Here is a 143,283-nt window from a genome sequence, read left to right on the forward strand (position 1 = left end):
GTTTGTTTTGTTTGTTTGTTTTTTCTCCACATACAAAGGAGGGCTTTGCAATTAAGACAATGAACTGTATTTCAAAGGAACTTGAGTTTAGTTTCCTGGTTTCTTATAAGACTTTTTGGGCCTCTTGGTAGCTACACATTATTTGTTCTCTATTACAAAGGTAGAATATGGTGCAAATTATATCCAGGCCTTGTATCTCTCAGTATTTTCCTCTTCCATTTGTGAAAAAGGGTTAATAATAGCCCTTATTCACCCACCTATTGCAAGTCTCTTTCATTTAGATTGTGATTTCTTCAAGGTAAGGATTTTCCCAAGTGTAATTCATTATTACTTTTAATTAGCATGTGTTAGCCTTTTATGGATTTTTCTAGTTTGGAGGTCACCTAAGCCCTGGCCACAGACAGTTCAGATATTTCTTAATACTTGTCTACTTGGGTGGGCCTAGACAAAATTACCGGCTTCGGTCTTGAGCATGGTAGTCTGCTAGGCCCAGCTCCTCCCACCTGCCTGTGATGGAGTACATCTTTAGCTAACTCACCTTGCTTTACCTGAGTGCATTTCATGCAGAACTTCCGCACTGCTGTCCCAGCAAGTATTCTTTCTGAGTACGCTTGGCTCAGTGCAAGGCCTTGTGGCTATAGCACTGCTGACAGCCATGCAGATGACAGCGAGGCAGAACCTAGCTGGCTCCATAGTTTTATGTGTTTGGACAAGACAACGAAGTCACCTGGGCTCATGCATTAGACGTCAGCTCGATCCAAAAGCTTTTGTATTTTCTGTGTTTTATCCTAATTTTTTGATAGTTACAAATTTTTCCACAACCCTCGGCTCTTCCATCAGGGGCACTGCTCCTGGGCCTCTGTATTATCTCATTCAGGATTAACTTTGGCTGTCTTGCCTTTGGGATATCAGAGGTCATACTTCAAATAGGAGACATAAAAAAGATGCAGAATGAATTTTTACACGGGCAGATAGTGATAGGAGAAGGGGGAGTGGTTTTAAACTAAAAGTGGGGAAATTTAGACTAGATGTTAGGAGGAAATTCTTCACTTAGAGGGCGGTGAGGCCCTGGTACAGACCTGCCCAGAGAAGCTGTGGATGCCCCATCCCTGGAAGAGTTCAAGGCCAGGCTGGATGGGACTGTGGGCAGCCTGGTCTGGTGGGAGGGGTCCCTGCCCATGGCAGGGAGTTGGAACTGGGGATCTTTAAGGTCCCTTCCAACCCAAACCATTCTGTGATTCTGTTTGTAGGAAATATAACCACAAAAAAGCTAGCCAATAGTCATGTATTTATGTCTGAACAATAAAGGATGGGGGGAGAGGGGGGGAGGGGGACGAGACGACACACAACACACATGTCCTTCTTCTTCATGTATTTATAGCTCCCTTTCCATGTCAAATTGTAGTTGTAGGTTTGTGTGGCTGGAGACTGCACATAAATGTTTAGCTGAACAGCCCAATTTTCCATCATTAAAAAATAAGCAGCAGTATCCCAAGAAACCTACCACAGTTAAAAAAACAACCTGAAAGTCAAAACATATGCAGGTGGGGTCAGAAACACAGGAGCCTGTTGACAAAGTGTCAGTGTTTTGCAGATTTATGTCTGTGCTCCTTGCACTCTTTCGAGCTCTGTCTTTACCTATTCCTGCAGTCAGACCCTTGGGTAATACCTTGTTAACAAGGTTGTTTTTCTCCTAACCTTCACTTTCACCGAAGCTGACAGTAGCCTATTGGAGAAAGGTTTTATTGCTGCTTCTTTTCTCTACTGTTCTTTCCTCATCTACGTCATTCAACTTTTAATAACATAATAGAGAGTATTGCTCTGTGGTCCTTGCTGTCTCAGAGCTCAATTTTAATTGACCTCATTCTTTCACCACCATGGCAGACTCCTACACATGGTGCTGTCCAGGTGGATTTCTTTCTGCGTGCCTAAGTTAAGGGACACTACCTGAGAAACATTTTATGTGAAGGCTGCCTTTCAGGCAGACAAGAACTGCTGTTACAATGGGTTGTCCTTTATTGCAGATATTACATTTTTCTGGTCTCAATTTTTCTGGCGTGAGCACAATGTTCTTCATTCAGTCCTGGTATATGTTGTCTGATGTGGTAACTTTGAGTCTTTTCAACAATGACACATAAACTTAGGGAAACTTTGGGGAAATGCTGCATGATTCACATAAATGAAACAGGCCTAGTACTTATGTCAACAGTCTCTTCAGGGATAATATGAGGAACACAGGCTTCCAGAAGGTCTCTAGAATATTGAAGACTACCATGAGGATGTAGAAATGGAGAATACCTCGAGCTACAAATGATTACACAAACAAGTACACTTCTATTATAACTCAGTTTCTAATTGTTTTGCTATGTCTGCATTCCCTGTACGAAGTAGAATATAGAGATAGACAAGACAGGATGAAAAAAGGATAAGAAAAAACAGGATGAAAAAAAATAAAGATGCATGACTGCACATGCAAATCTGTAAAACTCTGGATTGTAATGGGTGAAAAGTCTCAGATTAGTTTGTAACCATTGCCATCATATTTAGAAACTGTACTGCCATTAAGCAGTCACTTCAGCATAGAGTGGGATACAATCAAACCTTCTGCAAATTTAAGCTGGGGTTTTCAGCTGCAGTTTTCAGAACCAGAAAATGCTAGTGGTGCTATCAGTAATTCATGTGACTTGTTTTATTTTTCATATGGTGAGTTTATTGTGAATTCAGAATACAGACAGTGTTTTAATGATACATATGAAGGCTGTCACATATGCACTCTGGTTTTGGCTGTGCACTTGAGAGAAGCATTAATATAAACAAAGAGGTAAATAATTATGTACATCTCCTTTCCCAGAAAATCTTTGAAGCAATTCCACCAAAATGTGGCAGATCATTCTGTGCATTTATCTATCCAGTAAATATACACATAAAAATTTATTTATCCAAATTTTTATAATTATTCTTTACCACCATGTTTTATTTTGGTACCTTAAAAATGTGAATTAATTTTTTGGTCTTGAATTTATTGATTTATTTTTGACCTTTTATGGCTAAATATGACCCACCACAGTAACCAAAAAATGAGAAGAGAGGAAGGGGTAAAGACTTAGTCTCTCTACACTAGTATTTTGTTTTCATTTTGCATTTTTAAATGACTGTGGAGTATATGCATTACCTTAGCTGAAATAAAGAAAAATAGTTTAGTAAGAAAGCAAAAATAGGTCAGAAATGTCCAAAATCTAAACAGGTAAGTATAATTCTCATAGTACTAGTTTATACTCTGTTTGCAAATAATCTATAATCTAATCATAACTGGAATTGTTTTGAGAAGCATATTTAACAAGTTCCTATGTTGTCATTGAGTCTTTTCAATAGTTTACTTTCATGGTTCAGGCATCTCCTCAGACTTTATTAAAACTATGAACTTCCCTGTATCTGTAGTAGTTGTTGCCTTTGGGGCAGATTTGGATAAAATAGTATTTTTATTACTGCACAGTATAGCACATTCATGTGTATGAAAATTTAGAAGTGGTAAATCCTGTTCAGTCAACAGTTTATATAAATATCAACTTTGAGTTTTGTTCAATTTTTGACGACTGGAAAATCAGGAAAACATTTTTTCTCTTTTTCTCTCTCTCTTTTTTTTTCTGTATAGATTATTTTATTTTCACTGAGGGTGTTGAGAGAAGACAGTCTTCATTTGGTTGTATCTCCAGAAATATTAGATTGACTATCTTTTTCTTCCTCCAACAAGATTAGTTCAGTCCTTGCTGAAGATGTAACGATAGTTCGAGAAACTGGAACATTAGATGAGGTCCCATCAATTTCAACTTTTTCACCCTCTGTTGCTTCTTTAGGTGATAAGGTTTCTTGTGCATCAAAAAATACTTCAGGTTTATCTGATGGGCTATCTTCATCTGAGATTCTTCTCTCTTTATGACCTATCTCTTCTTTGTCAACAGTCTTAGCTTTTTTGGAAGGAGACGAGAAACCAAGCTTGGGAAATCTAAACCATCCAGTTTTTTCTGTTTGCTTAGAAGAATCACTAACTGATGTGTCACTTGGTTTCATATCTTCTGGTTTCATTTCTTCTATTTTTTTTACTTCTGTTTTTGAATCTGAGCTTGTTTCATCACCAGAAGATGAAAAGCCAATACTTGGAAGCCAAAATTTGAATCTTCCAGGAGATCTTTTACTATCAGGTTTTTCTTTTTCGTTAGTTATGTATTTTTCCTCATCTTCTAGTGCTTCAGCTACATCCTCATCTTTAGAGAGAGGAGCTGCAGTTATTTCCTCTGGTGACTTATCAGGATGACTCTCCTCAGGTTTACCGGAGGGCTTTACTTCAACGGTAAATGTTTTTAACTTTGGCAAACCTATCACTCTACTAGATTCTTCAGTCTCACTGTGAGGTTTATCACATGGTTTAATCTCAGCACTGCCAGGCCTCTGTACATCTGCTCCAAAGCTTTCACCAGAACATTTCATTGATGCATCTTCCACTGAAGATGGCTGCTGGACTAGCACTTCTAAGTCACTATGTGATTCAGGCAACTTCACCTTGAGCAATGAGAATCCCAAAGTAGCAGTTTTAACTTCAGATGAAAGAATCTCTGATTCTTTCACTATCTCAGTAGTGTAAATTTCACACCTTTCAATAGCAACATGTTCAGGTTCTACTATCTCACTCACTTCTTGGCCTTCTACGTATGACCAATGAATGTCTTGCCCCACATTTGGAAGGGAGGAATCTATGGTAGCAGTCATCTGTGCTGTTTTAACGTCAGGTTCGGTCAGAGTTAGAATTTTGCTTTTTGCTTTTTGAATATTGCCCTCTAGAATCTCTGGTGTTTCTTCGGGGACAGCAGAACTTGCTTGCAGATGCACCACTTCAATGTCAGAAATAGTTCTTTTTTGATCCAGTACTACTTTTGACACTGAAACATCAGCTTCAGTTGGGAGAGCTTTGAAAGTGAATCTCGGTATTTTTAGCTTGGGAATTTTTATATTTACTTCCGGGCCATCTTGTGATTTGTCCATTGTTTCCTCTGTTATTCTAGCAGATGAGTCCATATGATCTCGAGTTGGACTTGTCAGGCCAATGGATCCTTCTAATTTTTGAAACTGCATTTCTGCTGTGCCTATTTCAGTTTCAGACACTGAAATAGCTTCTGACTTTGGCAAATTGATATCATCTTCTAAACCCTTTACTTCTGAGTGCAACACTCCGAACTTTGGAATCTTAAACTTGTATGCTTTAATTTTACTTGTTTCTGCTCTGTCTTCTACTTGCTCTTCCACATTTGCAGACATGTCCTTTTCAACACTTTTTTTCACTTGAAATTTCATTTCAGGATCTACTCTGGCAATTTTAACATCCATTTTCACACCTGGAACTTCTACCTTTATATCTTCCAGCTTAGCTACAACATCTGTTGTAGACCATTCACACGTGGGCCATTTTAACTCACTGTCTTTTCCTGTAATTTTCATCTCACCTGTCTTTATCTTTCCTGTATTAATCACTGCCCCATGATTTTGAATGTCTCTCTCTCCCTTTGAAAGGCTAACATCTGCTCTGTCCTGTGTTCCGTCCAGAGTAATTTCAGCTGATGATGTTTTAAATTCTGCACTTGAAGCCTCTAGTTCAGTGGTACTTTCAACCTTTGGGATCTCTGTATCCTGTGATTTGACTTTATGCTCTTGAAGAGACAGAGTACATATAGAGAGCTTACTTGGTGAACTGCTGTCTCTGTCAATTTTTGAAGCACTTACTTCTGGTTTAGATAATTCTGTTGAAGACACTATGAATTCTGAAGCGTGCATTTTTTGTCCTTCAGCACCACGCTTAACTATGTCTGCATATGTTTCAGTTTTTGGAATATTCACTCTACTATCTGTTCTTTCTGCAGATAATGAAGTATCTCCTTCCATCTTTGGCAAGCTAACACCAGAACCCTTCACAGATTCTCCTGATTTTTGAATCCCTTCTTTTCCAATAGTAATTTCAGCAACTGCATGTGGTAATGAGAAGGTATCTTCAGGAATAGTTGTTTCAGTATGTACTTTGGCAGAGGGAATGCCTGCCTGAGTTTTTTCCAGACTTCTTTCAACATCAGCATCACCTTTTTTTTCCTTTAAGGATGTCCGGCCAAATGCAGGTATTCTGAATTTTGGCATTTTAAACCATCCCTGTTGTTCTTCAGTCTGAGCTTCTTCAGCTTTAATTTCATGTTCTTTTAATTTGACTTCTTTCTCCTCAGGGCTCTCAGTATCTTCCTCTGTCATTGGTTCAGACACTGTCTTGGGGCTTACGTCTACCTTTGGAGCTTCAGTGCCAGCTGTCAGAACTTGAGGTGTTTTTGCTTTACAAGCATAAATCCCTAATCCAAGATCTGGTGTATCAGATGTAAATTCTGATGCTGGCACTCCCACAGCAATGTCAGCAATTTCTGTTGTCATTTTTAGCTGGGGTAGCTCAGCTTCTATTTTTGGAGAGCTGATCTCTGACTCTGGGCTTTTCCCTTTTGTTAGGGAGATTCCAAACTTTGGCTTCTGGTATTTGGGCATTTTAATCTTCCCATCAGGACCTTCCACTTTCATCTTTCTTTCATCCATAACTAATGATCCTTCAGTTGCTGTTTCAGGGCTCCTCAGTTCAATTGCAGTTTCTCCTTTGGAGTACTTAATACCTGTTTTTTGAATGAAATCCTCATCAGAACTTGGTTTTAGGACAACCTGTTGAAAACTCCCCTCTGAGGCAGGCACAGCAGCATCAATCTTTGCTGAGATGGCTCCCTTGTCAGTCTGGGAGGCTCCAATTTCTGTTTTGGAAAACTCTAACGTAGGGATCTTAGCTGCAGCTGGTTTTATGCTGATTTGTGCCCCTTCTTCTGTCCTTTTGGAATGACTTCTTTCTATATCAGGTATCTGTATTGAATCATCTCCATCTTTTTGTGTTTTAGGAATAGTAGCACCAGCTTCAACTTTTGATGAGTGTGTCTGCGATTTGGGAACCTTGATCTTGGAAAGTGAAATTTTAGGCATGACAAACTGAGGCTTTTTAATTGGACTTTTCTGTTCATCTTTTCCTGCAGATATTTCCAGATCAAGGGCTGGCTTAGGACCTTGGTCATCAGTTGCGGTTCCTCCTACTTCTGTGTCTATTCTGCCTGATTTTACAGCAAGTTTATTATCTTCCAAAATTGCTCCAGAATCCGGCTTAACAGTTGTTTCCTTCTTTGGGGACCAATTGAAGGATGGAAGTTTGAATTTTGGCATTTTGAAATGTCCTTCTTTCTCTTCTCCATCTCCATCTGCATGCTTTATTTCCTCTTTAATTTTTAGTGCTGTATCTGAATCCTGAATATCACTGTCTGTCTTTGGGATAGAAATGTCACCTGATGGGAGGTGAACATCAACTTCTGGTGCCTTATTGTCAGTTTTGGTTGTTTTGAATTTAGGGCTGGATGTTTCTGTTCCTGCACCACATTCCACCTCTAAATTTGGTGCTTCCATGGCAACATCAGATATTTCTATTGTTGCTTTTAGTTGGGGAACTATGGCTTCTGATTTGGATTGGCTGACCTCCTTTTCTGACCCTTTCCCTTTAGAATGTGTCATGCCAAACTTTGGCATTTGGAATTTAGACAATTTTGTTTTCCCTTCAGAACCTTCGGCTTTTATTTCTACACCCCCCACATCAATTTCACTTTCAGCACTTGTCTCAGAACTCTTCACCTCAAAGGAGCCTTTAGCCATCATCTTAGTATCTGAGGTAGAGAGGCTGGCATCATCAACAGCTGATTTCAATGTTAAGCCATCTTTTTCACATACAGGAAGTATGACCTCACCTGTAGGCATGCTAGTATCCACTTCTATTTTGGGAGCTTTGACGTCTGATTTGGAAAATTCCAAAGTTGGAACTCTAACTTTTGGCATTTTTACACCCATTTCTGCCCTTTCTCCACTACTCTCTTTCTCAGATTCCTGTACTGAAACATCTCCATCTTTTTCTTGTTTGGGATCACAAACATCAGTTTCTAGTATGGGCAGAGACACCTGGACTTTTTGACCCTTTGCTTTAGACAGTGAGATCTTTGGCATGATAAATTGGGACTTCTTGTTTTTTCCCTTTTCACCATCTTTTTCTGTTGCTGTATCCAATTCCATATGAAGGTGTTGATTCTCAGGGATAATTAGTGTTAACTTAGATTCTGTGTCTCCGGATGAAATAGACACATTGGATTCTTCCAGATGTCCCTCAGCTTCAGAAGGAGCAATAGCTTCTTTCTTTGGGGACCAACTAAATGAAGGTAGTTTGAATTTTGACATTTTAAATTTGCTTTCTTTCTCCTCAGTGTCCTTCTCTCCTGAAATTAATTCCTGTTCTGTCTTGCACTTTGGGCCATGGATTTCCATTTCTAATTCTGGCATGGTATCTTCTGTTGATGGGAGACTGATATTCAACTTTGCTGCATCCGTAACACATTCGGGTGAAGGCTTTTGTAACTTGACACCTAATTCTGCATCAGGAATCTGAGATGGATATTCAATATCAATATCAAACATATCAGATGTTATCTTTTCCTTGCCAATTTCAGATTCCACTTTGGAAACAATGTCACTTTCTGATGGCTTTCCCTTAGACCAAGAAATTCCAAATTTTGGTTTTCGGAATTTAGGTATTTTAACTGTATATTCTGTGTGTCCAAGACATATTTCAGCTGTTGCTGTTTTCATTTCTGGCTTCATAATTCCTTCCTCCCAAGAACCATCTTCATGCAAAATTTCAAAATCTGTTACTGAAACATTCATATCAGCAAGAGATGATATTTTTGATTCAGATTCTTCAATATTCATTTGATATTTAGTAAGAGTTACATCCCCCTTTGATAAGGGTGAATCCTGCTCAAATTTAGAAGAACTAATATCAACCTTTGAGAAACCCAAGCTAGGAATTCTAAACTTACTACTTTTAGGAGCATTATCTCCCTTAATATCAGGAAATACATTAGAATCAAGACTGCCAGAAATCACTGCAGGAGATGCCTCTGTTACAGAATAACAACTAGATTCTGATTCAGAAACTTCCATAACAGACTTACTCTGTAGATGCTGCTTAGAACTTTTAGGAAGTGAAACCTTAGGAATTCTAAATAAAGAAGTCTTAGATTTAGTAACAGCCTCCTCCTTCACAGAGGATGTACCAAGACCAACATCAATACCAGCCGCTTGGATCTCGGCCCCGGGCAGGGTCACCTCAACGTCGGCGGTTCCTGAGGGCGCCGTCACTTGGGGCTCCTTGAGGCTCACGTCCACATCGGCGGCCACGGTGCCCTTGGCCTCTCTGCTGCTGGACCAGCCAAAGGAAGGCATGCCGAACTTGGGCATTTTGAACTTGCCGTCCTTGGCCTTCGTGGCCTCCTTCTCCGGGGCTTTTGCTTCCCCTTCGAGGGCGAGCGCCGCCTCGGGCGCCTGCAGCTCGACGCTGGCCTTTGGAAGGGTGACGTCGACGGAGGGCAGGCTGATGTCCACCTTGGGAGCTTTGGGCATTTTGAGGGAGGGCTTTTCCAGCTTCCAGCCAGCCCCTTCGGTCTTGGCACCAGCAACGTCAGCTTTGAGGCCCAGTGCAGGGCCTTCCCCTGCCACCGTCACGGTGCCGGAGGGCAGGTCGACCTCAGCGGTGGGCAGGCTGACCTCGCCTTCGGGCCCTTCCGCCTTGGGCGCCGACACTCCGAATTTGGGCTTGTCGAACTTGGGCATCTTAAACTTCCCTTTGAGGCCCGTGGCTTCCAGCTCGGCTCCGTCGAGCGAGCCTTCGGCGGAGGGCACTTTCACGTCTACCTCGGGTGCCTGGAGGTCAAGGGAGCCTTCCACGGAGGGCAGCTTGATGTCGGGCGCCGAGATGCTGATGTCGACGGCGCCGGCCTTGACCTCTGCCTCTGGCAGGCTGGCCTCGACTTTGGGCAGGCTGACGTCCGCCTCGACTTTGGGAGCCTTGACGGTCGGCTTGGAGAAGGCCACGCTGGGCACCTTGACTTTTGGCATGTGTATTTTCATGCCGCTGCCCTCCACTTTGCCGGCAGCCACGTCCAGGCTGCCTTCGGCGTCGGGGCCGTGCAGGGTGAGCTCGCCCTCCGGGATTTCGGCCTGGGCTTTGGGCACGGAGATCTCGCCCTTTGGCAGGCTGACCTGCACGTGGGGCGCTTTGACTTTGGGCAGCTTGACGCTGGGCATCTTGACGTCGGGCATTTTGAAGCGTCCTTTCTCGCCGTCTCCGCCGGCGGCTGTCTCGATGGTCACGTCGACGCCGGGAGCTTGGATCTCGGCCCCGGGCAGGGTCACCTCAACGTCGGCGGTTCCCGAGGGCGCCGTCACTTGGGGCTCCTTGAGGCTCACGTCCACATCGGCGGCCACGGTGCCCTTGGCCTCTCTGCTGCTGGACCAGCCAAAGGAAGGCATGCCGAACTTGGGCATTTTGAACTTGCCGTCCTTGGCCTTCGTGGCCTCCTTCTCCGGGGCTTTTGCTTCCCCTTCGAGGGCGAGCGCCGCCTCGGGCGCCTGCAGCTCGACGCTGGCCTTTGGAAGGGTGACGTCGACGGAGGGCAGGCTGATGTCCACCTTGGGAGCTTTGATGTCAGCTTTGGGCATTTTGAGGGAGGGCTTTTCCAGCTTCCAGCCAGCCCCTTCGGTCTTGGCACCGGCAACGTCAGCTTTGAGGCCCAGTGCAGGGCCTTCCCCTGCCACCGTCACGGTGCCGGAGGGCAGGTCGACCTCAGCGGTGGGCAGGCTGACCTCGCCTTCGGGCCCTTCCGCCTTGGGCGCCGACACTCCGAATTTGGGCTTGTCGAACTTGGGCATCTTAAACTTCCCTTTGAGGCCCGTGGCTTCCAGCTCGGCTCCGTCGAGCGAGCCTTCGGCGGAGGGCACTTTCACGTCTACCTCGGGTGCCTGGAGGTCAAGGGAGCCTTCCACGGAGGGCAGCTTGATGTCGGGCGCCGAGATGCTGATGTCGACGGCGCCGGCCTTGACCTCTGCCTCTGGCAGGCTGGCCTCGACTTTGGGCAGGCTGACGTCCGCCTCGACTTTGGGAGCCTTGACGGTCGGCTTGGAGAAGGCCACGCTGGGCACCTTGACTTTTGGCATGTGTATTTTCATGCCGCTGCCCTCCACTTTGCCGGCAGCCACGTCCAGGCTGCCTTCGGCGTCGGGGCCGTGCAGGGTGAGCTCGCCCTCCGGGATTTCGGCCTGGGCTTTGGGCACGGAGATCTCGCCCTTTGGCAGGCTGACCTGCACGTGGGGCGCTTTGACTTTGGGCAGCTTGACGCTGGGCATCTTGACGTCGGGCATTTTGAAGCGTCCTTTCTCGCCGTCTCCGCCGGCGGCTGTCTCGATGGTCACGTCGACGCCGGGAGCTTGGATCTCGGCCCCGGGCAGGGTCACCTCAACGTCGGCGGTTCCCGAGGGCGCCGTCACTTGGGGCTCCTTGAGGCTCACGTCCACATCGGCGGCCACGGTGCCCTTGGCCTCTCTGCTGCTGGACCAGCCAAAGGAAGGCATGCCGAACTTGGGCATTTTGAACTTGCCGTCCTTGGCCTTCGTGGCCTCCTTCTCCGGGGCTTTTGCTTCCCCTTCGAGGGCGAGCGCCGACTCGGGCGCCTGCAGCTCGACGCTGGCCTTTGGAAGGGTGACGTCGACGGAGGGCAGGCTGATGTCCACCTTGGGAGCTTTGATGTCAGCTTTGGGCATTTTGAGGGAGGGCTTTTCCAGCTTCCAGCCAGCCCCTTCGGTCTTGGCACCGGCAACGTCAGCTTTGAGGCCCAGTGCAGGGCCTTCCCCTGCCACCGTCACGGTGCCGGAGGGCAGGTCGACCTCAGCGGTGGGCAGGCTGACCTCGCCTTCGGGCCCTTCCGCCTTGGGCGCCGACACTCCGAATTTGGGCTTGTCGAACTTGGGCATCTTAAACTTCCCTTTGAGGCCCGTGGCTTCCAGCTCGGCTCCGTCGAGCGAGCCTTCGGCGGAGGGCACTTTCACGTCTACCTCGGGTGCCTGGAGGTCAAGGGAGCCTTCCACGGAGGGCAGCTTGATGTCGGGCGCCGAGATGCTGATGTCGACGGCGCCGGCCTTGACCTCTGCCTCTGGCAGGCTGGCCTCGACTTTGGGCAGGCTGACGTCCGCCTCGACTTTGGGAGCCTTGACGGTCGGCTTGGAGAAGGCCACGCTGGGCACCTTGACTTTTGGCATGTGTATTTTCATGCCGCTGCCCTCCACTTTGCCGGCAGCCACGTCCAGGCTGCCTTCGGCGTCGGGGCCGTGCAGGGTGAGCTCGCCCTCCGGGATTTCGGCCTGGGCTTTGGGCACGGAGATCTCGCCCTTTGGCAGGCTGACCTGCACGTGGGGCGCTTTGACTTTGGGCAGCTTGACGCTGGGCATCTTGACGTCGGGCATTTTGAAGCGTCCTTTCTCGCCGTCTCCGCCGGCGGCTGTCTCGATGGTCACGTCGACGCCGGGAGCTTGGATCTCGGCCCCGGGCAGGGTCACCTCAACGTCGGCGGTTCCCGAGGGCGCCGTCACTTGGGGCTCCTTGAGGCTCACGTCCACATCGGCGGCCACGGTGCCCTTGGCCTCTCTGCTGCTGGACCAGCCAAAGGAAGGCATGCCGAACTTGGGCATTTTGAACTTGCCGTCCTTGGCCTTCGTGGCCTCCTTCTCCGGGGCTTTTGCTTCCCCTTCGAGGGCGAGCGCCGCCTCGGGCGCCTGCAGCTCGACGCTGGCCTTTGGAAGGGTGACGTCGACGGAGGGCAGGCTGATGTCCACCTTGGGAGCTTTGATGTCAGCTTTGGGCATTTTGAGGGAGGGCTTTTCCAGCTTCCAGCCAGCCCCTTCGGTCTTGGCACCGGCAACGTCAGCTTTGAGGCCCAGTGCAGGGCCTTCCCCTGCCACCGTCACGGTGCCGGAGGGCAGGTCGACCTCAGCGGTGGGCAGGCTGACCTCGCCTTCGGGCCCTTCCGCCTTGGGCGCCGACACTCCGAATTTGGGCTTGTCGAACTTGGGCATCTTAAACTTCCCTTTGAGGCCCGTGGCTTCCAGCTCGGCTCCGTCGAGCGAGCCTTCGGCGGAGGGCACTTTCACGTCTACCTCGGGTGCCTGGAGGTCAAGGGAGCCTTCCACGGAGGGCAGCTTGATGTCGGGCGCCGAGATGCTGATGTCGACGGCGCCGGCCTTGACCTCTGCCTCTGGCAGGCTGGCCTCGACTTTGGGCAGGCTGACGTCCGCCTCGACTTTGGGAGCCTTGACGGTCGGCTTGGAGAAGGCCACGCTGGGCACCTTGACTTTTGGCATGTGTATTTTCATGCCGCTGCCCTCCACTTTGCCGGCAGCCACGTCCAGGCTGCCTTCGGCGTCGGGGCCGTGCAGGGTGAGCTCGCCCTCCGGGATTTCGGCCTGGGCTTTGGGCACGGAGATCTCGCCCTTTGGCAGGCTGACCTGCACGTGGGGCGCTTTGACTTTGGGCAGCTTGACGCTGGGCATCTTGACGTCGGGCATTTTGAAGCGTCCTTTCTCGCCGTCTCCGCCGGCGGCTGTCTCGATGGTCACGTCGACGCCGGGAGCTTGGATCTCGGCCCCGGGCAGGGTCACCTCAACGTCGGCGGTTCCCGAGGGCGCCGTCACTTGGGGCTCCTTGAGGCTCACGTCCACATCGGCGGCCACGGTGCCCTTGGCCTCTCTGCTGCTGGACCAGCCAAAGGAAGGCATGCCGAACTTGGGCATTTTGAACTTGCCGTCCTTGGCCTTCGTGGCCTCCTTCTCCGGGGCTTTTGCTTCCCCTTCGAGGGCGAGCGCCGCCTCGGGCGCCTGCAGCTCGACGCTGGCCTTTGGAAGGGTGACGTCGACGGAGGGCAGGCTGATGTCCACCTTGGGAGCTTTGATGTCAGCTTTGGGCATTTTGAGGGAGGGCTTTTCCAGCTTCCAGCCAGCCCCTTCGGTCTTGGCACCGGCAACGTCAGCTTTGAGGCCCAGTGCAGGGCCTTCCCCTGCCACCGTCACGGTGCCGGAGGGCAGGTCGACCTCAGCGGTGGGCAGGCTGACCTCGCCTTCGGGCCCTTCCGCCTTGGGCGCCGACACTCCGAATTTGGGCTTGTCGAACTTGGGCATCTTAAACTTCCCTTTGAGGCCCGTGGCTTCCAGCTCGGCTCCGTCGAGCGAGCCTTCGGCGGAGGGCACTTTCACGTCTACCTCGGGTGCCTGGAGGTCAAGGGAGCCTTCCACGGAGGGCAGCTTGATGTCGGGCGCCGAGATGCTGATGTCGACGGCGCCGGCCTTGACCTCTGCCTCTGGCAGGCTGGCCTCGACTTTGGGCAGGCTGACGTCCGCCTCGACTTTGGGAGCCTTGACGGTCGGCTTGGAGAAGGCCACGCTGGGCACCTTGACTTTTGGCATGTGTATTTTCATGCCGCTGCCCTCCACTTTGCCGGCAGCCACGTCCAGGCTGCCTTCGGCGTCGGGGCCGTGCAGGGTGAGCTCGCCCTCCGGGATTTCGGCCTGGGCTTTGGGCACGGAGATCTCGCCCTTTGGCAGGCTGACCTGCACGTGGGGCGCTTTGACTTTGGGCAGCTTGACGCTGGGCATCTTGACGTCGGGCATTTTGAAGCGTCCTTTCTCGCCGTCTCCGCCGGCGGCTGTCTCGATGGTCACGTCGACGCCGGGAGCTTGGATCTCGGCCCCGGGCAGGGTCACCTCAACGTCGGCGGTTCCCGAGGGCGCCGTCACTTGGGGCTCCTTGAGGCTCACGTCCACATCGGCGGCCACGGTGCCCTTGGCCTCTCTGCTGCTGGACCAGCCAAAGGAAGGCATGCCGAACTTGGGCATTTTGAACTTGCCGTCCTTGGCCTTCGTGGCCTCCTTCTCCGGGGCTTTTGCTTCCCCTTCGAGGGCGAGCGCCGCCTCGGGCGCCTGCAGCTCGACGCTGGCCTTTGGAAGGGTGACGTCGACGGAGGGCAGGCTGATGTCCACCTTGGGAGCTTTGATGTCAGCTTTGGGCATTTTGAGGGAGGGCTTTTCCAGCTTCCAGCCAGCCCCTTCGGTCTTGGCACCGGCAACGTCAGCTTTGAGGCCCAGTGCAGGGCCTTCCCCTGCCACCGTCACGGTGCCGGAGGGCAGGTCGACCTCAGCGGTGGGCAGGCTGACCTCGCCTTCGGGCCCTTCCGCCTTGGGCGCCGACACTCCGAATTTGGGCTTGTCGAACTTGGGCATCTTAAACTTCCCTTTGAGGCCCGTGGCTTCCAGCTCGGCTCCGTCGAGCGAGCCTTCGGCGGAGGGCACTTTCACGTCTACCTCGGGTGCCTGGAGGTCAAGGGAGCCTTCCACGGAGGGCAGCTTGATGTTGGGCGCCGAGATGCTGATGTCGACGGCGCCGGCCTTGACCTCTGCCTCTGGCAGGCTGGCCTCGACTTTGGGCAGGCTGACGTCCGCCTCGACTTTGGGAGCCTTGACGGTCGGCTTGGAGAAGGCCACGCTGGGCACCTTGACTTTTGGCATGTGTATTTTCATGCCGCTGCCCTCCACTTTGCCGGCAGCCACGTCCAGGCTGCCTTCGGCGTCGGGGCCGTGCAGGGTGAGCTCGCCCTCCGGGATTTCGGCCTGGGCTTTGGGCACGGAGATCTCGCCCTTTGGCAGGCTGACCTGCACGTGGGGCGCTTTGACTTTGGGCAGCTTGACGCTGGGCATCTTGACGTCGGGCATTTTGAAGCGTCCTTTCTCGCCGTCTCCGCCGGCGGCTGTCTCGATGGTCACGTCGACGCCGGGAGCTTGGATCTCGGCCCCGGGCAGGGTCACCTCAACGTCGGCGGTTCCCGAGGGCGCCGTCACTTGGGGCTCCTTGAGGCTCACGTCCACATCGGCGGCCACGGTGCCCTTGGCCTCTCTGCTGCTGGACCAGCCAAAGGAAGGCATGCCGAACTTGGGCATTTTGAACTTGCCGTCCTTGGCCTTCGTGGCCTCCTTCTCCGGGGCTTTTGCTTCCCCTTCGAGGGCGAGCGCCGCCTCGGGCGCCTGCAGCTCGACGCTGGCCTTTGGAAGGGTGACGTCGACGGAAGGCAGGCTGATGTCCACCTTGGGAGCTTTGATGTCAGCTTTGGGCATTTTGAGGGAGGGCTTTTCCAGCTTCCAGCCAGCCCCTTCGGTCTTGGCACCGGCAACGTCAGCTTTGAGGCCCAGTGCAGGGCCTTCCCCTGCCACCGTCACGGTGCCGGAGGGCAGGTCGACCTCAGCGGTGGGCAGGCTGACCTCGCCTTCGGGCCCTTCCGCCTTGGGCGCCGACACTCCGAATTTGGGCTTGTCGAACTTGGGCATCTTAAACTTCCCTTTGAGGCCCGTGGCTTCCAGCTTGGCTCCGTCGAGCGAGCCTTCGGCGGAGGGCACTTTCACGTCTACCTCGGGTGCCTGGAGGTCAAGGGAGCCTTCCACGGAGGGCAGCTTGATGTCGGGCGCCGAGATGCTGATGTCGACGGCGCCGGCCTTGACCTCTGCCTCTGGCAGGCTGGCCTCGACTTTGGGCAGGCTGACGTCCGCCTCGACTTTGGGAGCCTTGACGGTCGGCTTGGAGAAGGCCACGCTGGGCACCTTGACTTTTGGCATGTGTATTTTCATGCCGCTGCCCTCCACTTTGCCGGCAGCCACGTCCAGGCTGCCTTCGGCGTCGGGGCCGTGCAGGGTGAGCTCGCCCTCCGGGATTTCGGCCTGGGCTTTGGGCACGGAGATCTCGCCCTTTGGCAGGCTGACCTGCACGTGGGGCGCTTTGACTTTGGGCAGCTTGACGCTGGGCATCTTGACGTCGGGCATTTTGAAGCGTCCTTTCTCGCCGTCTCCGCCGGCGGCTGTCTCGATGGTCACGTCGACGCCGGAAGCTTGGATCTCGGCCCCGGGCAGGGTCACCTCAACGTCGGCGGTTCCCGAGGGCGCCGTCACTTGGGGCTCCTTGAGGCTCACGTCCACATCGGCGGCCACGGTGCCCTTGGCCTCTCTGCTGCTGGACCAGCCAAAGGAAGGCATGCCGAACTTGGGCATTTTGAACTTGCCGTCCTTGGCCTTCGTGGCCTCCTTCTCCGGGGCTTTTGCTTCCCCTTCGAGGGCGAGCGCCGCCTCGGGCGCCTGCAGCTCGACGCTGGCCTTTGGAAGGGTGACGTCGACGGAGGGCAGGCTGATGTCCACCTTGGGAGCTTTGATGTCAGCTTTGGGCATTTTGAGGGAGGGCTTTTCCAGCTTCCAGCCAGCCCCTTCGGTCTTGGCACCGGCAACGTCAGCTTTGAGGCCCAGTGCAGGGCCTTCCCCTGCCACCGTCACGGTGCCGGAGGGCAGGTCGACCTCAGCGGTGGGCAGGCTGACCTCGCCTTCGGGCCCTTCCGCCTTGGGCGCCGACACTCCGAATTTGGGCTTGTCGAACTTGGGCATCTTAAACTTCCCTTTGAGGCCCGTGGCTTCCAGCTCGGCTCCGTCGAGCGAGCCTTCGGCGGAGGGCACTTTCACGTCTACCTCGGGTGCCTGGAGGTCAAGGGAGCCTTCCACAGAGGGCAGCTTGATGTCGGGCGCCGAGATGCTGATGTCGACGGCGCCGGCCTTGACCTCTGCCTCTGGCAGGCTGGCCTCGACTTTGGGCAGGCTGACGTCCGCCTCGACTTTGGGAGCCTTGACGGTCGGCTTGGAGAAGGCCACGCTGGGCACCTTGACTTTTGGCATGTGTATTTTCATGCCGCTGCCCTCCACTTTGCCGGCAGCCACGTCCAGGCTGCCTTCGGCGTCGGGGCCGTGCAGGGTGAGCTCGCCCTCCGGGATTTCGGCCTGGGCTTTGGGCACGGAGATCTCGCCCTTTGGCAGGCTGACCTGCACGTGGGGCGCTTTGACTTTGGGCAGCTTGACGCTGGGCATCTTGACGTCGGGCATTTTGAAGCGTCCTTTCTCGCCGTCTCCGCCGGCGGCTGTCTCGATGGTCACGTCGACGCCGGGAGCTTGGATCTCGGCCCCGGGCAGGGTCACCTCAACGTCGGCGGTTCCCGAGGGCGCCGTCACTTGGGGCTCCTTGAGGCTCACGTCCACATCGGCGGCCACGGTGCCCTTGGCCTCTCTGCTGCTGGACCAGCCAAAGGAAGGCATGCCGAACTTGGGCATTTTGAACTTGCCGTCCTTGGCCTTCGTGGCCTCCTTCTCCGGGGCTTTTGCTTCCCCTTCGAGGGCGAGCGCCGCCTCGGGCGCCTGCAGCTCGACGCTGGCCTTTGGAAGGGTGACGTCGACGGAGGGCAGGCTGATGTCCACCTTGGGAGCTTTGATGTCAGCTTTGGGCATTTTGAGGGAGGGCTTTTCCAGCTTCCAGCCAGCCCCTTCGGTCTTGGCACCGGCAACGTCAGCTTTGAGGCCCAGTGCAGGGCCTTCCCCTGCCACCGTCACGGTGCCGGAGGGCAGGTCGACCTCAGCGGTGGGCAGGCTGACCTCGCCTTCGGGCCCTTCCGCCTTGGGCGCCGACACTCCGAATTTGGGCTTGTCGAACTTGGGCATCTTAAACTTCCCTTTGAGGCCCGTGGCTTCCAGCTCGGCTCCGTCGAGCGAGCCTTCGGCGGAGGGCACTTTCACGTCTACCTCGGGTGCCTGGAGGTCAAGGGAGCCTTCCACGGAGGGCAGCTTGATGTCGGGCGCCGAGATGCTGATGTCGACGGCGCCGGCCTTGACCTCTGCCTCTGGCAGGCTGGCCTCGACTTTGGGCAGGCTGACGTCCGCCTCGACTTTGGGAGCCTTGACGGTCGGCTTGGAGAAGGCCACGCTGGGCACCTTGACTTTTGGCATGTGTATTTTCATGCCGCTGCCCTCCACTTTGCCGGCAGCCACGTCCAGGCTGCCTTCGGCGTCGGGGCCGTGCAGGGTGAGCTCGCCCTCCGGGATTTCGGCCTGGGCTTTGGGCACGGAGATCTCGCCCTTTGGCAGGCTGACCTGCACGTGGGGCGCTTTGACTTTGGGCAGCTTGACGCTGGGCATCTTGACGTCGGGCATTTTGAAGCGTCCTTTCTCGCCGTCTCCGCCGGCGGCTGTCTCGATGGTCACGTCGACGCCGGGAGCTTGGATCTCGGCCCCGGGCAGGGTCACCTCAACGTCGGCGGTTCCCGAGGGCGCCGTCACTTGGGGCTCCTTGAGGCTCACGTCCACATCGGCGGCCACGGTGCCCTTGGCCTCTCTGCTGCTGGACCAGCCAAAGGAAGGCATGCCGAACTTGGGCATTTTGAACTTGCCATCCTTGGCCTTCGTGGCCTCCTTCTCCGGGGCTTTTGCTTCCCCTTCGAGGGCGAGCGCCGCCTCGGGCGCCTGCAGCTCGACGCTGGCCTTTGGAAGGGTGACGTCGACGGAGGGCAGGCTGATGTCCACCTTGGGAGCTTTGATGTCAGCTTTGGGCATTTTGAGGGAGGGCTTTTCCAGCTTCCAGCCAGCCCCTTCGGTCTTGGCACCGGCAACGTCAGCTTTGAGGCCCAGTGCAGGGCCTTCCCCTGCCACCGTCACGGTGCCGGAGGGCAGGTCGACCTCAGCGGTGGGCAGGCTGACCTCGCCTTCGGGCCCTTCCGCCTTGGGCGCCGACACTCCGAATTTGGGCTTGTCGAACTTGGGCATCTTAAACTTCCCTTTGAGGCCCGTGGCTTCCAGCTCGGCTCCGTCGAGCGAGCCTTCGGCGGAGGGCACTTTCACGTCTACCTCGGGTGCCTGGAGGTCAAGGGAGCCTTCCACGGAGGGCAGCTTGATGTCGGGCGCCGAGATGCTGATGTCGACGGCGCCGGCCTTGACCTCTGCCTCTGGCAGGCTGGCCTCGACTTTGGGCAGGCTGACGTCCGCCTCGACTTTGGGAGCCTTGACGGTCGGCTTGGAGAAGGCCACGCTGGGCACCTTGACTTTTGGCATGTGTATTTTCATGCCGCTGCCCTCCACTTTGCCGGCAGCCACGTCCAGGCTGCCTTCGGCGTCGGGGCCGTGCAGGGTGAGCTCGCCCTCCGGGATTTCGGCCTGGGCTTTGGGCACGGAGATCTCGCCCTTTGGCAGGCTGACCTGCACGTGGGGCGCTTTGACTTTGGGCAGCTTGACGCTGGGCATCTTGACGTCGGGCATTTTGAAGCGTCCTTTCTCGCCGTCTCCGCCGGCGGCTGTCTCGATGGTCACGTCGACGCCGGGAGCTTGGATCTCGGCCCCGGGCAGGGTCACCTCAACGTCGGCGGTTCCCGAGGGCGCCGTCACTTGGGGCTCCTTGAGGCTCACGTCCACATCGGCGGCCACGGTGCCCTTGGCCTCTCTGCTGCTGGACCAGCCAAAGGAAGGCATGCCGAACTTGGGCATTTTGAACTTGCCGTCCTTGGCCTTCGTGGCCTCCTTCTCTGGGGCTTTTGCTTCCCCTTCGAGGGCGAGCGCCGCCTCGGGCGCCTGCAGCTCGACGCTGGCCTTTGGAAGGGTGACGTCGACGGAGGGCAGGCTGATGTCCACCTTGGGAGCTTTGATGTCAGCTTTGGGCATTTTGAGGGAGGGCTTTTCCAGCTTCCAGCCAGCCCCTTCGGTCTTGGCACCGGCAACGTCAGCTTTGAGGCCCAGTGCAGGGCCTTCCCCTGCCACCGTCACGGTGCCGGAGGGCAGGTCGACCTCAGCGGTGGGCAGGCTGACCTCGCCTTCGGGCCCTTCCGCCTTGGGCGCCGACACTCCGAATTTGGGCTTGTCGAACTTGGGCATCTTAAACTTCCCTTTGAGGCCCGTGGCTTCCAGCTCGGCTCCGTCGAGCGAGCCTTCGGCGGAGGGCACTTTCACGTCTACCTCGGGTGCCTGGAGGTCAAGGGAGCCTTCCACGGAGGGCAGCTTGATGTCGGGCGCCGAGATGCTGATGTCGACGGCGCCGGCCTTGACCTCTGCCTCTGGCAGGCTGGCCTCGACTTTGGGCAGGCTGACGTCCGCCTCGACTTTGGGAGCCTTGACGGTCGGCTTGGAGAAGGCCACGCTGGGCACCTTGACTTTTGGCATGTGTATTTTCATGCCGCTGCCCTCCACTTTGCCGGCAGCCACGTCCAGGCTGCCTTCGGCGTCGGGGCCGTGCAGGGTGAGCTCGCCCTCCGGGATTTCGGCCTGGGCTTTGGGCACGGAGATCTCGCCCTTTGGCAGGCTGACCTGCACGTGGGGCGCTTTGACTTTGGGCAGCTTGACGCTGGGCATCTTGACGTCGGGCATTTTGAAGCGTCCTTTCTCGCCGTCTCCGCCGGCGGCTGTCTCGATGGTCACGTCGACGCCGGGAGCTTGGATCTCGGCCCCGGGCAGGGTCACCTCAACGTCGGCGGTTCCCGAGGGCGCCGTCACTTGGGGCTCCTTGAGGCTCACGTCCACATCGGCGGCCACGGTGCCCTTGGCCTCTCTGCTGCTGGACCAGCCAAAGGAAGGCATGCCGAACTTGGGCATTTTGAACTTGCCGTCCTTGGCCTTCGTGGCCTCCTTCTCTGGGGCTTTTGCTTCCCCTTCGAGGGCGAGCGCCGCCTCAGGCGCCTGCAGCTCGACGCTGGCCTTTGGAAGGGTGACGTCGACGGAGGGCAGGCTGATGTCCACCTTGGGAGCTTTGATGTCAGCTTTGGGCATTTTGAGGGAGGGCTTTTCCAGCTTCCAGCCAGCCCCTTCGGTCTTGGCACCGGCAACGTCAGCTTTGAGGCCCAGTGCAGGGCCTTCCCCTGCCACCGTCACGGTGCCGGAGGGCAGGTCGACCTCAGCGGTGGGCAGGCTGACCTCGCCTTCGGGCCCTTCCGCCTTGGGCGCCGACACTCCGAATTTGGGCTTGTCGAACTTGGGCATCTTAAACTTCCCTTTGAGGCCCGTGGCTTCCAGCTCGGCTCCGTCGAGCGAGCCTTCGGCGGAGGGCACTTTCACGTCTACCTCGGGTGCCTGGAGGTCAAGGGAGCCTTCCACGGAGGGCAGCTTGATGTCGGGCGCCGAGATGCTGATGTCGACGGCGCCGGCCTTGACCTCTGCCTCTGGCAGGCTGGCCTCGACTTTGGGAGCCTTGACGGTCGGCTTGGAGAAGGCCACGCTGGGCACCTTGACTTTTGGCATGTGTATTTTCATGCCGCTGCCCTCCACTTTGCCGGCAGCCACGTCCAGGCTGCCTTCGGCGTCGGGGCCGTGCAGGGTGAGCTCGCCCTCCGGGATTTCGGCCTGGGCTTTGGGCACGGAGATCTCGCCCTTTGGCAGGCTGACCTGCACGTGGGGCGCTTTGACTTTGGGCAGCTTGACGCTGGGCATCTTGACGTCGGGCATTTTGAAGCGTCCTTTCTCGCCGTCTCCGCCGGCGGCTGTCTCGATGGTCACGTCGACGCCGGGAGCTTGGATCTCGGCCCCGGGCAGGGTCACCTCAACGTCGGCGGTTCCCGAGGGCGCCGTCACTTGGGGCTCCTTGAGGCTCACGTCCACATCGGCGGCCACGGTGCCCTTGGCCTCTCTGCTGCTGGACCAGCCAAAGGAAGGCATGCCGAACTTGGGCATTTTGAACTTGCCGTCCTTGGCCTTCGTGGCCTCCTTCTCCGGGGCTTTTGCTTCCCCTTCGAGGGCGAGCGCCGCCTCGGGCGCCTGCAGCTCGACGCTGGCCTTTGGAAGGGTGACGTCGACGGAGGGCAGGCTGATGTCCACCTTGGGAGCTTTGATGTCAGCTTTGGGCATTTTGAGGGAGGGCTTTTCCAGCTTCCAGCCAGCCCCTTCGGTCTTGGCACCGGCAACGTCAGCTTTGAGGCCCAGTGCAGGGCCTTCCCCTGCCACCGTCACGGTGCCGGAGGGCAGGTCGACCTCAGCGGTGGGCAGGCTGACCTCGCCTTCGGGCCCTTCCGCCTTGGGCGCCGACACTCCGAATTTGGGCTTGTCGAACTTGGGCATCTTAAACTTCCCTTTGAGGCCCGTGGCTTCCAGCTCGGCTCCGTCGAGCGAGCCTTCGGCGGAGGGCACTTTCACGTCTACCTCGGGTGCCTGGAGGTCAAGGGAGCCTTCCACGGAGGGCAGCTTGATGTCGGGCGCCGAGATGCTGATGTCGACGGCGCCGGCCTTGACCTCTGCCTCTGGCAGGCTGGCCTCGACTTTGGGCAGGCTGACGTCCGCCTCGACTTTGGGAGCCTTGATACTGGGCATCTTGACGTCGGGCATTTTGAAGCGTCCTTTCTCGCCGTCTCCGCCGGCGGCTGTCTCGATGGTCACGTCGACGCCGGGAGCTTGGATCTCGGCCCCGGGCAGGGTCACCTCAACTTCGGCGGTTCCCGAGGGAGCCGTCACTTGGGGCTCCTTGAGGCTCACGTCCACATCGGCGGCCACGGTGCCCTTGGCCTCTCTGCTGCTGGACCAGCCAAAGGAAGGCATGCCGAACTTGGGCATTTTGAACTTGCCGTCCTTGGCCTTTGTGGCCTCCTTCTCTGGGGCTTTTGCTTCCCCTTCGAGGGCAAGCGCCGCCTCAGATGCCTGCAGCTCGACGCTGGCCTTTGGAAGGGTGACGTCGACGGATGGCAGGCTGATGTCCACCTTGGGAGCTTTGATGTCAGCTTTGAGGGAGGCTTTTTTCTCCAGAACTTCCTGTGCTGTCATTGTAACAGTGGTTTTTCCTTTTTTTGCTTCTGAACGTTCATTTTCTGATTTGTTTACATCAGTTTTGTATTTTGTTATTTCTATGTTTTCTTTTGGAATCTCTGTGTCTTGTTTAAATAATCCTTTTTTTGTTAATTTTATCTTTTTTTCTTTCATTTTTATTTCTCTTTCGTCTTTTGGTTTTCCTATTTGAGACATAGATTCTTCTGTTTTCTTGGATTGTGTACTGGGTTCACCCATTTTTACTTCAATATCTGGTTTTGTAGGCAGTATTTGTCCAGTTATTTTTTCCAAATGCATGTCTGGCGATGACTTTTTTATATGTTGCTTTTTTAATGTTGATAATTCATCTCCTACTGTCTGTTCGATATTTTTTTCACTTATTTTTTCTTTGGATATTCCTATTTCCATTTCAGCACTTGGAACATTCATATCTTCTCCTGATATGCTCATTTCCATTTTTGCACCTTCTTTTAGGGATGGCACCTTTGCTTCTTTGTCCCTTAACTGACTGTAAGGTTCCCCTGTCTCATCCTTTGCAGTTGCCCAGGTAAATGTAGGCAGTTTAAACTTTGGTAGTCTGAATTTGCTTTCTTTTCCTTCCGTATCCTTTTCACCTGTCTTCATGCCAATATCCATCTTCAAGTCTTTATCACTTGTGGGCATATCATCCTCTGTCTGTGCCTTTTTAACAATATCATCTGATTCAACTGTGCTGTCTTCTCTTGATATTTTAATGTCAGCTTTAGGTATTTTGGCAATCTTGAATGATGGTATTTGCATTTTCAAAGTAGATTCTTCTGATTCTGCATCAGGTATGTGAGTTTTCACTTCTAACTTCCTGCCTACCTCTGTAATTTCATCAGCTGTTGTTTCTGGTACAGAACGCGGAACATCGCTTTCTGGTTTGGTTAAAGTGTTCTCAGTATCTGGCTCTTTTCTTTTGGGCACTGAAATCTCAGATTTTGTTTTCTGAATTTTTAGTATTTGTGTGTCATCTTCCATTTGCTTTTCTTCTGTTTCCAGTATGTCAGGTGTGTGTAATTCTGCTTTAGCAGTGCCTATTTCTAGACCTCTTACCTGTATGGATCCTTTTGCTGCATGATCCATTATGTCTATGTTAATTCCACTTTCTCCTTCTGTTTTACCAGCTGTTCCTTTCTGTTTCTTTTTCCGTGATTTTGATGAGGCTTGTGGTAGTTGTTTAGTTGGGCTTTCTTTCAGATCTGCTGCTTCTGAACTGGGCTTCAGTACCTGTGTTGTTACAGCTGGTCCTTCAGGTACAGTAATCTTCAATGCTGATTTCTTTTCCTTTTCTGTTTTAATGCTTATTTCAACTTCAGGGCATTTTTTTTCATGAGTGGGAATACCGTTTTTCATATCTTTTAAGTCTTTTGTTAAAGTTTCATGTAACTCCTCTGTTTTCATTTCATAAGCAGGAGATGTGGTATATTCAACAGTCAGTATTTCAGGACTTTCCATGCTGATATCTTCTTTATGTATCTTTTGTCTTTCAGATAGCAGTGTAGCTTTTATTTCTTTTTTTTGCTTGTCTTGAGATTCTGCTTTGGATCTGTGCATTTTGAATCCAATACTAGGGAACTTCAGTTTCTTTTGGCTTCCTTTTTTTTCTTTAATATGAACGTCTTGTTGAAATTGAGACTCTGTGTCTGTGCTTGTAGGGGAAATATCCTGTATAGCAGGCTCATATGCATCAGATGTACTATGAGATCTTCTGTGTCCCAATATCTTTTTATTTTTAATTGACTGGAATTTTGGCCATGACAGTCTATCTTTTTTAGGTCTCTTGCTTCTTCCTACCCTTTGGTTTACAATTAATGTTTCCCTGTCTTCTTCTGAAATAGTTTTTCCTGAAATACGCAGCGTTTCTTCAGGAATGCTTTCACTGAGTTCTTTTTCCTGAAAGAACAAATATAGTTGGTAGATTAAGAGTAAACTAAATATAGATGCAAGACAAAATAAAATATAGACAATAAAATATATACTATAAAATATGTAGAGAAATGAGCTTTGTATTCACATTATCTACTTCTTAAATTAAAAAATCCTGAAAATGGAGGATGTAATTCAGGCAGAAATTACATAAAATAAATAGATTATATGACAGTAATATGTGGACTTGTGAAAGTCTACCATCTTTGCAAGACATCTCTGTATTGCTGTATAAATATATGTATATATGAAGAGAAAATACGCAAAAATAATTTTGAATGTGGTGAAGACCTGTGAGCAGATCCTGTCTATGGAGATATCAGGGATTAAACATATTTTTATGATAATATTTCATTGCTGAGCTTTTGAGAAAAATATTTACTGGTATCTTACACTTTGAAAAATATTGAATATAAATATTAGAGTTTACCTGAGCTCATTCAATCAGTGAATTTAATAACAGAAACAACTCTGACTCACTAGAGAAGAATGTTTTTCTACCCTAAATCAAGATTGTGCTTTTATCCAAAATCTATAGTCTTGCCCAGAATGTTTATAAGGATGCAAATATTGTATGGGATTTTTTTATTCTAATGAATATTCATATTAGTAAGAAGATGTTTTAAGAAGAAAAGTCACTGTATTTTCTAATCTATATTTCCACATAGCATGTTGCTACAGTGTTATACAAGCTTTGTAAACTAATCAAGTAACTACTACCTGACTTAATCTTTCCTTTTTGTACTGGGCTGTAGAGTGAATATGTTCCAGCTCTTCTTTCCCAGCAATTTTTCTTTTGAGGCTGAATTGGACTCTGTATGGCTCAGAATATTGAAGAATCTTAAGTGCATCTTCATATTTGATGTTATCAAAAAATATTGTAGCACTTAGAAGCTGATCACCTGCAAGAAGAATCAGACATCATTTCAATTAGTTTGTATTTTCTTGTGATTTTTCAGAATCTGCTGAATTAATGTTCATACAAGAGAAAAATAATTAACACCTATCATTGATTTACAATATAAAATTATGTTCACAAACTAGAATTACAGAATAGTTAAGGTTGGAAGGGACTGCTGGAGATCATCTAGTCCAACCATTCTGCTTAGGGCAGGGTTAATGACAGCAGCTTGCTTCAGTCTGTGCGCAGTCAGGTTTTGAATATTTCCAAGGGTGGTGACTCCATAACTTCTCTGAACAACCTGTTTCAGGGTCTGACCACCCTGACAGTAACATTTTTTTCTTATATTTTTCACTATTTAGACTTTGGACTTCTGTTGTTGATTAAATCACTATTTACTGGAGTTTTGCGGCAGAGTATTTTGTAGAAGAATTAAAGGCAGGTTCTTTGTGAATGTAATAATGAGTTGTTTTTTCTTTCCATTTTATTTGTGTATATACTACTTTCTATATATCCTTTTCACCATTCCAGTGAAAACTTGATTTTTTTAATGGTATACAAAACAATTCATGTATTGTTAATATTTAAGAAACTTATCTTGGAAATTATTAATATGGAAAGGTTATATTAGTTGGCTTGTCATCTTCTATTTCTATTATCTAAACAGATGACAGATCAGGCAGGTATCTATATACAAAGAGATATATGCCTGATTATTATAAAACTAAAAAAAAAAATCAGAAAATCAGACTGTACCTTCTCTCAGACTAAATACTTTTGAAGCAGGAGACTCCTTAAGTACTTTTTTAATAAATATTCCTTCATCTCCTCCACCTGTCACGCTAAAACCACTAGCACCAGCTTCCACTTCTGTTCTCAAGGTCACTTCCATTGTCTCCTAGATGTAGAAAAAGATTTGAATTTACGATTACTCATTTGTATTAAAGTATTTAAGATTGTACAATAAGAAAAGTGAGAATTCTGAGGTGTATTTTCAGTAGCTTAAGAAAGATTATCTAAAGCAGAGAATGTACTTGTTCAGTGTGGGTCGAGTCTGTTCTAAATTAAATTAAGCACGTGTTAGGTCCTTGCTGCATCAGGGCCACAGGGAAAATAGATTATAATTTGAAAATGTGAAACATACGGATTTTTTTAGGGCTGAAAGTCTGCATTTTCTGTGAAGATGTTAGGCACCTGAATTAGAGTCAACAGGCCAGAGAAGTCAGAATAAGAGTCAGTACTGTACTATACTGAAACCAGAGAAGACTAAAGAATGTTGAAAAGAATAACACAAGGACCCCAAATATGGCAAGTAAGTGTTCATACCTGCTCGTGCCCCAATGAACAATTTGTGAAGTTCCTGGCCAAACCAAGTCTGAAGTGATTCTTTTCTCATTTGTCCTTTCTGTCTACCCATCCACATCTGCGTAACAGACTTTACTGTTTTGCAAACCATACATCTAAAACTATTGAGTGTTTTTAGACTGACCTGTGGATGACTCTGTTTTGATTTGTCTGTAGAATATTTTTTGTTTTCTTCTTGAAGCTGAAAAATAAGTTTCAATTGTTTAGTGTTAATTAGTTCTGTTCTAAAGTTCAACAAAATGCTTGATTTAGACCAAGAACTGAGGCTGACTTTACTGGCAACATAGTCAAAACTGGGATATACAAGTAAAATGTACAGTGTTAATGATTTAACTACATAATTCCCAGTAGTAAATTAGATGCAGGGCCTCCCTGACTTGTACCAAAATTTGAAGGAAATGAATGCCAGAGAGCAGTTGCATCAAGACATGGAGAGCTTTTCTCAAGTAGCATATTTCTCACGCTTTCATCTTTGTGAACAGCACACGTTTTTCATTTATTTGATTTCAGCATGAATTTCAAAACATTGACTACTTAACACGAGTGTGCTAATTAATTTTTTACTTTTGAATAATGAATAGATACAGGTACTTTTGAAATATGTTTTAGATTCAAGTAAATTAAAATATTTTAACTCGGAAAAGTGTTATCATTTCTTGACACCTTGTGCCCCAGGTCCCTTAAAAATGAAGTCAAAAGCATTTTTTTGCCAAGAAACAAGAACACGACCAACAACAAATCAAATAAAACAACAACAACAAAATCAATGAACATGACCCTTAATGAACATGGCAGGGAGGGAGACAACACATCATTGTATATGGCATATGAGTCTTGGCTTGTTGTAGGGGCTGAAGTCCTTTCAATTAATCTGATAAAGCCATGTCCCCATGAAACTTAAGTGTCTTGCCTTTAAATATTCTTCTTCTATGGAATATTCATAAACTGGAGAGGAACCCTGTGGCCTTGGACGGATGTCTTCTACTGCCACTTCATTAACCTGAGGAAAAGAAATGAGTGGTGGAGAAGGCACAACCATGGTTAAACAGTGACCCATTTTTTTAGGAGAGATTTTCAACTTAGGCACAGCCTCTTTCTGTGTACACATCTTTTATTAGCAATGGTGAATGCAGAATAATGAATAACTCTTTCCTTTGGTCAACAACAAACATAATGCTCATTTAAGGATGTTATTCAAGAACACAAGGAGCAGACTCCAGAGTGACAGAAGTACTGGTACAGTGACTGTGGTTTTCTTTACAAACTGTATGCATCTATGGGCTGAACAGAGTGAAAATACTAACAGATCAGTTAGTGACAATTGAAAAAGGCTATAACACTGCCATCCCCTGCTTTATTTGCATGGTTAAACTTTGCATCTTGCAACTTCAAACTTTACTGCAATCTATAAACAAGCAAACCATGGGAGAGTCCCCAAACGAGCCCTGCTGAGAATCGTCAGACTGTGGGAAACCTAAACCAGCAAATGCTTTAAAGAAATGTAATTGTAGCGAACAGTCATGTCCTATTTTGCTAGGTCTTGGTATTAAACTCATGCTGGTGAATCATGGTAAACAGCAGATCACACTATGTTGAAGCATCATTCCAGCTTTTGAGCTGGCAGACTAATCCCAAGCAGAAATACTACAAGCCACAATATTTCTGATGCAGAAAAGAATCACCAGCAAGACCCCGCTATAAAAAATAATAATAATAAAAAAATTAAGATCCCAATTTCACAAGGTAATTTAAAACAACAACAAACCAGCAACTCACAGAATCTTCATCTTCTGCATCAGCGTCAGCATCTCCCGGAGGCTCTGCCGGTCTCAGCTGTCGTCCAGAACCTGAAAGCAGCACACAGGTTGTGGGTGTCTGTGTGAGCCTTGCAAAGCACAGAGCAGCGAGCTTCCAAGCCAAAGCAACCCTGAGCAGCACTCCTGCAAAAAGCGCTTAGCCAGCGGTAGGAAGGCCTGCTTTCGTTCAAATTCCTTATCTCAGATCTCATTAGCATGATCTTTCCAAAAATACCAGACGTATTCATATCCAGAAACATAAAGGCTTTTGTAAAATAAAATAAAAAAATAAAAGAGGAAAAAGTAGAACTAGAAGATGGCCTGACTTTTTTTTTTTATTGATTACCAAGGAGGCTTAAGGTAGGCCTGGCAGGGTTTTGGCAGTGGTGGGGCTGCAGGGTGGTCTCTGTGAGAGAAGAGTGCGACCGTCCTATGACAGATGCAGCTGGTTCCAGTCAGTGCCAGCTGGTTCCAGCCGGTTCCAGCTGGTTCCAGATGGCTTGGTAAGGCACAGGACACATCCACTGCCTGCAATGCTGACCCAGCCAGGGGAGTTTCTGGCACCTCTGTGGAAATGAGTTTAAGAAACAGCAGTAAACACAGAAAGAGGGAACAATGTTAGAGGAGGAGGAAGAAGGAAAACACAGCAGAGCAGGAAGAGAGAGGAGAGAGAGCGGAGCAGGAGAAATGCTGAAGCAAAGTTTTAGCTTGAGTAGGAGCTGAAGTAAAAAGCTGTCTGAGCAGGCATGGAGAGTAGGTTTGACTCTGAAGGGTGGAGGAACCCACAATGGAGCAGCTGAGTGTGAAACAAGGAGCTGAAAAACAAAAACAGCCCCAATCTGCTGACCCCTGCCACCCACACAGCCCTTGGCCTCCCTGAGCTGAGGGGACTGGAGACCAGAATTCGTCTGGAGGGGAGCTGAGGTGTTTCTCCCAAGTGCGTGTTTGTTTGTTGATGGTGTGTTTTTGTTTTGTTTTGTTTTGTTTGTTGTGTTTTTTCTTCTTCTTTCTTTTTTTTTTTTTTATATCAGAATTGGCGATTAAAAGTTTAAAAGTTTGCTAATTGGCAATAAATTAAAGTGATTGAAATTCCCCACCTAGAAACTCTTCGTTGACTGTGATAGAGGTCTTACGGGAGTAAGCATCATGATGTTTTGATAGTCATAAAGACTCTGCTTTTATGGTTTTTAAAAGAATCCAGGGCAGAGAGGAGAAGGAATGAAGGAGAAGGGCTGTTTGAAAATATGATTCTTTTGAAATGTCTGAAGTTGAGCAACAAAGAATGAAAACAGCATGAATATATTATCTTTTTTAGTGATCTGGGTTTAGCCAGTAGATGACAGTGTGGCCGAGTTACACATTCCCTGATGCACAGGATATTCTAATACATGCATAAGTCTTGTCCTGATGATTATACCTCTTTCCTGTCTCCATGACACATTGTTTTCAAGGCATCAGGCTGTCTCTCTCTCTCTCAGGACCGATTCTGCATAGTTTTGGCTCTCCTAAACATATCCCCTGGCTTAAAAATATGCTTGAACACTAGAGAAGACAGCCACAAGCAAAATTGTGTGATTTGTTCATTGTCTACTTTAAATGAAGAATTCTTGGCTGGAAAATGACATTTTTGACTGTGGATATTGCATGCTGTGTGTGCAGACAAGCTGGCATGTCTTCTGTATGCATGCAATCACTCTACAAGTTGCCAAGCTCTTGTTAAAATGGCTGTGATTTTGATAGCCTTTTTACATAGTTTACTGATCTCCTACATTTCTTTTTTTTCCTTGACTTTTTTTTTTCTGCATATGAAATTATTTACTATAGGCAGAGTCATAAAAGATCTGTACCATGCGATCAGTGATGGACCACTTCAATAAGATGAATGGTGATAATGTGCTTCCAGTGGGAATGTCCCATGTCAGTCTGGGGGCCAAATTTCCAAACTTGACTGAACAGAGGACACCTTAGCCATGTGTACATCATCTTAATCATCTCTCCTATGGTATTTTAGCTCCAGAGAACTAGGATCAACTTAGAACATAATGGGACTGCCAGACCTTGCCTCCTTTAGCATTCACAGGCCTAGTCATGACCCCTACGAAGGACAATTCCAGAGGCCTAATCATGACCCCTACGAAGGACAATTCCAGAAAATGGTCTTAATGCAGGTCCTAATTCAGATTAAAGACCTAAATATATTGTTTTGATTTTTTTTTTCTCCCAAAAGCTCTAGCATATGTAATTTTCAGAAACTCGATAAAATTGGAAAATGAGCATTTATATGTGTATTTATATAAACCTGGTTTTAGGCATTTCTGCTTGAAATTTCTGGAATTCATTCATGAAACTCTTCACCACATTTATTTTAATGAGTATCATATGGGGAGAAGAGCTGCAGGACTGAGGTTTGATTGTTTAATTTGCTTAGTGCTTCTAAATATTCAGGTGCCAACAGCAAATTTTATGGCTATTACTAAAATTCCAAGAAATCGTAAGGACTTAGGCTTGTGGCATTGCCGTATTTTTCACTTGGGAAAATCCCACCCACGAGCTTTGAAGTCCAGTAGAATGACTTAAAAGAATAGTACTTGGATTGCTAGAGCGTTTGCACTTTAGTGCAGCACTTTAGGCTAGTTACAGCATTGATCCCTGGTGGCTGCCAATGATTTGCTACTGGAAAACTAAAAGGAAAGAATTATCTGGGAGGATTCTTGGACTGGTTCACTGCTGTTTCTCTTGTTTTACTCTGGTGTAACCTTAGTGACATTTTAGTTGTCTAGAACTGGAGCAATGCAAGTATGAGGTTCTCCATGCTAGGGGCTTATAGAATCATTTAGGTTGGAACAGACCTCTAAGATCATCCAGTCCAAACATTAACCTAGCTCTGCCAAGTCCACCATTAAACTATGTCACTAAGCACTACATCTATACGTTTTTGAAGTCCTCCAGGGATGTTGACTCAACTACTTCCCTCGGCAGCCTGTTCCAATACTTCACAACCCTTTCAGTAAAGAAATTTCTCCTAGTAGCCAACATAAACCTCCCCTGGAGCAACTTGAGGCCATTTCCCCTCGTCTTATCACTTGGTGCTTGGAAGAAGAGCCCGATCCCCACCTCGCTATTGCCTCCTTTAAGGTCATAGTAGAGCGCATAGGTCTCCTTTGTAGATCTCCTTTGTAGGTCTCCCCTAAGATGCCTTTTTTCCAGGCTAAACAACCACAGCTCTCTCAGCTGGTCCTCATAAGACTTGTTTGCTAGACCCTTCACCAGCTTCATAGCCCTTCTCTGGACATATATCAGCACCTCGATGTCCTTGTAGTGAGGGGGCCCCAAACTGAACACAGTACTCGAGGTATGGCCTCACCAGAGCCGAGTACAGAGGGACAATCACTTCCCTAGTGCTGCCGGCCATGCTGTTTCTGATACAAGCCAGGATGCTGTTGGCCTTATTGGCCACCTGAGCACACTGCTGGCTCATGTTCAGACAGCTGTCAACCAATACCCGCAGGTCCATTTCCGCCAGACACATTTCCAACCACTCCTCCCCCAGCCTGTAGCATTTCATGGGGTGGTTGTGCCCCAAGTGCAGGACCCACCACCTAGCCTAATGGTCAGCACTAGCTTGAATGGCCCTGTATAGTTTGCACAGTTGATTTATCTTGCCATCCAGTAGGGCATATCCTACGGGTTCTAACAGAGATAAAACTCTCAAAACCAGTTACTTTAAACAAAGGATACAAAGAATGATTAGGCGACCAGTACCTTCAAAATCTTCCTGTTGCTAAGACTGCGCTATCCCTAAAACCCAAGAGAATTACATCACTTCCTGCAATGAGACCTGAACACTTACTTCCCATCAGGATGCCGTGTTAAAACAACAAATTACACTGCCAAGTCTTGTTCGGTGTGGATGTAGAAAGGTATACCTGGCCTGGATGATATCTCAGAAGATCACCAGAAATGTCATATGCTGTTTAGGAGCGAATTTGTCAGTCTAAAAAGCCTCTTTTACCCACCTCATGATGTGTAGAAAGGGAGAGAGTCCTCCTGTGAAAGCCCTTAGTAAACTGCTACCTCTCCTAAATGGTAATAGCAGGATGCTTTCCTACAAAAAGGAGCAACAATCTACAGGGTTAATAGAGATGCAGCTGAGATTACACGGAGAGACATCAGCTACACGAATGACCTCCCTTCCCAAAGCTTCACAATTAGGGCCTTCGCAACCATCCTGATTTCCCCAGACTCCGTGTGCTTGTTTATTAGGTCTCCCCTCTACCATAGTCAACCTATGTCATAAAAGACTTCTTGTACCCCTCATTCCCACTGTAGAGTGGGTCTAAGATTTGCTTTAGATTTGTTTCCTTAAAAGCAATATCTATAAAAGAGGGGAATTACAGTACATTGATGAATTCCATTTTCAGCAAAGCCTTCTTTTTGTTTGTAAAAGACTGTGCCAATAAACTATAATTTATATGCATGTCATTCTCATGCCCCAAATAGTAACGATGCCAACATTTTATAGGTTTTAACTTTTTTTTTATATAAATCCTGGACAACCAGTGCTTTGTTCCAAATGTTTTCATAAACAAGATGGAATTTACATCAGTGACTACTTCTAATAGCCAGTGAACTGACTTCAGAACAAGGGAATTTTTTGAAAGTCGGCAGTAGGAGTTATATAGAATGGAACATTTTCATATCATATGACTGGAAATTGTGTTTGCTTTTAAAAATACATTTTAACATTATTATTATTTTATCTTTAATGTAGCAACCCAGCTGGGCTGTTTTGGGTAAAACTGCAAAAATATAAAACCAATACTTTCTTCGGTGTGCACATTCTGTGGGTAACAGTTTCAAAAAAAAAATTTAGACATTATAATCAATTTAAATATGACAGTATAATCTAATTCAAGTCAACTGGGTATTAATGTATTGTATAAACTGAACAGAAACATAGCTTTAACTGTGCCACTAGTGTATAAATTTACCATAATCTGAGTGCTTTAAAATCAAATTAGGAATAAAACAGCAAATGACAATACCGGATATGTTGTTAAAAAAAACACAACACTATAGTATTTTGCTGATCATTCCAGCTTCCTTGCTTACAGATTATATTCCTTTCTCTGCAGTTCTTAGATTTGGGCTTTCTGCCTCTTAAGATTTCATAGTACAGATATGTTTGCATATGAATGTAGTAAATTTAAGAAGTCTGCTCGTACTTTTTAAATATGAAGTTTTTCTTTGCATCAAATCCTTAAGCATTAGATTTCCTACCAAAAGTGGCTTTGTTTTGTTTTATTTATTTATTTCTGTGGAAGAGAACTATAATGCTGTTGTCTTGTTTTCCCTGGGATTTTAATATAGATTGGTTAAAACCAAGAGGAGTAGCAATCGTAGCAATGCACATATTTTTGATAAAGATTGAATGCTGCTTATTCTCAGGTAGTATCGTCACCAGAAGAGGTTTCCTCTTGCCATGTACCAACTGGCATGAATTATCCAACTTCACTACTGGATTTCTCTTAAACAGACAGAAACCTGAGCTGTGGTAAACATAAATCTTTAGGAGAAAACTTTTATGCTTTGCTCACTCATTTATTATCGTTTGTTAACATATGAGAGCCACAAAATTGTGCCTTTTCTTTACTAGGATTTTGATAATTACCATTTCTTAGCTGCAATAAGAAACAAAGAGTTCTGTTTGTCTGCTATTGATCTGGTCATGTGGAAATTTATAGCTTTGAGTCCATAGTGAGTTAGAGGACTCATGCTTAGACACGCACAAGGCTGAGACATCTTTAGATCAGGTCTTTTCTGACAACGCAAAGCACACCCTGGGCACAGAACTTTATTTGCATTATCAACAAGGAGAAGGAGGAGTGAATAATTATGTGACAAACAACAACAATAATAATTTGCTATCATTATCATTGTTGGCACTCTGTTTGACCCAGCAAATAATTTATACATGTAGGTCAGCAGTTTCATGGGGCTCCCTCATGTGCTTAATATCACATCTTGTTATAAATAATGTTATGCATCACTGCCATCATTCAGACCTTCAGCTGGCATCAAGACCCCTCTGCCAGGGCAGTACCCCCAGCCACTGGGTGCCCACACCTGCAGACCTGTCTGTCCCTGTGCCCTCAGCCCCCCCTGTCCCAGGCTTGTTGCCTCTCATGCATACGCTGCTGGTCACTGCTAATGCACTGCTCCAGAATTGCTCCTGTTTTTTAAGTTGAATCCCTTTCTACAAATGGGTAGTGTGCCCTTCCTTATTTATTTATTTATTTATTTATTTTATTTCCTATTGCTTGTTCTCACACTCTTGTAGGTATCACAATTTCTTGGATTCCTTCTCTTCCCTCAGAGCTCTCACAGCCTCCTGAGCAGTGCTGAAGCCCCATAACCCCTTCTGATTCACTTCTCATATTTGAAATAGGGAATATTTAGAATATTTAGAATATTCAGAATTGTAGGTCCCAGCTCAGGAAAGCACTTGATAACAGGAACACTATGCACATGCTTGGCATTTAACTTGGCCTCTCAAGAGCAATTTTTCTGATAGGTAAGTTTACCTGACTTTAGTTTACTAAGAGAAAATTTTCACTTTGAGGTAATAGGCAAAAAGGCAGCAATTCAAACATTTTACTTTTTCTTTGGCCTCCTCAGTGCTTTTCATATCTGGTTCTATTTTATTTCCATCCCCATCCACAGCCTCAATTATTCTGATGGTTTATTAAATTAATGCATACGTCTTGCACTGAGTTCTCTGGGTTTCCGAGGATATCCCAGGAGACTGAAGACTGATGAACAAATGTAGATCAACCACCTGATTAAGATGTCATTTCAACGAGGCAGTGTCATCAAGCATATAAGCTATTGCATTCCTGGTTTAGTTTCCTTAAAGCTCTCATGGCTGAAAAATAGCCTAAATCAGGTCTTTTGTTTGTTTGTTTGTTTGTTTGTTTGTTTTTAAAGCCCTCACAGACAAAATTATAATGATCACAAAAAAAGACCATCTTTTCCATCTCAGCTGCCATTTTCTGCATATGAACATGATTTTTTGGCACTTTAAAAAAATATTTTCATCATTTTCCAAAATTTGCTGTGTTAAAGATCTCTGAGCTCAAAAGCTGATGTTTGTGTTCTCTCACCACAGGCAGGGGCTGCTCAGTGTGAGGGGCTTGGCTAGGTCAGTTCAGAGCAACCAACCCCACCATCCAAATCCTCCTGGGCAATTTGGAGGAAGAGTCACGTTCTTCCAAGCAAGCAATGCTGTCTGTGAGGGAAATGACCCTGCAAGCATCACTTGGTGAAGATCAGAATCTGAAAGCTTCTTTATGCATGCACCGTGCTCCTGAAGGAAGCTGCCACAAGGCATTACCAGTAAGCAGCCCCGACAATGCTGGGGAAAAGCATCAGCTGAAAACTGAGAGGTCCATTTTCTACAGAAATTTCCTAGTGCATTTCAGGGGACTGGTCTCATTCCATTGTCCTGCGAGATCCCCCGGGGCCGAGAGTTACAGCAACTGCTGGGCAGGGCCCCGGGGCACGGCAGGACCGCAGCGGGAATGCGGCGGCTGTCACTCTATCCGGGCAGGATCCGTGGCAGTGGGGAGATGCGGGCGCAGTGTCACGGAGGAGGCTGCCTCTCCCAGCCCTGGGTCGCAGGAATGTAATCTTACTTCGCTTGGACCCCTGCCAGCGAGACAGCGGGGGCACCCGCTCGCTCCACCTAGACAAACTAGCTTGTCAGCTCCAAAATGAACTATTGCCACAGTGGAAAAAGCAGCCGTTCTGCCTCAGAAAAAGTGTTAAAGTGAGGAATATCGCCCCCCTGCTTTTGTGTTTCCCCTCTGCCCTGGGCTGGGAGTGGGACCCTCCCCACCAAGCCCTGAAATTCTTCTCTCCCGAACTGCTTCTGTGGGGTGAAGACAAAGGGCCTAGCCCGTGGCATGGCGATACAGAGGCTGCATGCGGCTAGAGGGGTTTAACAGGCCTTGCTGTCTGCAGGATGCTATCAGAACCAGTTAGGCCTGTGTCTGAGCTCTACTCCCGCCTTTGTTTTGTATCTGGTTTGGTAATGCCCCCTGGCTGCACTCTGTCACTTGGCTGCATACTTGTGCCGTGATGAATGTAACGCGGCCTTCCAGGCCAAAGCCGGGCCCTGTAGCACAGCGGAGCTGGAGGAGCGGCTACTCCCAAATAACCAATGTGTGAATAGTTTCCTTCCATTCAAGGCATGAACAAGATGTTTTGATTCAATGCCTTGGTATGTTAAGCTGCCCTTGTCGGCAGTTAGAGTACTTCATTAAAAGCCTTCAAATCATTTCATCTCAAAGCCTTCTGAAACCAGAAAATATACGTAAGTTACAATCATCCATCTCCTCTCCTGGCCAGAGAGCTGTTTGTGAACTTAGCTCCTGCTTTTATCAAAGGGAACAGGCCTCTGCTCTGCGACGTACGTCCAAGTAGAGAAGCATTTAGGGAGTTAAGGTTTCTTACACCCCAGACTGGGCTCTGTAGGATTTTACACAGCATTTTCTACAGGTTGACTAATATCAGGGAAGATGTGGAAGAGCACTGGCATCTAAGAACAGATATAAACACTACCATAAAAAGAGAAACTAGCAGCCCCCAGATGAAAAGGGGAGCGAATGGCTTTCCCGTGTGTGTGTTTATTGATAAGCTCTGTCCACAGATTTAAAACTATTGAAAGCATGCCTGCTCACACTTTGCAACAAGAGCAAAGCCTTTCATGATACCGATCAGAAAGGGGCTCTTTATTTTTACAGTCGTGCATCTTTCCTCTGATGGTAAAGGTAAACTTAATAGAATCCATACGGCATTTCAGACCATCAGAATAAAAGCACCCTGGTGGGGCTCCACACAGACTTTCTCAGCTTAAGTCATATTTAAGCAATAAAATCACAGGGGATTTTTACTTCCAAGCCTTTTTTCTTTTTTTTTTTTTTGTTTTTGAATTGCCAAATTGAAGTTTTCCAGATCCTGAGTTAATGAGTTTCATCCAACTATCACCATTTTTCAAGTACTTGGCTGAAAATTACTGCAACACATTTACAGTAGTTCTTGTGATCTATATAGGAAATGTAATCTAGCCAGATCCACACAAATCTTCTGGTGCTAGAATAAAATATTTAGTAAAATATTTTAATAGTCCAGTATTTCACCTAGTACTGAAAAAGAGCAATGTTTTATAGGAGTAACACAGTATTTGAAAATAAGCTCTCTACTAAAGTTTATTGTGACAACATCACTAGAATGATGTCCAAAAAAGATGGCAAAAACAGGCAGCACTGGCTTACATCTGAATTTGTCCCTCCTGATTCATCCTTTGTTGTGCTGGCTAAAATACGGCTACAAATGGCAGGGTTAAAAAGACAGATGGAAAATGCTCATGGCACCACCCAGACAACCAGAGGGTCAGTGCTGTTTCTCCCTGACCAAACGTTCTGTCTCAGAAGTAAAAGTTTTGCATTATCTCTGTAGTTTTAGTCTAATGATTGCCTGGAGGGTAGGTGTAATGTCCTGGTCTGTGTCTGTGTGTGTGCTTGTTGTAGGCAGGAATTTTCCTCTCTCTCAGGTTTTACGTGACAGAAGGGGTTTTCAGTGTGTTTTACTTCCTGCAGGAATTCTCATGGTGTTCTGGTGTGTAATTATTGTGATGCTAATATGACATTAGAGGCCTGTCTGATAATTATCAGTTAGGACTTTTCTCCAGGACTACAGTGCCTTTATTCTCACAGTGTCAATAAGGGAGGGGCATCACTTTTTAGCAGTCATTATTATATATGTCCCAGCTCCTGGGCTGAACAAAAATTGCTTATGACCCTTGTGAAAGGGGCAAGTGTGGTTTAGAGATTCATAGCCAAATAAAGCAATAAAGACTGGTTTAATCCACTGTGATCCTCAACAGTTTTATCTCCTGGGACTCTCAACAATTTTATCTCTTGGATATACTGCTTTGACTTGCAACTGAGTCATTACCAGTGCTGTAAATACTCATACGGCTACCCAGCTAAAATCTGCCAGGGTGTCACTGTCTGGATTTCAGGAAGGGTTTCAGGGACATGTTGCAAGTGAAATGCTCTCACTGGCTTACCCACTTCAGAAACCCTTGTAGGAACTACTCTGCAGGTATTTGGTTATCCAATATACTGATTAGGTATGTTGCAGCTTTTTTCCCTCTGAAATAAACTCCTCCGCCTATATAACAAACTTACTCTGTGAAAGTGAATGCAAAGCTGCCTTCTTCTCGCAGGCGGCTCTCTTCTTACTGTCCTCCCTGCTAGATAGATAGCTGTGAATTCAGCTCTTATCATGGGCTGCCTAGAAGCGGAGGCAGGTGGGTGCCTATTGCAGATAAGGCCCATAAAGCTCACACAAATTAACTTTCCCACATTCCTTCTCCTCGCTGATTCATCCCCCCAAGAATCCAGGCTTCTCCTGGAGCAGATTGCCTGCTCCATTGCCAAAGCACAGCCCTGGCCAGGCTTAGAAATGATCAAACAAATATTTATCAAAAATCATCATTCTGTCTTGATTGACAGCCCTGGAGACTGAATTTCTCTGGCTTCAGAGTAAGTATTTCTTGAGAAGTAGTGGCTGTAACCCCAAGCTGTCTCTTAAGGCAGCCCAGTGCTGACCTGGAGAGGTTTCAATGGGTAGCAATGTAAGCTGACTGTCCTCTTTGCTGCTGCATTAAAGAAGGATGTTAATTTTTGGTACTTTTGGTAGAGTGCACGTTCCCTTAAGAATAAGTCTGAGAAAATCTACTAACACTATGTGAAAAGCCCAAAGCAACTGATACGGACTTTATATAAATGCCACTTACCACTCCAAATCAGAAACAGATTTTTTCATCCCAAGCTGCTCTTCAAAACAGTTTAAAAAAAATCCTCACCATAATCAATGTGCAGAAAATATATATATATATACATTTATATTTATACATAGTTCAGGCTAAAGATTCTTATGGTCTAGGAAGACTTATTTCTCTTTACTCCACTGATAAAATTCAGTGCAAAATTAAGTGCCCAGATGTAGCAATATTAATGGAGTGATGTTACTGTGCATGTCTCTCTGGTATGCTGGATATAGCCCCTCTCAAAACAGGAATGAAGAAAAAACCTCGTAGCTTTTCCACAACCTTTTATGGGGGCTTTAATATAAATAACTGCCCTTGGAAACAGGTTTTCAGTTTGAGAGAAAGTTCCCTGGGCAACTTGTTTGGTTGTAAATCACCACAGAAAAAAATATCTTTTAAGCTTTAAAATTCCTTAATGTATATGTAATACCAGAGATATGGGAAAAAGGTGACAGAAAATTCTTATGGGAAAATATTTTACATCAAAGATAAAGTTAGCAGTTCCTTCATTTTGTTAAGATAAAAATCTTTTCTGTCAATAAACAGTGATGGTAGCAAAATAGTATTTGGCACAGCTCAATTTCTCTTGTTTTTATGTAGTGCAAGAGAGTCCCTTCAAAAATTAAGGAGAATTTGTGGATGCAAACTGTGGGTTTACAAAAGCACAAAAGCTCATTTACAGATAAATTAATCCATTGATTCAATTTAATGAATTAATTAGTATAGTTCTGTTCACATCAATGTAGTTCAAGTCTGAAAAAAAATCAACTATAGAGTGGGTTTTCAGCCCAAAGAGGTCAGATTTCAAAAGAATTAAACAGGTGACCTACCAAATTCTTTGTAAAAATGTTATCCCCTTGTTTTGGTTCCTTGGTATTCACCTCTTTTTTGAAAGACTTTTCCTAGCAGAGGTATACCAGAATCACATCTTGCCCCGGTATATTCTAAGCTTCAGTTTGATAACTGTCCTCATTTACAAATTAAATTTGTGAACTTAATCTGTACTCTTTGAAATTAGAAATAATCAAATATATGAGGGTGAAAAACATCAGAATTGTAAGTGGGTCAAGTTATAGAAGGTGAAGCTGAAAATGACAAGCTTTCTTTGCATTATATTGTTGAAAAAAAAAAAAAGTGAATCTTTGTGCATGATTTTTAAATGATTCAGTGCTCACTTTTCCCCTCAGCACCACCGAGCCAGCCAGTGAGATGCCCAAAAATAACAAATTAGTATGCTTGCCTAATAGATTAGAGGAAAACACAATTTAGTTAAGGAAGTAGATTTCGGTTTCATGTTTCACAGAAGTTAGTTAAAATGACAGGGAGAAAACATTTTTTAAAAACTCACTGCTACAGTTCTGGATTTCTTTTTGATTAAGACTCAAATAGTGAGCGAGTAACTGTACTTTGGTTCATCCATGTAGTAACTGGTGAATTAACTGAGAAGGGTGGAGCTGTTTGAAAGCACTAAGAAAACTATTTCTTGAGTTTGATTATCACCCCTACGGCTGATTCATAACAGTTGCAAACATTCAGAGACCTTCTGTAATAAGAAAATAATGATATCTTATGGAAATGAGTAATTATTTCTTTATCATAATGGTCTACTTACACATAGGTTAAATATATTTTAATTGAGTTAAAACAGGATGTGTTCTTTTTGAAGGCACATGTTAATTGTTATTATTTTTTTTTGATGAATAGCTTTTCTAGATTCAGACTAACATTATAAAGGAGATTAAATTACATTTTGAATGCAATTGAACCAGCAGCCTTGCACCAATACAAAGCTGGTATAAGGAAAAGGAAGACCCCAGAGCTTTGGTTACAGTCTTTGAGATCTACTGCAAGTAGGTGGAGCTGATTCTTCTCTCAGTTGGATTCTTTGGAGTCTCTTACATCTGTGCAACAAGAGGACAATCCAGTGGCTTGTCCTCACTTTGCAGAATGCCAATGACCACTCTGATTTGCAAAGTTGTGGAGAGTTTGGGTACAGGATGTTAGAATGGGAGGCATCTGAAGATGGCCCTCAGTCCCTCACTAGGTTTTTCTGCACAACCTTTCAAATCATATTTTAAATTCAGGTGTTTTACTACTTATGCTCTCTTGCAGTCTGCCGCATCCAATAGCCCCCGTGAGGACTCTCTGCTTTCTGTGAGCTGCAGTTGATCACGTATGACAGAGAGGATGCTGTTCTCTCCCAGAAAGTTGCATTTGTCATCCTCTCGCCATCACCATATACAGCTTACAGTCAGTGATGCCAGAAAAGGAGAATGATTCCTGCCTTGAAACCACAAAGTGGAATAATTTTCACTTTACTGTAAACAAAAAAAATTTCGTCACTATCTTACTCCAGCATTTTTAATGACTGCAGTAACAAAGTCCTCTGTAAACAGGGATGTCAATAACATTTTAGCAATGAATGAAATATTTTCTTTATATTGTGCTGTTGGAGTTGGATATGACAGCACTCTGCAACTGCTACTCTGAGTGCAGAATTTATGTTGTGTTTTGTTTTTTTTTTTTTTTTCATTACAAGTACTCTGAACACCACTTAATCACCCTTTAAACACTCTTTTGATGTAAGTCTGTCCCTTTTTGACTAAGGGAGAAAAGGAAATAGCAAAGTGTTTGGGCTGATCTTTGAAGAACACAAGCAGCCAAAGCACTCCTGTTTTGAAAGAAACGAAGTGTTTGGCATCTTTCAATGCACAGCATGATGCAACTGTGCAAGGATGGGAGAAGGGCAAAGACAATCCATGTATTGCCCAGAGTCAGTCCTACTTCAGGAGCTGCTAACTGAATATAAATAAATAAATTCCTTTTACACTTCTACACCAGGTAAATCTACTATGGTAAGGTCATCTCAAAAGGTTTTGAAAAGACACCAGGGCATGCATCTCAAGTGCTCAGAACCCAGGACAAGCAATGCTAAGCCAAGCACAGTGAACAGGGCCAGGGCTAAAATCTCGTGTCTCCTGGGAGGTGTTCTGCTGCTGATGGGTTCAGTTAGGGAAAAGAGCTCTTTCCTTTTTGGAACAGAGCTTGGGCAACACTTTGTGCTAGATCTTGTTCTCGATCCCTGGACTTTGAAGGCCCATTCTCAGAGGGCCTGTGTATGTGCACATGCAAAGTACACATTGCTGCAGGCTTACCCTCTGCAGCCGGAGTCACTGGCCCAGTTAAAAACTTCTGGACTGGTATTAGCATTGTGTGTAGGTACAAGAGGACTCTGGGGGGTTTGTTACTCTTATCGCTTGGACACATGCGGATATTATTCATGAGTTAGTTACTCTGCAGACGTCTGCAGCAGGGAGGGTCACAATCGCTTCTACAGCCACATGCCTGAGGAGAGGGGTCTGAAAAAGTATCTGAACAGTTTCTAAGGAAGTTTCAGCTCTCCTTGCTGAGCAGTGCCAGCCCAGGGATACTGGAAAACACATTTTTCATGCATGTGTTTTGCATTAAATACAGCTGTCAGAAAAGAGGAGGGCTCATGTTCCTGAAAAGGTGCGGCAAAGAGAAGACAAATGGTTGGAATAAAGCCTTAACAAGAATGTGCCTGCTTTGCCTAGGCAATAATCACCACTCCTACAGACCCTTCGGGGCAACCTTTAAACAAGCTGGCTCGGGGACTAGTAGCTGTCTGGCTGCGGGATTTCAGGGACTGCTGTACAAACCCAGCCAACTCCCCAGCTCCTCCCCATCCCCACGCCGGCCAGATAGACACTGGCTCTGCACAAACTGCACCTTCCCCATGCTGCTTCGGCACATCTGGAGGGAGATTATCTGCAGCTGAGCCTGGCTCTCCCTGCCATGCTGCAGATAATGATTTCCAAGTGTGTTGGCAGTGAGCTGAAACCATCTCCCGCAATCTGATAATGCTTACCTCTAATCGTTTTGCTGCAGTAAAATTATGGAGGTGAGAGCAGAAATGGCAAAGCGGCTGTTTATTTGCTTGATGATAATTTTCCTCGTATTCAATAGATTTAGGTTCAGATTTTGTCCTCTGATCTAAATGCACGTTCTGAAGGAGTGCAGCTGGATTTACACCAGTGCAATACCAGAATTGGGCTTGCGATCTTCAAATGTCAACATCAATTAACAGATTTGCTTATTTCACTGTAATATATTTGTATTTTCTATAAAGCTTATATTCAGCAATAATGGTTTAACTGAGATGCAGTTGTGTGGCAGCAGTGTACCACATAAATTAAGCTAACTCTGGGTAATATCACAAAAAAATATGTGTTTATAGCTTCATGCCAGCTTCTGACTAATGCTTTTGTTTGTTGCTATAGCAAACCACACATGAATCTGATAGCCAAAAGCATGTTTATGACTAACCTTAGCTCTCTGGGGATTGAAAATATGGAATCAAAAAAAACCTCACAACACAATGTGAGGAGAACATGATAGGAAACACCTTTTTTGGCACAAGTTACTATGAACATTAAAAGTGAAGAACATCAAGAGTGGAAAACATTAGGAAATGGGAACTGTGGGAATAACCGGCTTTAACCCACAGCGATTCAAATGGAGCTTTTATTTCACATTGCAGAGTTGTCTGTGCAGCACTAGAGTACATTGCAGAAAGACCTGGCTGGGTGTTAAGGGATGGATCTAAGCCTCTGAGGTCTGGGAAAGCTTTGGATCACACTGCAAAACATTCAGATCACCTTACTCAAAATCATTTTTACGCTCTGCCTTGACACCTAAGACACTGGTATTCACGTAATTAATTTCTATTATGATTTATGCTTCAGGAGTTTCCAAGAACCTGTCCCAAGACCGACACCTCATTACGCTGTACAAACACACAGTGAAGAACAATGCCATCCCAACACGCTTTTTGGCAAACGAATGGGGAGAGCCGAAGGGAGAGGAGGGCGGACGGAGGGGGAGTGGGAAGCACCGACAGAGGCAATGGGACTGCACTGCCCACCAAACCACAGGCTGAACCCAGGGGTCTTGCACCCCAGCTGACTTGTCTGGTTCAGGTTGCCAAGAATGTTACCGTGGGAAGAATAACTCCTATCTACCCTGCAGAGGCAGGAAAATCAATAGTTAAAGTGATTCCTAATCTAGGATAGTTTACAACAAAGCTACGCTACAGCAGGCAAAGTTTGTATTAGTGTTGTGTATTATTCTTAATAACCTCCCTCTTTAATGGGTAAAAATAAATAAATAAATAAATAAATAGATAAATAAATAAATAAATAAAGGGGAGTATTGCTGTATAGTGAATAGAGACAGAAACAATCAGTGTTTTCTATTGATGTGAATTACACTAGCTCTACACTGCATATTGCATATTTATTCACAGATTTTGCTGTGAGTAAAGACATGATTATCACAATTCATGGCAAGTTCTTCCGTCATCTCTCCCAACACTCAGTGGAGAGTTCTAAGATCACATACAGCTTTATGGGGAGGGTGGCCTGACCAAGCTCTGGAGTTCCAGCTGTTTCCAAGAGGGTGTTCATGAAAGCCGTCTGGACCTGTCAGTAGGGTAAACATGATAGTATTGTAAATGGAAGCCTACAAAAATCTGTAGGACTCAGATGATACCTCCTGTTCATTTAGTACCACAGGATCAAGTCTTGAATTACTCAGATTTCGTTCTGCGCATACTCAAGCACAACATCCATGGGCCTCAATGAAACTGATAAAAGGCATGCTGCATCATGTTCATCGTGTAATTCAGGCTAATACAGCCCGAGATCAGCTTGGATCCCATCTCGTGCTATCCAGCTGAGTACACAGCGTTGCACACAGTGATCGAGACTCCATCTTTGTAAGAATAAATACTTGCAGAAAAAAAATGCAAGCATTCTGTAGTTTAGCCATGAGTTCAATCTATGTAGTCAGCAAGTAGCATGAGACATCAGCATTGCACAAAGCAAAAACCAAGTCAAATAATATTTCAGCTATAGCCTAAGTATCACTTCTGGACTACCAGCAACTGCTGCAGCAGGACATTTGACTCTCTTTTTTGCTTTCACATGCTTTTTTAGTTCTTAACGTTTAGCTGAAAATGCACCTTATAGAAGGGAAAAAAAGTTGTCAGGCTTTCCATGACCTTGGGAACCTGGAAACAGTTTTCACCACTGGAAGCATCATATGGAGACCGTTTCAAAACAGCTCCCCCAATTCCTGTGCCTTATCCCAAAAGCAAGTGCCCTTCCCTGGGACCAGTGTAGTAAATAAGATAAGGGATCATAAGTGTACGTGAAGGAGGCTGCAAACCTCATTCCCTGAATGACTTTCCCATCTGTAGTAACAAAGGCACTGGTTTCTAGTACCTATGGGTAGGTGTTTATGCAGGTGCAGTGCTGTGTAGTGAGCACTTTGGGGTCTCCAAGAGCATGGCTACCCCTCCTGCACACTTTGGGATACCGATCACGCAGACAGCATTGCCTGATATGTGTGTGGATGTGCCAGCTCAGGTCATGGTCACCAAGAAAGCCCCTGCACCTGCCCAGAGGACTGTGTGAAAGCGGGCGAGCTCTCCCTGCCTCGCAGAAAGTGAGGTAGCAAAGCAAAAAAAGCAACTTGAAAAAAGTCAGAAAGCAAGCTGGCAGCAGGGCCAGCAGCAAACACAACCCAGATGTCCTGGATTCCACCTCCTCCCTGCACCACGCTGCCTCTCTCAGCTCAATGCTGAAAGGAAATGTTTTACATTTACTCATCCCTCCTCTTCCTTTGTCAATAGAAATTAAAGCAGGCATCTGACTGCCTAAGTCTTGAATACTCTGATGGTTTCCAAGGCTTGCGGTGAAGTTAGCCAACATTTCTATTGAATCCAGCCCCTAATGGACAACTAAAAGTGATTTCTCTGCCAACTAGCCTATCAGTGCAAAACTCATCTAAGCACATATTACTTTGATACAGATATGCATTGTATATATATATATTTCATGGTTTTGCAAAGAACCACTAATTGCAAAAATGCTATTGTTGCAACTCAGCCAGTGGATAGACTGATCTACCACTAAAAAAAAAAAAAAGCTGCATCATGATTTTTCTAAGTATAGATTTAAAACAAGGCTCTGTACCTCTGTACTGCATTGAAAGGTAGGAGGGTCTGACAGGATGATTCTTGCACTGAACCCACTGAGCTCTGCCTAAAGACTGGTGGTTAATTTGTATTAATTTTCCGTCAATTTATTTTTTTAACAGTTTCCAAACATATAATAATTGCTCATTGAACTATCTGTGGTGTCTGTGGAGGGCCGCTTCCATGTATTTTCCAAAAGCAATGGAATCTCTTTTCCATGGGAATAAGGCACGTCCTGTCAGCAGAACATCCGTACTGCTGTCAGCCCTACGTGAGTCCAGGTCTCTGAGCAGGTGAACTCACTCTTACTTGCTTTTTCATGCCTAAGGCAAAAGCCACTCCGTTTTCCTGCCTGTCATCATAAAACTTCTGCTGGGAGCTGTAGGTGTTGTGCTGCTGTTGCCGTAACTCTGCCGGTGGGGATGGTGGAGGAGCTGCACAGAAATGGGGCGTTATATGTTGTATCCACCTCTCCTCCAAACACCGAGGGGTATGACAGTGGGAAGAAAAACGTTAGCAGCTGCAGGTTGCCTAAAATGCTAAACTTCTCTTTGCAGGACTCCCTCTTTTTTTCCTGACTAGAAGGCAAAGCCACGTTTTCACAGCAGGATTTTGCATTCGGGTCTGCAAGCACAGGTCTCTGCCCCTCTGCAGGACAGCGGCAGGACTGCCCACACGTACCAAGATCACCGTGCTCACGCTCAGACGCACAGTGTGCTGCTGCCTCGAGCACTTTGCATGCACCCACGTGCTGGATAACTGCGTCCACAGCTTTGCTCCAACCAGCAGGGATTTATTACGGCAGAATTTCTGGGATCTTCTAGACAATGAGACAGACCAAAACACAGCCCAAAAGAGCCTGCCTTCTTTCTCTGTAAGACTATTCTTCCACTATTTCCTCATTCCTGCCACCCCTGTTTCGCTTGACCAGCTTGACACAAAGCTTGCAAGGGGCACGTCCTGGTGGGTGGCTGTGTGTAACTTAACGTGGCGTGAACCTTAACCTGCCATCAGGCTGCAGCAACAACAAACGACAGGAATAAATCTTGACAAACGAGGCTGGATTTGTGGCATTTTTGTGAAACAATAGCAAGTTTGTCAGATTTGGCTCTGCCTTCATCCCAGAGGTGTTTCCTTGCAAGGCCTCTGCAGAGAAGTGTCAGTCCTTCTCCCTCCTCAAAGCTCCTGCAGCCAGGTTAAGGAACTGCTCCAGCTTGGCAATTCCCAGCTCCCTTCGCCTGAGCGTGCAGGCCCTGGCTGGCCAAGCACGTATTTTCAGCTGTGTCCGAGAGCCAAAACCTTATCACAGTCCATCTCCGTCTCCTCACAGGAACAGACCTAGCAGAGGAGTTAGCATGGCCTGCTTGTGCTGGGGTGACAGCCAGCTCCTGTTTTGGATTAGAGGATGATGGCTTTCCTTCCCTCTCCATCACTTATCAGGCATTTAAAAGAGAAGGATTCATGGGAAGGACAAAACGCTCATTTTCATGGCTTTTTATACCTCTTCTCCAAAACTGCTGGGTTTCTTTCCCTGCCTTTTGCTTCTGTCCCTGCTCCGGAGTTGTCATTGCCTCCATCCCTACAGCATGAAAGGCTTGCAGGCACCCTTAGCTGGTCGTGCTGGGGCACTGGTGGTGGGCTGTGTCTTTTTGCTGGGCTGTCTTCTCTCATTGCTGCCTCCACCAGGCAGACTGACTCTGCAGATGTCTGCCTGCAAAGGACCTTAAGGAGTGCCTGTCACAAGCTTCCTTTGTTGGTACTGTATGAATTTTCTGAATAATCTGAAAAAGCTCCAGAAACTGAGAGTAGGAAAAAAAAAAAAAAAAAAAAAAAAGTAGGATTTTTTTTTTGAGGAGGAAGCACAAGGGAGAGCTCCAGGGCAAGCGTGCTGTGGAAAGTTTGCTTGTGATCTCACCACGAGACTCAGGGATGATCTGTTATCACATGGACCGAGCACCCTGTTTTCTTTCTAAGAAACAAGCTGGGATATTTAGGAGATTACATTAATTCTCGGGGTAATTTGCAAGTGCTGTGTTTATTCTCTGGACTCTAAGGTTTATTTGGAAAGAGTAAGGCTTATATCTTTGTTGGCGAAGCATACCGTGTATACATTATAATTATGCAATTAATGCCTTAATCTCTGTGATGAACTTTCCTGGCATAATGCAGCACAGTTATACAAAGGCTTCTCTTTAATCTCCGAGGAAGGATATTTTTAAAAAGAAAAATATGATTTCTCCTGCTATCTCTACCCAACCCGTTTCATTCACAGATTCCTGCTAGGCTGACTGAAGCAGTTGTTAAATCCACTGAGGACATACAATCCAAATATAGATTTAGATCACGGTACCATTAATAAATATGTTCCTTTCATAACAGGTCTGTGGGGGTTCTGCTTCCATCCAGCTCTGTAAATCTCTGAAGTAACTGAAATGTCCCCTTGTAAATACTTTCAAAAGTCTGTTTTACACCACTTAGAGAGTCAATAATTTTCTAGTCCAACACTTGCCCCAAAAGCAGGGAGCAATAGCAATAGCAATAGCAATAGCCTATGACAATATTGCCCTTCACAACCACCCCAGCAGTCTGTTCATAGGAAGCATGATGAGTAAGTTATCCTCACAACTGCATGCATTATTTACCTTTGTAGTCATCCATCACCATGAATATAAAACCTACATGTAGTCATTCTCATGGGGAAATGCCCAGTTTGCCTCCTAAACGGGCTCTGACTAACTGGTTACTTTAATTAGCCGCTGAGTTGTCTGAGCTGTGTGTTGCGCAAGTAATTTTTTCTCATAATCAAGCCCATTATGTGAAAAAGTCAACCTTAAGGAGTGCGAGAACACAGTTCATGTAAAAATCAATGCAACCTTTCACTAAAACATAAATCAGATCCACTCTGGCATATATGAAAATATTTGAGGAATGTTTAATGACATTTTTGCATTCTTTTACGTTTTCTCCTTTCAGCTGATTTTAGAAGCAGGAATAGGGAAAGCTCAGCTCACACCAGGAAATATCAGTGATCAAAACCACTAGCTTTCTCGTGATACTTTCACAGCTCTCCAACTCATACGCCTTCTGACAAGCACACAGACATTTCAAACAAACAGTCAAAAAAACAAACTTTTCAACACTTTTTTGACCTGAGGGTGAGCTGTAAACCTCTTTGAGGTTCATCAAATGCTGTTTTCTAACTACTTTTCAAAATAAAAATGACTAATACCACTTAGACCTTTTTTCCCTTCAGAATATAATGCCAACAACATTTAAAGTAATTCTTGCTATGTAGAGGAGTTACTACCCCATTTTCCACCAAATCCTAGTTTTCACTCTTGCAAGCATGTCCTTTGAGCTTCTCCTTCAAGCTAAAATTTCAATTGTTGAATTCACTCCTACAAATAATTCTGCTAAAGGTGGATCTTTGGACTAAAACGAGAATGACGTGAGTCAGGGAAAAGAAGTTCTTGCGCGTACTTATTTTGAGGGACAAGTAGAGTTATGACTGACTGAGAATCAAAAGGCTGAGTGCTGGGGCAAACCACACAGCAAGCAAGGGGAGAGGTGGCCTGTGGAAAGCTGAATGGCATTAGCTTTCTAGGGCTGAAGTATGAGGATACTTAGGAAAAACAGGGGTGATTGGGCTGGTAAAATGTGTGAGCATCCAGGACTCACTGCACAGTGGGAGATTTTGCACCAATAGTAGTTTTTAAGGCTAGTTAGCTAGGACTTGCTGCAGAAATGGGAAGAAAGGCATGCAGTTTGCACCTTTGCTTTTTGGTGCTGGGAGGCTGAGCTGCAAACATAGCACTTGTCAAGGAGGGGGAGCTGAGAGGTCACTGGGCAGGTAGAAAGGTATTTAAAATCAGATGGCTGCGAGGATAACAGCTGCTCCCCTGACTCTGCAAATAGCAGACACAGTCCACTGCTATCAAAATCAAGTGGTGTTTGTTCTCTTAACTACAGAGCAGAAATAACATTTGCCCAGCAGTGAAGAACAGTTACTATGACTTTGGAGTCTCAAAAATTATCAGTGGGCTTGGAAATCATATAAACCTTATCTCCTTGTTTGTGTTTTTGAAAAACAGATAACTTTGCCCTCTGAAGGCTCTGCTATCTTTATTGGGCAGATGAAGTGGACAGGCTTGGTGCCTGCTCTTCTTCAGGCGCTTGCATTCCTGCTCCGTGGAATTTTGCTGGGATTTGGGCTGTTCCCACAACCTGGGACTGGCTCCCTGCAGCGCTGCTGTCCCCATGCCGTGGGAGCAGATGGGTCCTCCCATGGCCACCTTGGCTTATTACTTCTGTGCCACAAGAACCTTTAAGTATTTTAACTCGTTCCAGATTCTTTGGACTGTGTGGTTGGCCAAATTTAGATGGTGAACCTGTGGCCTCCCCTTATCTGACAGCAAACTATATGCTCTGCCGTAAGGCAGCAGTTGCTTCCAGATATTTAGCTACCTACAGCCTCCTTTCAGAATGTAAAAATGTTAGCAAGAAGTATTTAGCATGTGAAAGGTCCTCTCCTAGCATGAAGCTTTGTTCCCCACTATAAAATAATGAATTCCTGCCTCAACCTTGAAATCCCAAGCGCATTAGTGAACACATGGATTTAGCAAGTTTCCCTAGCTGCGGGTCGTCTTTAGATTCCTCCTTGAAACAAGAATGTTGTCCTGATCTCTGTCAACTGCGTGGAGATGGCAGCCTGTTGCTGGCAGGGTCTGGTCTTAGCTCAGAAATGAGCTCGGGGCACTGCTCCACCGCTTGGCGTTGGAGGGCATCGCCTGCTGGTTGATTGCTAGTTGCAGCTAAGGGAAGCAGGAAAGGCAGCAGCTGTCAGGTGGTGTTGTCAGGAAAAGTTTTTTAGTGTACAAGGGCTCAGGGACGTGGCAAAGTGCCCGCAAGTAAAAGCCTGCCTGCCCCTGCTTAGTCTTAGTGTGGCGGTGCAGAGGGGCTGGTGGGGAGGCCTTTCGTATCTGGCTGGTCTGGATTGACTGAACATGCAGCACGGCGCTCAGACACATGGCAAGGTGTTCTTCCAGACGTGGAAACCTGATTTTTCTACTCCCTGATGCTGGGAATGTGACAATAGCTAGATGTAGAAAACAGATTAGATCTATTTCCCCAAATATTTATCCAGAATATAAGCCAGTAAATGTCACACCTTTGTAATAAACTAACTTATATTCTGATTATTTAGGTCTCCTGATCGTAGAAAAAACCTTACGTATATCCCTTGTTGTTTTACACTTCCATAGGATGAACTGGCTTCCTAGTAGAAAGCTGAAGGAAAATTAAAACCAACCCTCGGTGCAACTATAGAAGTTCACACCAAGGAACTGTGGTGTTACAACAGAGACGATACCTCAGCATGGCCCCAATGCCATAGGTCCTACCCCTGCTACGACACCGGGAATGATAAGGAAAGCCCCAGTGAAGTTCCCAGCATTGCTCCTGGAGAAGGGTGCCTCCAGCCCGGCCTCCTCGCACCGAGCTCCGGGCGCTGAACCCACTGAAGTCAGCAGGAGGTTAACTCGGATCACAGCTATTCCCCTGACCATGTATTACAGGCAGTTGGATTTTGTTTCAGTGATGAGCTTCAAGTACAGCCAAAAGCGAACAGAGGCACGTTGACCTCATAGCTGTGAATGCAGACTGAGCGTCCAAGACAATTAAAAGCATAAAACACGCGCCATCTCCAAATCCCTGGCAAATCAGTGCTAGAAGTTACCACTGCCCTGTCTGCCTGAGAAGACTTTAACACTCGCTGCATAGGAGGTTGGAAGGCAGCCATCCCCAATGAATTACTTACAAGCTTTGACTAGAGTCAGAGTTGGAGATTTACACAAGCCTCGTAATCTAATAGTAGAGTTTACTTTATGAGAGTGCCACACCAAAGATAGTAAAATGCAATTTTAGCTAACAAATCTACATGCTTCCACAGAAAAGCTCCAGCCATCACGGAACATGTCAGCACTGCTGAGGGCCTCACACAGATTTATAGTTTTCAGTTTATGGTTGAAGAGTTATTGTTAACTCCATTGTTATAGGCTTACTGTAATTAAAAGCTCCAGTCACACATCATTTTAACCATAACTAATAAAACCCAATGCATTCTGAGATGTGTTTTCCTGTGCTAAGCATCTGAAACATTTTCATGCTGGACCTTTGACCTACGTTAGGATAGATTTTGGAAGTAAACTGTCTGTCATAAGCTTATTTTCCTGTAATTTGCTTGGATCCACAAAATTCCTTTCAGTTTTGCTTTACTGTAGTAAAACACGAAGCAAGGCAATGCTTAGAAGTTTTCCCTTGTGCATGCAACAGGTGATCATAAGCAAAGTCCTGTATCTCTTTAAGAGCCACCTTTCAACTTTCTGTGTTTCTTGTTTCGTAACTTGTAAGTAAGAATGGTTATTTTTGTTGTAGAGGGATAGACCTTTGGTATTTTGTCATGTGAATAACGCTTTTCCTCTTTCCTCTCAAAGATTTAAGAACACACACTTTTTTTTTGGTCTTTCTACAGGCGGCTACAGATACAAATCCTACCTCAGATCATCTGAATTACTGTTTTCAGAAACTTACTAAGATGGGGCAGAGAACCTAGACAGGTGGAGAGAAAGATTTTAGCCAGCCTATTTCCCAGCGTTTTGTCAAATAACCTCAGCAGCCTTGCAGCGAAGACATACAGGATCCCACTTCTACTGACAGGTTTATGGATCTCTGTCATTTAATTCTTCAAGGTTGATCTTAGTCTCAGATACCACTAACATACAGAGATCCTAATACCAAGTGAGTATATTATGATGATATAAATATATATATTGCAAATGGTATTTATCGAGATATGATATCCACACAATATTATATCCTCTTGAAGAAGCACAGATACTATAAAAATCTGAATATAGCTATGTGGAAAGCACATAGAAAACTCACATGCACCAGAAACCAACTTCGCTTCAACAGTTTGCACCTTGCAATTCGTTGCAGCAATTGGAACTATGGCTCTTTGTACTACAAAGAGTTTCCCTATGTTTGAGATCATACGATGGGTTAAGTATACAGAGGGAGGAAGTCAGAAAAACAACGTGCGTGATCTGGAATAGAGATTACTGAATGGAGGGGTGTGTATAGGACTGAGAATCAACATGCCTCTGAAAGCTTCGGGAGGCGTCGTGCCCAAGTTTGAAACCCCTGCATTAAAAAAGTAGAGCAGAAACTCTGGGCAGACTGCACACATTCGTTCATCCCTGACCGTACGCAAGAAAGAGGCAAAACTACACGCCAGGTGGGATGCACCTTGGCTGAAGTTCTCACCGTGCTTCTCCCCAGTGGTAACGCTTAACCCGCTGCATCTGCAGGTTTTGCTTATTAGGTACAGCAGCAGGAAGCATTACAACTTTATTAGCAGAATGCCCAGCTTCTACATCAAAGGACACCAAGTGCACACACCCACATCCCATTGCAATTTTTAAAGCCCACCTACTGCAAACTTGTGCAGGCTGCGTCAAAGATAAAAAAGAAAGAAAGAGAGAGATTTGGAAAAAAAAAAAAAAAGAAAAAAAAAAAGACTTACCAAAAATAACTGAAGTTCTCTAAAGTTGCCCTGAAGTTGAAATAGCCCAGAACACCAGTGCAGAGCCTGCCTTAAACTCTCTCTCTCTTTCCCACTCCCCCCTCTCTCTCCAGCAATTGGAAGGAGGGCTGTGCAGAAATTCAGCAAACAATTTTCCTTCTATGTCGACCGGGGCGTTCCTCTACGGGCAGAAAGGGGATGGCTAAGCCTGGGTGAGGCTTGTTGCTATCCCCAAGCCAAAGAGCGCTGTCGCAGATTACACAGCCCATGAAATCCAATCCCTTTCTCTACTCAGGCAACAGCTGTACAGCTTCAGCTGAGGCAGGAGCAGCGCGTAGACCCTGGGCTTGTTCCCGATCGGGTTTTCCATGCTGGGGGAGAGAGAGGAACGGGGGTGCAAGGGTTTCTGCAGGCTCCGTGGCTTCTCCCTGCTCGGTGCCTACAGCCGCAGGCACGAGCGCACGCAGGGTGGAGGTACGGGGCAATTTCCTCATGACCGAAAGTATATGGGATGTGGGCGCCCGTGCAAAACAAACATCTCTTTTCCTGAAATTCATTCCCAGCCCTGCTTCAGGACATAAGCAGGCAATTAACATTATATGTATTAGTAAATTCTCAGGCAAGCATGCACACAGACAGGATGCGGTCTGTCACAGCAGCATGGTTCAAGCGGGTTTCAAGGCTGCTCTGGTGGCCTCTTTAAGTTCATTTCTTTTGGTGTCACTTTTTGCCAACAGCTTGATTCTTTCCAAAAAAGCCTGAACTCTGCGCTGACAGACCTTGCAGCACGTTAAGCGCTATGGTGGCTGGCAGCTTAGCGCTGCCTTTGCAGCGTGTCCTGATACCAACACAAGGAGAAAGCTGCCTAGTGCCTGCAGAAATGGTTTGGCTAAAACTCACGGCCCCTCCTCTCACCTGTCGCTATTTCTCCACCCCCTGCAAAGGAAAGAAATTCGTAGTACAGCCAATTCTTCCCTCCCTGAGGAATTCCTCCGGTCCTCTGTCCCTCTTCCCTGACGTTTCAAAAAAAATCACAGCAAGAGACCTCAGTCAGGGCTTCCTTGTTTCGCAAAAGCATTTGCCTGCTTGTTTGCATGCTGTCAGACAGGTGAGAGGTGAGCGAGGGTGCAAAACACAAACAGCACACGAGGAGCCCTGGGAGTGCCCCGCAATTGCTCCAGCTGCTTTGCCAATGCACCAGAGCAGAACATGAGCAGGTAAAATCCAGGCCAGCCAAAGGGACCCCTGTGTCCACACAACAGCCTCCCTTCACGGCACAGCAGATGTGCTGGGGATTTCTCTGCTATGGGCTCTGAGTGTGTTCCAGGCTCTCAAATTCTGTGGATGCCCTGTATCAGGACCCAATTTCAGAATGGGAGCACCCTGTTTCTACAGCGGGCATGTGGAAATTTGGCAGTGAAATCTGAGGGTATGGCTCTGCTTCCATCCTGGGTGTGTGCTTAATGCAGGCGCTTTGCAAAAGTGGGTCTTAACAGAACCACAGTATTTGTATTAAAGCCAACTCTGGAATGAATTTTGTGTAAATAATGGAGACTATTCTATCTAATTATATATTAATTATATAAGTCACATATATAGTATAATTAATAAATACGACATATACCTAATTAATATACACAATTTGTCTGCCTGTGAATAGTGCCTTATATAATCTGCATATCAATTACACAATTATATCATATATAAAGTATAATTTACAATATGCAATTGTATATAGTATATATAATCATGTATAATTAATACAAATATTACGTGAGGCACTGCCCAGTTCACTACCCACTACACAAACAGTTTCTTCTCGTGAGGGTGGCACCCACACTCGTGACAGAGGACTGGAGGCCTCCTGAGCTGCAGTCGGCAGCAGGAAAGGCAGCAAACCGTGTCAGGTGGGGAAGGGATCAAGGCGTCTCCAATGCTTAGATCATTATTTTGGCTTGCTCTGCAGCCATCCCCATTTCTATTCTCAGTTCTTGGGACTACACCGAGGTCCAGCCTTTCTGAACTATCTTTCAACATCATCCTGACAAACAATATGTATTTTTAGAAACAGATGTGCAAAACAAGGAGCCCAGCCCGGCACCGCGGTTCCACGCAGGGACAGCCCGTTTGGATGCAGAAATCTGGCTGCCACCTCGAGAACCGGCACTGCGACCAGCAGCACTCCGGCCAGGCGCAGACCCTGTGTAACGGCAGCAGTGCGCTCTGTCCTCAACCTATGCTTTATTTAAACACTTTGCTGAATACATTGATGGGTGTTGCTTCGATCTTTCCAGAATTTTTAAAGCCCGCATGAGACAAACCCATGGCTAAGTTGAGGGAAGCCAACTATTTTTTCCGTAAATGTGGAAGAAGTTATTATGTTCTTTTTTAAGGTATTGGGAAATCTACATTCATTGTCCCTGGCTTTTTTCCAGTTTTAGCTCAGAACTAAATGCATAAGCCCTGAGATCTGAGCAGTGCCACGCTGCTATAACTCTGCTGAGTGCAGCTGATATAGGGGAGATGTATACCCACATAACTCGAAGCCTAAAATCGTCCCTCTTGCCAATCAACTGAAGATCCATTTGGTAGAGTTCTGTGACTATCAAAGTACTTTAACACTATTTGCCTGACATGAATGCACGATACTCACTTGATGTATCTTTAAAAAAATCAGTGGGATAGCACAATGTTTATCAAATCAATTACTTGTCTACTAAGCTATTAAAAATACTACACCTAGATGGTTATTTGCAATTCTCCAAACGATTCCAGGACAACAGAGCTGACTAATTCAGTGGGTATACTCCAGGTAACCCTTCTTGTTTCCTCTTCTTGACAGATATCTAAATATTAAGAAACTCTCTGAGTTTGGTGAGGCAATATTGAAAGTTCCTCTCAGCTCTATTGCCTTGCCAGACAGTAGGATTATATCTTGCATTTCTCTGTTTCACCTTTCCCACCCTTTCCCAGCTCCCTGTATTAAAACTTTGTTTTCTTTCCTCGGTTCAGAGGTAAGGCTGAGAGTACACAATGGAATGACACAAGCTTGCTGTTATTATTGTTATTGACATCCTGACCTGTGAATAGACTGGTATTAGGCCTGCGCATAAGGGTGTGCTGCTTTACTAGTAATTGAGGAAAAAAAAAAAAGAGGAAAAACAACAGGAATTTTATTCTGTGTTCTTTGGTCCAAAGAGAGGGAGATGAAACGTTTGGTGAGACTTTAGTAAAGCATGCTCTGAAACACAAATTCATGTACTTTATTGTGGAGGATGTAAGGCTGACCGTTTCTATTATTTTTCCTTTTTAACAATTGTAAATATTTAGAGATCTGGGGGAAAAGTCACAAACTTCCACATGCAGATAAGACTGGGTGACAGAGATCAGCTACTGGAAGTGATCTTGTCAGCCCAGCTCAGAAATGAGCTAAAATATTGTGGACCTCAGGTTTAAAGAGAAATGGGCTTCCTTCTCCAGAAGGAAGAAGCACCAAAGAAAGAAAAAAGAAGGGAAAACCAAGCTCAGCATGAACAGAAGGTGTAGAGGAGCAGATGGGAGTGAATGTCAGACCAGCCGTAAGAGGAACGAATAGCCAGCTGTGGAGGGATCTGGCCACCAACTCTCAGATCAATCCCAAAGGAAGATAAATATCACATCAGTCACCAATTTGCAGACATCTCCTATGCTTTGTCTCCCATAACTCTACATTTTGTTAAGACAAAGAAATCTATATATTTTATAATCTTGTAGTTTGAACTAAAAAGGAATGTTAGCCAGCCACGCAGACTTCCTCTGAATTTCTTCTCTTCTGCGATACATAAGCTATTAATTTGATTGATTTGCTTCAACACTTCTTTGCATAAAACTCATCCAGCTGCAGGTGGGCATATAACCTCAAAAACTGAAAGAGAGCCAGTATGGAAATGAGGTTTCATCACTGCCTCTTTTAAGAAGCCTTGGAGTTGGACTCAAAGGCCTCATTCTGAAGCTGGTCAATTCAAACGAATTCCGCCCCCCAAAAAATTGAATGGGTGTCATTCACATATTTTGTAACCTAACTGGAATCTGTCCTCCAAACAGGTTAGTCTTGTGTTCTTTACCTCCTTTTCATCTCAGAATTTGCTTAAAAGAGGCTTCAGTGTCTACCTGCTCTTGGTGGGCTCTACCAACACTACCTGCATGTTGCACTGACAGCAAGCTGGAAACTTTACCATTTCATGTAGTGATAGGTTTCTCCTTTGTGAAGATAAACAAATGTGAACTCCACAGTATCTAGTGAGGGAGAAGGAAAAGCCAAATTCAGGCTAAAGGCCAAAAAAAGAAAAAAGAAAAAAAAAAAAAGAAGAAGAAGAAGAATTGTGCATTTTCAGAAAGTCAAATGTACTCTTCTGGGATTCCTAAATACACATTTTTTCACTTTAGTAGTTAATATTCTTGCTTATTAGAAAAAAAAATAAAAAAGCTAAATAAAAATGCTGATCTGCAACCAGCATAAATAAAAAACGTCACCAACAACAAAGAAAGCATTATTTAGAAATGAAACAAAATGAGACATTTCCAAGACCAATCCTTTCATGAACGGGAGGAGAAGAAAAAGGAAACCAATTCACTTTGGACTTCTTTTACTTTGTCCTGAGGCATATGCTCCATCTCCCTTTGTCCTCCAAATGCATTTCCATCAGCCCTGACAGTGCTGGCATTGACCTTGTGCAGCCAAAATAGCCTGGACAGAACGAACCAGAAAAAAGGAGCCAAGCACACCAAGGGCCAATGCAGCCATGGACCTGGGGGAAAACTGCTATAATTAGCAAGGCCTGTGCAGGAATTGACGAAAACCATGGTCCTTGTGGATTTGCTGCCTTCCTGCCCCCATCAGCTGCGTGTTTGCTCATATGGAGCGGAGCAGAGACGTCCCCTGCAGAGCTCCTCGCCCAGCCTGGGCTGGTGGGTCACCCAACAGACCGCGTTCCCCTCAACCAGTGGAGATCTGTCTCCAGACTGCATGCTGTGGAGGGTTTTAATTAAAGGTTAATATTTACTCTGTGTTCCCCCCAGCCATCTCATTCCCTCCTCTCCATTGCGTTTAATTGCCCTCTCAACCAGGGTTCAGAGCTGGCTGACCCTGGGTCTTTATTATTTTACTATTTTGAAACTTGCAATATTGGACAGAAGGCAGAACCAGGAGTGTCCCTGAAAAGTGAAAATTAGTGACAAACAGCTGACAACATGCGAACAAAAGCATCTTTTCCAGCTGGAGAGATAGGTGTTACTACCTACAAATAACCTGATTGCACCAGGTGGCAATGCTCAAGAATCTGAAAAAGGAATGATTTAAAATGAATTATTTCTTTTTCTGCAATGTCATTAGACTGCCTTAAGCCCTTTTCTTTTATCACCAGCTTAAATCGGTCATTTTTCTTCAGTTCAGAAATAAGGGGAGAGCGACTAAAACCTTCCAAACTGTAAATACAACATTACCAAGTTCTGTATTTTCAAGTGACAATGTACCGAGTCAGGTATTTCTGAAGAGAAAGGTACTAAAAAGTCTTTGTGGGACATTTGCTGTATTCAATCAAGACACCTTTTTCTATCAGATTGGAAGTTAAAAGGAGGTTGCACTGATGTTTCTAGATCTGGAGTAAGAAGCAGACCCTGATAAAAATAAAGTGTAAACATTTCATGCGATAGTTCACATGCTATTGGAAAAGCAAAAATTTCAGCTGTTGTAACAAAACACATTTTGGTTGCTTCACTATGCTGTTTTTGGCTCCTTTCGTTTTTACCAGGCACTCTATTGAAGGGTATAAACTCACTTTTTGTTGGAGCTTGTACGGTCAGGACTTATGACAAAGGCTGTTTGCAGCTGTGGAAATGATTCTGAGTGAATTCTCCCTTGTGTTTTTTTTTTCTTTTTGTTTTTCTTTTTTTTTTTTTCCTAAGCCTTAAAAAAGTGCTTAAACAAAAAAAAAATCTTAAAATAAAACAGAACTGGCAAATGATCTCATTGTGTGCCCTGGGGTTTCCATGGCATTTAGCGAGCAACCACGGATGAGTACATTTGCTGAAGTGGAGCAGATAAAGCAGTAACTGGGAGCTGGGCTGGAACAATCCCCCCCCGGCTGTGGGCTCCCCATGAAGCATGCCCTGGGTGCTGGAGGGGTGAAAACGTCCAGTGGGGGCCCTGTGGTGCCCCTTTCATCTTGCTTGGGAAGGGCTGTGTGTGGGGTGGCACGTTTCTTCCCGTTAATTCTTTCTGAGATTGTTTTAACCCAGGTGCTTGCACAGATCCTGTCTCTTCTTGGATCACTTGTGCCCAACTTCATGCCCCGATCTGTGGACGTGAGCTGGCCCTGAGGATGCCCAGGTGAATGGCAAAACCAGGAGAAACTGCCTCAAACTGCCCAGCGCCAACTCCCTTCTTAATAACGCAATCTGTCCACCTCCAGGCCATTTCGCCTTGCCGCTGCCGGTGTTAAATGAGGGTTTAATGGACACAGGGGGCCGCAGTGTGCCGGTGGCTGGCACCAACCTCTGTGGAAAACGAGGGTCAGCGCTGCCGCCGTGCCATGCCATGGTGCGCGTCGTCGGCTGCGACAGAGGAGGGACTCGGCGGTGACAATGGGGACGCTGTTCGAGGTCGGAGGTTGGCAGCGTGGCAGGATTTGCTTCTCGATGAAGTGAGCCGCTTAGCCGGTATCAAGTGTCTGCTTGTTAAGTCGAGTGATGGGGCAGATCCAAGCGTTAGAGGGCCTTGTTTTAAATAAACCACTCACTGCGCTGCGCTGGCTTACGCTGCGTAAACAACATCCACGGGAGATGGAAATTCATTTGGCTAATTCATTGCGAGGCTACGAGGTCTCCTGCTTTCTTACGGAGATGAAGATGATTTTCCAAAAAGCAGAAAATTCACCTCGAAGCCCTACATCCCATCGTACGCGGGTCTTGGGCAAGCCCACAGAATTTCTGCTGCTAAACAAAATAATTCCAGTAACATCCCTGGTGGAGACAGAATTCCCTCACAGGGGGAAAAGGCGGAAGGGTAAATAAAATCAGGTAACTTGCAAACTTATCTGACACCAGTACTTCATCTTTTTTCAGCTGAACTGGCTTGCAGGTGCCCCAGAAGGGAAACCTGTGGGATGTGGCAGCCAGGAGGGCACAAGGACAAGGCTGCTGGTTCCCTGATGGCTTCACCCCCTGGGTTTCTTAGCTCACACAAGTTTGCAGTCAACTCTTTGGGCATTAAAGGCATTCAATCCCTCTTAGCATCCTGGTGCTTTGTAGCTCCAGGCCTTTTCACTCCACATTCAGTGTCGCTGAAGCTGTTGAAGGGTTCCCCTCTGAAAGGCATCCTCCTCCCTGGGGCTGTACGCTACGTAAAGCAGCCCTGGTACTGCTGATACGCTGTGAAAACCTTTCCCCACCACTGCACTGGTGCCTTTGAGCTCAGCTGCCAAGCACTTGCTTGAACGAACAAACCTTATGTGCAATAATTAATTCCCCCTAATTTGATAACGATGCTAATGGCAAACAAAGTTACAGTTCAGTCCTGCACAGCACGCAGGGCTGTTGGTTCTGGCTGCATTTGTCCTTAGGTAGGAATTGCCAAAATGCGAGCAAATAACTCGCAGTGTTTTAGAAGAATTTATATATATATATTGCGGAGCTTAGGCAGCAGAAGTGCTCTCATTTTCTGGTGCAAACAGAGTGAACACAGACTAAGAAGAACGGCTGCAAAGCCTGAGATGGCCCGGAGATGGGAAGCGAAGAGCACTTTCTCTGGGAGCTTGGCAAACCAGGAGCGGCCAGCAGTGAGCCGGGCCCTTCCACCAACTGCCGTCTCACACGAGTGCTCATTTTTCTGGCATTTCTTTACTTGTGAAGAAAATTGTTTTATTTTTAAAATTAAAAATATATATATATTTCTAAGTATTTGGGGAGTAGGAGGATAATTGATTTTTAATGATTTTTCCAAAATGTTCATTAAAATATATGGAAAACCAAATCAAAAAGTACCGATAGCTTATCTTTTTCTATATACTTTTTTCTTCAATTTGTTATTTATCTAAAATTATTGTATTAATTAAAAGAATGCCAAGAGATACCTAGGTTGGCCAGTGAAAAAATAGAACAGCAAAAAAGAAGGGAGAGGGGATGTTGCTTTGCTGTCTTCTACATTGCGTTGAGTCAGCTAAATTACACGGTTGCTTTGTTTAAACACCTTTCTTTAAAACACGAAAAAGTCTTCTTAAAAGTTTTTTTTTATTTAAAATGAGTACTACTATGCATAAACAGGTGAGACAGAAATTATTGGGGGATTTTTTTTTTAAATGTATTTTTCAGCCACTGCTATGTTCTTGCTCAAGGAACTCAAACAGGTGCCTGTGGCCCTGCTGGCAGCCGCAGCATCCTGCACGGAGCAGCCCCGCGTGCTCCCCGGCTGGGTTTGTGAGCGGTGGGGGTGACTCGGGGAACCAGCAGCTCTGTTCCCACTTCATGCTAAATCAACACGATTCATCCTCTGCTGATAGCACCCTGTACATGGAGAGGTTCTCACCCTATAGATTTCCAAACTCCAAATCCTGGTTTCAGGAAACTATTGTTCTGAATGCAAATACACAACAGAGGAAGGTGTGCGATAAGGAAATAGAAGGGCAGAACTGTAATTAGCATCGGTCCTGTGCTTAAGTCTGATCTGTCACTCCTTAATGAAGGTCTTTGGATGCATGGAGAGAGGCACGTCAGCCTTCAAGCAGCATCCACACAAGATAGGGATGCTGAATGTGCCTGCATCCAGCACAGGTCCCTCAGGCAAAGCAGCGGAGGCTCAGTCCCCGGGGCTGCCCGTGCACAAAGCACAGCTGGGTCACCACAACGGGTGCAGCAGGAGCAGCCTCAGCCCCTAACGCAGCACGACAGAGCTCGGTGACGCTGCCTTATTTATTTGGATTCGACGAAAGTTTACCCAGGCATTTACTTACAGCAATAGAAGGGCTCGGCGCCTGGTGATAAACTGCTGCCTGAAGCCCATTTCCATCTGTAATTGTTAGCACAGCTGATGATTGTCCCTCGGTTCACGAAACCACCCGTTATTCTGGGCTCTGCTTCATGACTCAGCTCCTGAGAGCTATTTCGAGTGGCAGAGGAGACAAGCTGCCAGGCTGGCATCCCCTTCTGCTGGCTGGGTGGAAATAGGATGTGGCTTCGCACGACATGGTGTTTTATCTGCCCCGACAAAAGAAGCGTGTTCCTGCTCTGCGAGCCGTCTGAAGGGATTACGCTGACTGAAGCCATAATCGTATGCTCTGATATTGTTAATGTATTATAAATGGTCCATTATTCATCCGCATGAGGAAAGCCAGAGGAATGGAAAATTAAAATGCGAAACTAGCGAGCACAAAAAAATGAGCGAGTGATTCATGCTGTGTGGAAAATGGGCCTCACTGGGTGTAGGTCGGTGGTGCTGTTGAAGTTAAGTCCTGCACCGGGGGCTAATAATTTAGCTCATTCACAGCAACATTTGTCTCCCTCTCAGTCCTGAAAAATGCACGAGTAAAAACAGCACACAGAGCCTCCGTGAGACTTGGTCCTCCTGCTCTGTTCCCTCGTGCCCTTCAGCCCTCCCTGATGGCAGAGGGATCTTCTCCCCAGAAGCCTTTGGAGGCAATGGGAAGTCAACTACCTGAAAATTCAGAACTGGCGAGGATCGCAGGAGTGAAACATCCCGAATGCCCAATTAGCCAGCTTTATTATCATATCACGTGTGGTCTCTGTGAAAATCTAGCCACATCTTGCAAGCTCAGAGACCATCAAAAAGATGCTGCATGTGTACACTCGGTAATCAGGTTATTAGAAACCCATGAGGAGGCTCCTAATGTGAGTCACGCTATCCAGGAAGATATGAGACAGAGCAGTCAATTCACTGTTAAAAAGGAGCAGGAGCCTAGTGCAAAATCAGCAAATCCAGGCAACCGTGGATATTGCAGACAAGTTTGAACAGTGTTTTATTTACAGTCTCACAAATGCCTAAATCTCAGCAGAGCTGCAGATCTAACTCTACGCTGATTTGGAGGAAGGAGGTGCCAGTGACAGCTTTGAAGATTTATTTGCACTTCGTTGCACCCACCCAACTTTTCTGTAAGCTTGAAGGGAGGGGGACCAAGGGCTGTGAGATGGAGGAGCAAGACCATGGCTGAAATGGTCTTGGGCAACTGCATGGAAGAGAAGCCTTTGGGAGATCTTACAAGACAGCTTGGAAAAGAGATTAGATTCAGGTACAGCGTTAGTTTCTCATTTTCTTAGTTTACATTTTTTTAATCCAGGGGAGCTTTTGACTTCTAGCGACAGAACAAGTTATAACAGAGCAGCGCTGCAGAACAGCCCTTGGGGTGTCTACAAAGCAGAACAGGTTTGGGAATCAGCAGCATAGGCCCACTGTCATCACCCAGTGATATGCAAAAAGGGAAAAGTCACCCTGCCAGAAGTTACCTAGAGCCTCAATAGCCAAACAACCCACGAATTTTAAGAAACAGACATTTTATGAAAACCAAACTGACCAGGCAACAGGCTGAGCAGGAGAGTAGTGATGGTGACAATGCTGGAGTATGTGCTCCTGATAACAGCACTGTGATACACAGCAGCCTGATGCAGCCTTTCCTTCCTGGCCACTGTAAGATTCTCTTACCTATCTACCTTAGTGCAATGAGCCTGTTTCTTTTTTTTTTGTTTCTTTTTTTTTCTTTTTTTCCACTTAAAAATTCTCTGATTCTGGCCAGAACATGTCCCTGCAGAGAACGCCCATCTCCTGGGGCAGAATGGGTTGGCAGCAAGTCAGCCCCTGCTTGGGAACAATCCCGCAGATTGCTGAGCTGGAGAGAGGAGACAGTGGACAAAAGCCATGGCAGACATCACCGCGATAGCTGCTAGAGAGATGAGGAGTAGATGCAAGTGGGACCTAGATAAGGATCGGCTGAGAAGAGCACATCTTCACCTGGACTGAGTGAGGAGCAAGGTGGAAACCTCCTGAGCCCTTGGAGTGCAGAAGAAGCTGGAATTTATTGTGTGGAGCAAGGAGGGAAGAAGTCGAGGAGAGCTGGGTCTGGTGGGAAACAGTCCTCTCAGGTGTGTGGCTAAGATTAGCTCCTCATGCATTTTCTGTCCACAACACTTGCATTTCCACAAATTGTCTAGCAGATAGCTTTATAGAGAAGAGTCTGGATGAAGATTTTGAACACGTATTAAGTAAAGAAATTGGAGTGTAAAATCTCATGATGGTCAAACAACGCAATTCCATTTTAGACCGTGAGTGCTCATAGCACAAATTAAGACAGACCAAAGTACAGAGGAGCCCCAGCTGGAGCTATCAAAACTACTGTTATTTCCCTGGAAAGCGTGGAAATCTATGGCTGCTCATCAAAGCTGCTCAGCAAATAATTTTCAGCCATGGGAGCTTTCCGCTTTTGGATGGCACTCTGCCAGTAAAAAGCAAGGTGGTGCACATCAAAAATATTGTTAATTTTGACTGCACCTGTTGACCCTGACCCTGTGGCAGATGGAACATGTCATGCATTTCATAACGCCTAAATAGTGTGTGACTCCGCGCAGGACGGACTGCAGGGCTGTCCACAGCACGATTCACTGGAAGTCCACCTCTTCTCCTATACCTACACATCTGAAAAGGCAGCTGACAGCTGATTTTGAACGCTTTGCTCCTTCCTGGGGATCCTGCAGCCTTTGTATCCTTTTATCTTTAGTTTAAATCAGCATTCTTTCTATTTAATTTGAGAATAAGGATGTCCCCCAGGTTTAGGCTCACCCGTGAAGTTTAAAGCTCTGCACATCTCATCAGCGATCACAAGCAATGAAGGACGGAGTGCAGCTGGCAGGAATGAGGTTGCAGTTACGACTTATGCACTAAGTCGCACCTTTCCTGTAACCTGCAGGCTGCGTGAGCTCTGCGTGCTCCAAGCCTGGAGGGTGTCAGGCTGTTTGCTGAGAGCCAGCGTGGGCAGATGCCTGGATTAGGGCTTTTCCATGGTCCTTTGAAGTACCCATACATGATGAGCAGCACAAACTACTATAGAGTTGACACCCTCAAGCAAGGACAGACTTTTATTCTGAAAAATCTACTTAAATCCAATCTGCTGCTGTGTAATGTATATGCCAGAGGGACAAAATATGGTGTAAAATAAGATCTCAGCAAACTGAGATCCAGCTTACATATTTGGCCTGCTTAATCCAAGGATGAAAATAATTACACAGAGTTAGTCTAAGCAATCCCAGAAGGATTTGAGCATGTGAAATATAGTCATTGCGATGAGCGGAAGGAAGGGAGAGCTACACCAGTTTCACTTCCCCTTGGCTTCCTTTGACTCGTGTGTGAATTTGGCCCAGAAAACTGTCTGGCACTGGGGCTGGTGATCATTCATCCCTTCTATTTGCACAAGAATGTGGGAAGGGCTTAGAAAAAGCTCCTCTTCTCCCATCTGGGGGCCTGGGTGGGTGCCAGTTAAGTCCAATGATTCATAACCATTTCAAGAAGCTCCTTGTCACTCTATTTTGCAGACATTTGTAAAGAAAGCAAACATACATGCCACAGCAGCACGTAGGTTGCTCTGTTGGGATGGGGGGGGGATCTGACTTTCCGCCGTTTGTCATAACAGCAGTGGCAGGAGAAGGAAAATAAAACCAGCTTATCATCTTAGCACGCATCCAGCCCCAGAGGCTGGGGGAAACGAAAGCGAAGAGATGTAAGGCACAGGTGGAAGCGCTGGATGCGGTGTGTGCTCGGAGGAGCAAGGAGCTGCATCCTCAGAGGGCACCGGAGCCCTGCGCGATGGCGAGGAGAAAAGCCAGCGCCTACCTGGGTGCCGCGGGCAGCTCTCCGTCCCCGTCTCCCCGCCGACAGCCGTCCCCGCTGTGATGAATGAGGTGCTTCGGGTCATTCATGGGGCCCGGTCCCCGGGGTGGGGCGGTTTTGGCCCCAAACCCCGCCTCGCATCATGTGAGCCGCTCGTGGCCAGGGCTTCCCAAAGCCAACTCCCTTTGCCCGCGTTCCTGCAAGCCTTCGTGAGCTTCTCCGCGTGCCGGGCGGCAAACGGCAGCCAGCCCGCCTCGCCTTTGAGCCTTCGCCAGGGCTTTGTTTGTTTTCTCTTCTGTTCAAAACATTCCTTGTGTCTCCCTGCCTCGCTCAATTAGCTACAATGCTCAGCTTCTCCCGTTTTTAAGCAGTGCCTAAACAACAGCCGGCCAGATGTAGAGAGACTTCGGTATGGCTGTGCTGGACAGGGAAGGTGCCACTCTGCCTGTCCCCGCTGAGCGTGATGGGTTCATCCCGGCGGTGATAAACCTGAAATCAGCAGTAGGGAAGATGTGGTGGTTTGGGGTTAATGACTAGAGTAGGGCTGGTGCCTCGGTCTTGCAGTGCCCTGCAGCCCACACTACCACGTTTTTGTTCTCTGAATTGAGGAAAGATCTTAACAATACCCGCAGTTGCAGGAGGGGTGGCAAGGGCACAAAGGGAGGATGACACTGCAGACAAGGGAATGCCTCCGAGGGGTCCTCAGCAGCCAGAAAAGGTGGGAAGCCTGAGAAAAAGGCAGCTGGGGAACAGGAGGAAGCCCTCTGGGACGACTGGGGAGGAGAGGTGAGGAGAAAGACAGAAAGGTCGTGCACAGGCAGGTAGGTCAGAAAGAAAAGTGGCCTCGGATATTTGGAGCAGTTCCATCAGATGGACCTCCAAGATGTGTTTCAGAGGTCTGAGTGAGCTGGACTATTCTCACATCCCCATGACTTGCTTATCTTTACCTATCGCAGTGCAGTCTGTCCGGGGGTTAAAACTGCAGTTTTCGACCATGTGGCAGGCTGTTGTAATCCATCTCTATTACATAACCCAGCAAATATTCTGCTAAAGTTCAGTTACATTGCAGGGCTGGTGATGGCGAGGATCAGATTCTCCTTTACAACTTCTTCCCCTTTGGAAATCAGGGCAGTGACACGCAAGTGGCAGCTTTTCCTCTGCTTGCCAAGCCCAGTGAGCAGGAAAAGGCATCGTGTTCGCCCTCATAGTGGGCACGTTCTGCTCATCGAGGAGCAGGTTGGCGTTTCTCCTTCCTCTACTCACTCCCGCTGTGGGACAGAGCAGGGATTAGAGTGGATGAGACAAGCACGGCACAGGTCGAACAAAGAAAGGGGACCAGTGTAGAAGGGAGATAAGTTATCCTTAGCCTGAGTTAGGTGGAGTCCAGCTGCTCTTGTGCTGTTTCAGTAAGGTCATTCTGGAGTAAGAGCGGACACAAAGAGGAAGGGAGGGTGACAAGAAAAATCTTGTTATTTAGCCTCTTCCTGAGATGTTTTATAGGTTGTTTGACATATAATTTCATGACTTTTCACGGAAAAGCTTTTCTAGGATGTTTTTGTCCTCCTCCCTTTAATGCTACTGCTGCCTTTGTGGTGATGCGGGACCTGTGCAGCGCTCCAAGTCTCATATTTTCTCCTGCTCCTCCTCATCTGTGTAGGGACTGGAGCCCAACCCTGCTTCTCTCTTCTCATTAGGATTCCTGGCCTTTCTCTGAAATACAGACAGCAGCTGCTGGAGGCTCAAAAACTCTGACTGTTGGTCCAGATCCCCAATTGCTCTGCATTTTAAAACAGTTTGGGTTCCAGCTCCTTCACACTTGGCTGCTGAGACTCACCTTTTTTCATCTTTTTCCATACCTTCTGTTCTAGTCCTTTTTGTTTTCCTAATCTTTGCTTTATCCCCCACTTACTAAGGCTTTTTGTGGCCCAACTACCTCTTCCAGTTAGGCTAGCGTGAATGTAGGATAAATCTGCAGGTGTAATTGGGATTGTAAGATAGGAGATGACTATACATTCCAACAGCTGGAGCCAAAACCAATGCCACCACCGTCAGCATCTTTCTTGCTGTTGTTCCTAGTATCAAAGAGAGACCGTAGCCTGGGAATGATGATATGAATCATCAGACTTGCACAATGTCCCTACTTCTACCATCTCCAGATACTTTACAGCCATTAATTAAATATAGGAGCTCAATAACGAGGAGGGTATTCATTTTCAGGGTGAGGCATTGAGAAGGCAGCAACGTTGTCAAAGGCACATATCAAGGGTCTAGCCTTGCTTTGTGGTGAAGTCCCCCATCGATTATATTAACTCACAGTCAGCAATAGGAGTCAGCAGAACAGCACCCATATCTTGTCTCTGTGCTGCCAGAACACTGATCCCCTGGGAAAATGGGTGCCTTAAAAATGCTAAGTTTTCTCTGTGTAATACAGAATAAAATTTGATAAGCTGTATCGAATTTGGGGTCAGTAGAAGAATCCTTTCTTGTTATTATGTTAATGTGGCAGTAGAGACCTTTACAGAATGGAAACTGTACTCTCAAATGAGAATTTCTGGGGCAAACCACCCCATGTAGTAGCACTGGCTTCACTGAGGGCTCTCACATTTCCTCTTCCAGGCAGTGACAGCAAGATTTGCAATACCCGAGGAGTCTGGAGTGGTTTCACCCCTTTCATACTAGTGCTGAGTCTCAGTGGGAGTTACTGACGTTGATCATCAGTCCAATGAGAGCGCTGCTTCAGTGTGACCAGACCTTGAAAACAAAAGCGTAGGGAACCTGGTCTGTTCTGTATTCATGCACATTCACAGCACATCTCCTGCAGTATGTTAAAGCATGCTGCTTCGTGCTGCATGTCATGAACTTTAAAAAAAAGGAATAGAGAATGAGTTTGGAAAAAATTCCCAGGTTATTCAGTGCATCTGCCTTCTGCGCCCTAAGAAAATGATGAAGCATATAAGGCTGTTGCCTTTATTTCTTTTTGGTGCCTAGGTGTGCTCTCACAGTGAGCTAATACACTGGTCCATCCCACCTGTGCATTTCATAGGAAAAATTCCATGTTGAGGTGAGATGGAAAATTCTATGGTGGTGAAAGGGAGGTGAAGTAGTTTTGTGTCTTTTCTTTTACGTATTCTATGTGCAGCACTGAGTACATGCTATAATTTACAATGACTTTGCCAGCATAAATTTACTAATATTTCACCCACAATAATTTTACCAACTGGACACATATTTTTTTTTCCAGCCTGTTCTGGCAGAGGAACTCACACAGATAGAAATCTGATGGTGCAATTGTACTAAAGAAAACCCTGCAAGCACAGCCAGGACTAATTACTCTAACCTCAGACCTGGCTGCTGTCCACACGATGAGGCTCTGTGCCGGCACATGGACTAGCAGAGTTTGTAGAGGAAGAAACTAATGGAGAAACAGGAATGAAAGGTTGTGCAACCTTTATGGCCCCAAAGATACTTCAACATACAACGAAGATGTTATGCCAGTAAGTTTGGGTCCATAGATAATCCAATTTAGTAAGCCCATAGGGTTAAGCCTAGAAAAATGAGGATCTTGAAGACACTTTAAAATTCATCTGTATCTTGTAACCAAGTAAAGTTATGTAATTGCCTGTGCTGACGTAAAGACAGGGATGTAACCTTGAGAGATGGCTATTCCTTTGGTATTTGATAGATTGGTGGTGTTCGTTTTCCAGGATGAATGGGATCCAGAGTGGATTGCACAGGGTGGATGAAGCTCCCTTGTAAGGAGGAACAGCTCCAGGTGCCTTTTCTGTGGCAGCAACACTGGCAGTTATCCCCTCCACTGCCCCTCCTGACCACCACCTTATCCCAAAAGGTGCGCTCCAAGTGGGAGCAGGGTGAAAATAGCCCTCTGGCAACCTCACTGCCAGCCAAAAACCCATGGGGATACCACACCACTAAATATCACAGCCCCGAGCATCCCAGGGAGTCAGGCTACCAGAGGTGACTGTGGTAGGGATGGGGTGTTGATGGGAACAATGGGACACGGTATCCAGTCTTCTTGTGCAGCCGCTCCTTTGTATGGACAAGTGCATCCTGGCTGTTTGCTGGCTGTTTGTCTTGGCAGCAAGTCCCCACAGGGAACCGAGGGTGTCGTTTATCCCCAGCATCCACAGCCCTCACCAGAGCGAGCAGCAAGAGCTGGCAGGGGGTTCTCTCTGGCCTTTGCTTCACATTCCTCCACCTCTCACACAATAACAAGGGTCCTGCAGAAGAGACCTCTGCCAATTCTCTGTCTCTTCCTTGTAGTTTTGAAATGCAGCAGTCAAGAAAATTCATGTTTTTCAGCCGGTTTTGGTTTGCTCCCAGGGCATGTCCGTTCCTCTCGTGAATCAGAAGCGGTGGCAAACACAACGTGCTGTGCCTCTGTCGGGTACATACCATCCCCATTCCTCGCTGTTAGATGGAGAACAGCAGCACGGTTTATTGCCCTGTGGATGGACAAAGAGAGCCTTGTTCCCTGTGGGACTCTGTCATGCTGATGTTTCTTTTCCACTTGGCGCTTCTATGTCACCAAAAGAGCCGGTGCGCACCCATTGGACATAGAAGTGCGAAATTAATAACCAGAAATAAAAACTCGTGAGATGGCTCTAGGGAGGGAGAACAGAGAGAAGCCAGAGGGATGCAATTTACTGCGCCTGATTCACCGTGCTGGCAGGGCGCTCTCCGCCAGAGCCAAGTGAATCAGATCCTCTTTCAGTCTCTGCTGGCACCGTAGTTATTTTGGTGTCACCATGGATAAAAGGAGCTTATATTTGGGAAGCTTTTTTAGACAGACAGTGAGTTTAGACACATTGACGTGTGCCCTGAAACTGAAACAGCCTGAGTCATCCTAACGTTACACTGGCTGAAATAAGTGAAAAAATGGGGAAAATTAAATAGAGTGGGATGTCAGGTCAGAGCCTCTCCCGAGAGCCAGGGAGGTTGCTCCTTGCCCATGCTGGGAGCCTGGCTCCTGCAGGTTTTGTTTATCTCTCTCTTTTAATGGGGCTGGAGTAGACACTGTTGCAGCTCGTAGACAAACATCTTGAGAAAATTTCTAAGAAAAAATGCAGCTCCGCTGGCATTTTGTCTTGGGTCCTTTAAATTTGTGTGCCGCATTCAGCAGCTCTTAAGACAGAGTGGACACCCAGCCCTCAAAGTGCCTTTACCATCACAGATATAATAGCAGAGAAGAAGGGATTTATTTGAGCTGTTAATGTTTTTTGAATGTCTCAGCTTGCAATGGAGTCCTGCCCATGGATTTTCACAGCTCTGACCTGTATCATGAGAGCACATGTGTACTGTTCTCACACAGTGCAAAGATGAATCTGGCACCTGAGAAGCAGCAATGCTGTGGTCCAAATGCCCATTCAGCAAACTCCAAAAGTACGTATCTTGTTTTGACCCTATGCTCCAGTCCTGTGGCCATCAGGAGGCCATCAGGAGGTCATACAAACCTTCTCAAGTGAGACACTGAGCTGAGTCTTTTAAAGACTGCCATTACTTTCTGGGAATTTAGGCCAGGCCCCAAACAAGATAAAGAGCAAGTGTAGAAGACGTTTGTGCTAAAACCTTTATATTTTAGGATTAGGCCAATTATCACAGTTTGCTGATGCAGACATTTTCTTCTCCTACTTATTTGTTGTTCTGACTCAAAAATTATCCATGGAAAACATTGTCTCAGCATTCATCAACAACTGCAGAATGCTCCCGGCATCCTCCAGATGTCAGGTCTGAGTGCAAGCTTGTGCTTGCCTGGCTAATAAGGAAAACTAGCAAATTTTTGTTTACCTGTTTCCCACCTGTATTATGACAGTCAGCTAATGCAAGGGCAGATGAACGTAGCCAGCAGAGACAGCAGCTTACAAAACAAGCCTATTTTTAACAAGCTTCCCTTCCATGCTGCGGAGGAAACAAGGGATTTAATATGCACTTCTTGATGTGGGATTCACTGTGTGGTTTTCCCCACCCTTGTTCAGATGAGCCTGCCTCATCGCCAGGCTAAAACCTCCTTCTGTCTTTCTCCTGGACTTGGCAGGCTTTCCCAAACTCACATCACATGCTCCAGGCAGCCAGCCAGCCTACCTGTCTGAGAAAAACAGACCTGCTTTTCCCTGCCGCACCCTGACCTCTGAGGATGATAACCCGCTGGCAAGAAATATCAGCAATAACTGTTTGGAAAACAGACGCCTGTCAAGTTTCGCATGCAACCGGCTTTCCCTGCCGCCTCCCTTCCCAGCGTGGCCCTCAATGGCCACCGGGATGCTCCCCTTGCCCGTGACCCACCACAGCATCCTTTCACACTGCTGGAAAACTGGTACCAGAGAGATCCCAGCCCATGTTTGTGGCATGGTAGCATGCTGTTTCCTGAGCAAGAAATACCCAAAGCTTTTTGCTAATTACTGGGGAAAGCCTGGAGGGTGGCGATGTGGAGCACTCTGCTAGTGTTAAGCTTTTATTTGTTTCTATCAGGTAGCACCTAGAAGTCCCAACAACACGTCTCTGATGTGGAATATAGTAAAACCCATTAAACTAGTTTATTTTCTAAATAAATAAACCTGTGCAGGCAGAGAATCAATAGGAAAATGATGCTGAAAGAAAATCTTTCCCCCAAAACTTACATTGAGTATATTTTGAGAAAATCAAATGAAATTACTGTCTGGGTGTAGCCCTGAAATATTTGCTATGATCTTGCACCAATTCAATTACCTAATCTAAACACCAGGTAAGCAGCAGAGGGTTGTGTTGTATCTTTTCAATGGGTGGAGAGAAATGACTTATTCCTTGAGTCGGCTCCTTCATGTCAACAAGGCAATTCAAGCAGTGAGATACTACTTTGTCTACTGGGAGTCTGGCAAGCAATCTATGACTTTCCATTGTTGTGGAAAATATAATCCTAAATTATTTACTACAGAAAAGCAGAAATAATCAGGCATGTTTAAAAAAATACTCTCCACTTTTTGTCTATCAAAATGTTTACAGACTGTGTTTTGTAGATAACAACTTCTTCTACCAGAATAAATAGCAAGCAAATTTATTGCAAAATGTAAATAAACATAGATTTGGTATGTTTTAGGAAAAAAAAAAAAAAAAAGATACTGTAGAAATTTCAGATTCTTGGCATTTTTGTAGACACAACCTTAAGACTACTAGTTGCTTATTTTAAAACAGGATAATCTGTGCATAAACTAAAGAACAGAGTTTTAATTTATTGATATGCTTCTGCCAGCTAAGAACTGGTTTTCATTACTCTTTTGACTCATTATTGCAATCATCACTGTTCTGTTTCAGCAATATTTTACATTCAAATGTATATATTTTCCCCTTTAAAAGAGGGGTTAGATTTCTAATTTCCTTCTGCTCTGCAGTAGGGAAACACAAGAAAAAAAAATGCCCTTCTTCCAGAGTGCTGTATTGTTCAGCCAACAGATTGAATACAGAGCATAGGACACATTGAATTTGCAAACACACACTATGCAGCACAGCTTTTAGCTAGTGAAAATGCCAGGTAGATTGTATCATGCACCATATCCTGCCAGTCACTTCCTAATCGCTATGAGAAATGAAGGGCAAGCATGTGAATTAAGGCATGCAATCTGAAACAGTTAATTTAGACACAATTGAATTTAATTTGTATACAAAGTCAAAGGCTTCCCCAAGCTTAGCTTCAGCATAATGTAGGCACCGAGGAAAGTTTAGAGGAGGCTTTTCTTAACACTATTTTTCCTTATCTGATTCATGCAGCATCAGAGAAAGCCACACCCTAGAAGCTGCAGGGTTTGCCTCGGCGGTTGATTCGCAGCTAGCAGAGCACAGAAAAGCAGAAGCAGAATACAGAAAAGTATAGAAAATGTAAGCCCACCACTGGCTGGAGATCCTGGCCAGTTAGGAAGAACTAGATGAAAGCAGTCACACATCTTGGTAGATTATGGTGGTACAGCAATAACAAGAGAGGAAAACTTTGTCTTTGCAGAGGATCCCAGTGCAGAATCAGTCCCAATCCAGAGGAGACGAAGACTTTGTGACTCTGTGCTGCAGGAAAAGTGCAGCTAGACTGAAACTAAATGCTGACACACTCCTTAGCCTCTCCGTGAATATACATCCTCGGATGCCAACCAGATTATTCCGGGCTGCCCTGCATTGCATTATGCCTGACTGATCACTGCTTGCAGAGCTGGAGCTTCAGGTCATTGCAGAGAGAGAAAAGGAGTGATGTGGATGTTCCTAGCCGAGCCCGAAGACACTCAGGGAGATTGATGAAGGATACCCGGGCTGCCCGATTGGCTGCTGCGCTCCCCGAGCTCGAGTTGAGAGGGCAAACAGAGAGAGCGCAGCAGCCTCCCAGGGACGGAGAGAGCCAGGAGAGCCCCGGGGGGACAGGAGCCAGAAATGGCAGGGCGAGTTTCTGCACGCTTCCCTGGGAGAAAGCAGGGAGGTGGGCAAGGAAGGGGAGTGGACCCCTGGATTTTTCCCTCCTGTGAGACAGGGCCAGATCCAAAGCCCCCCAAAGCCAGCAGAAGGGATCCCACTCGTCTGCTAATGCTTAAAAATCATACACTTTAAGTCTGTTCTCCCAGCAAAGGAAGGGGCTTGGGACCCAGCCTGAGAATGAGATTCATCTCATTTTCCAACCCGAATTTCCAAGGATGGAAAAGAGCAAGATATAAGTTATATGAAACTCTTTAGTGCTGCACTTATTAAAATGCTCAGTCGTTTATGCAAATGCAAATCAGGCAAAGAAATCCCTAAACCCCTCCATGCTTTTCATTAGTAATTTTTATAAAACATGGGAATTGTGCTGTCCATTCCACATGCAGCCAGCCCAGGGCCAGAAACAGCTGCTGTGCAAGAATGTGCACTAGGTCTGATCCAGTGCCCACTGAGATTAGTGAGACCAGCCTTCCTGATCCTGGTGGGAGCTGAGGATAAAAGTCAGCAACCAGTGCAAGCCAAGAAGTGAGTATTGCTGGAGGCAGGGAATGTGCCCGTACTGGCACCCCTGTTTCCTGTTAGTGACTATTACAGTGGTATTGGTAAGGAAAATGGGACAGGAAGGGGCTTCAAATCTTCCTGATAGAGCTGGATGGTAGGGAGTGCCCCTATCACAGGCATTTCAGGGCCAGGACGGTGCACATGTGACTGCACTGCTTCTGGCACTCAGGTTAGTTCATACCCAGTCCTCAAGTCATCTTAATGGGCATAATCCCCATGACACCAGTTTGCTGGTCCCAGCCAGGACTGGGGGGATTCAGTGCCTCAAAGAGCACAGGCGTGCTGACTGCCACCAGAAGTGGGGTATGTGGACTTCTGAGGGTAGGGTTCAACTCCCATGACTCTAGACATCTACAGAATAAATGTCTGCACCCTGTGTCCTGCTGCAGCCAAAGGGCTATAGTCATCCAACCTTATGTTGGTGTTAAGAGACTATTCTTGACTTTATTGTCTGTACAGACCTCAGAGCCTACAGTCTCGACTCCATGGCTGTAAAACCTGGACTCCTTGACCTGCCCAGAGGGCCCAAATGCCAAGACGGATGTACCTACACCGCAGGTACTTGCAGTCAGGTGAGAGGAATTCCACCCAAGGTGTTTGTGGGACAGTAGATGCCTGATGCAGGGGATCAAAAGACAGGACTGAAGTTTGTGTTAAATACACCAGCCCAGATGAACAATCTGTCACAGTGCAGGGCCAGGGCCTCTGCCAGACACAGCCTCTGCTGTAGGAAGGGAGTGCAAGGTCACAACTCTTGCTTGTGTGGGTCAACAACGCTCTGCCTCTGCGTGTCCCTCACACCTACCTGGACCTCAAGAGGGCTTGAGAAGAGGATATTTACCATCTCAGCACAGTCTATCAAGGCACCATGTGGGTAGGAGCGGTAGTAGCAGTTAATAAAATATTTCACTTTTCACATAATAAAATAATTCACTGGAACAGGCTCCCCAGGGAAGTAGTCACTGCACCAAGCCTGTTGGAGTTAAGAAGCATTTGGGCTGTGCACTTGATTACATGGTCTAATATTTTGGGTAGACCTGTGTGGTGCCAGGAGTGGGACTCGATGATCCTTATGGGTCCCTTCCAATTCGGGATATTCTATGATTCTATGATTTTATGACTCTATGATAAATTAATAAATATTTTGCTAGAGAATTTATATTCTGCTACCTATGCCTGATGGCATAAATCCCTGGATGGCAGAGCTAGTCCAAAGCCCTACCACTTGTCACAGATCGAGCATGGGGCAGATGAATAAGAACATAGAGAGAAATGACTCAGGGATTTTCTGTGCGCATAGGATGAACTTTCTCTGTATTTACAGAACCAGCTGATCAGGAGAGTGGTGTGGCATCTGACAAGTGAATTATTCTTAGTGCAGCACAGGAATTAAAAATACATGTGTCGTTTCCTACTGTTGACAGGCCTTTACAAATTATGCTTTTGAACATAGTAAAATATTCAGTGAAGATGAGAACAGTTCCAGTAAAAATGCACACGCAGGCATGCGCGCTCGTGCACACACACAGAAAGTAGAGCAGCTCAGCTGGAAGATTCCCCTTATTTACTCATTTCAGCCATGAGATTTCACCTACAAAGCCAAAATACTTCTTGGAGCAGGTCCTTTTTTGGTTAGTTTTATTTTTGCCTGTAATATCAGTACTGAATTCCCACAGAAAGCAGAAACTTTGCAGTATAAGAAATGCCATGATATGTCACCATCTGGCCCAGGAAGCAGCAAGGCAGGACCAGGAAGAGATCCATAGCTGGGAACTAGATTGAAATGAAGTTTCGGGGCTTAAAGTATGACATGTTCAGAAATTATTCTAGCACTGGGCTGCCATACACTCCAACTCTCTGCTTGTGCTGCTGTCTAATGCTGAGCACACACACACTCCAGAGGCACCTCATTTTTGTTGCCCAAGAGGTTGGATCTGCTCTGGCATGTACCCACAGCTGTCTGGTGGGAGAAGCTCAGTCTTCCTGGACTCCTGCGCCTCCTCAGCCCTGGATCTCTGCTGGATCTCCGGAGATGTTGGGTGTCCTTGGAGCATGCGTAATCCACACTAGCAGATCTGGGTCTCCCAGCCTGTTGTGGTTTAGGGTGGTGCCCAATTTTAAAATAGCACTCCAGTGTGTGGGACACTCTCCTGGAATGCTGATGGTCCAGGCCCAACTCGCTCTCTGTTTTGCGAGGGTTTGGATCCACGCCTTCCTTAGCTCAGAAGAACCAGATAAATGAATAAAGGGCAGTCTGGAAAGCATTGTCTGTTGGGGCCTGCCCCTGCGGGAGCTCTCCATGGGCCGCAGCCTCCTCCAGGCCACATCCACCTGCTCCACCGGGGGCTCCTCCACGGGCTGCAGCGTGGAGATCTGCTCCGTGTGGGACCCATGGGCTGCAGGGGGACAGCCTGCTCCACCAGGGGCCTCTCCACAGGCCGCAGGGGAACTGCTGCTGCGTGCCTGGAGCACCTCCTGCCCTCCTGCTGCACTCACCTTGGGGCCTTCAGGGATGGTTCCCTCACATTTCCTCACTCCTCGCTCTCCCAGCTGCTGTGGTGCAGCAGGATTTTTTTCTTTTTTTTCCCTTTCTGAAATCTGCTCTCACAGAGGTGCAAACAACATCACTTACTGGCTTGGCTCTGGCCAGCAGTGGGTCCCTTTTGAGCAGTCTGAAACTGGCCCTTATCTAACATTGGGCAGCTTCTGGATTCTTCTCACAGAGACCACCCCTGCAACCCCCGCTACCAAAACCTTGCCATGTAAACCCAATAGAGCCCATCCTCCCCAGCCCTTCCCAGCCTTCCTGCTGGTCCCCACAAGTATTCTCAACCTGTGAATACAGCTGAGGCTACATTTTCCTGAGCATGTCCTTTCTCTGTAAAACCCAAATGCCTCAGCCTCTGAAGATGTCCTCCCTCCATTGTTCATTATGTCTAACCAGGTGGAGATGCCCTCAGGGCTGGCAGCTGGGTCTGATGGCAAATGTGTCATGGAAACATCCACAGATGACAGAAGAATAGGGAAAAGCAATTGCAATGTGCTAACACTCCCCTAAGGGGCTGTGAATGAGTACAAGATAAAAAAAGACAATAGCAGGCCTTTCCCGTGACATTTTGTACCCAGAAGAGTTGCACCAGGGGAAGAACAGCCCCTGGTGCAAGTACCCCATGGGTTGTAGATGGGAAAACTGCCTGTCCTGGGGCCTTTTTCCAACTGCTGCTCTGTGTCCCTTTGCTGCTTGTCATGCTTCACGAGACCAGGCTGCCTTGGCCATGGCATGACAGAGCTGCAAGGCCAGAGCAGACCGCCAGCGGAGCAATGTCACAGAGTGAGGCAATGTCATCACGTTCCAGAAGGAGGTCGGTGGTGTGATACTTCTGGACCCTCTGCTTCCCACAAAGTCTAAAAAGACCCCAGAGTGAGGTACTGGGGTAGTATGTTTGTGTGAATAAAAGAGGGAACAACTGAAGTGTCTTTATTTTACTTTTTTTAAGAGGGACAGGTACAGTATAAGTTCATTTTCACTATAGGGTGAATGGAATGAGAATGCATCTCCAAAGAGAGATTCCTCCCCCATCTTCAGTGCCAGGCCTTGAAGACGCACACGTCTCTCCATTACTACACAGGGAGCATGGAGGGCAGGTTCAGTCCAGTTGTGCCATTTCATTGCATATGTACATGTGCACAGTGCTGATCCAGACACCTCAGAGTCTCTGAGATGTCTTTGTGGGGCTGGCAGAGCCAGCCAGGACCTGGGGAAAACCTGGATGCTTCCAGAGTGGCCAGCTGAGGCAAGGCAGGCTCCCTAATCATCTCAGAAAGCACCACATGCCTGAATTTGGCCAACTGAACCTAGCCAAGAAGGTCTAACCTTTACGTTGTTAAAGCCAGCTCAACACAACTGTTCTGTATCTTGACCATCTGAATAACTGGTAGATTGGAATTGCTCTGTGCCGAGTATTTATTTTTCTACATACATTCCTATTTATTTGGCTTGATTTCCTCTTTCCCTTGCAATTCAGCTCTTCTAAATACTGAAGCACCTGTAAAGGTGGCTCTTCTAGGGAGCTTGTGTTTCTATTCTCTCTGTATGTGTTTATTGGATAGCAAAGGTAATTGGGGCTTCCTCTTAGAAACTTCCCTCTCTGGCTGTATGACTTAGCTCATTTCATGAGTAAGGCTCTTCCAGCATGATTTATTTATTTACCTGGCACACCACGTTCCCTCTGCATTGTTCAAGGAGGGCAGCCCACACAGGAGCACAATGGCAGGGTGAGAGCAGGCTGGCTGCAGTGCACCTGAGTTCCTCCCACAGCTGGTTCATGGGCAGCTGCACAATAAGGCCATTCTTCTCTCAGAAATAAAAGGACTAGAAGAGAATTTGGGCTGGAAATCTACTGGAGGTATCCTGATATAATTTCTCCAAGTTTTGGCTGGGTCAGCCCTCACCACATCTGAATGCTAATGTGTTTGAATGACATTGCCATGGGTCAGCGACAGTATGTACAGGGGAAGGAATTCCAGCTGCCCTCTTGCTTTGCAGCTTTCATACCACTGAAAGGTTAATGGGGCCGAATGCCTCCCTGATCCTCGAAGACGTGGGGAAAACACGAGGATCACAGTTAGTCCTTTGAAACTTAGAGCTGGAGGAAGGCTGATCGGCCGCTGGCATCTGTTCTCAGCAGGGCCGGCTGCATGAGACTTGCAGTGTCTTCTCTAGTGCTCCAGCTGCTCTCCAATGGCATGTTTCTTAAGTGGGAGAAGCTCCTTCGTTTCCCCAGGACCGGATGGCACTGTCACTCTGAATTTTAACTTCCCAGGTTGCACAACTGTCTGCCAGCCTCTGTTCTGACATTCCAACCTGCATTTGCACTCCAGCAGCCAAATTAATACCCTTGCTCTTGCAAAAACCCAAATCCCTCTCTCTTCCTTCCCTTCATCCTTGCTTTCAAAGAGAGGGTCCCTCCACTCTTTAGCGCTGCTTCTCAATTGCTATTTGGTGCTCAGAAGGTGTTGCTACTGCATGTGTGAATATGGAAAATGGCTGGCATGAGATTTTTCCACCGAGATCTACTGGGGCTAGCAGGAAGCTGCATTGTCCTGGGAGATGTGCAGTCTGCCATGCCCAAGAGAAAATCCAGCAAGTCCTGCCCCAGCCTCCCCCACCTCATCAATGGCCTCCTGAAGTGCACGTAGTCATATTGCTAGGTCTCTTTTGCTTAGATTTATGGTCTGGCCAGCTCAGCTATTTGTGATGCTGCAAGATAGCTTGCTGCAACCTCTCCTGAATTAGCTGTCATCTTATTAATCATATCAGCCTCTGTGCATTTTTTTTGTTTGTTTGTTTATCTTTCTAGACTCTAAGGTGTTTTAGTCTATGTGGCATGGACAAGTTCCAGTGACTTCTCACACCTGACTTTTGTGATGTGGGATCTGCTGAGTTACACAATATTCTCTGCAGGTAACATCCAGAGTGTCACTTCTCCAGGGTAAAAATGTGCTTAGGGAGCTGCTCTGATCTCAGATGCACAAACCTTTTCTGGCACAAATGCAATGTGAAAGTAAGGCAACAAAGTTCTCAGGAGCCAAATGGGTGTTATTCATTTCTGTCATCCTGTAGTCTTGCTGCTTTAAGCAATACTTCAAGAACAGAACAGAGAACTTAGAAGCAAGTTTAGAAGTTGCCTGAAACTGTGCCTACAGTACCTCCAGGCATGCAAATCTAGTAACTGTGCACGGAAAAAATAGATACAAAATATCAAAAAAAAAAAAAAGCCTGAAAGAAAAAGACCTGCCCAATTTCCCCCTTCCCTCCTTTTGAAATATGCCTGTGATTTGTTCAGCTGCTGGAGCTGTGCACATGAAGTATCCAAAGTGCACTTGTGAGTCACCACGTGGTCCCTGCTGCAGCCCCTTTGATGCCAAAGCAGCCCAGGAGCACTGGTCTTTAGCCTGCACAGTCCAGATGCATGAAAAAGCCCTGAACTTTTCTAAGGAAATGTGGGCCAGCTGCTGTGTTCTCTCTAGTTTGACATCTTTTTAAGGTCTCAGTTAGCTGGGGCCTCACTACTTTGCTGGACTGACTGAAGAATCTAACATACAGGTCTTGATTTTTAAAGATTTTTTTTTCCTTATGTGTGCATGTTTGATGTATGCATATGAGTTTGTATTAGCGCATCCCTGGGGCAAGGGAGGAGGAAAACATGCACTGTCCAGTGAGTCTCTGTAGCATCCTGTTTTGATGTCCTGACTTGGCCATCCCTTGAGGCCAGGCTCCTCTGACCAGCTGTTTGAAGCCATGGAGACACTGGACTACTCCATATAGTTCAGCATCTGATGCACACTGACAGAGGTCTGACCAAGACTTTGAGAGACTGTCCCTCTCTGTGGTTATTATTTGTAAAGACTTTGGCTTTCACTGCTGACAAAAATGGGCTGTCTGTGCCTCAATTTTGGGGAGATTTTCTATTATTGCATTCAATGCATTTGCAGGAGTTCTCTTTCTTGTGTCAGCTTTAGCCTCCTGATAAGCCTCTAAGCAGAGATCAAGGCTTAGACAGAAAATATTTCATTGCCTTAAAGCACAGAAAAGACCTAGGCCAAGTTTACTCTCCTGGACTGTCATCAAACTATAATAACACAAATGTGCAGTACAGATATACTTTATAAAATATATTCATTTTCAGGCCTCTTTTTTTTTTTTTTTTTTTTGAGGCAACCCAGAAAGACTCTTTAGTTAGTGTTCTAAGGTTTGTTAAGATATATCTGAATGTTTCTGAGTGAAATCTATCAACCTCAAATATATCAAACCTTTCATTTTTATAAGAATCTACCATCAAACTCTGACTTGTCCAGTTATGAGCACAGCTCATTTTTCTCCTTCTGTCTCAGGTGTTTGAGTCCCAGAAAACCAATTATAGAAAATTCTTCCACACAGAGACATTTTTCGTCATTATTTTCCTTGGGCTATGACGAGATATTGTAAGCTTGGGAAAATGCTCACGGTAATCTAAAGCCTGCCAGTTTTCTCTAGATCTATTTCCCAATCTCCTCTTCCTAGCTTAAGAGAAAACGTCAGTGCAGAAAGACCTCTTCCTCCAGAGTGGTTGGATCAATGCTGCTCCATTAACCAGCCAAAAAGTAATGATCTGTTAGCTACCTGGGCGACATGCATTACCCAGATAGGTAAAAAGGTAGGAATGCAAAAGGATTTAAATGCTGCAGGGTTGAGTATTTCAGCGGTTTACGCCATGTGTTTCCCTATCCAGCTCTGATCTGAGTCCTGTGCCTAGGAAGAGCTAGGCATATAGAGTGGGATTCAGCAAAGCAAACAAGGATCAATCATCTAAGTTATCCTGCAGAAAATGGCAATGGGAGTAGCAGGGACATGCAAAGAGTTACAGACACTTCGCTCTGAGCTGTAGAGGTACTGGCTTACACCTTGGTTTTGTAGACGTTGAAAGTTCGACATGCAACCATGGACAACATGGACATGAAACCCTTGGAGATCGTGTCCAAGTCACCCTTTTGTCACAAAACACAGCTAGGGAGATGCCCTTCTTTCTTTGCATGCAATAGCTCGGTGTTTGGAGGACTCTTCAGGTAGGCAAGAAGCTGAAGAGCAATTCCCTCCATTTCCTGGAAGAGGGCACCTGAAGGTGGCTTCTCTCACTGTACAAGAGCCTTTTGTGAGCATTGTCTATGCCACAGAGAACTGCTGCAGTAGCGAAGAGATGCATTGTCCTACATAAAAACGTTCAAACCGGTCTCTAGAGTATCTGGGGAAATTCATTAACTGGTGGGTACCTCTTCTTATTCTGTGTGTTGCCAGAGGCCCTGCTCCAGAGCTTGCTGGCTTGGAGGACGCTTGCTTTGTAAAGCTCATCGTGACTCATCTCTGCAAACTCATCTACCACATGAGAAAAGCCTTTTAACCCCAGGGTCTCGTGTGTTGCTGAAATCTGCCCAGTACATCTTTACTAACAGGTCTTCTCTGTCTACTGCAGATTTATGTGTAACACTTGGCCTTTGTTGCATCTGCTCTTTCTTTCTCTCAGCCTCGTCCATGCCAAGATCATTCCCCCAATTTCCTGAGGCTGGCTTTGTGGATAAAAGCCTTTTACTTTTATGGAGATGACTTCATAACAAGTGGCTGACAATCCTTCTGGCCATCTCCTTCCCCCATCAGTTGGGCTCCCAAGGGGGCCGCTCAGGAGGTGACAACGAATTAAGAGCCTTCGGAGTGTTAGCAGACTGATGTGCTCTGGTACTGGCTTGGCAAACGCACGCTTCGTGCAGCTGCGGTCATTCCCCAGTGACCAGGCAGGGAAGGGTGATGGCTTCATTCTGCTGTGCTTGCACTTTACGCTCAGCCTGTGACTATCAGGTGGCAAGAAGCACCCATTATGCCAGATAAAAAGTGCCCTAATGAACCAAGTGGTGGTGAAAGGTCATATTTGAGTTGGGCTGACACTAAATCCCCACTGGTGGCCAGGCTGGGATGGGACCTCAGGCAGGGCTGGGACCTTTACACATTGCTCTCCCTGCCAGCACCCAATACGTGGCATGGGCTAGGAGCTGCTCGTGATTTCCACTCTTTGCCTCTGGACGGGAGTCTCACGGCTCTCCAGATGACGCTGCTTCATAAACAAAAACATTCACCCAGTTCCTTTATCATTTCCTGAGCAGGCGCATTCGTCTCCGTCCCACTTGTGGCTGGCAGCCAGTGCCTGGATCTATGCAGGAAATCTGCCTTGAACAATATGTGAGAGCTGCCAAGAAATGCATTGCTGTTCCCCACAGGCACCAGCAGACAACATTATAATTACTTATCCTCGGGAGATCGACTTGCGCATGGTGTTTCTTCTCAAAAAAAAGCCCAGCACTTTCATATTGCACAGTAGCTCTGGAAGAGAGGAGGAACAGTGCCTGGGGCTGTTATTAGACCCAGATAGCAGAGAGGTGCTGTGGGATCGTTTCGGTGTTGCAGCCCTCATAGTGCCCAGTGCAGCTGCGTGTTGTCCCATCCCACCGGGCTGGGCACTGGCTGTGGCTGTGGGATTTTTGCCCCTCTTGGCCATAAAGAGTGGGGAGCACAAAAAAGGTGACTCTGCTTACCAGAGTTTTACCTGGTCCCCAATAAGGTGGGAGCCTTTCATCAGGGCTGCTGTTGTTTATTTATCTCCTACGTGCTTAGCTCTGTGAAAGGAAAGCATGGCAGTGACTCAGCCACCACAGCAAAGGCTCCAGGAGCAGCCGTGCTGCCAGCACACAGACACATCACCCGCTGCAGCCGCTGCTCGTCGCTGCTGTTAGAGCCTGGGACCGGATCCTGCACTGCTGGTAGCAGGAGCCATCGCCCCCGCCCTGCACAGCACCGCCTCCAGGCACGAGCCAGCCAGGAAGGCTCACAGAGATGGCTTTTTGCCTCCTGGGTTGGCCCGATGCTGTTTTCCAGAGAATAGAGACAAAAAATCAGACGTGATGCTCTTGTGCTGATCTCCTTGCGAAAACACTGCGTGTGTGAGCGAAATGGTGATCCCAAACACTAAAGTGGTCACGTAGCTGAAGTATGCACGTGGCTGGAGGAGGGAGAGGGAAGGTAACTCCTGTACCCTGGGAGGTAACCAGGGATTTTCTGCCTCCCTAAGTGTCTCTGCTCTATGCCCAGTACAGAACCACTGAATCGTGGAATATCCTGAGTTGGAGGGGACCCACAAGGATCATTGAATCCAGCTCCTGAAGGCACAGGATTGTGCCTTGCAGAGATTTCTGAGCCTTTTGGACAGACTCTTGTCAACTGTGTGCTTGAGCAGAGCTCTCTCCAGCATCTGGCAAGGGGCTGCTGACCACCTGCTCTTTGCCCTTCTGGTGTCCATCTGCAGTGTCCCATTAAGCACATTAGTTTCTTCACATTGATCATCACTGGCTGACATTGCCAATATAATATTACCATCCAGCTTGAGTTATACCCCAAAACGTGCCCCTCTCTGGGACCAGCATCCTTTTCGGGATTGTGAGGAGACACCTACACCCAGCTGGGACACCTTCACCACCCAGGAGGCTTGCTGAAGACATGTGTAGACACAACATCTTTCACAGATCTCCTAAGATCTTCTTTTCTTTACAAGTGGAATCCCAGGACGCAGGTTTGGTGAGTGAAGGGATTCAAATCCCTGCTTGCTAACCAGTTAGCCCAGTGTGGGCTGGTGGGACTTCCCACCACTCCTGCTGAAGACAGGTCTGCTGTGCAGCAAAGGACTCAAACTCAGACCAGATAGAGCAAACATGACTATGACTTAGTGGTCGGGGTATGCAGATGGCTGCCAAACCCTGCTGTGCATTTTACATTAAATATTTAACAGATAAAATAAGGAAATGGTTTTCTAGAGCAGTGTGCCCCTTCTCCTGGGTAAGCAGTTTGACTGCTAAACCATCAAAGTCATCATTTTTTCCCCTGCTGCAGATGCTCTGAGATTTCTTTGCACTCTGGAATCAGCAGGAAACACTGAAAGTTGGGGGTGTCCTGACAGAGGCAACCTGCAAAATATTTCACTGGGGGACAGCAGAATAGCAGTATTGTATCACTGCTTGTCAGCGGGTTTACAGGACTCGGTCTGGCTCCAGCTTGCTGGCTGCCGAGTTATTTTACGATGCAAGTCTACTCTAAGACAAATGAGTGAAATGCTCTTTTTTCTAAGCTGCCCCACCCACGTGGAGAATGAAGGCGATAACGTGGCTGTTTTCCACTCCGCCTGTCTGCGTGTTTCCGTGGTGACCTCTGAGCAGACAACAGCACAAAGGCATCCCGCGGCTCGACGCGAGAGGTGGGTACAGCCAACAGCACAGGGCAGTATTTTACCATGGCTGTAATTATCCAGAGGGGTCTTCTGAGAGAGGCTCCGATGGCCTCTTTGCTGCTTTAGGACCTTCAATGAAGATTGCTGTCCTTAGGGATTCAGAAGATCGCCCTGCAGTTATCACAGGGTAAGAGTCAGCGTGTGGCCAAGGAGGCCGAGGACACAGGGAAGGGGGAGAAAAGGAGGGGTCGCAGGGGTGAAGCCATAGTTCAAGGAGGCAAGTGTACAGCCAACAGGAGGGGATAGGGACAGGCTGCTCAGAAGGAACACTGCTTGGAAAATAACATAATTTGGCTTTTTTGTTGTTGTTTCAAAGAGAAATACAGCGTCCTCAGTGTAAGCCCGTGCTGGGGACGCCCTGTCCGACCCTGCTCTGAACCTGGGCGTGTGGCAGCCTTGGAGCCGCTTGTTTTAGGTATTATCTGCAGCAGCTGTTCCCACCCGAGAAAGAAGAGCTGTGCCGGGAGCAGGGGTGGGGACAAGACCCCGGTGACAGTGGGACACGGCTGGGCAGTGGCAGGACTGCATCTGTCCAGCTCCCGCACCTTCCCAGCCCGCTGCTGGCGGTTCTGTCTGCCATCCGTCCTGCAGGGTTTGTTTGCCGTGATGCAAGCCTGTTCTTATGACTCAGCACGCCAAATATAAGCATCAAATGACCACGGAGTCATCTGATTTACAGGAGTCTCTCTTATAACAGCTCGTTACGGAGCCAGCAAAGTTTCTGTGAGCCAGCCAGCGGAGGACAGATTGGAGAGCTTAGGAAAGCAGATTTTGGGAAGATTTTCCTAGGCGGGCCAGTGAAACCATCCACTTGCAGCTGATAAGCGAAACCATCCCCTGCCTTAGTTTTTGTTTTTCCTTTCCCAGTGTCCAAGGAAAAGAGAGCAACCCTGGTCCAGGCAGCTCAGGAAGCCAAGCTGCAGCAACCAAAGCCACCTAAGGAATGGTCTGGTGGCTGTTTAAAACCAAGTCAAAAAAAGAAATCTGGCTGAGAACTAGGCACTGGAAGTAACTTTTTTCCACCAACACAGTGTAAGAGCGAAGGAGCTCCCAGGGCTTATGGCTCTGCCAAAAGCAGGATTTGTGTGCAGCATCTCTTCACCTCTGCTAGCTCGCCCTTTCACAAGGGAGTCGGTGGCCAGAAGCTCCTGTTGGGCGTGAAATATATTGTTCACACACAGGCTCTCTGTATTTGTTTTATTACATAAACAGAGCCAGACCCCAAACATTTTTTTTCTTAAAATTTGCTACTGTATTTTACAGTTTACTCTTAAAAGTGCTAGATATGGTCAGTGTCATGGTAAGGGCTGTGGGAAGTTCAGCCTAAGATACATTCCCTGAATTACAACAGCCAAAGCTACTCTCCTGGCAATATCCCACACACTAGGCTTGTGTTATCTGACTGCAAGGCACCTGTTTGATATCACCTGTCTCTAAGTTAGAGTAATTAAGGAAATGGAGAATCTGACATTCAAAAGCATAATGCCGCTGGCATTCATCTGTCACCTAACCTGATCCCTATGGTCACATGCATTTCTTTCCGCATTTGTGCAGGACTGTGTGTGCCCTGAAAACAAGAAGTCAGGGTGATGGGGCTCCAGCCACTCTAGGAGACCATGTACTCACAGATAGGGAAGGCACGTGCCCAAATCCCTTCTCCTCATGGCACAACACAAACATCTCTCTAGCAGTGCAGTTCCCTAACCCCCAGGCTACAAGATACTTGGGATAATGTTTTTCCGTGAGCAGAGACGGGCACCCAGGTCGCCCCATAGCTAGCTGGGTCTCACACCAGTCCCTCAGTGCCAAGGAGGAAAGGAACAGCAACACGGTTTTATTCCAAGTGCTGGCTGGATCAGCACCAGAGACCCCACAGGCTCCATCCCTCACGATTTGGCACATCATTCCCTAAATTAATTGTTGCTGGTCCTTCTCTCTTGGTGGGTCAGGTAATAGCTGGGCTCTGCTTGCCTGAGTCACAGGCACACCCACATAGTGGCTGCGCTCCCCACCTGCACACCTCTTGCTAGTCAACAGCAGATTGCCACAACTCAGAAAATGCATGTAAAGGACTGAATTTTTAAGGAAAATCAACACTGTCTGGGCGTATGGAAATCCACGGGTGTTATTCATAGCCTCTCACCATTTTTATGCAAATGTTGCATGGAAAACATGACAGTCAGAACCTCTTGGGCTTTGTCCATGTACAACAGTTGTTTAAATAAATAAAAAAAAAACCAAATAAATAAATAAATAAATAATCCTGTAAAAACTGGGCCCAGTTCCCTCAGTTTGTTGTTTCGGGATCAGACTTTCTGGAATTCTGTGAGATCTTTCAGGATCAAAACGGCCTAGCAAAGGTAGGGTGCTGTTATCATCATGTCTTCTGTTGTCTTATTTTCCCCACAGGGAGATGTAATTAGGGATGCAGGTTGTGTCTGGAGGCAGTATATTCTGCAGAAATGCTGCTTATTACTGCGTTGCATTTCATCTGCAGAGGGGAAAAGCGACAATATGCCTGGAGGAGCAGAAATGTGGTAATATGAATCTACTTCTACTGTGCCTAGGAGAACCTCATGCAGACAAGTACTTGATAAAAGAGTCAACGCTGAATAAAAATTCCCAATTACAGCCCTATCAAAAGCAGCACTTGCGCAGCAAGATGTGTTAGCTCTCACTGTTTTTAGAGAAGCCTGTGTTAGTGTGTGCTTACTTGGCTTTTTTGTAATGCCTGCACGTCTCCTCTCCTGAAGTCATTGATTTCTTTCCACCAGCATACCGCTTTGAATAGCTGGATGGCCAAAAGTGCTGGGCAGTTGGGTAGAGGTGTTGCAAAGTCATTCTGGAAATGTTTTGGTTTTTTTTTGGAAATTCCCAATCCACAAATGAAGAGATTTTACCTGTGATTGGTGGGTTACCATCACTGGAAATATCCAGTTAGCCCTGAGCCTGATAGAAACTCCTGTACAGCTGGGGTGCTGTGAGCTCTTGGGGCAGCAGATATGCTCGGGAACAAATAAGTTTAAAAAAAAATAAAAGAAAAGAAGTCCTCAGGCAGGGATCAGTGCTCTTAGGAAGACAGAGGTGTAAATGACAGACCCAAAAAGGTCAGACTTGCTGAGGTCCTTGTCTTAAGCATTTGCTCCCACAGGACTCATGGGCTGGGACCTGCTCCAGGGACATCATTGCACCCTTCCTGTTCTGCTGCTTTTGGGGGGGAACAAGAGCAGGAACCAAGACAGGCTGGAGCCTCTGGGGTAGGAGCAGGTTGACCAAAGGCCCCTCAGCAGCTCAGGACAAAGCCCCCATCTCAGACACAGGGACCCAGAGGGCTCTCAGCGAAAACTGGGCTTTTAGGAACCCCTCTGGCTCAGCGGCCTCCAGCAGGCAGCAGCTTCCCATTTCTGACATCTCATGTTCCCCTCAGCAAAGCCACGTCATCCTCTCCAACTGAATTACTTCTGATTTCACCCAGCGTAAAGCAGATTCTCTGTTGGTCCGTTTACACCTGACCTGCCACAAGGCGCCATACATCCCGCTGTTGGAGCGAGCACCGATGATTTACTGGGTGTGCCTCTGCTAAGAAATGACTCGTTTTCATTCAGGGGAAAAGAAGTGATACTTTTTCCTCATTCTTTCAAATTTTATCACAGCATCATCAAAAAAAAAGGGCTGAAAGAGACATCTGAAAGTCATCCAGCCCTGGGATAGAGCCAGGACAGACCAAGCGTCTAAAATCCCTTTGGACTTTACTTGGCCGGGCTGTAGGGGCAGAGCCACACACAGCATTGTGGTGTAACAGCTGCTCTGTAGTAGGCGATTTGCAGGACTCTCCTCACCTAATATTTCAGGCAGCTCCAGGGCAGACCTCTATCCCTCTGCACCCACGAAAGTTTAATTTTGGGGCTGAGGTGTGCCCGAGAGCAGATGCACCTCCCTCAAACCTACTCCTAGTGGGGCTTTCACAAGAAATCGGTGTGTTGGCACCAGGCAGCTCAAAGGAAACAACCGAAACAATCACTTGGAGCTGATGCAGAGCCCCGGCAGTCTCAGTGGTGGGGAACAGCGGGTGCAGCCAGCACAGAGGCTGCCGGAGGAGCGGAGGTGGCGCAGGGGAGGTCTCGCTGTGGATGCTCTCACCCCTTCATCGCCATCAGCCCAGCAGGACTGCTGACTTTTCAGTACTGGAGGTGCTGCAGCGTGGTTATACCAACAGCAAGAGGTACCAAGCAAGTACATCGGGCAAAACTACAGGTCTTTGCAAAGGGTGTCAGCCTGCTGTGGGCAGCCAGGTCCTTGTGTCACCTGTGGGGACCTCTACAGAGAATTTGGGGTCCTGTGTACCAGTGTCTCTGTGGCCAAAGCTTAACCACTCCTCCTCCTTCCCAAAGCAGGGTAAAGGTGTTTAAACCTGTGCACTGATCAGGTACCTATCTTCGTTACAGACATCAGGTTCCCAAGCAGATGTGTTTTGTAGTTTCTAAATCATCTGGGTGGGAAGCCATGGGCTGCTAGCATTACTGCTGCAAGAACCCATCAAGAATCTATTTTTCAGATTATTTTTTTTTTGGTAGTGTCCTTAATGCATCCTTGCTATGGGCACAGCGTGGTGCCAAAAAAAAAAAAAAATCAATAAATTTCATTGAGGGCATATGACCCTGTACTAGCTTCCAGGAAGAGTGAACATTTTTCATCTGGTATTTGAACTTAAAAAGTACTCATGATTGACTCTTGTTCTTTCTCTCTGCAGCCCCACAGACCTCCCACACTAGCCCTGTATCTTTCCTCCTTCCTGGGGAGCTCTGGACCCGGGCTTTGAGAGGGCAAGTGCTCTCACTGGGAGGGGGAACGCTGCCTTCCTCCTGCTGCAGCCACCCATGGGTGTCTCCCTGGGCTGTGCCCTGGGACAGGACTTCCCTGAGGAGGGATCCACCCTTTTCTGAAGTCACACCTTGCGAAGAAGTGGAGTCGTGGGGAAGGTTGTGACAAGCGGGCACAGGGCGATCTAAGGCAGGTCAGCTGCTGGAGGCTGTTTGGTCTTCGCTTAATGCATGAATCAAGCAGTTCAGGCACAAGCAAAAGGTGGTGTTGCTCTCCCTCACTTCTGCAGTTTCAGGATCCAGGATGTTTGTTTATCTGCAATTTAATATCAACACAGAGCACTCAGATCAGTTGATGTAGTTAGTGCTGGTAACATGCAGCTAAGAGAGGAGTCTTTGCAGTCCAGAGCAAATTTAGCAAAGTATATAAATGTGAGGGGGGGAAAAAAACTCTAAAGACATCATTTGTGTAACTATGTACATAAAAATTTAAGCCACTTCAATAAAGTACACACAAATAGTTTGCAGCCTGTCTTGAACCCTAGCTGTTCTACTGCGATTTCTAAATAGAATATGATTAATGTTCAAAATAATCCAATAGATGAATTCTGCCTTTTGGATTGTTTTGCCAGGTCAAAGGCCATTATTGCAGTAATTGAATAATCCCACGGACCTTTGCTCCAGACATTCACTATGGAAACTAAGCAATGAGGACTGGGTATTCTATTTTCCAATCATCCAGGCAGCATTTTAATGGGAGAGAAAAGTCTGATGCAGTTAAAAGCCCCTCTAAAAGCAGATTATGGAGAAAAAATAGATGCTGAGTTGAGATGTAGGCTGGTGATTCACTTCAGAGTGCTGTAAATGTTAAAGACTCTGATAATCACTTTGGCAGGAATGCAAAGACATGTAAATGCTTTTTTCCCTTCCTTCTCTACCCCGAGAGGCAGGGGGGAGGGGTGTTTGCTCTCCACCAGACCAGAGGAAAGTGCAGATTTTTAAAGGAGAAATCAGTGTTGCTCTGAGAACACTTTCAGACTATCAGATGAAAAACGCACTGTTGTTAGAAGCGTTGCGTGCCGTATTTAGACAACAATGAACACAGTGTCGTTTATTAATTATAGGGTAGGATCGTCTAGTGACCCCAGCTGAGACCGTGACATGGTGTGCCAAGTGCTGTACACACATCACACGGGGAGCTGCAAGCACAGCCAAGGACACCGTACCTCGAAGTAGACTCATAAACAACCACTGTTTCTTTCACCTGCTTTTACATTCTTGCAAATCCATTGACTCCTGTTAAGATGCTCCTGACTTTCCTCAACTTTGAACGGGGATAAGCCGGAGGAAAATGTTATTGGCATCCTCACTTTATATGAGAACGGAGCAAGGAAAAGGTAAGCTACTCGTCTAAAGCCGCAGGAAAAGATGGAAAAGATGGCATTGACTCCAGCTACAGTGTATTAATTGCATAGGCCTTTTTTCCTCCTGTCAGAAACTGTCTGAGCTCACTTCAGGATGAGTGAGAATTTGCCAGAAACACTCAGCTGTTGTTCAGTGGGGGGTCTCCAGCCCTTCTCCTCCCCACCCCTGGAGATTTTCCTGGCGTCCCGGTGGGTTCACGTCCACTGCAGTCCTTTCGCAACCACCAAGAACGATGCTGTAGAACGTGGGAGATCCAGGGAAAGCAATCGCAAACTGAAATGCAGACGTGAGGCACGATCCAAGCCCTTGACCATGCACGGCTGCCAACGCAGCGCTCATCAGGCCGGTAACTGAGCCAGCCAGACTCGGATGATGTTGCTAAAAACTTAATGGAATTCGGTTGCAGCATTTAACCGTTAGAAGTCCAGCGGCTTCCCCACAGGTCCTCTGAGAGGCTACGCAGTCAGCTTTGAAGCACTGCAGATCCGTTCCTTTATACATCTTCAATAACCTAAAAAAAGCTAGGTCTGCTGAATAGATATTGCTGCATTACCGGGAGGGAACCATTTAAGATCTGGCACAGTGAAGAGCAAATGTTTAAAAGACAAACCTATCAGTCTTTAATGAGGTTACGTGAGGACTGAGTGGTCATCACATTATCGAGTAATCCTTAATGCAATGTGCACTGAATCTATAATTAAAGCAGCTTCCACCTTTATCTCGCATGCTAAATCTCGATTTCTTCCAGTTCTTTCAAAACCCCTCTCCATTTTAAAGGTGCACCTGATGCATCCATGAGCCTCGAAAGTATTCATCCTGACTAGCCTACTGGCACCATGAAGGGCTCAGTCAGAGTTGTACAGGAAAAAGAGAAGCTCAGACCCACAGTCATATTTCCTAACTAAGTTTTAACTAAATAAACTGGGTTTCAACAGAGTGAGGTGCCTTTCCCAACTCTTGTTACCCATCATGTCTTGACACAGTATGGCTCTGGCCTGCTCATGTTCCTTCCCTATGGAAAAATTCTTCTCTGTACCTTCTTTAAAAGCTGCTCTTTCAGCCCAAAGGCCCTTCAGGTCTCCAAGGAGTCTCCTTGCCTTCTTTCTCCCCAGTCAAAAACTCTCCCAGCTGAGCCATTGTGAAACACTCCAACAGCACCTGTTGCTGACAAAAGCAACTCAGGGCAAAAATAATTACCTATATTTCTAGAAATTACAGCTGGGAAATGCTTACTCAGGCTTAATGGCTGCCAAGATACCCACAGAGATAAGAAAATGAAAGAAGCTTATAGGTCCTAGAGGGCAAATTCTCACAAAGCAAAACCAGCGAGAGCGGAGTTACGCCTGACTGAGCCCTCTGCCTGTCTTTCTTGGGCAAATGTGCAATTGTTCTGAAAGCACAGTGAAGAGTTGTTTCTTTGTAGCCCAAGATACCAGATAAAGTCTTCATAGTCCAAGCACTGACGAACAATTTGGGAATTTCTTTCAGTTCCTAACTGTACCCCAGCTTCCCTGCGCAACCTCCAACAAGTCCCTTAGACCCATCTCCCTCTCAAATACTGAGGTTCCCAATTCCCACTGAGTTAAGCCAGCATGCATGAAAGGACCTCTAAGGTGGTCAAGCTCTTTTTCAGGACCTAACCTGTACAACCTTTCCTTTCTCCTGTTGACACTTGGTGATTTAGACACGCTGGTACTGGGTGGCAGAGCCTGTCTCCTCTGCAACATCCACCAAAGGAGAGCTCCAGTTTCAATTTAGGCCTCCAATTAGTCTTCAGCACCACAGCTCAGTAGTCATAAAGTACAGATGGTGGCAACACTTTCATGTCTAAGCAAGAAGTGCACAGAGCACTTTATCTTCCCGTAGCAGATAACCTAAATAAAGCCTTAGTTTTCCTCCAGATATTGAGCTAGAAGTGTGTGCCAGGCGTAGTTTTCACAAAACAGTAATTTATCTAATCATGTAGCCGTAGAGCAGAGCCATGTTGATAGCTGGCTCAGCACAAAGAGATAAACACGTCAAGAGTTTCTCCTGAAGTAGGAGCAACGTCTGGGCTGTGACTGTGGGAACCACGTTGCCATCACCAAGAACTCAGGAGAACTGGCGTGATTTCACAGCACCACTTGTGTGCAAAACGAGAGGCTTTTGAAGGCAGGCGAGCGGAGGCCAGCTTTCTAAACACCCCAAGTGTGTTACAAACAGCTCCCAAGAGCTGCAGCCAAGTCCTGCTGAGCTCCTTCTGCTGCCTGCAGTCCGAGAGGGCTCTGTGTGTGCCGTGCCTGCTGCCCAGATCCTTTGGGTAACACCCAACCGACGGGATGGGGTCGGCCCTGGGCTTTGGATGCGCTGTGGCATACAGCATGGACTTCTCTTCCAAAGCAAGACCGTGTGTGGTCATTCTTCTCCCATCCACTGTGCCCATTTTCCACAGACATCCCAGGCCTGTAAGCTGGAGGTATGCCTTGTTATGGCCTGGCCAGCAGAGATGCTGGGGAGCACCTGGGGGAGTCTCCCGGTCCCACATGGGGCATCTCTCTGGGGACAGATTTACCTACTGGCCTTGATCCTTATCCCTGCCCTGCTGCTTGGTGAAAAGCTGGGGAGCAGGAGGGCTGAAGGGAAGTCTCCTGCCCAGGAGGACTGCAGGGGAGGGGATCTGGTGAATTTGCCTGAGCAATGCAACAGGAGTGGAATTGAGCACTTTGAGCAAACGGTCACATTTTGTTCCCTGCTTCTCTAACATATAAAGCCACTGCAGCTAACTGCAAAGGGATCTATCTACAGAGATATTTTTGCAACTCACTGTTACTGAAATTAATGGGAATTAGGCATTAAGCAGCTAAATGCATTTCTGGCTCTGGCCCTAATTCTGTAATGCGTCCAGTGCCCCATTAAGAAGACAAACTCTTTAAATGCCACAAAGCCTCTGAAGCAAAGGTGACTGATGAGTTGGTAAATTGGAAAAGCAATTCATTCTGTCTTCAGTTAGAGAACTGTGTCCTGCATCTGACATTGGTTGCATTATATCAATGTTTTTTTGTTTTTGAACATCGTGCTCTTGGGGAATTTGAGCCATGTATAAATCAACCAGGTTTACATTTCAATTTTTTATTGTTATTATTAAATTGAACAACTACTGGAAGTCGAAGTTTTAGAAGAGTGCTTTCAAATTAATGTGAAGCTTGAATTATTCTTCTTCTGCAAACCAGTGGGAAGGAGTAAAGTTCTTTCTGACTGGCAGCCAAAAGCCACTTAAATTAAGGAAGAATCAAACCTTTTGCCAGCTTTGAAAAAGTCAACACATCTGTCTGAGTCATGAATTAGGGATGCGAAGTTTAGACCAAAAATATGGACAAATTATATCTGGATCTTAACTGGTGATGCAGAGAGGTATCTGTTACTCCTGCTTTTATGTTCATCAAAACAATGTTGAAAATCACCTCTACTTAAGTAACTTAAATAATTAGTGGAATACTAACAGTCCTGGAATCCCTTGATACTTTTCTTTCATTTAGGGTTTCTTTTGTTGGTTTGCTTATACTAAGACTCCAGTTTAAAATTAAGGGCAATTTGCTATGTACTAAAAGAACTTGGGATCTTCTGTTTTTGGGGTATCTGTTGTGTATGTTGTCTCAAGCCATGCAAAAATTAAATTTTAATAGGAGTTTTAATTATAATTTCATGATAATGTATATAGAAATTACATATATAATTTGATTATAATTTCATTATAATAGCCATTACCAGCCCTTTAGGTAACATTTACTATGAGTAGGCTTCAAAGCATTTCACAAAGGGAGTAAACATGTAATTAGCACCGCTTTACAAATAGGGAAACTGAGTCAGGAGCTGACTTGTCCAGAAGAAGACAAACTGTTAGCACCAGGTACCAACCACATCTTAGTCCTCTGAGTGCAGCTCCTTGCTCAGAACCAAGGGACGTTTGGATGCTCTTGCACCCTTCTGGCAGGATAAGCTAGGCTGTGGATTTGGAACCTGCAGCCTTATTTTCCAAACCTTCTTCTACCCTGCAAAGTCCTAGCCATCACCCACCCTAAAATAAATAAATAAAACTTTGGCGATGCGTGCTAATTACTATTGTGGCGAAACTTTCTATCTTCAGCAACCAGTCACGCAAGACATTGTCATGGAAGCACTATACACCTTTAGTTACCTCTCTAGCTGTTAAAAAACAACATCTTTGAAGTGACTAACCCTGTTTAGACATCCTGAGGCTTCCCCTGTACAAACCACTGTCCCACCCGTAAGCATTTTGCTACTGGGCCACCTCCCGTGATCCCTGCACCCACAGCAGCTGCTTATCCATGCAGACGTGCCAAGAGCTGATGGTATTTTTTGCCAGATCATCATACCAAAGAGATAAGCAGGTCAGTATTGCTGCAAGAAATGCATGGGCGAAGAATTCATCCTGGCTTAATTTGCTGTTGATAACCCACTCGCTGTGACATGGCTCCACGCCAAGCATTTGACTGAATACATTTTCAGATCTTATGAAAGCAGAACTACATAGCTGAGCCACAATGGGATCCAAAAGGTATAAAAAAGGTGTTTATTAAAGAAAATAAAGCTATAAAAGGATGTACAAGAACAGATAAGGATATAAAAAAAAGAGAAAAAGCAGAAATGAAGGGTTTGACTGTGGCAGTAACTGACTTTCATGACTTGCGAGTGATTAATGATGATTTCTGTCATCTCAATACTAGCAAAAGATTGAACTATGATTCTTTTTCATTACTTTTTAACAATTTCTCCTTTTTTTCCTCTGCACTGGTGAAATGACAGAACATTCTCTGGAAAAGAGAAGATAAAAACATAGTTCAAATAAATTGAAAAGGAATGGGAAAAGTATGGAGTAAAAATATATCTGAATGAATCATGCATGAACTGCTGGGAAAGATGAATTTATACAGGAAGGTTGGCATATTTTTAAATTTTCCTGCCCAGATTGTGACAGCAAAACTCACACGTGGCTTTTGAACCTGCAACAACCCTTGTGTGTCCATGCCAGATGATTTTGTCCATGCAATATTCTCCTCTGCTGCTTTGAACGATCCTCAGGGTCCCAGTCCAGAGGGGTGGGTGAACACAGGCTCACAGTCACAGCAGGCAATGTGTGAAACGTGACCTGGGTCCTCGAGGTAACTTCCATTAGCCCTGGGAGGTGAGAAGGTGGGGGGGAGAAGTGTTTTGTGCCATTTTGCTTGAAGACCTTCAACACAGAGCATTGCATGGAAGTGTGGGATCCTCAGCTTTCAATCCTGGCCTGATATCAGCTTGCTGGGTGGATTTGGACAATAAATAAATAAATTAATTAACCACTTGGTATCTCTGCTTCCTTCTCATAAAGAAGAGACTGTTTGGACATTTTTGTGGATCATTCCAAGATTTCTGTGTGTGCAATGGGTGGGTCAAGTCCAGCAGATGTCAAGCTGTTATCCAAGAGGAATATATTTAAGTTATGATGTGGTAGCATAGCATGAGCAGGATGGGATGGGATGGGATGGGATGGGATGGGATAGGATAGGATAGGATAGGATAGGATAGGATAGGATAGGATAGGATAGGATAGGATAGGATAGGATAGGATAGGATAGGATAGGGAAAGAGGGGGAAAGGTGCAGGAGAAACACAGCATAAAACAGAGATAGGAGTGAGGAATGACATGGGGACTTATGGTGATGCTGCATTGAGGAGAAAGAAAGAGAGAAAGAGAGAGAGACAAAGAGAGAGAGAGAAAGAAAACAACAACAAAACCACTCAGTATTTCCCAGGTGTGACTTTCAGGGTCAGGACAGGAGGTCAGAAACTCCTTGCTGTTGCTCAGCTCTTTCTCAGCTCTCTGCCCGTCCACAGACCTGAATAGCAAATCTCCCGAGGGACGTTGCACAGGTGTAAATGTCATAACCCCCTGGCTTTGGGAGTGAAGGGGATCGCTGATCTAAGCCATCTGACTTCTATGAGCCCAGAGTGGTTTGGCCTGAGAAGGAAATGCCATCCCAAACTGGGATGTACCAGGGTGATCAGAAAGAAATGAGCAGCCCAACAGGTGAAAGCTGTCTCAGAAAAGCTGATGCTTCTGCAGAAGTTGCACCATTTGCACTTGTATTCTTCATTCATTCCTAAAATCTAGGTTCCGGGATGTCTCGGTGCTTTTGCTAGCTAATGGGAAGCCTGCGCGTCTCGCTCAGACGTTATTAATTCCAAGCAAATACACTTGTTAGCTTTCCCTGCTTACCCTCCTCATGTTCTCACATAAAAATGACTCAAAAAAAAAAAAAATGCATTTCCTGGAACAGTCCTTGACAGCCTGTTTACCATCTTAAATTGATCACCCATCACAGACTCTTTCTCTGCCACTCAATATTTCAGGGCTGGGCCAAGAACTCGCATTAAGTAGGGAAGATTTGCACACCGTGTCTCCGAGCCAGAGGAGCCCTTTGAAAGGTTAAACGCCGGGGTCTGCGGCTCTCTGTCTTGGCTGGAGGCTGACACGCTGCAGGCAGGAGCGAAAGGCAAACACTCTGCAGCAGCCGGCTGCAGGCATGGGGACTGCACACTCAGAGCTGAACGCTGGTGGAAACGGGAGCAGCTTTACTTCTGAAGATGAACTGAACAACTTCTGTTTCCCTTTTTTTATTTCCCCCCAACGGATTTTTTCAAAACTGCAATAAAAGTGCGTTTTTCATTTCGCCTCGATGTGAATAAAAACACGAAATGGGTCAGAGTTGTCATTCTTTATTTTTTCCTCCTCCTTTTCCCCCCAGTTCCATTATTGCCAGATAGGGGAATCTGGGATGGAAGAGCAGAAAGGAAAGAGAAACAGCTACACAGAACCTAAATGAGTGAAAAATGCAAATGATCTTGAAACACGAGGAAAATTTTCATTTTACAAAATCAAAGCAAAATACAGTTTTGCTTAAAAACTGAGTGCAGAACACGTAGATAAATAGGAGCTCTCACACTATTTTAAAAATAATCTCTTATTTCAAGACCGCTGCTCACTGACAAAATTTCAGCTTCCACTCGAGTGCCTCTTATCCAAATTTCCATCCCGATTCCTGCGGCACAGAAGGTCCCTGGGGGTGGCTTGAGCCAAAGTGAGGGTGATGGGGGGATACGGGATATTTGGAAATACACATTCCTGCTTTGAACAGAGCATTACCTGGGGCTTCAGCAGGGTCAGCAGGTACTGACCTTTTGGTGGCGGTGGCCGAGCAGCAGCCAAGGGTGCACGTCCCCAGAATGAAGGGTGAGCTGGGCCCAAGGCTGACAGGGGTGATGCTGCCTTCGGGTGCCAGGAACTGTGCTGAGTCAGTCTGGTGCCAGCACGTGATCTCGTTATTTCTTTAGAGCCTTTTACTTTCATTAAAAACCACCGGTGAGCAGCAGGAGGCTCGGATCAGTCCATTTCTGGGTAGGCTTGTGCAGCCCTTTGTTTCCCGCAGCATTAATTATCCATGGCTAGCTGCGTGGGGGTGGCGTAAAAGCGAGCCTGGGGACGAAGGGACCTGCGCCGAGTGGCTTTTGGAGAGGAGATTTGGGGCTTTTGTGTGCAGTGAGACGTGAGCAAGCCTGGCAGGCGGGCAGCGCACGGCACGTGCTGTGCAGAGAGCAGCAGGCAGCCCGGGCACACAAACATCCATCGCCCAGGGCTGCTCCCCTCCGTGCAGCAGTGCTGGGACCCGGGTCCTGATCCCACAGCCTGCAAACTGCTGCCGATTCAGGGTCTCTCTGTTGCATGGACGGATCTGCTCTCGGCCACTCTGTGGGTCTAGCAGAGCTGAGCCGGGCAGTGCCTGGGCTCCTCGTGTTGCAGCTCCCCACTGGAAGCTGTGGGGCATCTACCCTGCAGGGAGTTTTGAGGATAAATCTATCAAAACTCTGGGTACTGCTCAAAGGAGGCCTTGTAAATCCCACCCATAGCTTCTGAATTATGTTTAATGCGATTCAGGCCTTGTGTAACCATGATGTTGTTTTCAGAGAAAAGCCAGCGTGTTGTAAAACATTTCCTAGTGAGGACAAGCTCCTACCACTAACCCCTATGTATCCTGGTCCTGAGGACTGTTTTGTTCCAGCTCTACAAGCAATATAAACAGGGAGGTTAGCAGATTCCTCCTGAAATCCATATGGACCCATTGTAAAAGCAGAGGCAGACGTCCCTGGTTGCTCAGCCATCCCTCACCTGGTGCTGAGCCCTTTGCCAGAGGTCCTGGGCAGGCCCATCAACGGTTTGCATCCCCCTTATACCATGAACCAAGCACGGTCTGATCCAGCTCCTGCTGGACCTAGCTTGGCCATGCCAGTGGTTTTTCCTGGAGCAGGGTCAGGCCATTCAGACCATTCTGAGCACCAGTCCAGTCACCCCCCCACTGCCCCTTAGTCATCCCGCAGCCAGGCAGATTAATGCACGTCTCCCTTTCCCCCTCATCCTCTCCATGCTTCCCCACGTGAATAGCTCCTGAGCAGCTGACTTTAGCATAATGCGGTGATCCAAACACACGCAGACACAGCAGGGCTTACTGGAAGACGTGGTCTCTCACAATTCATTATTTATAGCAGTCTTTTATGATTAAACCTGAAGCCATTAGGATGGTGAAAACTCAGGCTGGAACAATTCAGCTTGCTCAGAAACACATAGTCGTGGCTGCTCCCCCAAAACACGTTTGCATGCACCGTTTATGGAGTGTATGGGGAAAGGTTAAGCAAGAAAACAGGCGGAGGGTGTAAGGCTGAAGGGACTGATTCTGATCTTGCGGGAAGGCAGGTGTCTCTCTGTGCAGGGGAAGGCACCACGAGTGGTGTGGGTAGCGCTGGGGCCAGCCTGTCTGAGCAGCCCTAGCTGGAGATGTGGCCATGTCTTATTTCTCCCCAGCCTGGCCCCGACTGCAGGTGTCCTCCGTGGAGACACCGAGTCCCTCTGGGACACCCACACCCTGGTGTCTCCCACAGACCTCAGCCCCAGCAGGGAGCTCTGCAACCCTCCATCCCTCCGGCAATTGCCTATGGAGGTGTGCAAATTCCTAATGCTCGCTCCTGCTGGGTCCACAGGGAGCTTCTCACCACACATGGGTCTTCACACCTGTGAAGGTGTCATCTACAGCTGGCAACTACAGCCCTACTGTATATATATATTCATATATTCAGTCCTACTGGTAATATCTGGAGCACCCAGGACACGTCTAACTCCTGGAAGGTCTGAACCTGCAGCCCTCAAATCCCCAGGTAGGCCAAGGACTGCCTGCTTGTTCACATCCCCACTGTGCTCACCAGACTTCATGCTCAGGCCAGTGCAACCCCAGGGTGGTCTGGGCATGGCTGCTGCTGGGAGACAGCACGAGGACAACCCGTGTTCGCCCAGGAGATGCTGCCTGAGCGTGACCAGAAAGCAAAACCTGCCTCCCAGAGCACCTCTGAATAGCCATCACACTACAACCCCTCCACGCCACCTTGCACCATAGATAGGTCCAGGTGCTTGTGGAGTGTCCGAAAACCCATCTGAGGTGCTCCTCAGCGGTACAGCAGCCTGTGCTGAGCATTCAGGGCCGGTTTGTCAGAGATTTCTCCTTCCAGACAGCCCTTCTTCCCATGGCACCATCAGCAAGATTGCATGAGCGAGCAGCTGTTCACAAGCAAGAAATTATTCTCAGTGTAGATGGATGAACGCTTTTCGACCCCACCTAGCTCAGCCCCCAGGTGGAGCAGGGCTTTCAGCCAGCATCTGCTTTATTTAGATAAGAGCTGTGAAGATCCCAGAGGAGACTTAATAATAAGCCTCTCCAAGTCATCTTCTTCATGCAAGGTCGCTCACGGGCCCAGCAAGTCAGAGGCACAGGACGCTCTCCCACCCCACTGTGCTGCCAGGAGAGGTCCCTCTGGCAGTGAGATGGAGATGCTGAGACCTCCCGGAGGAGCTGGAGGAGGTGTGGGAGTGCAGGAGGAGGTGGGAGGGATTGCTGCTTTTCCCTCTCCTCCTCTCTCTAGCATTTAATCTCAGTGAATGAGGAGAGACAGCCCAGCAGAGCAGAAAGGAGGAATAAAGGGAGAAGCCTTTTTCTCTAAAAGCACAAGGGCTTGTGTCTGTACAGCAGTTATCTGATGGCTCCCTGCCATACCCAGGCTCTAGCAGACGGGAAAACTCATCTATCACTGGCTGCAGTGGCTCCACACGAGAGGTAGCAGGAATGGTTTTTCAGCATCCTTCAAAAATGCTTGCAGTGATGCTCTCCAGAGCCAGCCTCCTGATATCCCTTGCCTTGACCCCTTCCTCACCCAGGAGCTGACTCTGAATGCCTCTGTGTGCAGCTGGAGGTCAAAGGCCAGAAATTTCCAAACTCAGGGAGGAGAAAAACAAAGCAGAGGGGAGAAAAATTTAAAAAATGCTGGCAGCTGTTTGTCAGAGCAGTGGAATAAGAAATCTCTCTATGGCAAACACCAGCATGGCATCTTTCCCCCTTCCTGAAGAGTGGGTGTTGTGAGCCCATTGCCGATTTCTCATCGCCAGCTCTACAGCTCAAGCTGTGGAGTCACAGTTTTCACCTCCCATCTCTAGTTCAGTGCAGAGCAGAGACTGTTTCAGTCACCCTGCTTTTGTTGGACATGCCTTGCTTGACGGGCCTTGGCTCTGCTCCACTGACTACCGGGAGCACGATCGTGACCAATATGCTTAGGTCCCAGCACTGGGCAGAGTTTGGTCTTGCTTTTTGGGAAACCAAAGAAGTTCCTCTCCCTCTGCCCAGAGCCACAGGCTGACAGTGCATAGAAAGGCTCAGAAGAACTAAGTCTAGACAGCATGAAGTGCAAAAATCAATGTGTTTCTGAGAACAGCCTCACCATCCCATAGAATAAGCCATCTGAGCACTGCCCCTAGCTCCCCTCTCTACCCCAGTCACTCTGTTTCACTCTGAGATGAAATCCTCCTTGTCTTGCTTGCTGATTAAGGTAAAAACCACCTACGGGTGTTAGCTGTGTGGTGGTGGTGACAGCTCCTCAGAAATCGGGGCCAGGAGCTCTGGGACCAGGGCTGTGCCCAGGCTGTGCCGTAGCTGGGTCAGTGGCTCTCCACCACCGTAACCCACGTTGTTCGGAGCTGGAGACCTGTGTGGGCACCACGGAGCCCTTCTGACCTTGTTCCCAACTTTCCCTCCTGGGAAACATCTGACCTAATAAAGGAGGAGCTCAGTGTTGACATAGCTGGTGTGGCACATCACATTTTATTTACACAACCAGTTGTGCATCAGAGAACTGCTTCAGCACACCGTTGCACTGGCACAAATTAGGGGCAGCAACACTGCAACCCAGAGATTACATCTGTGATGAGTAACAGGTTCCCTTGTAGTTCGTTATCTCGCTGTAACCTCGATCCATCATTTCTGGAGAACAAATTCCTATATCAAACTTCAGGCCTGAAGTCTTTCTGTCACTGGCCATCAGGGTCAGTTATGCTGCCAGACCTCTAACACCATTTTAAGGGCTCATCTACAGCTATCAGTATTCGTAACTTTTTAATATTTTCATATTCTTATACATGTGCCTTCATCTGCCTGGCTGTAATATTAACAAACCTGAAAATATCCCAACTTTTGTTTTGCCTCGTGGGGGCACATACCTGGTGGACATAGGGGGCAGATGTTTTTTCTGTACATTCATATTCCTTTGGGATAACCTTTAGCTTATACAAGTCCAATGGGGTCAGTGCCATGACTCATACTCTTTTCAGATTTTGTTGTCAAACTGTTCTGTTCTTAAGAGCGTGGCAGCTTGTTAGCCAGTCATGAGATGTCAACAAACAGGGCAAGCATTTGCTTGTTCTAATGAGCAAATCCTCTCCTTGTGTTGGATAATTGGCTAATTTTCTATAACTCTAAACAATTTCTGGTGTTGTTTGAGGTTCATTCTGTTCTTTCAGCAGCCCCCCAAACCAAAAGATGTTCCAGTTACAACCCAAAGGGATGTGTGGTTTCAATTGCATTTCCACTTTTTTAAACTCCCAAAAATGTACATTTGTGCAACTCAAATAAAAGCAGAGCCATTCCAGTGATAACTAGGCATCAAGGACCTCCTTCAAATTCTTTTGAGCTGTACTTTGGACTGGTTTATCCAAGAATTCATTACTGAACAACAACAAGAAAAATTCAAGGTGGGTTTGGTTTTAGCTAGGAGACAGTTCTGTCCACAGCATTCAGGTGATTGGCCTGTTGAGCTTACTTTTGTTGATGTTAAATTTATTGCAGCAAAACAAAGTGCAAGAGCTGGTGAGTTTACGAGTAGATGAAGCTTATCTCCCTGCATGTTGGGTCATCCTGAACTGACGTGCTTGGGGTTTTTTTACATCTCCTCATGGTATTTTTCCCTTTGAGTCATAAAGTGATTGATCCACTTCGTGAGGATTATTATTGATTCAGGCATCAGTGTCTGATCTTCAGCAAACGCAAGACTGGAAGAGCAGGTCCAGCTTCAGGTCCAGCCAGAAAGCTCACGAAGCAAGCAAGGCCTTGTCCTTCTTAGCAGGAAAAAGGTGAGGTGGCTTCCTAAAACAAAGGCACTATCAAATAAATCCTATGTTCAACTCGGTGCTGCCTATAGCAAGCACACTCAGAGCAAGCTGGTATCTCATGCTATAGCAGTCTAATCTATCTGCCTCTATCTAATCCCAAGTAAATTGGTGTTTATGGGGGATTCTGACTATTCTGACTATTCTGCCCCTGTAGTACTCCAGAAAATATAAGACTGCATTTGAGACCACTGATCTTGTGGGATTCTTGGTACCAGGGGGTGGAATAACAATAAAAGGTAAGGATATGAGAAATGATCGGAGGGGGTATGAAAGAAGGTTTTACAGTCACACATGGTGCGGGGAAGGTGGCTGAGGAAGAGTTGTACGATATTTGTTGTACATGAGAACTGAAGGGTGCTGGGTGAAATGAGCGAGTAGCAGATTCATTTTAAAATAAACAAGGGGAAGTGCTTGTTCACACAATGCATAGCCGAACTGTGACTCATCATTGCAGGATGTTGTGGAGGCCAACAGCCTACACAGGTTTAGACAAACTTGAGGAAAAAAAGCCCAGGGAGAGATACTAAATATGATAGCGCAGATGCTACCTATATTTCACAATTCCTAAATCACTGGTTGATGGGAATTAGGCTGGGATGGCATAAGCAGGGGATAGGTAACTCAATACCTGCCTTGTTTCCTACCTCTTCCCCCAGGAATCTGCTTCTTGTTGGTGTCAGGGAAGGCTGTGCTAGCTGGGCTTTCTGACCCATCTATGGTTTTGCAACTATGCATGCATCTATGTTTTGCAACACAAGCTTATTTGTGAAACCAATTGTGGTCATGTTGATGACATGCCGATGGGCAGATTGCCATGGGGGGGTCTGCTGTTTGTGTGGGACACGCACAACATACCTCTGGAGCTGGATAAGTGGATGGCCAATTACACATCTGAGAGTGGGAGTGCCTTTATTCATGTGCTTTGCTTCCAGGCTGTGTGATAGACTGTTGTGAGCAAAGTCTCGTCTGAGGAGTGCAGCTTTTGTCACTTACTTGGGGTTTTACCGTGGAGGTGAAACTGGTGACTGCCCCACAAGGACCAATTAGTTTTGCTGTCCAGGGTTTTTCTCAGAGGTGAGTGAAGGAAGGGAAATGCAAAAGTCTATTTTGGCACTGAAGTCATTTATAATAGGCTGTCTAAGTACAGGGTTGACAACGTACTATTGGAAAGCCTTGGTCTGACAGCCTCAGCAGTAGATGATGTGAATTGCTCCCACACCTGCACCCATTCCTCTCATGAACAGCCTGGAAGTGATGATGAAAGTTTCTGCTCTCCAGCTTGTAGCTAAAGTGTAAGCACATAACACCAGGGAATGTTGGCAGGGAAAGGGCAGGGTAAATTATATCATAATCACAGAGGACAGTGAGCCTCTAGCGTTGCACGAAATACTGTGCAAACAAACATCCCTACAGAGCAGACGGGCCTTCAGCTGTGAAAAGTATTTTCTTCCTCAATTTCAGGTAGAGAGTGAGGTGGAGAGACCTGAATGCCAAGGAAAATGTGAAGAGGTAAATCCCAAGAGCCGAGCTTGGGAAGACAAACAAATACCACAGTGAAGTGTCTTTTTTTTTTTTTTTTTTTTTTTTTTCTCAGAGGTAAATCTAGTGCCATTGTATTAATGATCTGTAGTAAAATGTTTTCTCTTCTGTCTTTGCTTTGGCTCATTGAGATTAGCTGAAACATCCAGTTCTAAAAACATGGAAAATTCATGTTTTTTCCTGTGACTTACTCTCTCTTGGCCTTATGTACAGAAAAAGGATATGCTCATGTTTGATCTGGCTTTGTTCTTATGTCGATTCTCTGAACATTTTATAGATATTGGATCTGGTCATGTTCCCCCCCACAAGTCTGGAAGAGTTACTGGATCATTCAGAGGAAAGCAGCTGTACAAATCAGTTATCAGCTGCTAAATGTTTGGAAATGGAAACTACCAGGATCAATCAACTGAACAGTTTGGTGCCTTGCTCCTGCTAAATTTATGGAAAAAAAAAATCTCTCTCTGCTCATAACGAAAACCACCAGAAGTCATCCTTTTACTGCTAGGATTGCTCTTCACGTGCTAACATTTTGTTTGCCAACGCTGTGCTGTGGAATTACAGCTTATCTCCCTGTGCTATTTGAGAAGCTGATTTGTTGTGCAGTATTTTGGTGAGATGAAACAAATTGCAGGAAATTGAGCTTGGATGGATGGCACCGGGTCCATACTGAATTCCTCAGGTTTTAACTAAGGGCCCTTTTTGATTTCATATTCATTTTCTCTGCTTTAAACCATACGGAATTAACTGTCCTTGGATGAGGAAGGGATGAAGTGCAGAAACTCCTCCAGCTTTGTTCTTTTCTTGTCCTGCCAGAGCTGACTCCTGAAAGGGATCACAGATCTGATGTCAGCAGTCCTCTTCTCCAGGCATTATAAAGTGCTGCGCTGAGTCCCAACCACTGCCTTTAAGTCCTTTAAGACAAGAAAATCATTAAAGAAAAATCCTGTGTCAACAACAAATAGAAATACTATGCTATCTTTGGGAATTCATATCTAAAAGAGGAACCCCACTCCCTGTTAGCCATGAACTGAAGACCGTGGCTGACCATGGGGACTGGGTCTGCACACTGATGCTGCAATTTGTCTCACACACCTCCTCTGGCAGTTTGGCACTGCAGCAAGGACACTGTCACCATCAGACAGGTCGGTGTACAAGGCCATCAAAAGGGAGAGGATGCTGGAGAACTTATTTTGAGGAGACTAACGTCCCTTTAGCTTTATGTCCTTTCCTCCATAAGAAATCCTGCTAATGCACCAGCTCTACAAGTTTCTTTTTAATGCTGCTCATTCCTACAAGTGCACAGAATGCCCCTAAAGAAATATACTCATTTATAGCTCCCAGTACTTTTGTTTGAAGAGGTCTTGTTAAAAATGAAACTCCTTATTCCACACCCAAAAGGAGGTTTGAGTTAAAGACAAATGACTTAAGCCATCTGGGAAATACATATGTGCTTTGCTGTCTTGTTGAGCTCACAGCCATGCTGCTCGAAATGAGAGGACTGGGAGTCATGGGCTGCTCCTGTATCCTTCTTACAACCTGCAAACTCCAGAGCTTGCTCACTACAACACACTGAGCACAGAAAAAACACAGACAACAGTTTCAGCAACTGAAACATACGCTGGGATGTGGGAACTGTACAAACCCTCAAAGATGCCCCCTCTGGCCACCTGTCATTGCCTCCAACTGTCCCATGACAGCTCTGCACGGTGGGATATGCATGGTATTTCATCCTGTGAAGTCTTCATGCTTGTCTCCCTAAACTACCCCAAGACCCCTTTAGACTGGATCTATGTGGCTGTCCTTTCTTAATGGGGGAAAAATAATTTTTTAAAAAAAGGCACTGTGGTTTTTATATTGCTATTTTCTCCAGCTTCACAGAAAAGATAATTTGTTCTGCTTAGCCATGCAAAGTTTCACCAACTTGAACTGGCCTGATTACTTATCCAATTGCATAATTTTTTTGATTACAGAAAGCTAAATAAAGACTTTCCAGAGTTTTTTTTTTTTTTGGTGGTGGTGTTGGTGGTGGTTTGTTGTTGTTGTTGTTGTTTTTTCCCTACATTTAAGCAGGTTTGAAGCACTAGAATTTAACTCAGCTTTAAAAAACAAAGCAAAACAAAATAAAACTTTATACTTTGGAAGATGTTAACTTTGGCTCCTAAAAGGGATTAGCCATAATACTAAACACATGCTATTGTTACTCAGGAAATCAGAGACATACAGACTCTTTTTTTCAGTGATTTTGGACATTCTCTCTGTGTGTAACTTTATACATAAATAAGAATTCTTTCTCTCTCACCCCACCGACATATTTTTAATATTGTCTCTGGAGAGGCTTTTCTTAAACACGTTAAGGAAGTTTCTTCTTTTTCAAAGATTTCTCCTGCCTCCCTCCTTAAATCAGGAACTTGGGTGGCCTCTTTCCTGATAAAAGGGCGTCAGCCTTGTGAGCTTTGGGGTTTCAGCTCTTTCCCCAAACATCTGTCCTGGCTTACGCCTGCACACGTGGTGAATGAAGCAGGTGCTCTAGGAAGACTCCAGGATAAAATGTTATGCCAGCAATGTTCCTGTAGCAATAACTGCAACGAACAGAAATTTAGAACTACCTTGGCAGCAACACCCATGAGCACTTTTGATCCAGAGACTACCGCATTTTAAGGATTAATGGTTTAAGGATGTTTTGGAGCCCCTATAGCCCTGACACCACCCCAACAACCTCAGGCAGTTGCTCCTCATTGTAGTAGGACAGGAATCCAATAGTGGTTCACCGTCCCTCCCATTAGCACTGGTTTATTCTCAATTCAAAAAGTTTTGAGAGGAGAGAGGATGTAGCAGATAGGAAAGGTAGGGATCTGGAGCATGTGGTATACAAGGAGGGACTGGGGGAACTAGGCTCATACAGCCCTGAAGAGAGAAGGCTGAGGGGGATTTTACTGCATATCTTCAACCTCGTAGGAGAGGTTCTCCAGTCCCTTCAGCATCTTGGTGGCCTTACATTGGACTACTTCCAGTATGTCCATGTCTCTCTTGTACTGAGGGACCCAGAACTGGACACAACACTCCAGGTATCACCCCCCCAGTGCTGAGCAGAGGGGAAGCATCACCTCTCTTGACCTGCTGGCAAAACTGTGCCTCATGCAGCCAAGGATGCCATTAGCCTTCTTAGCAGCAAGAGCACATTGCTGACTCACGTTCAACTTTGTGTAGCTGTGCCTAGTCATTTGCTCAGAAACCTGCCTATGAAATAATATTGGCTGGCCCAGATTTGAGGACTGACTATCCTCAAAAACATTTGGGGATCCAGGAAACGTGGTCATTCTTTCACCTTCATGAATGCCTCATTTATGAGTCATGGCTTGCTTATTTCATTGGCCTTCCAGTCCCTAGACCCTCTATTGCTACAATAGCAAAAATAAATAAATAAATAAATAAAATCCCTCTGGAGATGAGTGTTACATACACTGGTAAGAGAAAAGGAGACATTGTCATGCACTAGTAGAAGTGGAGCACTTTCATTAACTATGCCTTCACGCAGGGACTTCTTTCTGTGGTAGTATAGTTCCTCCTTTCGATTACTGCAGCATACTGTCAAATGTGAAGAGAGAGCTCTTGAATAACCCTTGATTTCTCTTAACTTACAGCAGAATATCAAAAGCATTGAAAGGTAGACCTGAAGAGGAGCCTTTGTCTAACAGAAGCTAAAGAGAATAAACATGGACTGCCAGTATTGCATCCAGCCAAGCAGGGAATGCCAGGTCTTTTCTGAAAAGCTACATGAGATTCACTCACCTTTTCTGCTTTCATTGGTATGAAGTCACCGAATGTTCCTATTCCTTTTCTACATAAACATTTCCACTGAAATCAAAATGACTATATAAGAGCATGAATTAGCTCCTTGCTTGCCAAGTCTTTGATATTCTTGGAAAACCAGTCTGTAGAGGTTTTAGCTATTATTTATTAACATGAGTATTGATTCTTGTCTAATACAGTCTGCTAAGAATACTGTAATGTCACTGTTTAAGCGTTATGGTATTGCAACATGTACTTGAAATATAAGCCAGAACATGGTTTGTATTTGTCATTCCAGTCATGTATGTGTACATTACACCATCAGTACATGCTGGGGGCCACCCATCTGGAAAGCAACTTTGCAGAGAAGGACCTAGAGGTCCTGGTGGACACCAGCTGGAACTAGAGTCAGCAATGTGCCCTTACTGCCAAGAAGGCTAATGGTATTCTTGGCTGCATGAGGTAAAGTATTGCCAGCAAGCCAAGGGAGGTACCCTTCTGCTGTACTCAGCATTGGTGAGGCCATGCTGTGTCCACTTCTGTGCCCCCACCCCAGTATAAGAAAGGCGAGAGTCTTTGGAGTCTATGGAGAGAGTCCAGTGGAGGGCCACTGAAGTCCAGTGGAGGGTCTCTCCATCACATAGCAATGTGCTAATGTTCTCACAGAGAAAACGACCATCACTGGTGCTCCTTAGGCTCCTTATGTGGGGAGTAGGCCCTCAACATGTAATCCAGGGTCACCAGGTTGCTGGGGAAAAAGCAGAAAGAATTGTTGTATAAATCTCACCCATGTGCAGTGATGAGGCTCCCAAAACTTGCATCTCATCCCATTGGGATCCATATCCTGCACCCCATCAAGAAAGGGAGCTCAGCACTTTTCTAAGTGGGAAATCTACTCTTTTCTCTCAAAACATGAGCAAAAGCATTGTACTGAAGAAGGCTTTGCAGGCAAAGTCTTCCATAAGGAGAGAGCATTTAAGACATGGGACATCCAGTGTCAGTCTCTGTGTAGTGCCTGGGACAATCTCTCAGGCCTTCAACGTCTGTTTTTCTGGGGCTACCTGCACACTACATGTGAAAATCATCTACATAAGTTCCAGGAAGAAAGGTTATACTAAAGTACTTATGATGCTCAAGTGATTGCCTCGATCTTAACATTTGTTTTTGCTCTCTTTCTGACAAAATTTATCTTGAATTCCTCTAAAGTGAAAGCTGAGAAAGGCCTTCTCTTCAAGACCCAGAGGTTAGGGTTGTATCCTAAGGAATGTGTGACATAAGTGAGTAATGAACCTGGCTTTCCTGCAATCCCAGTGAGTGCTCTACTGATGGGATTGTCACTTGTGGGAGCACAGCCCTGGGTTTCCTGCCTCAGGCGGCAGCAGCCTGTACATGGTGGGAGCCCCTTTCTCTTGGAGCCTCCTCTGTGTGCTCCTATATCTGCCCTGTGAGATGCACACGAGGAGTGCCAGGTTTGTAGATCTGCAGGCCCAGAGCATGCTGGCCAGAAGTCAGAGGAGCGTTAAGGTCAGGAAGTGAAGGACCTTTAATGTTTACTCAGGACCTTGTCTGCTGAGGGAGGGTTGTCAGAGCCAGAGTTACTTGGTGTCTGACCACCTTCCCTATAGGAGGGATCCTTGGCCTCCCTAACCCCGAATGTGGGGAGAGAACCATGCCATGGTGCCCACCAGCAGCTTGGTGACGAGGATGACCATGGACAATGCTCAGATCCTAGCCTCAGCCTATTTGCTCACAGATAATAAGCTTTTATCTTAAACTACAGAGGTCCGTAATTCTATTTACGGAGGTGCTGGGTTTACTTTACAGTGTACCAACGCCCCTTGGGAGATCTTTTGTTTCTGCTGCACTTCCTCCTGGGGAAGCATTGAATGTCATTTTAGTATTTACACCTGATGGTGCATTACAGGTATACCAATGCTGGCCCAGCTATGAGCACAGACTATCACCCACACAAAGGTAATTGCTATATCAGGTTATAAAGCCTTCGATGACAGGCAGTATCTCCCTCGTGGATAGAAAGGTACTTTCTAACAAAACCTGTCTGAACTCTCTCCAACTAAGTGCCATCTGTATGAGCCCTCTGTCTTTATCTCTTTAAATAGGGTTTGCAAGGGAAGATTTTCATACCTGTGGTTCTACCTCCATTGCCAAAAAGTGGGTGGTTTGAACAAGTCCTTGCTACTTTAAATCCTTCTGAGGTACATCTCAGAGGAAAAAACAGATGAATCCAACAGATAATGTCACGTCTGAAAGTGAAGAGAATCAGCAGACATTATGCAATTTTTGAATGAGAAAAACTATTATTTATTGTAATTATGAAGATGAGCAACTCTAAAAAATAATTAACACATTCAGCTAATGCAAATATTTCAGTATCAGCACTTGAACATACCATAGCATGAATATAGTGGCATATGTACACACTATGGGTGCACCATACAACTTACATCCAAGCATTTCATTCATAAAATCCAGATTGCCCTTTTTCTGCCAGTTCTGCAGGCAGAGAACAGCTCTTTTGGCATTCCCCTCTGCCCGGCTTTAGCACTTTTCTCCTCTGCAAGTCCTGGAAGCAAAACCTTTGGGCCATGATCCATTGTGATGGCTCAGTGGGGAGTCTGCACCTCCAGAGTGCTGTCACCTGAGCAGGAGTCTGCCTCTGAGGAGATTTTGGGGACATCAGGGCCTTGGTCAATACACCTCTGGAGCACAGACATCAGCTGGGAATGGCCGAGTCTGAAAATCACTAGAACTGTTTTCTAAACAACATGGTGGATAATTAATGACTGCATTATAAAGAAATGGCTATGATAACAACTTCAAATTGACTTTTGGCAGACTTCTTTGGCAGAATGGATCTGAAATAGCAGAGAGGATCTCATGGGATCCGGATCTGTTTGCTGCACTCAAAGTTTGCATTCATAAGATCCTGAGGACCTATACAGATCACTACTGACCCCCAAAGATGGGTGGCTTGGGAGTGACTTCTTATCTAGTGTCCCTCCTCCAAACAGGATTAAACTTTCTGGCATCCTATGCAGAGTGTGATCCTTGAAACTACACTTAGCCTTTCTATGGGTAAAACTTGGACTCTGACTTACAAATGAGCACTTGTGCAGACTTCTGCTAATGGCCCACAGGGATATGCACCATGTGCAGGGCACTGCTGGCACAGTTCTTGCACTTGGACTCTTTGGGCAAGTGAAAAATGCCAGACTATTCACAAACGTTTTCAAGATTGGAGGAAGAAAGGAATGATACTCATTTCAGTAGTTACATTCAAGGCTTTATCAATTGTGTTAAGTTCTTTAAAGTCTGAATGTCTTCTCTTCTTTCCCTTTCTTTTCTCGTTATTATACTATCTCACATGTGCTTTTGTAAGAAGATAAACTAAAATGGAAAGCAACAGAGCCATCAACAGAGCATTGGAAACACTGTTTTGGCCCATCAGATATGGGTCATACTGTTCAAATCTGTGATTATGCCACTAACTGATTTGATTTCCTGGAAGACAGTAAACAACAACGTGAAAAATATTCTCCAAAATCAGACCATTGAAACACTTATTTCTGGGAAGCCGGACTATCCCACAGATATGAACAAGTATTCCTTTTGTGTCTGCCAAGCACTTACTTGCTCTGCCTTAAAATCACTTCTCCTGAGGCCCCTTCCAGCCTCAGGCTTCACACCACATTTCCTTCCTAGGCCTCTCAAGTTCAGTATCTTGACTTGCTTTATAGTCTCACTGACTGCTTTTTCCTTCTGTAATCTGAGGGCAACATTTTTAAAGTTACTTTTCATGTCAGGTGCCTCTTAGATGTTTAAATAGTCCAAAAGAAGACCCATTAAAAGAACAAAGATCTTTCAACCTTCTCACTCTCAGTAGTCTTGGTCTTGGTATGCACTTTGCACAGTATGGTAAGTCCTAAACAATTTGCTATAAACACAAAAATTATTAAAAAAAAAAATGAAGAGAAGGGAAAATGATGTGTTGTGTGCCTACAGGAGGAAATGACACACATATGCCCCCTTTTTCAGGCCAGCAAACAGTTGAGCGGTTGCTTGAGTCACAGCTGCCCGAAATGGCTATATAGAGAGACTCGCTAGCCAGAGAGAGTCAAAAACAGGGAGCAGAGCTGAACCAACAGCCAGTGTCAGTTTGGCCACATGAAGATACACATCAGTCTGTCACTTCATTCTGCATAAGCCCGCTTTTAAATAACTGTACACAAAAGCCACTGCAGCCATAGCAACAGTTTTTTTTTTTAAAACAAACTATTCCTCAAAATAATTTTTATAGATTGATGTAACCCCTTCTTCAGCAAATGTTGGGGGATGTATCCTTCTATGTAAGTATTTAAATATGAATATTTGCATATTTAATGTAAGTCTGTGTATGTACGGGTACATATATGTACGTATATATACTGAATGTACAGCAGTGGTGATGTGCTGTGAGGCGCAGAGCTCTCACAGTATGCTCAGTGGCTCGGAGCACTGCTCACTGCCTTGCGAGGGGAGCCCTTGCTCTTCAGGTCAGATCACCCTGTGTGCCAATTCAGCCACCAGCCTGACAGCAACTAACCCGATGGAAAATAACAGCATCCTTTTCTGCAGCGTTAGAGAGCTGATGGGGCTGACGGGAAGCCCAGTGAGAACCAGAGCTGGCTGTGGGGAGCAGAAGGGCTGGAGGAAGGGACATTGCTCTTTCAGCATCTTTTCATGAGGTCAGTTCAGTGGATTCACAGCCCCAGCTGTTCTCCTGGAAAAGCCTTTTTCTCTTTCCTGTGATTGTGGAAAGAGCCTAGGGAGAAGAATCTTCCTTGTATTAGCCTTACTAAGTATCCCTCATAGTGCCTACACTAGGATTTACAACAGCTTAACCAAACAGGTCACAGAACTGATTAAAGTAAATCCACGGAATCCAAGACGCACGAATTTCCACACTTTAACCACATCTGTTAGTTTTAACTTCTCATCTCTTCTTGTCCACTTTTGCAACATGTCTAAGGCAGCATCACATGGCCCTGAAGATTAATGGCTCTTTGAGCTGTTTCTGTTATTTGAAGACAACTTGTAATGGGAGGGTTTCACTGGAGAGCAGTGGAACAGCTCAGAAGGAATATTAACATACTTCAAAGTGGTATTATATAGCTATGACAGCCAGAACAGCTTAGACATTTCACCTCATGCTTCTTGCAAGTCAAAAGATAAGAACACAGTCCCCCTAAGGCAAAATATTGTCATATTTCTTACTTAACACTCTGTATACATGAAAAATGCCTCTCAAAATTACTCAAATAATGGGAAAATAAGCATTAAGTGTTCATCAAGCATGTGTTTTCCTTAAGATGACTGTTTTGCAACTTTATATATACACCATGAATCATTTAATCTGATTATTTAAACTGCTCCATATACATCTACTCTTTTTGCACTATGAATCCACCTCCGAAATATAAAATTCTGGATGAAATCATTCAAAAGCTCAGCCTGCAAGTCCGTAAAATGACTCGATTCATTTTTATATTATGGAAAAATGGTTGTCATTAATTGAAGAAAGCTGTTGGATCAATTGGATAACTAAAGCTTGGCATGAATTTATCATGCCATATAATTATTTCATGTATGATGTTAGGGTAAATTGCTATTTAAGAGGAGATAAGGATCTTTTAGTATGGATTTCCTGAGCTTGGTTATTATAGAATTCTGATAAAGTTGGTAGAAAAACTGGGCAAATGCAGGAATAATTGTTAGTGAAACACACAGACAGGCTTATTCCTCTGTACCAGCAGCTGAGGCCTTAGGGAAGAGCTCTGTAGGATAAAACAAACCTGCTCTTGCACCTGGGATAGGCCGACCAGCCTTGGTAACTTATACTTATGGGAGAGGTGTGGATAAACATCAAATACTATTAAGGTGCCACAACTGTGGTAGCAGTTTCTCCTGTTTGCTTTCCATCTGCTTCACCCAAGGAACAAAACACACTTGTTAACACAGCAGCAAATGCATACGGGATGAGCAACCGGGGCTCAGCTGATGGGAAGTAGCTCCTTAAGTCATGAAGGTCCCCTTGCTCATGGAAGAGCTCTATAAAAATTGATATTTTGCAATAGGATCCACTGATGGCCAAAAGTGTGTTAAATTACAGTATCATTCCCCAGTTACACATCATATGGTTTTATTCCTAGTGGTTCTAAGTATACAACAGCTAAGAAGGTGACATGAAGAAAACTTAGGAAAATCATATCCCCAGGTTTTTCCTCATGCAAGATGCATGCTCTATTCAGACACACGGTCCTCATATTTCTTGCTGAGCCTTGTTACTTAGAGTGTCAAGGACTTTGGGGTATAGTCAGCAAAATGGTCTCTAGACTTTTTTCTTTTTTACTGTTGTAAAGTTAAAACTCCATATCTCATTGAAAAAAAAGTCTTTCAATTTCTTGGGAAAAGCATAAAGATGGAAAGGGGTATGGTGCTGGAGCCAATCCGCACTTCTGCACACACGCCAGTTCTGCTAGTTTTAATTGCTTCAAGACTCTATCCTATGCTATGGATCAGACATCTGAAATCAGTAATTTGGTCTGGCTGGTTGAATGTTGAAATCCTTGCTGTAAATGAAGCCAAATTAGCTAAGGCCCCGCAGATTTTTTGGAGATGTAGCAAAAGAAAAGGGTAAAAATAACAGCAAAACCGAGATAGAACAGACAGACAGCTCTCTTACATAAAGAGCGCTCTGAATTGCAGACTGCTGGTGTGGCTGTCTGGTGAATGAGGTGTAAATCACCCATGTAGTCCCTTGGCTGAACCAAGTGATGGGTAATCACATTTTTTCCTCATGCTCGGGGTGAGAAAGGGAAGAACACGAGCAGTGGCACCCGTAGTGTACCAAGACGAGGGACACAGGGCATGTTCAAGACACATGGCATCCTCACACACAGCTAGAGGAAACCTGGGCAGCAGATTGCATCTCCCTGCACAAGGGGTGATCGGCCAGCAGCCACATGATGCTTCCAAGCAGAGGAAGCCCAGCACTCCTCCAGGCCCACAGCTCTCACATGCTGCTGCGTTAGCCAAATCCCTGGCATGGGGGCTAAATCGAAGATGCACACTTAAATTGAACAAAGCAGGATGCCCAGGTACCGACCCAAATCCTTGGTCTGTCTATCAGGATGGAGGAATGGCTTTGTGGCACATTGTGGCATGTGGCTCAGATGGTTAGCCTCTCATCTCCACTGCCAGCTGAACATGGACCTCAGCTTCCACTTCTGATCACACACGACCACTATCTACAGTAGGCAGCTCAAATGTTGTCTTCACCAGCAAACATCTGGAGACTTACAGGGCGCACAGCTGGAGCCTCACCAGCTGTTTGGTTGGAAAGGGCAGTGTCAGGAGGGCCTGTCCCTCACCCCTGCTGCAAGAACATCGCTGTGGAGCAGCAGCCAGCCTGGCCACCAGCTCCCACGGCTGTGGGACAAGGCATTCACAGCAATGCCACGGTGCAGACCAAGAGCTGCCAGAGTAGCAATGCCTAGAGCAGAGGCTCCCACTGCATTCACTCTGGCTAAGCTGACATTTCCCTTGCCAGCACTGTGTCTGAAGATCATTTTCAACCTGTAGAACAAACCTCAAATGCTTGTTTCCATGTTACAGGCTCTACTTTGCTGCTTTTCTCTTCACGCTTCACTAACAGCCCTTCAGCAGTTCTGAAGTGAGAACTTCTGGGCATAATTTGCCCCACTGGGGAAGTAGGATACAACACGCACCCCTTTACACCAGCAGGCTCAGACCTAGGAAAATTATACTGCTGTCCTGCCCAAGGCTTCTGCCTGGAAAATGGCAGCTTGAGTCTGACCATGGCTCAGAAGGGTCCCTTGCAGCAAATGCTGTCATGCTGTGCTGGTCCAGATGTGCTGACCGTGTGCATTTTTACCCCCTGATGTCATTGATTCTAAGTCTCCGTTTGGGATATTCTGCAAGAATCTGCTTTGTGCAGTTAATATCCCTCATAAAGATGCTGTCAAATGCATCCATGGCCCTTACTTACATAGCATAGGCTGCACTAACTGGCACTAAATATTGTCCAATATATCTATGCTGAAAGATGCTGTGTTCAAATGCAAAATTAATGCATTAAAAATTAAACAAGGCAAAGATCTGAAATATTAAAGTTACCCCACTGAACTCAGTTCACTCCTCTCTTTATTTGGAGTATTTTTGCCTACCAGCCTTTCCATATTAAAAAATTTAAATATAGAAACCTTGGTGTCATTACTTCAGAAAAGAGGACCCAGTCTTTTTTCCAGATACAGCTAATGGCCCAATCTCGCTGACCGTAGGGAGAACAACACCCAGGTGTTAGCTGTAAGTTAAAAAATGTAAGGCTCCCAGAAGCTTTCAAATCACCTCATTCTCCAAGTTTCTGCTCATAAACAGCATATAAAGCATTAATAGCTTATAAGTAGAAAGCAACTGGTGAATATTTAGATGGCTAGTACATGGTTAAGTATTTTATAAAATGTAATAGCTCAGTAAATTTGTTTTTAAAGGCAGTTTTAGTTAGCAAAATGTCTTTCCTTGACATGTTCATATCCAAGTAAATTGTGTCTGTATTCAAGCTAATAATAAATTGGTGGTTTATAAAATAGTCAAAAATGGAAAATTAATATAAAGTGTGGCCAGACTTCTCAACAAGAGATTTTTTAAAAAATAAATTTTTGGTGTGTTTATGCCTCTAAAGCTTACATTTTGCTGTATAATTAATTTAAATGACATGCATGCTTTGATGTTGCCTGAATTGAACATTGGCCTTTTATTACAACTGTTTTCTTTAATGTAAAATGTGTGTGGCATAATTCTCATTGCTAATTGCAACCTTATGGTAATACTCCATAGAGCACTGCGAACCTCATTTACAATAGCGTAAGAAGCCTAGGCCAGCTGCTAATAGATGTGTGCTGTCTTTTTCTTTCTTTCTTTCTTTTTCTGTTTTCCTTTTTTTTTCTTTTTTTTTTTTTTTTTTTTTTTCCTCCATAAATAGAAATGAACACAATCTGAATCTTAAAACTCAAGTACTTGGGCATTTTGGGAGAGTTTGGATCTAGATCCAGGCTTCGAAGTCCCAGGCCAGACCCAGTTGTGTCAGCTGAGGTTCCCTGATTTTCTGCCTGATTTGTTTTGCTCTCAGAAATGTGACCTCAGCAGAGGAGCCAACAAACCATTACACACAACATATGCTGCCCTCTTGCAGCTTTAGCTGTGATAGCATTGTTAACACAGGAGGAAGGGCTGGTGTGCTCTCGCCTGCCCTCCTTTGATCTGTTCTGTAAATTGCCCAACCTTACAGCTACGGTGCTGCGTACCTCCCGCTGGAGAGCAGCCTCCTTTCCCCGTCCAGCTCCTGACACAGCTTTAACCTTGTAGGTTTGAGTTTTTCCTTTTTACAGAAGCTAATACACTGAGCCGTAGTTAGTTTAGCGCTTTGCAATCAAGGCAGAATGAAGGCAGAAGACTGCCTTATTAACTGCACGCTGCAAAGAGTAGCTGGAAACAAGGCTCGTGGGGGTGGTTGAATCGGGCTTTAAAGCAGTCCCCTCGCCATATGAATTCTAAAAATCACTCTGTATCTGACTGAGTGTGGCACACACGGTATTTTTAGCAGTGACGGGAAGGAAGACGAGCCGGGAGCGCTCGCGGGGAAGACAGGAGGGGAGGGCTTGTTCCTGCAGCCCCGCGCTGACAGCCTGCCCTGCCTCGTCGGGCTCGCTCGCAGCCAAATGCAATCGAGGGTTATCGCAGCTCCACGAGCTGCCATCTGTCCCCTGGGCTGCCGGAGCTCCTAGCACACGTTTGTGTCTCCCTCAGCTATGAGACACACGTGTCCGACCTTAAAGCTCAGCGAGAGGTCCGAGAGATCACGTTCTCACCTGCCAGATGTAAAGCAGGCATAACGAGAGCTTGAAAGCTCAGCTGGGAGTTTACTTCAGCTTAAAAACTTGTCAGCTATTTAACCTGGTAGCTAACCCTTGCCTGCTGTCCGTACCACGGTCATATTGCTCTACCCATGCTGGTACCCATACGCTGGTACGGCACCAGTCAGGTGTACCTTTAGCAGCTTAACGCTCGGCCAAGAGGATGAAATCCTCCTGCCCTCCACACACGCACAGCTCACTAACAATAATGGATTTGGGACCTAATCAGGCATTAAAACAGAGGATTAGCAAGCTGCAAACCGCAGCGATCACAACTCAATTTACAGTGCGTGCAGGGCACTGGCAAAAATTACAAGGCATGTTTTCAATAAATTAATATCTAGATATCTAAAAAAAAAATGTGGGTGGTGGAGACTTGGATTTATGGAGGTGCTCAGTGCAGTCTATGATGATTTGGAATGATCAGCAGAAAAAGAGAGATGAAACTGTAGCTTAACATGAAATTATCAAAGAGCAAAAAGCAGGTGTAAGTCGGTGACACCTATTAGCACTGAACACAGCTTTGTTGTGGTACCACGCACTGCTGCCATACATTTAACAACCACCTCTTTGAAGATGTGGGATGTGTAGCTTTTTTCTAGGAGCAAGTCCAGGGAGTGTGGGGCCCACATTCAGCTGCGTTCAGAAGGGAAACCATAAAAAGCTATGCTCCCAGTTTTTCTGCTTTGACTGCACTCAGGGCAAGGAGTGGAGCTTTAAGTAGGAGAAAACAGCAATAAGAGAAAAATAAGAAGAACACTGTTGTGGGACCACACCACCTCTACAGAGCCTTTTCGTCCCTGAATAGCACCATGGCCTTCGTGGTCTGTCTGTCTCTGTATTCCCTCTCCAAAGTGCCATGCTGGTCCTGAGGTGCTGCAGCATCCTCTTTGGAGCACCTCCAGTGGTACATCTGACCCCGTGTGGTGGCTATGCGGCATCCCACACTCTCCAGAACACGAGGAGGGGAGGGGGAAGAAGCACTGCTGTGACTGGTAGCAGACGCTTTGCACCTTGCTTTCCAGCAGTCAGGCAGCCCTCAAGCTGTACTTACAAGAACTGGAAGTTGTATGGGTTCTACAGCTACCCGAAAGGATTTTGCAGAGAGGAGGATGTCAGCCTCTTTTCTCGGGTTGCGAGTGATAGGATGCGAGGAAATGGCCTCAGGCTGTACCAGGAAGGTTTAGGTTTGGTCAGGAAGAATTTCTTCACAGAAAGGGTGGTTAGGCATTGGAATGGGCCACCTAGGGAAGTGGTAGAGTTGCCTTCACTGGAGATATTTAAGAGAGATGTGGACGTGGTGCTTAGGGACATGATTTAGTGGTGGACTTTGTTAGTTGACAAAAGTTGACAAAGTTAGTGGACTTAGTTAGGTGGACAGTGTTAGTTGATGGTTGGACTGGATGATCTTAAGGGTCTTTTCCAACCTAAACGATTCTGTGATTGTATGATGACAATGTTTGTCGCATGGGTGTCGCATACTAGGTCAGGACGGGGCAGGCAGTTTGTGGTGGCTGCTGATGGTTTCACATAGCTGCTGGGTGAATGATTTCCCCTGCAGCTCATAGGGGACTGCTTTTAATGGTGTGCCAGCCCTCCCGAGCTGCCTGGTGATATTTATCACTTCCCTGCAGAGCTGAGCTCAAAGCTGTAATTCCATTAGGAGCCTTGTGTCCCCCCTCACCAAGAAACAAGTACAGAAGAGCAGCACCCTTACTGTGATGGAAACAGGAGCAGGCACACAGAGGGTGCCACTGCCAGTCGTGGTGGGGAGGAGGCCAAAAAGCTATCTCATAGTACGACCTCAAAGGGGTCTTCTGTAGGATCCAGGAATAGCAGCCCTGGAGCAGTGCCAAAGCACTGACATTTCTCCTGGTTTTCCACCAGGGTGACAAAGCCCATGTGAGCAGCTGCTGACATGTTGTGCTTGCTTACAAGGTGCATGCCTGCCACGCTCTCGGTGAAGTGCAACGGGACCTCAAGACTGCCTTCCTGAAATCTACGGACTGTTGCTTGCCATACCAACAGCAGGCATGAGGTTAGCAACCTCCTGCTTCTGCCACCAAATTATTCTGCTACTCAGGAGACATTTTGCCCCATATAGCATGAATTAATGAGTGCTACCTCTTCCTTAGGGTCCCGAGTTGCAACTCCCTGAGTTTTAAGGAGGCTAAAGGCAGAAGAGAGAACAGTTGGCAAACGGAGAGTAGAAAAAAAATAATAAAAAGATATGATAAAAGAAATGAGGGGTTCAGCAAGTGGGATTGACAACAGAAGGGAAAGCAGCTGAAGACAGGAAAGGATTTCAATCTAGAAGTGTCACCGGATGATGGAGTGGTGGCAAAGAGTTGAAGGCTGGCAGATGTTGGCAAATAGGAAGGTGCCTATAGTACTTGGCCCTTCTATATATAGCACAAGAACCACCTCAGGATGTTGCAGGAGCTCTGAAAGGTTTGAGTCTCCTTTTGGTAGATGTGTTAGGTAACATGCTGGAGGTTCTTCAAGTAGTGCGGCCCACATACGGCTTTGGAAGACAGTGTTTCCATGAACTGCCAGAGTGAAATGGCACTTCACTGCCTTTCCCCAAAAGACATTTAGTTTGGGCTTTTAAAATCTCTCTGAAAACGAGAGTGGTTTCACACTGGTTTTCAGACTAGCCACAGAAGTAAACATGAACTTGGTTTCAAAAGAACACTTCTGGGCTGGACAGAATTGCTACGGACAGCTGTTGAACCCAGGGCACATCCATCTCTTGCACGATTAGTATTTTTGAGAGGTGGATTACACCTCCTCTACCTTCCACACCTGCAGGAAGAGGAGAGGGACCTAAAGTATATCTTACATCTCCTGGCAAAGGATGTTGACTTTTTTGTAGGTAGGCCTTTCTACAGACAGACAGTGGAGGGGTCCTGTGAAATGGCTTTTCTGTGGTCAGCACATAAAGCAGGTGCTCCAATACCTCTTTAACACAGTGTGTAGAGAGGATGAATTACTTCCCTTGCACAGGAGGAGCATCAATATTGTTGCATGCATGCAAGAGACACAAGGGAGAGCTGCCACCTGCTGTTGAAAACATACTGCTTGATCTTTTAGCCAAAATACTAACTGCTATAGGTGCCTCAGGTACTTCCATCCCACAGAGTGATATTTCACAGTGGTTGCAGGAAATCCGGACCCATCTTGCAATGGGGAGAAGTGTCTGCCCTGAAGCATTGCCGTTCTCATTTCTCAATCAGGAAAAAGACAAAGGATTTTACTGATATTTTGAAATATCTACATTGTGACACCAACAGCAATGCAAAGCTGGAAGGTATCTCAACATTGCTGTGCCAGGAGGGAGTTTCGTGGAATTATGAACTGTACTGTCAAATTTGAGCCACAGCTGATCAATTAAACCAGTGTTTAGGGATGATCTCTGCAATGTTTTTTTCAAAACCCTGAGCACTCCATACTGCTATTGAAATGACTGCTGACGTCCTACACATCTGAAAATCTGAGTGTTTACAGTGAGAAAAGATCATTACCCATCTTCTGAAAAGACAGCTTATTTACTGAAAAGTTGGTTTTGAGTCACTCAGAATTGACCTTTATTCTTACTTGCTAAATGTCATTTTAAGCCAGCATAGATAAATGTAACTTGCTCTTTTTCAGAAAATATATCCAATATTTAATATAAAGAATATGTTCATCAATTAAATAGCAAGTTAATTTTGTTTAATGCTTTAATTGAAGAAAGAAAAAGAAATGCTGAAAATACAAAGCTATTATTTGTTTCTATTTTTACCAGGAGGGAAAGTGAATGAACAAAGCAGTCATCAATATCACCCTAGTTATTTACAGGGAAACCACACAATTCAATAATTCAGGACTAGATCACTCCACAAATGAGTGAAAATTCATATTACAGAAGTGTGGTGCTGATTTTTCTGTGAAGGTATTTTTCAGCTATTCTATTGAGCTTCTTTATTGCAAATTAGTTTTTGTTTTGTTTTGTTTTGTTTGTTTGTTTTTCCCCTAAAGGACAAAATGAAAAAGAGAATAATTCTAGAGTCTATGTACTAAACTTGAACAATTTTCCAGGAGGAATGGAGGAATGGTGGCAGGAGCAGCAATAGAAGCTGCAAATGAGTATTTAGTTAGATCAGTCATTTGTATTGGTGAAGTTTTGAATAGTGAGGCTCTGCTCTACTAGTTGTATACATTGAAGTGTCTAAATATAATCTTATAGTCCATGCTTGAAGCTTTTTGCAGACTGATTCTTTACATAAAGACAGGATTTTTTATTTATTTATTTTTTTAATACAAGTGATACTTCAAAAAGAAACTACAGAACTAATGCAGGAATTACAGGGTAAATCCCAAACTGTTTTATGCCAGACAAAATCACAAGACTTACACACCAAACAAATAACAGGAATTTTGTCCCCAGTTCAGCACTCTCAGAGGGAAAAAACTGTTAATCCAGCTGTGATACTGCTTTCCATTTAAATTTTTGGCCTAGAAGAGGGTGTCATTTAAAACATGGATTAGCAGCTGCTGCACTCACAGCACTGTCTCGGCAGGGCTGAGCCAAGAGATGCTAATTCAGACGGGTCGGGTGGAATCCACTTTGCAGGGCGGCCATACCTCACGCTGGTTCCCTCTGATTTTAAAACCTGCCCAAAACACCCCAGAGCAGGTTTTTCTTGGGGTGATTGTCTGGGTTTTTAGCTGCCTTTGCCCGAGAGTGAGGCAGCAGGTGTGTCCAGCAGGTGGTGCAGCCCGTGCTGCTCTGGACTCTGGGGCACCACAGCTTCTCCTGTAGAGACTAGGGGTTAGTAACTGGTTATTTCCCAGGTGGGATTTTAAGGTGTGTTCCTGAGGTATCCTGCTCTTACAGGGGAGTTCCTAAGACCTGGAGCAGCTTCTGACGCTCACCGGCTCTTTCACGGCTCTGCTCACCCAACTGCAAAGGCAGCTTGAAGTTGGCAGGGCAGAGGCAGGTTTGCAAAACCCACGCGTCCCTTCCCCTCCGGATGCAAAGCGTGGTATGAGAGGAGCGTCTCAGCCTTTACGCTGTCTGTCTGTTGCCTTTTGCTTTGAGGAATGAAAACGTAAAGCTGTGCAAAACAATCTTGGCTGGTGGAAAAAAAAAAAAAAAAAAAGGAAAAAAAAAAAAAAGCTCAGCTCCCTTCAAAACTTAAAAGAGCCACCGGAACCACAGAGGTCTCTAAAGCACAAACTTACTGCAGTGCAGGATGATGACGCTATCCTAAGAAGCTAACAAGTCAGAAGCTTTGGGGCTGAATCACAGTCTCGCTGAGCTGGTTGGGTTTCCTCAGAGCTGCAGGCTGCCACGGGATGGCCGTGGCGGGCAAGAAATGGCTCCAAAGCAGAAAGAAAACAAACAAACAAAATCTTTCAGAGACCTGCCAATAAAGTTCTTTTGGCTCTGCGTCTGGGCGTTGTTCCCAAAGTCAGCCTCTCGCCCTCAGATATAACACTACAGCCTGAAATGAGAGTCAGATGTGTGGGAGGGGAGTGCACGTATCTGTGCCTGGGCTGAAAAACATATGTACCGTAATGCCTAGAAAATGCTTTTTATTTTGGGCCTTGCTCCAGAAAACCTTTTTCCTTGCTTTTACAACTGTCCTTTGTTGCTTGGGACTGCCCAGAGTTTAAACCCAGCCCCGAGGACAGGGAGTTACTGCCAACACCCTGAGGGGAGGCTGAGGAGTTTTCTTTGTGCTCTCCCCTCTGCCTCGCAGATGTGGGGGCACACAGCCTCGGGCACACTGCCTCCAGCCCCTCTGCCACTCTCAAGAGATGAACAAGAAGGGACAGTCCCCTCGGGCAGGGGGGTGGCCTGTCCCCAGGGACCCACAGCTTCCAGCTTTATCTGACACAGCCAGGGGGTCGAGTCCCAGCCTCAGCAAAGAGAGGAGAAACGGGACAACCTGGTCCCTCACAGGGCAAAATGAGAGAGAGAGGAACAGTTCCTAGGAGGCTGTAGCTGGCTTGTTCCTAGTATTTTATCATGGGGTTGTATTATTGGGTGGATTGAGGGTTTTTTCTTGTTGATGTTCTTTTTTTGTTCAGTCTGTGTCCTGGAATTTTGTGATTGAGAATGTTAGCTGTTCTCAAATTAAAAACAAGCACGAATCACCACCATCAACCAGTATGTCCTTAGCTTGCCAGATTACAGCAGAGAGAAACTAGAAAAGGTGAATGCTTTTTTTTTTTTTTTTTTTTTTTCCCAATGTAATGAGTTTAAAACCAATCTCCTGGCTCTTTCTGGAGGGTGGGAGTTGACTTCTGGCTGCAAGACAGCTGGTGGGCCTGACCCAGGGAGACAAAGGTGGAGGCAATCGGAACAGCAGAGGCCCAGGGGCACAGAGAGTGGAAGAGAGAAGGACCTGTTGATCCAGAGAAATGGGAGAGAATCACAGCGTGGTTTGGGTTGGAAAGGACCTTAAAGATGATCCAGTTCCAACCCCCTGCCGTGGGCAGGGACACCTGCCACAGACCAGGTTGCCCAAAGCCCCATCCCTGCGCCAGTGCCTCAGCGCCCTCAGAGTGAAGAATTTCCTCCCGACGCTGAAATATGGAGGACGGGGGACTTCACCGGGGCAACAACCGAGAAAGCTGAGGAGAAGGAGGCCGGGGAGGAGGAGGTGGCGAAGGGGAAGGCGCAGATCTGACGGGAGGAGGTCGGGCAGGGGAGGCAGGCCGCCGCCAGGCAGGCACACCTAGTCCCGCCCATAGCGACCTGCCGCCGCCTCCCGCCCGGGCCCGGGCCGCTGGATCGGCGGCGGTAAGGCTGCTCCCCCCCCTGCCTGCCCCGGGCCTGGCGGCCAGGGGCTGGGGGCTGAGGCGAGCTTGGCTGCTGGGGGAGCTGGGCTGGGCTCGTCGTGCCCCGGGGGGAGCCCGGAGGGAGGCTGCGGGCACCCCCCCGCCGCCCCTCGGAGGGCTCCACGGCTGAAGGGGGCGCCCCGGGGGTGCCTCTGCTTGTGGGTGAAACGCCGGCGGCTCCGGCATCACGGAGCCCTGGGGGAGGTTGGGGGGTCCTGGGGGGCTGTGAGGGGCTCCCGGTGCCCGGCCCGGCCTCCCCAGGCCCCCTCCTCCCCCGGTCCCTTGGAGTCCGCGGGGGCTGCCCTCAGCCCAGGTGGGTGTGCGCCGGGGGTAGTGCCTGGCTGCGCCATCGGGGTAAGCTTGGAGGGGGAAAAAAACATAAAAAAAAATCAAGATTTGTCCTGTTTCTCTGCTGAGATAATCTCATAGTGACCGGTCTCTAAAAAGTGGTGTTACTGCAGCTCCGAACGCCCCCGCGCCTGCCAAAAGCAACCCCTCAGTGGGAAGGATGCTTGAGGAGATGCGGTGAATCTGAAACGATAAAGGCAGCGTCCCATATGTAGTTCACAGATGCCAAATTGATCTTATTAAATCACTCTTAATTGCTTAAATAGTTGGAGGCACTATTGCTTTTCACAGTATTAAGCTGCTGGTTCCTGTGTTGCTGCAGGTCACATTTGCCTCTTTGGTAGTCTTTCAGACTGCAGAAACCCATGCAAACAAAAAGAGCCCTGTCTGCAACCAGTACGAGCTGGGCGAAACTGTTATAACGTTGGATATTGGCTGTAAGTATTTCCTCTTGTCTCCTGTATATATGCACTAAGTACTCAGTTAAGATCCAACAACTTCTGTTAAGTATTTTCCAAATGTTGTTATTAATTTCACGGTTTTCTTGTGATGTGGGTAAAATTATTTGAAATGTATACCAAAGTGCTGTGATTTTTCAGTTGCATAATACTGGAATGTGTTTATTTTAACTTGAGCATTCTTTCTACTACCTTATCAACTATCTTTTCTTATTCCTACGCAGCCCTTATCACAGAAGTATTTATTTACAATTCTTTCCTTTCAGGCTAATGTCTTACACAGAAAGTGAGACTGAATAACATACACGTGTGGATTTCTGGAGGAGAGACTGAAGGACATCCTGTTTTGATTTAGCAATGTTATTACTCTTTGGGGATGAAATGAAGAATTTGGTTATGTTTTGGAAACATTCAAATTTCTAATACAACTAAAGTTAACTAGGGTTTGGTTGTTTTTCAGTACAGGTTTCAACAAGTGATGTCTGAATGTGGGTTGTTCTTCTTAAACAAAGATGCAGAACCTGTCACTAGTAGAAAGTTGTAGTAATACAGACACGTCGCTCTGGACATCTCCAAGAGATCTAGCAGTTGAAATAGGTGGTATATCTCTCGATGGGAGTGACTGTAACATGAATGAAAGGACAAATAATGAAGAAATTACTAATCCTGGGGTAATGCAGCAAAGCCTCCCTGTAGCAAATAGCAGCAGCAGAAGTGAGGGGTTTTCTGAGAGCAGTTATTGTACCTCAGAACCCAGCGGTTCCTGGGGTGATTTTGAAGGCTTCAGGGAGTCCTTAGGCAAATCAGAGAGATTCGATCATGATCCTGAAATTTCAGTGAAGTCTACAAAAACTTCTGAAGGTGATACGGACTGGAGCAGGGGACATTGCAGTACTTCTGCTGGTCACTTGTGTTCTGAGCCGTCTCTACACAGTGGGATACGTGACGTTTGGAGCTCTTTAAATGAGGTAGGTGTTAATAGTAAACCAAAGACCAGAAATGTTTGCATTACTGCTTCATACATCTTAAGATCTGTATCTGAATGTCTGCTCTATGGAGGATAACGCTGTACAGGGAGAGAAACTGTCAAGCTACTTTGCAGTTAACTCAAGTGGAACAAAAGCAACTTCTTTACAGTGTTTGACAAATACTTAAGTTATCCTGCTAGAAAGCTTTAAAGAATGTAACGCGTTGCTTTGCTTCTGGAGACTAGGAATACATAAACCCTTCAAATACAATGATGAACCTTGCCCTGAAGCATATGCAATTTAAAAGCTAGACAAAATGAGCATAGGAAACAAAGAATTGGGAAGGCGGGTAGCAAAAATGGGGTGGACAAAAGTCCTCTGAATTTCCTGCAAGCTTATTCAAATAAACCAACAGAAATTTGAGTTAGAATTTGTATTAAATAACAGAAATCAATGTTTTATTCACTTCTTGAATAATCCAACAGTCTTTCTGAAATTTTTGATTGGTTGTGGGTGGAAGTTAATGTGAAATAAAATGAAATGAATAAAAATAATTTAATACCATTCATTTTCTGGCACAGGGTGTCACATTCTCTTATACATGTTAGAACTAAAATCTGAGTAAATACTGAGTTAAACAATGTGTCCTTAAAAAAATAAAAAAAAAACACGCTTCAGTTTAAGGGTTATACCTTGTTGCAATTAAGGTGTTTTAATGTGTATCAGACAAAGTGAAGCAAACTAACAAAGGTTAGGTAAGAATGTACAAATACAAAACAAAATGAAAAGCCTTCATTTTTTTAATGCTGAATTAAAACACTTGTAAAAAGAAGGGATAGTGGTCAACTAAGACTTTCACAGAGTTAATCAACAGAGCTAATATTTTACTGCTTATAGTCTGCTAAATGAGTTCTGATATGTGCAGGAACTGAGTTTTCACGAGACAGGTTTTCTTGTCCTTGGCTGGGAACTTATTGCAGACGTCTTACTTGGGAAAGCACAACGGTGCACGTGGGGTAAACTGTCTAGCAGTGGTAGAATGGAGATCGCAATGTACCTGGTGATGAGTTGCTGGTATGCACAAACAAGGTAAATTGTTTGTTGTGCTGGAAATTCAGATAAGAAGCCTTATGCTGAAAAAGGAGGGTGTATAAGGACTGGAGCAGAAATAGAATACAGCAGTTTCTTTCTAAAAGCGGTGCATCTTAATTGTACCAAACCCTTTCCTTTATTTTTGCTTTTATCAAAGTCAAAAGGAAATACCTGGTATGAGCTGAAACTCTAGGGAGGGTTAATATGTTTCCATTTCTTTCCTTTTTTCAGGGTAGAGAAACAGCTGTAGAGCTGTTGATATCTTTGGATGTAGAACATACACATAACTTGTCCTTCATTCGTGAGGTTTTTGTATTGTTATTTTGAGATCATAAACTTGTCAGGTTGGGGCTGTCTTTTGTATGGTCAATGGAGAAGCACCTAGGGAGGTGAGAAGGGACTTGTAGAGATCGTCAGAGGTCTGCCCCTCATTATCTAATGCTTCAATTAATTGAATGATAGCAGGCTGGAGCAGAGTCCTGTATTTTAAAATGAAAACAGTCACTGATTTCTTTGCAGTAACAGGATACTTTGTCTACATGATTGAGCAACTTTAAGGATTTTTCATGTTAAATAAATACTGGCCATTGTGAGTGGGACTGGTGCACTTGCTTAAGCCCTAGAGTATTCTGGTATAATAGGATATAGAGGATTTATTCAGAAAGCACAGATCTGAAACTAGTGCATTCATATTTTTATAATCAGTACAAATCTCCAAGATAAAATTAATGCAGAAAATCTTGTGATTTTACTGTATATATTGAGCTCTTCATCTGGCTTGACTAAACTGTAATTCAGCGACTTGTTTGTAATTTCTTCTTACAGCTGCTGATGTTACTCTGATATGAATACCAGGCAGGCCAGTGCTTTCCTCTATTCACTCTTTAAGAATTATTTTTTCATAGAATCTTGCTTTTTAAACATGTTTCTCCTCCATATATTTTGTTATAAATTAACCAAAATATTTTATAAATCAGTTTAAAGTATTAGGATACTTTGTGCAAGATTCAAAGGATTTTATCCAGGAGTCTTTGAATATTCCCACAGTCACCCATCATGAAGGGCAGTTTAGTAAGGTCTATACTTCAGTGTGGGCACAAATTATATTTCTGGCAGCATACTCGGAAGTACAGAAGCCCTCTACCTCTAGTTGATTGTGCCTACTCTTAATACTTTAAATATTCACTGTATTTGCCTGAATTTAGTATGAAGAAACTGTGAAAATAATCTAAATTTATTTCAGTTGTTTGAATTCCAATTAAAGGAACCTGTCAAGATGTGAAGTAGTTTATGCATGTATGTATGTATGAAGCATGTTTATGTTTTTTTTCAGATTAAATTGATGATTGGTAGGCACTGAAAGCGAGCTGACTGGTTTCATTCTCTAGTTTTCACACAACATCGCTGCTTCTGGATTGCAGTCCTCCTGCGGGGTGTTGAAGTCAATTAGCTGCTCTGATTTAGAAAACTGCAGTTATTCCTTTTTGAAGGAATAAAGGGAAAAAGCTTCTGGACCAGATGGCACAAGAACATACTTTTAGGATAAGATGTAAATTTATCTTTGTACGCATATTTCCTAGTCTTCAGATCACCTTGTTACTTCCACTGGGCCTGTTCTCATGGGTTTGGATCACTCACCTGGCTATGTTCATACCTCCAAGCCTCCTCCATACCACTGCTGGAGGAGGAACAAATACGTAAATGTGGTGAAGCTTTTTAACATAGGATGGAAAAAGTTTGGTGCAAACGCAAGTGTATGGAGACATGCTGACCCCAGCTTTGATGTGGACTTGGACAGTGCAAGTATTTATTGGTAACTGTAACATTTAGTAGTTATGTTATCTTTGGCTGCATTAGGTGTGTTAGAAATGCTGTTGACAAAATGAGCTTTAATTGGTTTTGACCTGGACTGAATTTCCTTGAGGAGAAGGAATCTCGACTACTAGTAGACAAAGCAATGTATACTTGTAATATTGTAATATATTACAATATATAGTTGTTATATATTACATATATATATTACAATATATAGTTGTAATATATTACAACTTGTATAGTTGTAAAGTTAGAGAGCGAGGTTCATCAGAAACTCTTGGGCTCTTGCTTCTCCTACTCTAATTCTAGGCAAATACTCAAAACGCTGAACTATGGGATCAGTCCCTTGGCGCCATTAATAATACAAAATTTAAATACAGTTAATAACACAATCTGTGGAAACAATGTAGTCTTTGGACCAAGTCCTGCGGGGCTGGCCTGTATAATGTATGTAATAAAAGTCTGTTTTTTCTAGGCAAACCACAGCTATGAGGATATACTTAAGTTGGGCTTTCCAGAAGTCTTTGTATCGCAGTCCAGAGAGAACATAAGAAGCTTAGATCAAGTACTTGATACAAATAATGAAGATGTTGGGATTCCTGAGCTTATGAAGAATCAACTTTGGTAATAAGTTTAGATCAATAGCCAAAAAAAAAAAAAAAAAAAAACACCACTTCCTCAGCACTTACATTACATTTCATAATTTAAAAATTTGTAGTACTTTCTGACAAACTTATAAACTTTTTAAACCACTATGCTTTTTCAGAATACAGATCTTACCATTTATGTATTGTGTTGTTAAAGGAAATGAATTGTTTAAGCTATGGGAAAGCAAGGAAGGGAATATAACAAAAGTACAAATTTCTGTTTAGAGTTTTTCCTGCTGTTGGTGTGACTTCGTATGACTAAGCTTCTGGAATGCCAGAACACCCAACAAGCAGCCTGTTCTTCCTGTTTGCTTGTCCTTTCTTCACAACACATCTGACTTAATTCTTTGTCATCTGAAGCAGGAGCATTGCTGCTGCTTCTCCTGACAACTCACGCTCATTTTTTCTCCCTCCCCCCTTTTCCCAGGTGGTGATTGCTCTTCATGTTAAACTAGATTTGCTTCAGAATCTGTGGTGCATCTGGCTTCTTTCCTGGGGTTGTGTTAATAGCAATTAGTATCACTTAGCTTACTCTTAAGGCAGCTGGAATGGTTTTGGATTTGTTACGTGTTTTAGAAGGATCAACAGCTTCTGAAAAGAATTGCAGTTACTAAACAGTTTTGCAGTTATTCTTGCATACATCTGAGGCTTTGTATCTAGAAAGTTTTGTCATGCTTTGGAAATGTCATAAGAATTGCAAGAAGTATAATTAAAACATTTACTGTGGGCATCCTGTCAGCAAGTTCCTTGCATATGCATTATATTTTATTCAGCCTCAAACCTGTGGAGAAATATAAGAAACATTTAAAGGGACTGCAGTATCATTGCAGAGTTCTAACTAAAGATGAAAAAGCCTCAGTATACTGTGATGAGTAACTAAACAAGATCAGCAATACTTTTATCCTGCACTAAATAAAAAGCATTTGGATTTATAAAGGATTAGTACAGTGTAAGACCCTGAAGTAGTATGTAGAGGGAACTGTTTAATTCCCACCATTTCAGTAGTGTGTGCCTTTGGCTTTGACTCTCTGTCATGTAGTACGTACATGTCAAGACCAGATACCAGCAAGTTGACCCATAGCAGGCTGCTGCAACGCCATATCGCTGATACAAAGGAGAAGGGTCTGAGAGACAGACAAAGCAGTGTGCAAAACTAATAGGGCTGAGCTCTGTACCCACGTGTCACAGAAGCGACATTTAATTAATGTGCGTTGCAGGCATGTAACAACTCTGAAGTATGCTTCTAATGCACTTCTTGTCTGAGAAGCCCAAACATACAGTTATGTTGACTTACTGTATCCAGTAATTATCATGCAAATTTATTAGTGCATTGGGTTGATACTTTGGATGAATGTAGAAGTCATTTTAAAATAAATTGCTTTTTAGATCTAGGGAAGCCAGTACGCAACTCTCTGTAGTGAAAATAACTAAAAGTTATATATGTCTCTACTGGAAACTTTGTACACCTTATAACCTCAAATTGTGTTTTCTCTCCTAGCATTGATTCTGGAAACATATGGAGAACTCTTAGAGACTTAGATAATACCTCCAGATTAAGACATCCCTGGAGTAAATCTCATTGCCAAGAAAACCTCTTGAGTGTTCTTGGAATAGATGCAAATCGAACGGTAATTGAACGAAGGTTTCCTAGTATGCCAGTATAGACCTTTGATTACAAATCGGTTTTATATAAGCTATACATGCAGATGAGTGAGGAAATAGATCGTGATTAGTAATAAGTTTAAAGAGAACCTTTCAAAATGATAGTCTAATGTTTTCTCATCATTATATGTAAGTATGTATGAAATTGTGCTGGGATCAAATCTTGGTCTCCTTACATTGAGGTCTCCATTATGTAGCAGCCTGTTACATTAGATGGCACAGTCAACTTCAGGTATAAAATGTAGAATTTGGTTTCAGATGTGTGTGTGGTTAACCAGTTTTCTTTTTTACTCAGAGTATGAGGAAAATATTAGTCTAATATCTTTCTATTAAGTGAAAATTGGATCTGAATCAGTGAGGCTGTTAAAGTAATTACTGGAGTAAAAACATTAAGTTTTTACTGTATATGAACTGAAAGTGTATTCCACTTCCCTTTTCCTTAGATTACTGTCTGTTTTTGCAAGGCCTGGGGAGAGAAATGTGTTTTAAATTGAATCGAGAGCAACAAACAGTACTGAAAATCTGTAAAAGAAATGTCTCTGTTTAATCTCTTGTTTTGAGAAGATGAAGTCATCAGGGATGCTTGAGTATTCAACCTGGTTATTTAGGTGGCATGAAGCAGTTGCTTTTGCTTCTCAGAAGTAACTGCTCCAATCGATAATTTGATTGCTGCGGTGGGGTTGCAGTTTTCATTTTATGGATGTATTTGACCTTTCATGCAAGTTATATACAAACAGAATCACAGTGCTGAAAGTATAGAATTTATTCTGCACTTGACAGTCACTTTTATAGAAATGTCATCCAACAGAAGAGAATTGGAGACATTTCTCCAATGTAGTAATCTCCTCTTCTGTCCCTTGCACTAGCAGCTTAAATTGGTGGCATTACTTCTTTTTCTGTTACTGGAAAATTGTATTGCTTTTAACACTGATTTCTCAGGAATTGTCTAGTTCAGCTGAATTTCCAAATTTTATTTGGAAATCTATTTTGAAGTTGCCTTTTTAAATTTTAAGTCACAATTTGATTCACAGTTATAGAACTTGTTTTGTCATAGGATTTTTTTTTTTTTAATTGAGAAGGGGCACATGATAAATCTAAATACAGCTCCAGAAAGTAAAATTTAGTGTTTGTTATTTGAGGGAAAACTTCTCTTTAGGTTATATGCCTAACCGATACGTCTGGCTATGCCTATAGTCATTAGTAAAGGAAATTTAACTTTTGCTTTATTAGGACTTTTCAAAGAGCCAGGATGATATTTTTGAGGAATCAGATATTAAAGATAACGAGGACTTTGGATTTGATGAATTCAGTATCAATAACTGCAAAGCACTGATCCAGACCAAGGTAAGAATTGCTCTAAAACCAACTACTACTGAGAAGCATACAGTGTATTTTACATGTTCATCTGTGCTATAGTCAGCTGTTCTATTATACGTGGTAGTGTAAACACTTGGTCCTGAGATGACTGTATGGATGTGGGATTGTATTTTGTTCTCTGAAACCCATTTGACAGCTTCATAAAAGGTAAAACACAACGTTCCAAATGCAAACCAACATAATATGGAGGATGCTGAAATGGGAGGTTATTTGTTAAGCAACCTGGATTGCGGGTCAAACTGTTGACTGGTTGAGAGAGAGCAGTGGTATGTAAAAGAGGCAGGATGCTCTGATGACAAAGGAAAACTATCATATTAGAGGATCACTGAGATCCTGATGTTGATCACTGAGAATGATTACTGTGACTCATGCTTTAAAAATACAGTAAGGGAGACATTAGAAGCAAAATTGGTAGAGAAGAAATTGCATTCAAGTTTGCATTTCAGATATTCAGAATGATTCACATTTTGGTTTGTTCACTCTACAAGACAGGAACTACCTAAAGAAGAAGTTAGAATTGATGTTACAGTTACAAGGACTTAGGATATTAATATTTTTAAGCTGTGTTACAGAACACAGAAATTTTTTTTATTTTACTAAAAGATTGATTTAGGATCAATATTCTAATACAAGTTCCCTTCTTCAGTGGAGAATAAACTTGAGCAGCTGTTGTTGCTGTGGGGTTGTGCAGTTTGAAGTACATTTTCATTGCAATGTTTATTGCATTTACAACGTTTATTACTATTTACTGCATTGGACACTGAAGTATACTGTTCTGGGAACCTTGTACTTAAGAGATGTTAGGTTGGAGAATTCAGAAAAAAATCAAGAGATACTACTGAATGTATTCCTTCCTAATTCAGTTCTGCTTGGATCATACTAGCTGACACATACTTGGAGCTTTGGAAGAAGTGGTTCATAGAGAATTAAGGAGGAGTAAAGTTAAAAAGAATCATGATACAAAGTTAAGGTAAATAGATAAATTTATTCTGGAGTAGCCTCTGAAGGGAAAGAACAAGCTCTGAAGCTTGGTATCTCAAACTAAAGCTCATTAGAAAATGAATGTTGCCACCCTAATTTGGAAGCAAGTTAAATCATATAGTGGGATCTTTTCCATTTATCTTCCTGGTTATGTCCTTTGTTTAATGCTGATTTTATGATGTCTGTCTTAAAATTAAATGGAAATGTGCTAAGTGATGAACTTACTGTAGTATGGAAAAAATTAACATGTTTTTATTTTTTCACTCAGCTTTCTGTATCGCCAGATTCCAGACATGACCTTTTCACCTGTAACCTTTTTTTGAAAACCACATCATCAAATGGAAACAAGCAGCATATAACAATCCCAAGAAAGAAGCACATTTTCACTACACACAACCTAAAAATGAAACTTTTCAATAATGATATTTGTTGAACCAAGTGCACTTTTTAATCTTTTTTTTTCCTTCTTTTTGAACTGAATGCAGTTCACCTTCATTTTCTTACTGGCTTAGTACTAGAGACTACACATGTTCTTCAGGAAAGTGACAGGTACCTAAAGCCATGTTATTAGAAAGTATTTATCCCATCTAGTTGTGAAGTCAAAGATGTAATTTTGTCCTGCTGAGTTTTGCTGCTGAATCATGTCTCTTACAGTAAGTCCAGCTGCAATCACACTTTAAAGATGCTCTGGTGGACTACTGTTCTGAACTACTGATCTTTCGGGCCTTAATGCCTTTTTGATGATAAAACTGTTTTCCCTGCCAAAATCTAAACACACCTCACGTGTGTTATAAAGTGTGCCTTGTCACCATCTCTTCTATTTTGTCCAGTCGGGATCAGCTGGGAGCTGGTACTTTGCTATTGCTTAGCACAACGAAAAGTGAGCCTTCTACATCCTGTGGCTTTTGTTGGGGGTTAGGAAGATGAGACTTCCATGTCTAGAGCCTGCTGTGGTAATACGGGTAGTGTCAGTGGCATGACTGGATTCACGGCGTTTTGAGCTGGCATTGGTTTCTAACTGAAATAAATCACACCTCTGAAGCTGATTGTAACAGGACTTTTGGATTCATTCAGCTACCAAACACTTACCCCATCCATAGTCATGCTTGTTGAAGCTTAACAGCAGTGTAGTTCAGGACTTGTACTGCACAGTGCTGTAAGCTCTGGCCATAAACCTTTTACAATTTTATGGTAATTATCAACTGTTGCCCACCTTCCTGCGTGCTTGAGTGCTGGAGGGGATGCACTTTGTTAATATTCCTATAAACCATGGTTCATCCTTGCCCATTGCAGCAGCTCTATTTATTCGCTGATAATAACTTTTATGCAAGTTACTCATTTATTTACTGTTCTGGCCATTCTGAATATGGGAACTTTGCACAACTTCTTATCGTAAGGAAGTTGCTAAGCCTGATGGCTTTTTGAAAAGAATGCTAAAGCACTATGACAGATACTTTATGTATTGAAAGCATGGAACAAACTCTGATATTCCAGAACAAAGTTAGTTAATGATATGCCTCATTTATTCTTAGAATTAAGAAACCGGCAGATTCTAACTCTTAACCTAGCAAACTGTTCAGCAGCGAAGTTATAATTGCTATAATTTAATGAACTTAAATAATGTCTATGATACCTCATTGCGATTAGCATAACACAAACCATGTATTGGCTACATGGTAAATGGTAAGAGACCATTTGGAAAAGTGTTACTTGAATGTAAATGGCTCAGCAGCTTCCTTCTCAGAAGTTTGGCAGTGTTAAGACTGAAAACTCCACGTGGATACAAGAGCAGGGTTAACTTTTTCACTTAACACTGGATTTGAATTCATTTTTGAATTTCCCTTCTAAGTCTTTCAGAGCACTTAAAGGAGTATTAACTAAACTCTAGTAAGAAACTTGCAAAATCGTAAATTGCTATTAAGTGATGAATATATATTTGAGATTGGATATAAACACTTGAAATCAATTACAAGAATAAAATACCATTTTTATTATATATTTCAGACAAGCAGGGCCCTGCAGAGGGGCTTGAAGGGGTAGTTTGTAGCATGTCTCACCAGCAGCTGATGCACTGTACCTCAGAGGCCCCTTTTTTTTAGATTTTAAAGTTTGCCTTTGCTTTCCCTAACATTGGATGGATGTATCAAAGAATTTTTTTGCACCATTACTCCAGGGGAAGGGTGAATGTCTGTCATAGCAACAAGTCTTACAGCCCTAAAATAGTGGAAAAAGGGTTTTCATTTTTTTTATGATTCAGTGAGGCAAAAACTACTGATGTTTTTAAAAGTGATGGGCTCCATTTTTTTGGACAGATTTTTTTATGCCACATGAGTACCTTAATAAACACTGGCTGCACAAGACAGTTGAGGGACCTTTGACTCCTGTCTTCAGTCTGAGTTCATTTATTCAAGGAAAAAGACTTGCAGATCTGAAATTACAACGTAAATCAATTCAGCTTCGAGTTTGTAGAGCCCCGGCTGCCCTCATCAGAGCTGGGACACAAGCTGTCCATTGGGGGTTATTCACAAAGACAAAATTATGCTCTGTTTCTCTTAAGAAACAACAAAGCATGCCCAGGGAGACAGGCCTCTCATTTTCAGGCATACTGCATAGTAGAGACTAGCCTTGCCTTCTATTCTTATCCTCAGAAATGAGTGGTGACGGAAAACCCTCTGATGTGTTTTGCACAAATACTCGCTGTTCATTTCCTTTTGTCATTTCCTTGTTGCCTTCCTGGGCATCAAGCCAAGTGTGCTAACAATCGCTGCTCACCAACTCCTGAAATACATGGTTGTATTAAGTAGTAGCAGGTGTTTATTCTGTGAAAATGGTACAGGGAGAAAACAGAGCTTCTGTATTTTAGTATGTTTTAAGCTATGAATTTTGTTATTTTCAGTCTTAGTTGTGAGCTCTCAGCTGTGAAATACTTAGTTTTGATGAACTAGTTACTGTACTCTGTGCTTGTGGAAAGTAAATACCCCAGACTTCTGGCATTTGCTTAGGATTTTAAAGAGAAAAACTAAACCAATCTAAGAGTTTTAGACAGCAGAGCTAGACAGAGATGCCTTTTTCTTCCAATCTGGAATGAGAGTGAAAATGTACCCAAGGAACAAAGTTTCTAGAAGTTCGAATGAGAAGCATAGTTACTGAAATGTTCCCTTCATAGAAAGAAGGCCGTACCAGTTGTGGACAAACAAACAAACAAAACACCTTATATTGTGAAAGACTGAAAATATTTCAATGATACTCTGTTCAATGTTATGCCACAAGTAAACTTTTCAGGGACCTTATTTCAAAAAACAAACGATCTTTGAAACTGAACAGCCTAAGGCGGCATAGTTTTGGAACCTTATTTTTTTTTAAGAGTCCAAAAAAAAGTGTAAATTTGGTAAAAATAAACAGCACTCCAGACTCTAGTATGAGTATACCTCTAAGCATACTATATGAGTATTTCTAAGTATACCATAGGCCCACCCTTTGTATGCAGAAGTCCTGGATTAAAAATCAACAAAAAAACTGTAAAATTGTGAAAGTTCCTTGGAATGTTGACCTTGGTCATAACCAGATTACATAGAGCAAAACAGAAAATACAAGAGAGCCAAAGTGAAAACTAGTTTCAAAATAAATCTTATGTTCAAAAGGGAAGAGAGTGGTATCAGTCTTTCCTGGCTTTCTAAAAATACATTTCTTGAAAACCTGGCAGGATTAGCTGATTGGACATCTTTTTCCTGACAGTTCTCCAATGGCAGAAATTGCAGGCCCTCAACCTTATTTTAAAAAGGAGAGGTTTTTTTGGTCTGTGCTGTTCAGGAGATGAGACTGGAGAACTGTTCTTCACTTACAGTTTTAAGATCTATCTATGAATAATAATTTAATTCCTTTCAATATTCTGTTATTAAATATCTACACACATTTTTGTTCCATTCAGGAAAACTCTTCCTCACTTTTCAAACATTGTTAGCTATTAATACAGGAATGACTAGACTGAGGAAAAATTAGGCCAACATATCCAAAGGTTTTAATGTTAGATGAATTTTTACTAACATCACAATGTTTTTAACTTATCAGAATATAATGAATGTTTCTTCTTCAGCATGCTGACACCAATTTCTTATAGAAACAAAAACCTCTCCTTCAAGGCTTCAATAAACTGTTTGTATCTAGCTCAAGAGATGTACTTTGTCCATCCAGCTTAGATTCACCTGCAGAGTCTCTACACAACTTTGGATAATATTCACCCAGTAAGACACCATGAGCTGAGCCAGGATCAAATCCCCACGTTGATTTAGCAATGGAGAAGGTGTTTTATCCAGTGCTCAAGAGCACTATGCCTCAAGCTGTACTCACTCTCAAGCACCACATACATTGCTGTAGTCAGTTTGGCTCCACTTACTTTTTCCAGGTTTCCATGCAGCATCAAGACGAATGTTCTGTATGGCTTCTGGGACACTACAAGTATTTTCAGAGTTCAGGGTCATTTATAAGCACACTGACATTCTGGTAGCGAACATGGGAGTACTCCTGGAGTACTTACTCCTACCCCAGTTAAGATAGTAGAGGAAATCTGACTAAAACTGAGCTGCAAATTGTTAAAACCCAAACATCACTGGATTTGAGTTCAGCTTGCTGGATCCACTCTGCATGAGTCAGAGGAAAAAAAGGGGTTGTTTTTTTAAAAAAGGAACTGCCTCCCAGCAGATGTAACAGGCTTGCCTCAGTCCTATTTAATAGGAGTTCTCCATTTTACTGAAGCCCGAACGTAAATCTCAAGAAAATGTCATCCCACAGCCCAGCTCCTGTGCTAAAGCACAGATCATCCAGCACAGTGCTCTGCTGGGATAAACTGGTCCTAATGAGGGAAAAATGTATGGAAGGTTGCAGCCCCCCCCCCACCCCCCCTTTTCTATAAAGGCAAGATGCCTGTGAATAGTGGGTAAATTCTCGAAAGCCAAAAGTCTTCCAGCTTCCCTGAATGGTTTAATATGTACTGCCGGAGACACAATGTTGCATCTTAATAACTCTTCACTTCTAATGCTAGTTTTTAATAGCTCAGAATTAGTTCTGCAACTAATTA

General features: G+C 45.5%; 2 protein-coding genes across 7 annotated transcripts; one reads left to right on the plus strand and one right to left on the minus strand.

Annotated features, from left to right (window-relative positions):
• Positions 1-3,017: 3,017 nt before the first annotated feature.
• AHNAK2 (AHNAK nucleoprotein 2) lies at positions 3,018-75,975 on the minus strand. 3 transcript variants are annotated; one of them, XM_066998441.1, is made up of 7 exons: positions 75,900-75,975; positions 29,603-29,673; positions 28,737-28,826; positions 27,951-28,007; positions 27,218-27,359; positions 26,281-26,462; positions 3,018-25,527 (listed from the first exon to the last, which is right to left on the minus strand). In XM_066998441.1, the coding sequence occupies exons 1-7, from the start codon at positions 75,952-75,954 to the stop codon at positions 3,694-3,696; spliced, it is 22,431 nt and encodes a 7,476-aa protein (XP_066854542.1). In that variant the 5' UTR covers positions 75,955-75,975; the 3' UTR covers positions 3,018-3,693. The 3 variants fall into 3 exon arrangements, with proteins under 3 accessions (XP_066854542.1, XP_066854541.1, XP_066854543.1); XM_066998440.1 differs by lacking the exon at positions 75,900-75,975 and adding an exon at positions 68,027-68,123; XM_066998442.1 differs by lacking the exon at positions 75,900-75,975 and adding an exon at positions 55,162-55,409.
• Positions 75,976-128,658: 52,683 nt separating this feature from the next.
• On the plus strand, positions 128,659-139,719 carry CLBA1 (clathrin binding box of aftiphilin containing 1). Of its 4 annotated transcripts, none has more exons than XM_013183085.3 (7): positions 128,659-128,683; positions 129,532-129,646; positions 129,934-130,635; positions 134,018-134,166; positions 135,688-135,817; positions 137,082-137,195; positions 138,478-139,719. In XM_013183085.3, the coding sequence occupies exons 3-7, from the start codon at positions 130,180-130,182 to the stop codon at positions 138,640-138,642; spliced, it is 1,014 nt and encodes a 337-aa protein (XP_013038539.3). In that variant the 5' UTR covers positions 128,659-128,683; positions 129,532-129,646; positions 129,934-130,179; the 3' UTR covers positions 138,643-139,719. The 4 variants fall into 4 exon arrangements, with proteins under 4 accessions (XP_013038539.3, XP_047925666.2, XP_047925668.2 ...); XM_048069709.2 differs by lacking the exon at positions 128,659-128,683 and adding an exon at positions 128,702-128,823; XM_048069711.2 differs by lacking the exon at positions 128,659-128,683 and adding an exon at positions 128,795-128,823 and having other exon boundaries at positions 129,562-129,646.
• Positions 139,720-143,283: the final 3,564 nt, after the last annotated feature.

This window comes from Anser cygnoides, chromosome 5 (assembly GCF_040182565.1).
Source record: "Anser cygnoides isolate HZ-2024a breed goose chromosome 5, Taihu_goose_T2T_genome, whole genome shotgun sequence".
Lineage (NCBI taxonomy): Eukaryota > Metazoa > Chordata > Aves > Anseriformes > Anatidae > Anser > Anser cygnoides.

Bases quoted from the DNA above. Each gene is read 5' to 3' on its own strand.
- AHNAK2 (XM_066998440.1), bottom strand. From the start codon at position 68,108: ATGACCCGAAGCACCTCATTCATCACAGCGGGGACGGCTGTCGGCGGG. The intron at 27,360-27,950 runs GTCAGTCTAAAA...TTCTACATCTAG, and splicing joins CAAAACAGAGTCATCCACAG to GAGACAATGGAAGTGACCTT. The intron at 26,463-27,217 runs GTACAGTCTGAT...TTCTTCTTGCAG, and splicing joins AGTATTTAGTCTGAGAGAAG to GTGATCAGCTTCTAAGTGCT.
- CLBA1 (XM_013183085.3), top strand. From the start codon at position 130,180: ATGCAGAACCTGTCACTAGTAGAAAGTTGTAGTAATACAGACACGTCG. The intron at 130,636-134,017 runs GTAGGTGTTAAT...TGTTTTTTCTAG, and splicing joins TTTGGAGCTCTTTAAATGAG to GCAAACCACAGCTATGAGGA. The intron at 135,818-137,081 runs GTAATTGAACGA...TTGCTTTATTAG, and splicing joins GAATAGATGCAAATCGAACG to GACTTTTCAAAGAGCCAGGA.